General features: G+C 46.8%; 3 protein-coding genes and 2 long non-coding RNA genes across 10 annotated transcripts in view; 2 read left to right on the forward strand and 3 right to left on the reverse strand.

The window, feature by feature from the left end:
• Positions 1-17082: 17082 nt before the first annotated feature.
• LOC137446078 (uncharacterized) lies at positions 17083-74230 on the reverse strand. Of its 2 annotated transcripts, XR_010988570.1 has the most exons (16): positions 73011-74230; positions 72265-72295; positions 70430-70548; positions 66288-67725; positions 65832-65961; positions 62486-62602; positions 57254-57391; positions 51957-52060; positions 42527-42621; positions 30366-30479; positions 28855-29030; positions 26454-26568; positions 24504-24829; positions 23769-23855; positions 20648-20745; positions 17083-17997 (listed from the first exon to the last, which is right to left on the reverse strand). It is a non-coding gene; the product is annotated as an uncharacterized lncRNA (long non-coding RNA). The 2 variants fall into 2 exon arrangements; XR_010988569.1 differs by lacking the exons at positions 23769-23855; positions 72265-72295 and having other exon boundaries at positions 73011-74228.
• A 4313-nt stretch (positions 74231-78543) lies between these two features.
• On the forward strand, positions 78544-97420 carry CCND1 (cyclin D1). The gene is made up of 5 exons (XM_068148397.1): positions 78544-78963; positions 80726-80941; positions 81621-81780; positions 87298-87446; positions 92560-97420. The coding sequence occupies exons 1-5, from the start codon at positions 78766-78768 to the stop codon at positions 92713-92715; spliced, it is 879 nt and encodes a 292-aa protein (XP_068004498.1). The 5' UTR covers positions 78544-78765; the 3' UTR covers positions 92716-97420.
• On the reverse strand, positions 81745-110375 carry LTO1 (LTO1 maturation factor of ABCE1). Of its 3 annotated transcripts, none has more exons than XM_068148400.1 (5): positions 110273-110375; positions 108816-108921; positions 108250-108320; positions 107144-107261; positions 81745-84059 (listed from the first exon to the last, which is right to left on the reverse strand). In XM_068148400.1, the coding sequence occupies exons 1-5, from the start codon at positions 110329-110331 to the stop codon at positions 83991-83993; spliced, it is 423 nt and encodes a 140-aa protein (XP_068004501.1). In that variant the 5' UTR covers positions 110332-110375; the 3' UTR covers positions 81745-83990. The 3 variants fall into 3 exon arrangements, with proteins under 3 accessions (XP_068004501.1, XP_068004499.1, XP_068004500.1); XM_068148398.1 differs by lacking the exon at positions 81745-84059 and adding an exon at positions 96451-97683; XM_068148399.1 differs by lacking the exon at positions 81745-84059 and adding an exon at positions 96451-106766.
• A 4486-nt stretch (positions 110376-114861) lies between these two features.
• Positions 114862-120255, reverse strand: FGF19 (fibroblast growth factor 19). Its single transcript, XM_068148617.1, has 3 exons — positions 120027-120255; positions 119839-119942; positions 114862-116670 (listed from the first exon to the last, which is right to left on the reverse strand). The coding sequence occupies exons 1-3, from the start codon at positions 120253-120255 to the stop codon at positions 116338-116340; spliced, it is 666 nt and encodes a 221-aa protein (XP_068004718.1). The 3' UTR covers positions 114862-116337.
• A 19106-nt stretch (positions 120256-139361) lies between these two features.
• Positions 139362-141802, forward strand: part of LOC137446229 (uncharacterized) — a 9477-nt gene continuing 7036 nt past the window's right edge. For all 3 annotated transcript variants that reach the window (XR_010988586.1, XR_010988587.1, XR_010988588.1), the window contains exons 1-2: positions 139362-139434; positions 140794-140956. This is a non-coding gene — a long non-coding RNA (uncharacterized lncRNA). The remainder of the gene's footprint in view (positions 139435-140793; positions 140957-141802) is intronic.

Consider the following 141802-nt stretch of genomic DNA (forward strand, 5'->3'; position numbering starts at 1 on the left):
TGCTGGGATATCCAACATTTTCTCTGCAGATGGAGGCCTTTGGGGTCTGAAAGTTGTGCACAGACACACACAGAACCCTTCAGCCTTATATGTCGTTATAACAAGAAGATATTTTGATCTGAGATTGCCTCAAGGTGTTTCCTAATACATGTTGAAGATGAAGTTAGAAGAAAGGGAAGGTTACTGCCTGGCTTGGAAGGGCACAGCCTGGTAAGGCTGCTTGCTAATGCCTGTTTCTTCAAGACACAGACAAAGCCTTCTGACTGCTCTCAGAAATCCTCAGATGTCAACACCTCTTCTGTTGTAGTGACAGCTTTGACAGCCTGTGGGAAATAGCTAAAAACTGCAGTTCATAAAAAAAAAGGACACTGAATGACATGATTTCCTTGGGCTTGCTTATTTCCTACCTATTTCACAGGAGCAGCATGGCTGTTAGCCCCATGCCTATCTGGGGAGCCATGGCAAAACAGAATTAAAGCAAAGCAAAGCAAATCTCTTCCTTGCCTTTTGAAGGCTGGTTGTAAAGAGCCTGGTGCAGACACACGTGCTGCAGTTAGAAAAATCATTCCTCACACCCTCTAAAAAATCCTAATCATAATATCTCAAACATGTGGCCAATATAGATGGGATTATTTTGCAGCAGTGGGTTGAGCATATTGCTGGCAAAGAACTCCAGGTCAGGATGGTATAAATTCAGAGAACTGGTGCTTGCTAATGCAGTAAATGACGACAGCTGCTGTAACTGCTGAGCTAAAAGGGAGCTCTATCCAAGCATAATGAACATTTCCCACTGCATTTCAGAGGTGCATGCTTTGCACATGTGAGTCTGGGTCACAACTCAGCCCTATGCAGCTCATCCACTTAGTGCATGCTAACATTTAGATTAATTCATTAAAGGTCCAAAGTTAATTCTGCACAAACTCAGCGTGAGGATTCCAACGAGGCAGCTCCTGGTAACCATGGTGTGGTCATGGGCCAGGTACTGCCTGCTCAGCACAGAACCCCTTGCAGTGTCTGGCTCACCCCAACCCCTGCCTGCTGAAGGCAATGGCACTCCTGCCATACACTGCCAAGGTGACAAAGCCATTTGGCTGCTTATTGCAGCCCAGCAACAATCTGCCCATTTGTGCTGGTGACTACCTTTCTAGCAGGAGCTGGACTGAGATCAGTGGCTTACTCCAGTCTAGCCACTGAAAGGCTGCCTGTTTATTAAAACCATACTCTCTGTGAAATGCATCTTTGTCTCTGCAATGGCATGGCCATTACATAAGTCTCTGATTTATGGTTGTCAGATAGCTTGTTTGCAGTAGGCAAAGCAGTAGGCCTTGAGGGATCAGGATTTGTTAGCCTAAGGCTGTTCATCTCCAGGTGCTTTGATGGTTGCTTGCTTCATTGAAACACAATTGATGGGACTTGGCTTCTTGAAGAGTGACCAGCACCATTTCTACCCTTGAATGAGCCAAACCCAAGACAGCACTTAGAGTGTAAACCATTTCAGAAGGCTCTGGAGCACCTGGACACCTGTCAGAGTGAGGTGGAAACCTACCTGGGTTACCTCTAGAGCTCGGGTATTGGGAGCAGCCTAACCGTGGTAGCAGCAAGCACCATGAACATGAATTTACCCAGCTGAGGAGTGCTCGAGGCTGTGGTTCCACAAACATTTTTCTCTGTGGCAGTTTTGGCTCCAGCAGGTCATGCTGCTGTCGCCCAGGGCTGTTTGTGGCAGTCCTCACACTGCCCTCTTTGTTCTTCCCAGAGGGGTGGCAGGAGCCATGGGAGCAGGCAGCAGTAAGGCAGAGTGGCCATCGCCTGCTGACGCTGACTCGGTGTCCTGGGGAAATGTGTGTGTAACCACAACCCCAGGGGCAGGATGAATAAGCTTGTGTGGAAGGCTGTGACTAAGTCCTTCTGGAAAACAGGCTGCTGGCTCTTTTGAACATGTTGCCCATTGCTAGTGGGGACTGGATGGCTTAAAGAAAAGGCAAGAGGCCATTCAATCTACTCCTTGCAGTGCATAGCTCAGGTGTAAGAGAGATCAGCAGCACGGCTGCCCTTAGCTGGAAGATGTGAACTTTCTCAGCAAGTAATTGATGGCCATAAAGATTACACTGCCCTCTCTAAAGTGGTTCCTGGTGTTAATCTAATCACTGCCAAGTACAGAAGCTGTTGATGTGTGCCAAGAACCTCTCTCTGCTCTTACCAGGGTTAAGCCAATTCCCTGGACGCAAAAGTAATGTAAATATTGAAGCCAAAGCAAAATAGGACAAAGTGAGTGTTTGTTACAGGGAGTGAGGACTCCCTCAAGAGACTTGAGGTGTCTGTTCTATCAGTTTCTCTGAGAACTCTGGCGGTGAAATGTCTCTTGCCCCTTGGTGTGTTGTCAAAGAGGGGGTGTGGTGTACAACAGCAGCAGGGGAAATGAAATTCCTGTGTGTGAGTTATGCACCATGAATTACTCAACAGCTCCAGACCAGTCAAGTTACAGAAGTTAGTATCCACAGGCATGCATCTTAGCAGTGTGCTATCAGCTGATGATGTTAAGGTGTGATGCAGTAAACTGACTAAATGACTCTGGGTACCATTGTATGGTAAGGGTGCAGCACCCCCTCTGCCTCCTACGGTCCCCACACAGCCCTAAGGGCAACGAGGCAAAAATCCTCCCCTCTTGCACCAAGTCCTCAAAATTGGGTACAGAAGAAAGCAAAGAACTCCTGACTTCTGCACTCAGTTTGGCAGAGGCAGCTGACTAGAGGCTGCTGCTCATCAGCCTTTTTCCAGCACTCCATCTGCCATTCCTCACAGACCCTGAGACAAGGAGCTTATTTGTCCACCTGGCTGACCTAACTGCAGGACCACACCAACATGTCTTGGGCAGGTATGGCTGTGAGCTCTGGTGGTTATTCTGGCTGGCCTTGAACAGAGCCAGCCCCATCAAGCAGGGGTTCCTTCCCAAGCACTCTTTTAGCGTGAATAGCAAAGCTAAGTGTTGACAGAGAGATGCTGAAGCCTTTGTAATGCCTGCAGCCAAGCATGCCCCATGCTGTGATCTCATCAGATGTCATGTGCTAACTCAGTGCTCCATGGAGGGCTTTGATAGTGTCGCTGGGAGGCACTGTTGGTGATTAGGGGTCATACTTCTGACTCTGGCTTAAACTCAGTGTTAGTGGACCACGTAGGTGCCTGCTTCACTAAGTCTTGCTTCCAAGCTCTCCTGTTGCTGTGGCCATTTAACCAGCATGTTGGACTTGATGGTCTTGGAGGTCTCTTCCAACCTGGTTGATTCTATGATTCTGTTTGCAAAAGTGCATGTGATAAGGTAATTATGGCTCAGCTTCTCATGGCTTTGGAAGCAGGAAGGGTGGATTTCACATCTGACCATACAGCAGAGGTGTGCAGTCAGGAAACAGAGGGAAGTGGCATTCCCCAGCACCAGGCAATCCCCATTTGTGGCTGGGTGTATGGGAAGTATGATTTGAAATGGGCAAAGAGCACAACAAAAAGAAAGTAGGAGCAAGAGACATGTCCTGAAGCTGCAGTGAAGACGGGGGGAAGACAGAAAGGCTGTAGAAAGTGTGTGTGATAGAGGCAAAGTGAGTCAGCAAGCAGAAAATAAGCAAAACCAGGATCTGAGAAATGAACCTCTTCCAGGCTAGCCAGACAAGTCCAGGTTCTTTCAGGGACTGGTTCCATTTACATCAGTGAGAGGAGAAAAATACCTGCTCACAATGAAATAGCCAATTTCCATTGCTTAATTACAGCTTCATGCACTCAAACATGTGGCCCATGTCCCCCTGACCCCACCAGGAACAGAGCTGCACAGCTTCTGTCACAGCTGGCTTGCTGTGTTGGCTTGCAGGGGTATCCAGATTTGGAGTAGAAAGTTTCTGCTCCCTGACCCTACCTTTTTGCAGCCTTCTGGCACAGAGAGAAGGACATCCTTTCCCAGCCCTCATAGCATACCAGTGGAATTCTTCCTAAGGTAACAAAGAGGAGGTTGGCCTCTTTGGCTTGGGTTTGTCTGCATTGTGTTCCTGGATACAGCACACAGCTGTTGCTGTAAGGTGGGATGCACAGCCCTGCAGAGAGCGTGCAGTCCTTGCTCACATGGCCTCCTGTCCTGCTGCATGACCATGGCCAAACAGCAGCATTTTAGCTTTAGTTTACCTGTCAGCAGCATCCTTTACTCAGTCTTTCATGCTAAGAGTGGTGTACAGCTTTGCCATCAGCATCCTCCAGAGCTGCTGTAGGAATTCCTTGAAACAAAAGACAGAAGTGCCTACAGAGCTTAACCACAACAGGGATCAGATTGTGCCCAGCAGTCTTCAGGTGGTTCCTGCTTTGATGCAAATGTTTTAGAGAGGAGATGAAGAGGAAGATGTAAGATCTACAAAGTGGTTTAGCTGGAAATAAACTTTGGTGTCTTGACCAATACCTTTCTATTCTCACTGGCTTCATGCACTGCAGCGTGCTGACTCGTGTACCAGCAGCAGAATTTGTCTGGATGAACATTATCACAGATTGCTCTGATGCTCAGTCCTGCAGGGCTCCAAGCACTGCATGGCAGCCTTCAGAACCACCTCCTGCTCCACTGGATTTCAGAGTCCTGGCACTGAATTCACTCTGCTGGTGGTGTGATCAGATCTGGCCAGGACCATGCTTTGCTCTCAGCACTCAGTCCAAGGTCCCTCTGCAGCTCCAAAGATGTGAGTGGTGTTTTATCTCCATTATTCCTCATTTTCACATGCTTGTTCCCTTCCAGGTTCCGGAGCAAGCCTCAAGAGGAAGTGCCAGAAACTTATTAGGGAAGGATTGTTGTGCTTTTACTCCCAGAGGAGGCCTGGCAAGATTAGAAAGACAGCAGCAAGCTCCTGCAGAAGGCTGAGAGGTGCAGGAAGCAGACAAGATGGAAAAGTTAATAGGAAGAAGGAAAAGTATAAAGGAGGTACAGTGCATGGGAATGTCGAGAGAAAGGAAATGGCTGCTGGGGCATGATGTGAGCATTCTCTGGTTCACTGTCACTGCATTTGTCACATCATTTAGCAGTGACCTGCAAAGGATTATTGTTTTATTGCATTTATGCTTTTCATCACTTCTTGATGAATTGCAGGGAAAGCTTGGAGGAGTTTGCAGCTTTCACTCTTGATTATTATTATTATTATTTTAGTGTACTTGTTGTTGTTCTCTGTCTTGAGATTTTTGCATACACAAAGCTCTTGCCAGCACAACTAGATGAGTTTAGGCTGACTGTGATACGTGAGTGCCCAACCCTTCTGCAGGCACCCGAACCCTCAGCAGTGTCTCAGCAGTCATTTTCCACAGCTCTTGCTGCTGTCCATAAAAAATAAAGGCTCAAGCTGGCAAAGCTTTGGCTGGCAGACAGGCTTCCAAAATGTCAGGAAGATAGAGAAGAGGGAAAGGGGAAAGGGTGGAATTTTACAGGCAATGCTTGCACGTACTACATAAAAAAGTGAGGGGGAGGATTTATTTCCCTGCCTCAATTCCCTTTGCAGTTCACCTTTAAAGGAAAATATTGTTTTTAATGCACATGTATTAAATGTGCTCATGTTCAGGGCTGGCTGTTGTTTAATGAACAGGATATTCATTACATTTAAGCATGCTGAGCTCACAGAAACAGCTGGAAAAATATTATAAGCGCTCATTACAAGTGAAGAAACAAGCATGTGTGTGTGTGCTCGTGTGTGGGGGCACATGTATTTCCAAGAGCACACAGCACAGGGGCTGGGAGAGGGCCCTCACAAGGGCATGGCTGACATACATGAACAACTGATGGGGAATAACAGCACAGGAGGAGAAAATAAGCCAAATTTTAGCACATTCAGTGGTGTCCAGTAACAGGACAAGAAATAAAGGGCACAAGCTAGAACTCAGGAGGGTCCACCTCAACGTGGAGAGAAACTAATTTGCTGTGAGGATGCCAGAGCACTGAAACAGGCTGCCCAGAGAGGTTGTGGAGTCTCCTCCTCTGGAGATATTCAAAACCCACCTGGATGTGCTCCTGTGTGACCTGACCTGGGGGGTTGGGCTGGATGATCTCTGGAGGTCTCTTCCAACCCCTAACATTCTGTGGTTAGCCCAATAGCTTCCAATTTTAAAGTAACTGTTGTTGTTCTGGCATCAGCACAGCGAGAGAAGGCTTTGGTACAGTACTTTGACTCTGCTAGCAGGATCTTTACTGGAAATAAGTAGCAAAACCTCCTTGAGACCCTAAGGCTACTGTGTGCAGTGACTAATCCAAAGGTGGTTGTGTCCAGGGGATGCCATGATTGACCTTCTGTGGAAGCTTCTGTGAAAGCTGAGACTGATATTGGACTGCTCTTCATGCACCAGTGCAAGCAACTACCAAGAGACAACCATTTTGTGGGCTTTTTGTTAGCTGCACCATCATTTATTCACACTAACAACCATGATGTGAGGATCACTGATACTGCTTTACTCAAAAACTTTGGTGAAGCTGAAGGTATTAACAGACCTTCAGGAGCTAAAATATTTTGCCCCTGTGTGTCAAAAGGGAGATGAGTGAGCCAGGAGCTGAGGGCACCTTTATTCTTTGGGTCTTCCCAAAAATCTAACAATTTAAACTGGGAAAACATCAACTCCCTGCTCACTCCCTTGAGTGAAACAACCTTGATTTATAAGCTGGTGAAACATGAAAATATTATAGGCAGTTATCAGAAAGAGAAGGAGCAGACTGCACCAGGGGAAGTTTAGGCTGGAGGTGAGGAGAAAGTTCCTCACCGAGAGAGTTGTTAGCCATTGGGATGTGCTGCCCAGGGAGGTGGTGGAGTCACCGTCCCTGGTGGTGTTCAAGAGGGGATTGGATGTGGCACTTGGTGCCATGGTTTAGTCATGAGGTCTGTGGTGACAGGTTGGACTCGATGATCTTTGAGGTCTCTTCCAACCTTGGTGATTCTGTGACTGTGTAGGTAGAGAGCTGTACAACATGGATGCTATTGGTTTGATTGCATGAATTAAGGTTTCCAAGCAGGCTTCTGTTGTCCTCTGGAGAAAAGGGGAAGAAAAGCAGAGGGAACATTACAAAGAGGTAAATTATGAAATGGTAAAGTGAAGAAAATAAATATTGCCACTCATTTAATGTCATCTTCAGTGGTTATATGAATTTGAGCTCAAGAGAGAATGTGTGTGGGGGTTTGTTGGGTTGTTTGTTTCTTTTTTGGTTCTCTTGGTTGGTGGGTTGGGCTTTTTGTTTGTTTTGTTGTGTTGGTTGGGGGCTTTTGTTTGTTTGTTTTGTTGTGTGAGTTGGTTAGGGGGTTTTGTTTGTTTTGTTGTGCTAGTTGGTTAGGGGGTTTTGTTTGTTTTGTTGTGCTAGTTGGTTAGGGGGTTTTGTTTGCTTCTTTTGTTGTGTTGGTTGGTTGGTTTGGGGCTTTTTAGTTGTGTTTGTTTTGGTTTGTTTTGTTTTTAATTAGAGCTTTTCCCTTGTATCTGCCTTGTCAGACTGCCTCTGCACTGCCAGATAAATTAAATGGCTCTCCAAAAAGCTTCCTGTGGATGTAGACAGCTCAGAGCAAGTTAGCCTTTAATTTTTTTTTCAGAACCTACTGTGTGTCAGAAACTCCTAGGAGCTAAAAAAGCCCCACAAGCAAGCCAAGGATCCAGCGTAAGAATTACAGTTGGCTGTTTGAGCCCCTAATTGCCCAGTGTCCTTGGCAAGAACAAACACAGAGCAGTATCATTTGATATCTTGAACCATAACCTGCAATAATCCAGGCTCTTTAATCCCTCATGGAGCTGTGGCTGTGTCATCACAAGTTATTTTAAAGTGGTATTCTTGGGTACTAATCTCGTTCCCAATCGTTCATATTAATGTTAGCATTAGAGTGAATTAGGGCATCATTGGCTTCATATGTGCCATATGTGACACTTAAGCACCCCTAAGTAATTGCATGGCAGAGAGGACAGCCTGAAATGTGGATGGCCCATGCAGTATGAAAAATGGAAGAGACCAATATCCAACCTTTAATAGAAATAACTTCAGCACAACTTTCCCACAGGCAACAGAACTCTTGATATTTTTAGCCGGTTGAGGCCAACGTATGTCAAGAATAGCATTGGGTGCAGTGGGAAAATACACAACTTCTATTACGGGGCAGGCAGAATAACAACATGCTGATGAGCCACTGGTATAAAATATGTAATTATCTAGCATGCAAAAGAATAAATCACATAAACTGTTTACAGTAGGGATTGTGAAAGGACAATGACACATTGTTGTCTCCTTTGTGCAGGGAGGATAAAGCCTGGCTTGCTAAAACTGCAGAATCTGATGGGTGCTGTTTATGTGATGCTTCCTGCAAGAAGACTCTGATAAGAGGTTGGTTTGTTTATTTATTTATTGTGTTTCTAATAAATCAGGTTAGGTATTAGCTTGGTTAAAATGGCAGCTAGAAGCAGATAAAATCAGAAAGCTGTCAGCATGGATGACATCTTCACAGCATCGCAGAATTTCAGGGGCTGGAAGGGACCTCGAAAGATCACCTAGTCCAACCCCCCTGCCAGAGCAGGATCACCTACACGTTGTACCACCAGTCTAAAACGACACAGAACGGTCTCCTTTCCCATGCAGCTGCAAGTTTTTGCTTCTAGAACCATTTCAGCATCGTGATGCAGGGGGTGCAAAACTCATAGGCAAAGCAGGAGTGAAGCCAGGCCCTTGGGCAGCCGTGCCTGCAGTGGTTATTCTTAGTGCAGAACTACCAGCCCAGCGCATTAATAATTATTAATAATGCAAGAACAAAGGCATGGCATGGCCTCCTCTATCATCACATATAAAACTAGTTGGAATTGATAAGCCCCTTCTGTTCTGGGGGCTACTGTTGTATCACTGTAAGTTGTGAAAACAGGGAGAAATCAATAATTTTTATCTGTCCTCCTCGGTAGCAAAGAAAGCCCTAAGCTGCAGGATTAGCAGGCAGATATGAGGAGGATTTCTTTCTTTGTGATACAAATCTGTATTAATTGATTTTTCTTGATGTGGATTAATTGCAGCTCTTTATTAGGAATAATATCACCAATAAACTATAGGCAAGTATAGATTGCTAAGCCTAGATTTCAGCTGAATGAGGCTAATCAATAGCTAAGTCTGTAATTTAAAGCAATTCATTAGGGCCTCGGGAAAAGCTAAATAATATATGTGAGAAATGTCTCATCTGGAGCCTTAGAGGAGCTTCCCCCTAAACAGAATAAATACATTTGTAATATCTAATGATTGCAGATTAATCTTGCCCAAGTGCTTTTCCTTTGCCAGCTATTGGGTGGGGGGTGTGGAGGAACTCCTCTGCAGCAAGGTCTGATGGACCAGAGCCCCTCTCTGTGTTTGGCACTGGGCTTTCAGGCTCAGGAGAGGAGGGCAGACACCGTGCACTGCAGCAGCTCCAGTTTCCCTTTGCCCTTGTGGTAATGGCAGTGTCCACATTCTCATTCCAAGTGCAATGTGTTGTGTCCTCACTGTGCTTTCTGATCTTCACTCTCCCTGTGAAGATTCCACAGGCTGCTAACTCAGGTGCAGTAAAGGTAAGCTAACCAGGTTTTGAACTTGTTAACTGACGTGACTCTGACTTCTGGTTCCATATACACCAGCTTGTCCTTGTGTTAAGTGTTGTTATGACAGCTGGATTATCTAGTTCCAAGCAGCTGGTACCTGAACTACTTCCCCTCTGCCTGGCCCTAGTGAGATCTCACCTGGAATATTGTGTCCATTTTGGGGCTCAAGAGGGACAGGGATCTGCTGGAGAAGTCCAGCAGACAGCTATAAGGATGATGAAGGGAGCACTGCCCTATGAGGAGGGACTGAGAGCCCTGGGCTGGTTAGTCTGGAGAAGAGAAGACTGAGAGGGGATTTAATAAATGTTTCTAAGTATCTGAGGGCTGGGGGTCAGGGGGGAGGGGAGAGGGACAGGCTCTGCTCAGCTGCACCCGGGCATAGGACAAGGGGCAATGGATAGAAACTCCAGCACAGGAGGTTCCACCTCAGTGTGAGGAGGAACTTCTTCACTGTGAGGGTCACAGAGCCCTGGAGCAGGCTGCCCAGGGAGGTTGTGGAGTCTCTTTCTCTGGATGCTTTCAAGCCCCATCTGGATGTGTCCCTCTGTGACCTGCGCTGGATTCTATGGTCCTGTTCCGGCAGGGGAGTTGGGCTCAATGATCTCTGGAGGTCCCTTCCAACTCTTAACATCCTGTGATCTTCTGATCCTGTGACTTCTTTCAGGAAAGCCTTGGCATGATTCAGGACTGATCTTTTGCACTACTGTGTGGGATGTATTTGTGCAGCAAATATTTATTCACTATAGAAATAATGGCCTGCATAATTACACCCTGGGAGCTGTCAGAGGACAGAAATCTCTTGCTATTTCTCATTTGATTGAGTTTCCTAGACCCTTTCTCAAGTCCATGTTGCTTCCATGGCTGCACTGTACACCAAAGCCTAAATCCTAAGGGGTGTGGAAGTGGTAGGGCAGAGGTGGCTCCAGGATAGACTGCTCTTGCCTCTGACAGCTAGCAAAGCCAAGAGAACAAACATCATCGTAAGCTGATGTGCCCTCTATCTGGCTTAGATTATCTGGAGGCCATCTGAATAAACTCTCAGCTGAAACAGGAAGCCCTGGGACCAGATCTTTCACCTTCCTTTGATTGTCACTTTCCAATTGTTCTCGTTTTTCAGTGACGCCAGCACGCTTGGTCACTGATGTTCCATTCTGGCCTTGACTGTGCCAGATCCACCCAGAGAAGTCAGAAGCCAAGAACAAATTAGGCCTAAATTAAGAGTGGGCTTTCCTTGAGGCATCTTTATAGATAAGGTCCTGAAGTAAGATGCAGACAATGCTGAAGTACTGCCTAAGCTGTGCTAGCACAGGGTGCTTCAAGTTCATCAGGCTTCTTGAATAGCAAGAGCGTGTGTGCACAGGTACACAGCTCCAAATCAACAGAAGTATTCCTGGGAGAATACACCAAAATGGGTCTGTATTGCTCTCCCAGACTAGAAAACTACCAGAGGCGACTGGAGGGAGACTGTGCTCACTTTCCAGTCTCTGAGAGGACTGGCTGGAGAGGGATACACTCACTTTCCAGGCTCTGATGTTAGCCTGGCAGTGCAGCGAAACAGTACCACAAAAAGCTACTAGTGTCAGCAATATAGCACGTCCAGATCTCTCTTCTCTCTCTTCTCCATGATGTCCCCTCTCTTCTGCTCTGTGGTGAGGGGGCTAGAAGGAAAGTCTTATGAGGAAAGGCTGAGGGAGCTGTTGGGGAGGGGTTGTTCAGCCTGGAGGAGACTTAGAGGGGACCTTATTACTCTCTACAGCTACTTAATAGGAAGGTGTAGTCAGGTGGGGGTCAGGCTCTTCTTTCAGGCAACCAGTGACAGGACAAGAGGGCAGGGTATGAAGCTGCACCAGGGAAGGTTTAAGTTGGATATTAGGAAGCACCTCCTCACAGAAGGGCTGATTAGGCACTGGGGTGGACTGCCCAGGGAGGTGGTGGAGTCACCATCACTGGAGGCCTGCAAGAAAAGTTTGGATGGGGCACTTGGTGGCATGGTGCTGTGGTGATGTTAGGTCATGGTCTGGGCTTGATGGTCTCAGAGGTCTTTTCCAGTCTCACTAATTCTGTGATTCTGTTTTGATTCACCACCAGCCATGAGCCTAAGCACTACACTGCTTTGGTGAGAGTGGTTTGCCCGTGTGTGACAAAGGAGAGAGAGATCTTGGTCTTTTGTGAGCATTGCTCATACTCCTGAAGTTCTTGTCATCTGACCAAACTCATGATATGGCAACAAGAGAGGGAGTTGGGATGAGTGTGAAGAGGCTGGGCTTCCTTGTTCTTACATGTGGCCTGGCAGTTTGAAGCTTGGGACTGGCTAGCAAGGAAAACAAACTGATGTCCATGCATCTGTTTCTCCTGTGCCGAAGGTTTTGGTGGCAGAGGGGTGGTCAGTTTGACACTCAGCATCAACGTTCATGTTCAGAGGGGAAAGGCTGCTGTGGAGTGGTCAAAGAGAGAAAGTTCCCTGTGTGTTGGCACTGCAGTGACATTAGTGGTGCCGGGTTCAGAGCAGCTCTCTGCTCTGGGGACAGATTTGCAGGGAGCTGCATTTTTGCAGGTTCCCTTTGAAACGGAAACACAACAGAAACAGAAGCAGCCGGCCCCAGTGTTAGAACTAGGATGCTTTAGGATGCCTCCTGGAAGTCACAGCCTGTCCTTATACTGCTCAATTTTTGGAATTCTTCAGGAGTGAGAACAGGCTGGGCTGTCAACAGAGTGCTGTTCACAGAAACTAGGCAGGAAAATGAAAGAAGGCTGCCTATTGTTCAGGGATGTGGTGTAGGCTGCAAGAATGCGTGGGGAATGCAGCGCCTGCATGGCAGGCAGAGAGAGAGCTCTTTGTGTGCAAACACTGGAGCAGAATGGCAATCGTATAAATAACTCTTATCTCATTTCTTTATCTTGATCATTGCTATCTTGCTGCTTCAACTGGAGGCCATAAGGATAGCTAGCCATTTCCTGGGACAGCCTGGGGTCTCCTCAAAGCGGTCCAGAAGCCACATGCAGGGCAGCTGACCCACCATGGAGTGGGGAACAGTGCTGGAAGCAGCAGACCTCTCAGGTGCCCTCTGCTTCATGCCCCTTTGTGACAGAGTCTTGATCATCATTTATGAAGAGGTAACACACAGCCACCTTGCCCTGATGTCACTTTGAAGTTCTCCCTGTGTCATTCCCCACTAGGATGTGCATGGTGTGAAATGATGGGTTGGACTTGACCATCTCAAAGGTATTTTCCAGTCTGGTGTGGTGTGGTCTGGTCTGGTCTGGTCTATTCTATTCCATTCCATTCTATTGTATATGTTTGTAATTGCAGAAGGAAAATGCAAATGGAAAGACCTCACAATGGTGAACATTGTGTCTGGGTGCAGTGATGTAAGAGCAATGTCATGAAATGCCTCAAAATCCTCAGCCTGAGAGAGGCAGCGTGCCTGCAAAGGGGGCATCCATGGTTAAAATCATTTTACTCCTTAAGCAAATTAACACTTGCAACAGAAGCTTGAAGAGCTGGGAACAACACACCTGTGATGGCCTGAATTAAACTGATCTCCTCTGAAGCCCCACTTCTCACGAGTTTGTGTTGCTGAAGACAGATCCACCCTTGAGGTAAGCCATCACTGCCTGCTGGCCAGTCATGGGGAGCCACTGGGAGCAGCTGAGGCAGGCTCTTGTCAGCCTGCACCCTGTGCTGTGCAGCAATTGTATGGCATCTGGTTCAGGGGAGTCCTTGCAGGAGGACTGAATCCTGTGAGCTGCTCTGAGCATCCTTGCAGATTGATGTGGCACTGAGAGGTGAGAGCTGCCAAGTGAATAAGCAGGAGCTCAGTGGTCCTCAGCAGTACAGGGGACCCAGTCCAGCTAGGGAGCAAGGCACAGAGCAAGAAAGCTAGTAACTGTCTCTTCAGTCACTCTTCCTTACCTTCCTAGCTTGCTCTATTTTAGCCTTTTGTATTGACAAGTGAGTGAATTTGACCAGAGCACATGGGATTTCCTCTTCCTCAGGATAACTCTTGGAAACTAAGTCAGTATTCCTGGTGTTCCCACCAAGAGAAGCTGTCCCAGGTGCCACCAGGGTTGGCATCCCTAGAGCTGTTTAAGACAAGTCTGGATGAGGCACTCAGTGCCATGGTCTGGTTGATCAGTTAGGGTTGGGTGATTGGTTGGACTTGGTGATCCTGGAGGTCTCTTCCAACCTGGTTGATTCTGTGATTCTATGGCAGAGTTTATTCAGTGCAGTGAACAAACTGCAGCCCCTATCAAAATCTCCCTTCAGACAAATCCCTGCAGCTCTCTGCAGCTCAATGGGGCCATGCTGATTGGCACCAGCTGAAGATTGATGTCACTACCTCAGATTTTCTTGGTCGTTTTTATAGCCACTGTAGCTGTGCAGCACTTAATAACAGCACATCATTTCCATGATTCATTTCAGGGATTCAAAGTACACATCACCCCTCGGACTTCCTGCTCCAATGGTTTGCAGAAAACTCTTATTTGTGCACAAAATAATGAAATGCTGTTTATCTGGCCAGAACTGACAACTGCCAGCCTGGCCAGAAGGCAGAAACCCTGCAGGATGGATGAACCATTGTGGATGGCCAAGAACTGAGGAAATCCAGGTATTGTGTCACAGAATTTTCAAACTGAGCCATGAAAGAAAGAAATCTTATCATAGTATCAGTCAGGGTTGGAAGGGACCACAAGGATCATCCAGTTCCAACCCCCCTGCCATGGGCAGGGACACCCCACACTAGATCAGCCTGGCCACAGCCTCATCCAGCCTGGGCTTAAACACCTCCAGGGACAGGGCCCCAACCACCTCCCTGGACAACTCATTTCAGGGCTTCACCACTCTCATGGGGAAGAACTTTCTCCTCACCTCCAGCCTGAATCTCCCCACCTCCAGCTTCATTCCATTCCCCCTAGTTCTATCACTACCTGAGATCCTGAGAAGTCCTTCCCCAGCCTTCCTGTAGCCCCCTGCAGACCCTGGAAGGCCACAATTAGTCACCTGGGAGCCTTCTTTTCTCCAGACTGAACAGCTGAAGTTCTTTCAGTCTGTCCTCATAGGAGAGGTGCTCCAGCCCTCTGCTCATCTGCAATCTTCAGTTTCATTCTAGAGGCTCAAAGCCTTCTGAGAACCACGCTGCATTTTTTTTCACTTTTGGTTACAAAACTAGTAACTATTTCCTCCCCTCCCCCACTGAAAACCAATTCAGAGTATCTGTGAATAGGGAAGCCTGCAAAATCTCGCTGAGAAAAACCCCATGATGTTGTTCCAGCTCCTTGGGGAAGAGGGAAGGGTTGCTCCTTTTGCATTTGTCTTGTGTCTTGAGGATGTGGGGGGGAAAAAAAGGACAATTTCTTCTAACAGAGAGAGTTTGGTCAAAAGCTATCTTGAAGAGAAACAAGAGTTGACCAAGACAGCGTGGCCAGCTCGCCACTTAGAGCTTCTCTGCAGCTTTCTTATTAGCATTGTACAAAGCAAACACTCCAGTTGGGCTTCCAAACTGCAACTACCAAAACTCACTGATGACTAATCCTTCCTGGCTGTACTTCATGCTGGCTCAAACAAGACTACTTTTTGTCTAAGCAAGCCTGCACTGATGGTAGAGAAAAGGTTGTGTGGGTCCCATCCACAGACACCCATCTCTCGCACATGCCTGTGGTTGCTTTTTGCTAGTGGCTTTGGGGAGAGTTTTAAGCTACTGTTTAATTCAGTCATTTAGCTTTATCTGAGGCATATTTTGTTTTGTTGTTGATTTCTAGCTGGCCACTTTTTCCTGCAGAGGTTTGCTGAGGTCCCAAAAAGAAGAATTAATAACATTTCCTCTTCTGCCCACAGAGTGATCTGATCATGCTGTCAGTGGACACTGCTGCTGACTGGCTTCCAGGAATTGAAAACATCCATCATCCACTCTGCCCAGCCACAGGGTCATGTGGCAGTGGGGTGTCCTGCTGCTGGGCACAGCATGTGATGGCAAGCAGGCATCTCTGGATTCTTTCCGTGCCCTGCTACTGGGCCAGGCTGTGACTCTGGAGGAGTTAGGCAGCCATTGATTCAAAGGAAGATGGTAATACCCACACCTCCAAAACACCATGAAGGCAATTTCTGTGTATTTAGGAGGCTCTTTGATGCTCAAATGAAACTGTGAGATGCCCACCAATAGCAGCTCAAAGTAGAGGCAGGACTGAGCACATGACTGATGTTCTGTAGGAATCACCCACCCCCACCCCCCAGATTCAGAAGCATTGCATAAACTCTTCACCAAATAAAGGAGGAAACCCTCCAGGTAAGTCCTCTTTTTGCTCACTTGTCCTGTCTTCCCATTCCTGCTTCCTCTCATCCAGCAGAAAGGGACTTTTAATCTAGCTGCTCTCTCCCTGCTAGCACCACCCTCATGCTTGTTCCTCCCTCACTCTTCATTAACTCTCCATAATGTATTTCCAGTCAACACCGACTGGAAATGTGATACTCCCAGCCCTGCTGCCAGCAATACTCCCAGTCTTTTCCTCTGCTGGCCTCAGCTGTCGTTATGGTCCAGCTCCCCCTGTTACTTTTCCACACCAGGGAAAGGCTAGACTGGTGGGAGGCTCCAGCAAGACTGGGAAAGCCCAGGATTCAGGAGAAGGCTGGAAGCAGAGGCTGGAAAGAGTGGGCTGGGTCAGTTTCCCCCACCTCTAAACTGGTCTCAGTGTCCTGTGAGTAAGTTCTGTCCCTCCTCCCTGCTGCAGCACCCTCCCATGGATGCTCTCAGATACAGAATCATACCCACTGTCCTCTGAGGGCTTGCACTGTGTGAGAAATTGGCTACAAAAGCTCAGCTTCCAGCTGGGCATCCTTACAATGCCCAGGTTTTCAGAAGTGTTCAGCATTTTACATTTGTTTGCCAGAAAAGTTCTAGTAGCAGAAAGACAAAACTTTATGAAAGGAATAAACAGCCCTAGAAAGAGCTTGGTCAAAAACTCAACATCCTGCCCAAAGCATCAGTTCCTGTGTGTACTTTGTGATCCTGTCAGCCACTGGTGCTTGATGTAATGCTTTTAACACTCCTACAACCTGCCAGAGCTATTTGCCTTCATTGTAACCTGTCCCTTGCTGGCTCTTTGTGCATTAAACCATGATACCTGCACTTGAAGAGATCATCTTTGATCCTGCGCTGGTTCCAGCTGGCAGTTTTGTGGTTACCTTCATTCTTCAGGTGCTTGGAAGTTTCTGCAGGCTCCCTTCTTGGTTCTCCCTCAATTTGCACTCTGTTCTGGGGCTGGACTTTTGTTTAGCCAGATTATTCTCAAAGCAGAAACCCAGCAGAGTTGTGTAATGATTCTGTATGACCTTCATTTCTAGTTCCTCAGCACCCTGGCTGGCCAGAAGGAACACTCCTGCCAACAGTGGTAGCCACTGGGAACTGAGACAGCAATTCAGCCCCACGGGACCTGACAGCACTGCCTCTAACCTGCAGATCCCCAGGTCAGGGAAACCTTTGGAGAAGCATCCCAGGACTGTCTTAATCCTTTGGCACCCCGGAAGACGGTAAGGCTGCCGTCGCAGGGGGCTGTGCTGTGCCTTAGATAGAGCTGTGTCGTGTGTAGACATCTCTTGACACACAGAGGTTGCTGTGAAATGACTGCTCTGCTCTGAAACGTTGCTGGCAAGTTGTGGTGAACATGGGAAAGGAACAAGAGTGTTGAGAGCTCTGGGTACCATTGAGATATTTAAATGTGATGTAGAGTGACGCCTGTAATTCAGCATTTGCTGTGGTAAACACAGCAGAAGTGACTGCAGCACAATGTTATTCCATATTCTAAGCCAGATTCTTGAGGTTTGTTTTATTTATATCACATGTGGCTGGGAGAAGTAATTCTAGGAAGGCTCATACCATCTATTTTCTTTTCAAGTTGCCAAAATATCTTAAGAGCAATCAATGGCTGGGGACTCTGCCGTGTGGCTCAAGCTTTATTTTTAACCTCTCGGTGTGCCAAACTCAGGAACAATTATTAATCTGTCCTGAAACTGCCAATACAACCTGCTAGCAACAGATGGTGTTAATGAAAAGCCAGAAGTAGCCATTTTTAATATTCAATAGATTAAAAAAAAAAACCCCAACCCAACTCAGTTCTTTAATCTTATCTAACCTCTTCTGACCGAGGGTCTAAGGTATTGACTTAAGGACAATATCAACAGCCTTGATTTGAACCTGAATCCACCAGGCAGCTGGATCTCCTGAGGTACCTCCAAACCATGCTGCATGTTCTGAGCCTCTGTTGACCTCGGTGGGAGATGAGCACCAAGGGTTGACACTGGCAGTGCAGGAGATCAGGCCCAGCCAGAGCACTTAGTGCCGCAGGTACCACATGGTTGCACTCCGGGGGTTCTTGCCTAGGTCTGAACTTGTACAGGAGTTACAAACCAACCCCTGTCAATGCCTAGGGATGCAAAAGAATTACATTGTGAGATACTATCTCAGACTTGCTGTATTTATCCATCTCAGCTACAAAATCAGGAAGTATTGCCAGCCCTTGTTTGGCTGCAGCTGGCACAGACGCAGGGAACAGCACAGACAACTCCCACACTGCAAGCCTGCTTTATTGTGCAGTGAGCTAGGGATGTGTGGAAATCTGCATCCTGCATCCTGTGGTGATGCTGTGCTGCTGGGGAGACAGGGCTCTGCCCCACCTGCCACTGCTGGGGGTGCAGGAAGAGAGAATTTCACAGCCTCACATGAGAGGTGGATCCCAACCATGGACTCAAACTCAGCCTTGGGACTGCTCCTTAGTTTCTGTGGTATCTCTGCAGCCCAGATTTAGAGGTGAGAAAGGAGGTGGGGGGCACACTAAAGCCACACCAGCAGCTTGTATCTAAAGGCAGAGCTATGAGCATGCTACAGGTGAGGAAAGCTTTTGCACAGGTAGCATGCCAGGGCAGCTATCCTGTCACTAGATCTTGCCAAGCAACTGCAGCAGATGTGGCCAGATGACAAACTTTGCAGGCAGGATGTGTGGAGGCAGACAAAACCCTTTACAAACCAAGGGCTGCAACGTGAGAACCTGTTCCTTTCCCTCTTTTTAATGCCTTTATTGCTAGCTGTCTGCACAGACCCCCTGTCCTGGCAGGCCAGCAGCCAGCTCCTCACCCACAAATCCCAGTCCTGGTCCAGGCCTCCCCTCCTGCAGTTGTTCTGCTCCCCTCCAGCGTGGCCCCTCTGCCCCTTTCCGCCTACGTGTCCGCACACAGCAACCACTGACCACGGTCAGGCAGTCCCCTGACGATCCAGCATGTGGGAAAGCTCCTCCAGGGCACAGCAGCCTTTCAAGAGCTGGGCCAGAGAGTAAAGGCCGATGCACCACGGGAGAGCACCGAGAGGACAGCCATGAAGGGAAAATGAGCTCTCCCCTGGGGGCTTTTCTCTGGAGGCTACAAGAGTGAGATCTCTGTAATTGGAGGAGTGGAAGGAAGAAAAGACCTGGACAAAACAGGCAGCCAGAAAGACCTAACTTTCATTCAGCACATTATGAGGGTGATGCCAGGTACTGCTGTGACACAGATAATGCTGGGAGACAACAGGAAAGATTCACCTAAAGGTCAGTAAAATTGAATGTGCCCAGCACAGTGAAACAAACACTTAATGAATGAGGACACAGTTAAACACATTCACCCTCAGCTGTCACTGGCAGCAACATCTTCATAATATCAGAGCAAACAGCCCAGATCTCTGCTGTGGCTGCTAGACCTCACTGCCTCACTGAAAATCCCCCCTTTTCCCCCAGTTTGTTCTGAGAGAAGAGAGATTTCCATTCAACAGCATCAGTCTAGAGAAGTCCCCAACCCAACAAGCCCTTAGAGCTCAAGGGGAACACCTCCAGTGCCATCTGCAGAGGCATCAGGACTCTCCCATAGTTCCAAGTGCTGCCCCCTCCCCAGTTCTGCTGCAAACACAAGAGGCCAGTGCCAATACATGTTAGTCACTGGAAATGAGCTTGCACCATCCTTGGCAGAAGGAATTCTGATACAAGCTCAGCAGAGATGAAAGGGGCTTGAATGGGTGAGGACTTAGGAGCAACATGGGAGGAAGTCAGCCCACCACAAGCAAACTAAGCAAGCACAGCAAAACCAGAGAAAAAGCCAGAACATTTGCAATCAAGTCTTCTGGGTGCTTTGGGTTTGGTTTTTCAATCCTCTTTCAGTCAGCTATTTGACAGTCCTCTCTTTTTTGGGTTGGGTTTTTTTATTATTCACAAAAGAAACCCCAAAACATTTCCCTTTTTCTTTTAGTCTATAGATGGCATCATCCAAGGTATGGATTATACAGAACAGCCCAGCCCCAGCCTGCAGCACAGGGTCTGCATTTTAGGGCTGGATGCTAAGTCCCACCAGACTTCCTGCCAGCACCTAAGCTGAAGAGAAGTCTGCAGTACCTTACCTTCTCTTTTTGAATGAGTGCCTGCTGCTGGAAGGTGTCTAGACCCATTGGCAAGAAAGGCATCTGAGGACACCCAGCATTAGCCAGGCAATATTCAGCCTCTTCCAAGATTCAGTGCCTCTGCAGGCAGCAGCAGAGATGTAGACTTTTTTTATCATCCCAAAAAAGAAAGGTGAAGAAGGGTTCATCCCACTTCTAGGTGGTATTTTAAAGCTAGCATGGTTAAGGCATGCCCGGCGCTGCTGCCAGCAGCTTGCAAACCATTTACTTTTGACTGTTCCTGTCTGAAGGACCAGGTCAGAGTTGGAGCTGGCATTTAGCAGGCAGGGCAAGCCTCAAGCTTATGCCTCACCAGTTTCACCATCAGGCCATTCATATTCTCTACCATACTTCAGCTCATGTGAACTGTTCTGTGGTCCCCTCCTGCTGCAGGGGACTGATGGCTGACATCAGTGGATGACCTGTTCTTCCACTTGGAATGCTGAATTAACCTTTTCTTTGCCACAAAATCAGAGAATTAAGCCATGTGTGGAAATTACTATAGTAATAGGCATAAACTATGAAAATAAACTCTCCCTATAAACTAATTCTATTACTATAGTAATAGAAATAAATCCAGGACCAGATATAAGAGTACCCATGGGATAATCACTTACCCAGTAAATACATTCATCAGAACTTCACTGGTCTGCCTTCACCAGGGCTTAGTTGCCACTTCTGTGATGCACTTTCCACTCCATTCATTTGAAGTTTCCTAACAGAGTGACAGCCAGAAAAGGAGTGAGTGAAATTCAGGCATTGTTTGACTCTACCTGTATTGAAGCACAGGAATCTTTTCCATTCCAAGCACTGAGTTGGTAGAAACTATTTTAGCTGCAGGAGATCAAACTGAAGATAAAGTCTAACCTGAATTTACAAACCAGAGCACACACAAACCCACACCTGCATGTTTAATAGAAGTTGAGTCTTGCTCAGGGAATATTTTGCCAGTGGGAGCATGCAAGAATCCTGAGCTGGCTGTTAAAATGGTGCAGACACCTAACTGGCAAATTCTAGCATCTGACCTACTGTGTACAGATGTGTGGCTCTGAACACACAGCAGCAAACTCTTCAAACCAGGAGATCACAGGAGCAGAGAATGGGTTGGGTTGGAAGGTACCCCTACCCTCCCCTACCATGGGCACAGACACCTCCTCTTAAACCAGGTTGCTCATGGCCCCATCCAGCCTGGCTTTGAACACTTCCAGGGTTGGAACCTCCACAACTTCTCTGGGCAACCTCCTTCAGTGCCTCAGCACCCTCAGGGGGAGGAATTTCTTCCTAATCTAAATCCACCTTCTGCCAGTTTGAAGCCATTACCCCTGATCCTGTCACTCCATGCCTTTGCAGAGAGATGGAGACAGAGAAGCAAACTACAGTCCTAACCTCTCTTTCTCTAGCAGTCTTACATTCCCAAAGGGCAGAGGCAGTTTGGGAGCCACTACACCTTCCTACAGTAACCAAATGGTTTTCCCCTTATCAGCAAGATGTTGAGCCCTTGTTAATACACTGAATTTGAGTAGACTTAGAGAATCTTTATGGCAGGGGCCAGGCTAAGCATGCCCTGACAGCAGAATCCAAACTGGTTTCTCTCTGGTTTGCAGTTTGTGAGGAAAATATCCATGTGCAAGGCCCAGCCTGTGGCAGCTCTGCTGCTGTGAACTGCTGAGGGAGGGTCAGTGAATGCACTCTGCTGCCAAGAAAACACACAATTGTTTCTTGCTGCTGTGTAATAGTCAGGAAACACACTTGGCCACTGAGAGAATCCAGTTGGTTCTGCTGCAGTAAGGCTTGTATAGATCCAGACTCAGCCCACTAGATAGAAAAGCATTGTGCTGGAGTTGGAACACTTCATTTTTAATGGCTAATGAAATAATCCAGCAGCTGGGTAGTGAGCCCCAGCACACAGGCACTCAGCTGCCACAAATCCACACTATTCTTACTAGGAGATGCTCCACCACTGAGCAGCCCTTTGACCTAAGGCCACTTCCTCAGTTTTCCCTCTATGTAAAGTGAGAATAAAGTCCTTTGTGGGATGTTGTTTGTTTATTACAGCTCTATGCACTACTAGAAGTATGAATAAGCCTACTTCCAGCTGACACCAAACAAAAAATATCACCTCTTTAGTTTTTATCAGTGAAATATAGGCAGCCAACAATTTGCTGCTTTGGCATACCTTCCACTTGCTATGATGAGGGCTAAACCCAGAGTCTATCTCAAGCAGCCTATGGTTAGAAATAATGCTTTCATGTTTTCCCTATTTTGTTATTTTTGCATCAAATCACAGCTCGGTTCAGCGTGCTCTGACATGGCTGAAATACTGAAACCCCCACTCCTCCAAAGCAGTGTTTATTATAGAAACCACAAACTTAACCTAACCTAGAGCAGCTTTTCCAGCAGTGATATAATTACAGTAGTTATTGTTGCAATAAACCAGATGTTCCTGAGCTGGGCTGGGAGCGCTTCCCCCCCGCCCTGCATGCGTTGCCTCTTTTCAAGTTGCACATCAGCTGTGCCCAAAGCTCTCTCTTGGCTGAGTGTCACTTACAGATTCTTGCTGCATGGCTCTTGTAGCAGCAAGCAGGCCTGGAGTTTCCATTGCCTGCCTTAAAGCCTCCAACATGACAGCTAGCAATGGTACTAATTCTTGCCCTGCTTTAAAGACACTTCTCTCTTTCTCCTCTCTCTTTTTTTTTTTGTCCTTAATTTGGCTTAAAAGAAAAATCACTTTGAAATGCCTGCTCCCCTCTCAATTGAATGGCCCCATTGTTCTGCACAAAATGACATGCTCCACTCCTACAGAATCCGTGGAGTTTACCCCAGACTTCAGAGGAGCCATCCTTTTACCCCAGCACGCTCTGGAGAGCAGCATCTTCCCCTCTGCTCTATCAGCTGTGGTTGCAGCTGTGGGCCATGAGCAACCATTCAACCTGGCCCACGAATTGCTGGCGTTACTCAGACATTACACAGCTTTGATTTTTAACAATGTGGTAGTCAACACATTTCTAATATTTCCCAGCCCAATCAAGCCCTAAATGCAAAAACATGTTGCCAATAAAGAAGTGGACTGTGTTGAAACTGCTAAGGCCTTAGACACGAGAGCTGGTTTATGTATGCAAAAACACCCCCACAACAACCCTGTCTAGGAGCAAGGAACATGGAAGTCAAGAAGCCAGCAGACTGCTTCATTACATTTGTGGTGCCAACTACCTGAAAGGAGGTTGGAGTGAGGCTGGTGTTGGTCTCTTCTCCCAAGCAACCAGCAATAGGACAAGAGGAAACAGGCCTCAGCTGTGCTAAAGGAGGTTTAGATTTGACACTAGGAAAAACTTCTTCCCTGAGTGGGGAGGCATTGCAAGAGGCTGCCCAGGGAGGTGGTGGAGTCACCATCCCTGGAGGGGTTTAAGAAGCTGTAGAGGTGGTGCTTCAGGATACAGTTTAGGGGTCAGGGTAGGTGAGTTATGGTCAGACTCAATGGTCTTGGAGGTCTTTTCCAGCCCTAATGATCATAGAATGATAGAAGCAGCCAGGCTGGAAAAGACCTCAGAGACCATCAAGCCTAAGCTATTACCTAATACCTAACACCTCCCAACAACCAAACCATGGCTCCAAGCGCCACATCCAATCCTCGTTTGAACACCTCCAGGGATGGTAACTCCACCACCTCCCTGGGCAGCACCTTTCTGTGTAATACTATGATAAAGAAACCTGCACTAGGCTCTGGGGTTGTTCACTTACAGGTCAGGTCTCGTGAAAATCCAGAAGAGTAAGGATGGGTTTATCTGATCATCTCTCTGCCCAGCTCATGGCACTCCTGGAAGAAACCTTTGCAATGCTCAGTGATATGCACTGCTCGTTTTCCTGGTCCCTAATGGTAAGCCCTCAGTCACCCATCCCCATGGCAACTGCAGTGCAAGAGGGGAGCTGCAGCAGGGCCAAGGGCAGCCCGGGAAGCGCTCTGCTAAATTTACCCTGTGCAAAATGTAAATGTTTCTTGGAGAAGGAATTTACATGACTCTGAAACAGGGTCCAATTCTTCACTGATGTGGTAGGGGATGCAGACATTGTTGGCCTGGTTTTACAGAAATCTTTGAAAATGGGCCATAAAATAGCTGAGGAAACCCAAGAGGCACCCACAGGCTTGGAAGCAGATTCTAAGCCGGCTCTGTTGCTCGGCCGCAGCCAGCTCCCTGCTTCCAAGCGCAGCGGTATCCATTTCACATTTTTTGCTTTCCTAATGGGAATGTGTTGGAGCTGGAAATAAATAAATAACTGGGACCCATGTCCAGGGAGCCCTCCATGCCTCTCCCATCCCAGAGCCTGGGAGGCCCCTCTGCTTCCTCCCCTGGCCACGACATGCCCGCTGAATATTTCCACCACCCACACTTCATTCATTCTCCGCTCTCCTCACCCACTCATCATTACAGCTGTGCAAAGCATCCATTACAAACCCTGAAGCCATCCCAAACCTACCTTTATGACTTTGTTATGTGCTTCACACACAGCTGGGACTGGTTGGACGTTTTGGTCAATTAGCCTTTGAGAGCCAGGACCCCCAGGACGCTGCAAACCTGGGCCCAGGTCAAGGTGAGTGATTTACGGCTTGCATGTTCTGAAAATCACTGAGGGAGTTTTCTGTCACTCTGCAGAACTCTGTCACATTGGTGGAAATCAGAAGAGATGTGAGCACAGGGCACTGCAAAAGGGAATCCCAACAGCAGGCAGATCCCAAGTGTGCTCTGTGCATTGCAAACAGTTCCTGGCCTGAAGGACCTGGGGGGGGAAAAAAAAAAAACAACCTAAAAAAAAAGTAAAAAAATCTCTTTTTAACTCTTTAACACTTTATTGCTTCAAAGTGCAAGTAACTCATAAATCTTTTATTGCATTCCTTCATTTAGCACATATGCATGCCATGAGGATTTCAATTAGCAACTCATGCAAGGCCCCGCTGCAATGATGCTGTCGGGCAGGAAGTGGAGGGGAATCCAGACTACAACATCCAGATTCAAGGCTGGGATGTTCTGTAGTCATGAGAGAGGTGTTTCATCCACCATGGAAATTTCAATTTGCAAAACTTGGGTTTGGCTGCTCACTGAGCTTCTGGCCACTCTGGTTAGCTGAGCTAAGCACAGTGCTGCTAAGTGGAGACTAGATCATAGAATCATCAGAGTTGAAAGGGACCTCAAAGATCATTCAGTTCCAACCCCCCTGCCATGGGCAGGGACACCTCACTCCAGATCAGGCTGCTCAGAGCCACATCCAGCCTGGCCTTAAAAATCTCTAGGGATGAGGCTTCCACCACCTCCCTGGGCAACCTGTGCCAGTGTCTCACCACCCTCATGAGGAACAACTTCTTCCTAACATCCAATCTGAATCAACCCCTTTCTATCACTCCCTGACACCCCGAACAGTCCCTCCCCAGCTTTCTTGCAGCCCCCTTCAGATACTGGAAGGCCACAGCAAGGTCTCCTCAGCACCTTTTCTTCAGACTGAACAATCCCAGCTCTCTCAATCTGTCCTCAGAGGAGAGGAGCTCCAGCCCTCTGCTCATCCTTAGGGCCCTTCTCTGGACACATTCCAGCACATCCATATCCTTCTTGTAATAGGGAGTCCTGTGTCCGATTCTGGAGCCCCAGGTGGGATCTCACCAGATCATGCCAGCCTTGCTGACAGCCCCCTTGCTCCATCAGTTCTCAGAACCATGAGGCAATGGGCTCTAAAAGCACTGACCAAAAGGTACAGACAAACAAGTTCTTTAAGAAGAATGATTCAAAGGACAGTATTTGAGGTAAGAGGCTCTGTGGCTTCTTGGTCAGTATAGGAGAAACTGGCTTTGCATTTTCATCTTTAAAGGAAGGCCAGCTTGTCTAAGGCAGCAGTAGCAAATGTTAAACTAAAGCTGAGTCTAAACTTGGAACTAAAGAGCTTCCTTGCAGCATGGCAGCTTTTTATCTGCAAAACAATCTTTTTTTAATCATGCAGAAGACTGCAAACACCTCACCAGATCTGCCCTTGGAACCACTGCTTCCTGCTGATACCAAACTCTTCGTGCCAGTGGAAGCCAGGGGGATGGTTTTCAGTGCCCTCAGCTGACTTCAGTTACTGCTTTCAGTCCTGCAATGCACCCACTCAAAGTGCCTCCAACAGGAGCAGGGAAAAGGCCTGAAGTTCTGTATAAATATCCACAATGGTTTCAGGCAGACTTAAGGAGATATTAAGGAAATTGTCAAGGCATGGGATTCAGATAAGCAAAGGTATCTGAACTAGTCACTGTGGCATGAGGCACTGTGGGGTCTCAACTCACACTCTGCTAAATGTCTACAATAGGTGTGAGGACACACAGCCTACAGGTGTCTGGTTCTTCCCATCAGCCATGAGGGGAGTGTGAGTGAGCAGCTGTTGTGTAGCCAAATGCCTGCCTACCTTCATGTTAGATAAGGTGAGCTCCATTCCTGGTGTCCTCTGTGATGTGGAATTTGGTGAAGCAGGGAGTCAGGACAAACACTTCTTGCTGCAGATGTCAGTGCTTCCCCCTGTTCTGCTGAAACAGAATCCATCCCTTGGTGAAGAAACATTAAACCAAAACAGTAGGTAAAGATCAGCATGGGAACACTACCACTAAAGGGCAGGAGTGTCAGAGGTACTCTGTGAAGAAATGAGTCACAAAAAATAACAGAAGCAGCCTAAGACTGCAAGACCAGAACCCCAAGGTGTATTTGTAACAGTCTTTAATCACCACCTTCACCCTGCCCATTTGTTACTCACACTTGCTGAAACATTACATTTGCCTTTTGCTTAGGGCCTGGCTTTGTGAAGTGCTGAGCATCCTCCTCTCACATCAACACCAACACGTTGTAGGCTTGTACCCAGGGAGAGATAAACTATGGCAGGGAATGCTTGGTATCAGATGTGTGTGGATGGCTGGGAACCAAGGAACAATTGCCCTCAAAGAGATGATGTGAGACATCATCTGCCTCTGTGCAGTCACTTCAGCCAGAGTGAAGAGTGGTGCCCCAGCAGTGCTGCTCTGGGGAGTCAAGGTGCATTGCCACCCTACAGTCTTGGTTCTTGGGGTTGGCATCTCTCTCATGTCAAGGTGTGCTGACCTGTGAGAGGTTTGGAGCACAGCCCTGTGAGGAGAGGCTGAGGGAGCTGGGGTTGCTTAGCCTGGAGAAGAGGAGGCTCAGGGGACACCTTCTTGCTCTCTACAACTACCTGAAGGGAGCTTGTAGCCAGGAGGGAGTTGGTCTCTTCTCCCAGGCAAGCAGCAGCAGAACAAGAGGACACAGTCTCAAGCTGCACCAGGGGAGGTTTAGGTTAGATGTTAGGAAGAAATTCTTCACACACAGAGAGATTTGCCACAGGAATGTGCTGCCCAGGGAGGTGGTGGAGTCACCATCACTGGAAGAGTTTAAGAAGAGACAGGATGAGGCACTTGGTGCCATGGTTTAGTTGATTAGCTGGTGCTGGGTAATAGGTTGGACTTGATGATCTTGAAGGTCTTTCCCAACCTGGTTCATTCTATTTTGTTCTGTAACATGGTGTGAAAACCCAGCTGCTGAAATGAGATTTCTCTCTCCACCTCCCTCTGCATCACCAAAAGTCAAATCAAAAGTCCTGCATTAGAAAATATTTGCCAAAACTCCTATCATACACATTTTCCTTTTAAATGGGAGAGAGGGGAAGATGCAGGAGATGATAGATAATAAACAAGTAGATAGATGTAGTAGATGATAGATAATAAACAAGCTCAGTGTTTAAAAGCTTTGCTCAACATAGGGAGTCCTTGTTAAAAGAAACAAAGAGAAACAGAAGTCTCATTTAACAATAATAAACACACCCCCCCAAAATGCAGGCAGCTAGTAATGACTGCTCAAGCAAACACATCTGTTCCAGGAAAAGGTGTCACAGAGAATGTTACACCAGAGATTTACTGCAACTGAAGTCAGCAATAGCATTTCCATTGCCTCCAGCTGGAGGAGGACTTGGTTCCTAGGAAGTTCACTTCAAAGATGATTATCTTTATATCAGCCAGTCTAGGAGTGAGGACTCTGTGGCCTTCTGCATGAATGCTAAAGGGAATAAAGTGCTATAAATTCCCTGTGTTTGCAATGCTAAGGACTCTGGCCCCAGCTGAAATACACAGAAGTGAAGTACAGTTATATGAGTTTGAAAATCCTACCAAAGAAGTCTCTGAGTAAGCACATCTGCTGTCCTGCCACAGGTAAAGCTCCCAAGGCTCTTGTTACAACTGTGGCTTAAATAAGCAGCCCTGGGCCTGTTGCAATGTTTGTTATCAGATTGCTCAAATATTTCACTTCATTTATTAACTGAAGGAGGTCTCAGGCTCTTTGTTTGGGCTGTATGCAGAATTCACCAACATTATCTCCTAGCAGAGACCGAATTGTCTGGGAGCTTTCAAACAATTTTGTCTGACCTGTGAATTTCAATTCATGTTAAAATAGGCCTGTAAGGACTTCTGAAGCTGACAGTGTTTTGGTCTAACAGTCCTTCAAAAGCTCTCTGATGGTTAAAGGAGGTGAGAAGGTGCTTTTGCTCAAGCCTCTGAAGAATCTAGGTAAGCCAAGATCTTGATTCTTCTTCTCCCCTGTGTTTTACTCAGGTTTTTGTCCCTTGGGTGGACCGCACCTGTGTGAAGTGACTGAACATAGCACTGCCCCCTTTGGAAGCACTGCTGAATCACATACCCTGGCTCAGGTAATGGCAGAAGGATTCCTTCTTTGTGTTCCCGAGGTTCAGACTCCAATCCCTCTCTCCAGGCTCCTCTCAAAGCTGTGCACCACAGCTCCTGCAAACTGCTCACCTCTTCTCCCAGTCTGCCTCTGCGCTCCGTCTCCGCTGCTCAATCTGCTCTGTCTCCTTTCCACAGGCATCCCTGCCCAAAACAAACTCCACAAGGCTCCCCACCCAGATCTTTGAAATTCCTGGGCAACCTTACATTTGCCTTTGTTTTGGGAGAAACGTGTGCTGAGCTGTCTCCTGCAGGGAGAGAAGGGCGGTGGTTAAACCTACCGTTTGCAACAGGGCTTAACCCAGGCTGGAGCAGAAGTCTGAGTGAAGGTGCAGGCACTTCACAGCCCCATGTGTGTGCATCTGTGGGATGAGGAAAGGAATTTGTAGCAGAAATGGCCACCTCTGCCTGGACTTCCAGCTGGACAGGAACCACAGGCAGGTCCAGGGCTCAGGCAATTCAGTCATTTGAGAGCTGAGCGTAGGAAACATTTGGTTCTTAGCATCTTGCTTCTGCGTGGAGCAGAGCTTCTGGTGCCCTTCGTGGCTTCCAATTCAGACTTCAGGAAACTAGACAGACATACAGGCAGCCTCAGCTGATTTAAGCACCAGTGTGGGAGCCAGAGAGACCACACTTGGTGTGAAGTTTGGGCACTCAACAGGTCTCCTGGCTTGGATCCAGTCTTCACTGGATCAGCTGTCAGCTTGGCCTGCCCCTGGCCAAGCTCACAAGCCAGCCTGTGTTAGCAAGCCTCTGCCCTCTGAGACCACAGGGCTCAGAATGGCTGAATCACCTGTGGGAGGTCTCTCCAGTGATGCTTTTCCACATAAACCTCAGCAATGCATAAAGCAACTGTGTACTGACCTTGTGCATGTCAGAGAGGCAGAGTCAGGGTGGAAAAGACCTTTATGATCATCCACTCCAGCCATTAACTGCCAAGTCCACCACTAAGCTACAGCCCTAAGCATCACTGGCATCACATCTGGGAATCCCAAATAATGCCAAAGTTGATTGTCTTAATAGGAGAGCATCTTTTACCCCTGAGAAGGCTCATCTGTAGGACGTGCAGTTGTCACTTGGTGGCAGGAGGTGTTCTCCAAAGCAGCATAGTGGCCATCAGCAGGGAAAAGGAATGGGTGGGAAGCCTTCCACTAACTTGGCATCAGCCTGGAGAGGTTATGTTAAGGTGGGGTGGGTTATCACACATAACCAACCTTAATCCCTTTTAAATGAAGGTTCTCTTTACAGCATATCGAGGTCAGGATTGTAGATCCCAGAACAAATCACCAGGTATAATTAAAAGGAATAATGCCAATTACATTTTCCAGTCATTTTCAGGGCTTGAAACCTGGTCTCTGTGCTCCTTGGGCTTCTCATGGGTCAGTGCAGATGGTATCTCTGGGAGCTAACAGGAACCTGCCTATGATAGCACAGTTCCTTTGTTTTTACCACTAGCTTGAGGTACATACCAGTATTAAACCTTGTCTATGGCATAACAAACCAGGTAATTCTTTCAGCTTTTCAGTGCTGTGTTCAACAGAGCTTCAGAAGTGTGTCCAAAGAAATTCCCAACCTTGACTTACCTTTCATAGATAAATTCACCTTGCTTTTTGTGGTCCATTTCTCCTTGTCACCCCCAAGTCACCAATGAGGTGGTCACAGGAATGGAGGGTTTGCTCTGCATGTCACAGGGTCTTCTGAAAACCAGAAAAATCACACAGTCACAGCATGTCAGGGCCTGGAAGGGACCTCCAGAGATCATCCAGTCCAACCCCCTGCCAGAGCAGGATCACCCAGGAACACGTCCAGGTGGGTTTTGAATGTCTGCAGAGCAGGAGACTCCACAACCTCTCTGGGCAGCCTGCTCCAGGGCTCTGGCACCCTTACAGGGAAAAAGTTTTCCCTTCTGTTTCCACAACACTTCCTCTGCTCCAGCTTGCACCCAGTGCCCCTTTTCCTGTCATTGGACATCCCTGCATGGAGTCTGGCTTCATTCCTGCACATCTTTATCACCAGGAACAAGGGCACTCCTCAGGTTCCTCTGCTCCAAGCTGAAGAGCCCCAGCTCCCTCAGCCTGTCCTCACACAGAGATGCTCCACTGCCTTCAGCATCTCTGTGACTCTGCACAAAAATCCTTCAAGCAGTTCCCTAAGGTCCTTCTTGAACTGAGAGGCCCAGAACAGTATTCCTGATGTGGCCTCACCAGGGCAGAACAGAGGAGGAAGAGAACCTCTCTGGTTCTCCGGAGAGAGGTTCTCACAGCCCTTCTAATCTACCCCAGGATGCCCTTGGCCTTCTTGGCCCCAAGGGCACATTGCTGGCTCATGGGCATCCTCCTATCCACCAAGACTCTCATGTCCTCTTCCCCAGAGCTGCTCTCTGCAAGACAAACCTAATTCTAAGAGTTAAAGCAGTTCCACCAAATAAAGACAACAAAACAAAATGTAGCACATGACCTAATCTTCCTAATCTTAAAGAGGTAAGGTCTTCCTATTGAACCAAACACTTGAGTTTAGTTCACCATCATCATTTTAAAGTTAACTAAGTTCCATTCAAAAAAATCCCAAAGTTTACTGGCAAGGAAAAGAGAGAAAATGCAGTGGTTTTGGTAGGGCTCAGCAGAATGTATGCATGCCACCAGGCCAGCCAATTATTGAGGTTAGTGCAGCCAGGGCTGCTTAACTAGCAGAAATTCTGCATAGTTAAAGGGCTGGCTCTGTGACAGACCATGCAGAAAGCACAGTAAACAGCAATCCTGTGTATAGAAAGGTTTCATTCTTCCAATTACAGAGGTTTATCAAGCCCAGCAGAGAAAGTTTGCAGACAGAGAACATTTTCCTGACAGCATCTCAAGTCAGATTCATAAGTTGGGAGACTTTTCTTTCTTCCCCCACCCCCCTATTTTACACTGAAGGTGTAGAGGAAAAAGTAACAGAGAGTTGGGGTTTTCCTCATCATTTGGTGGTCCTTCCTTGAAACTTTCCAAACCAAAGCCACTTCTCACATCTGGTTGGAACACAGATCTTGAAGACATTCGAGTAATTCAAATCAGGTGTAAAATTCTAAGCTCCACTAAAGGAAATTCAAGAACAATATAGTTACAGGGTTAGGAAAGTCTGCAGTGTGGCACCTCTCTTAATCCAGAGCAGCCTCAGTTGCAGTTTGTCTGTACATGCAGGACTGTAATTAAGAATGATCTGCTCCATGAATTATTGCAGCACCCAGCGCAATGAGTTAGCAGGTCACTGACACTTTCCAGCTAGGACATTACTAACAATTTCTTCTCCCTCTACTCTAGGGGAAGTCCACAGCAGCATGGTCTGCATTAGATGATGGTTCCAATGGCAAATATTGAAGATCACTAATATCAATAAGTCCTTCCTCCCCTCAGCCAGTTCCAACTGCTTCTATTGACGGCCGTGACATTCCAGCAGTCCCTGTGGTACTCATTCATTTCCATTAACTAAGTCACAACTACTCAGCATTTAAATTATTTCCAATAAATGTCCAATTAATGCCTGTTATCTGCATCTAATTTCCATTGATTCCAAAAAGCCACCGTTGAGCTTAATTGCAGCCATGAGCAAACCAGCCCACCACAGGCGCCGCCGGCTCTGCAGCAACGCCAGTGGACAGCTACAGGAGGGATTTCCCTGGCTGTGGGGCAGCAGGGAGCAGTGCTACACAGAGTGTGGTGCAAATCAATGGCTGCAAATCCTAGCAGCTGCAGCTGGAGTTGAGCAGAGACCGGGATTTACCTCACCAGCAAAAATGTGTCCTCTCCTAGGTCACCCTTTCAGTCGGCCAGGAAACACTTTAGAGGTTTGCTTCGAATTAGCATGTGCAAGGGGGAGAGAGCTACAACAGGCTGGCAGAAAGGAACACGACCTGCTGGCTTGTTCCACAGGAGTTGGAATTGTCAGACCACAAAGATTAGTCCTAGACCAAGAGAAAAGTCAGTGACAATTGTTTGATCCTTTTCTATGCCGCCTTATAACTTTGTCCACACAAATCCTCCCTGGCTGACCAAGCAAAAAGCCCCACAGCCCTCACCTGTAGGAGTGCTTCAGCTCTTTCTGGATACTCCAGGTGCTCAGCCACACTCACTGAGGCTGCACCACCATCTGAACACAGGGTTAGGTATTTCACAGACAAGCCAGTTAGGTTTAGACTCTCAGAAAGTGCCAGCTCATGAAAACAAAACATCTGCATAAGAGTGATGATCTTGACTAATGGTCCTTTAGAAGACACAAACAAAAGAATCAGCTTGCTGAAAATTGAATGCCACAGTTGCAGAATGGCATTTTCAATTCTGCATTGCAAAAGGTTTTTTCCCCTATTTTCCATACTACTTCAAGACCTAAATGAAATATTTTGCTTTTATTCAAACAAATCACTCAACTGACCAACAATTATTTTATTCAGCTTCATGCTCTGTGAGAGCTTGCTGGATTGTTTTAGTTCTTTCATTAGGGGTGGAAATAAAACTCAACCATAAGACATTCCCTGAGAAGGGAAAAATCTGGATCTCACTGGGCTTTGGGTATTCTTTTCATTAGCTTCATTTTCTGAGGAGGTTCAAAGTCTTATCCAAACAGCCCCTCCAAGCTGGGCCTGCACAAAAGTTGCCACACATCCCACATTGTAGCAGGGTCAGACCTCATGCCCATTATGAAACAGGACACAGCTCTTCCTGGAGATTTATTGCAGCCTCTTGTTCTTTGACTGCATTCACACAGTGAATATAATACAAGTTCATTATCTACATTTGGGGCTGGAGAGGCAAAAAGTACCACTGGAGCCAAAATCAGAAGCCAGGCAGGTAGCTACTGCCCCATCTGCACTGCCCAATGCCGTCAACGGGAGGTCCAGCTCTGCCCTGGCTTAGAGCTGATCACCGCCACCAAATCTCAAGGTGACAAAGTCTTAGGTAATAGCTACAGACTTTGCATCTGAAAAAAAAGTGACACCTTTCAAGATGTTGATGCTGAGGGTTATGGGCTCCAGGTTAAGAGCCAGAGCCGAGCCCCTCAGGTAACCCTGACATGCAAAGCTGCATAACAAGGAGCCGATGCAGGCAGCCTGCGGAGGACTGATGCTGTCAGAGGTGATGGAAAGAGCCGAACAAAGGAAACCATTTGCAGCGCACAAAAAGAAGGAATTTTTTCTGGTCTTAGAGAACTTATCTCCTGAAACCTTATCTATTAACTATTTACACAGACACAGCCATCAGTGGTGCTAGATATTATCTGCACTTCCTTTTGATTGCTTCCCTTTCATGCCAGCATCACCTCTGCCCGGTCAGGCGAGCCTCTCCAGCAAGCCCTCGCTCACAATCGAGCCTCAGCAAGGCTCCTTGCTGCAAAGCACCCTCCAGCAGTTTAACACAGGAGGCAGAGGCAGGGTGGTACCTGGGACATCAGCCCTCACACCCTGTCTCTAATCTCCCTGAGCACGTTCAGTAGGAGGTCTGAGAGAGAGACAAAGCCAATAAAGGACAGTCCTCAGGGAAGGTGTTCAGCATTTCACCCCAGGAGATCTGGAAGGAAAGTGCTCAACAGTGGCATTTACCCCGGCACAGATCAAAACCAGACCATTACTGTTTCAGCTATGATGGCAACACAGAGAACTGCTGCAGTGAAGAGACAGAATTTGTATTCACATTCAGGTTGCTGGGTTTTGGGGTTTTTGCCTGCTTGAAACAAAACCAAAGCTCTGCAATGTCAGGAATGGACTGGTAGTCTCCAAAGACAGCTGCATGGTGGGTCACCCACCCTGAGCATAATGGGAGTGACCAGTGACAGGCAGACATCCACAGACAGCACAAGTGGCTGGCCCTGACTCCAGGGTTAGGATGGTGTAACACACACACAGCTTCTCCTGCCTCAAGCCCACTTTCCCCACCACTTTAACTTGGAAATCACAGCCTCTGACCACTGTTTTGTTACACATCCCCAGATAAGGTCCTGAATGCTTTTGTCTGGATTTCAGAGTTTCTCAGCTCCTCTGGCTATTAAGATAAAATATAATAAATAAATAAAAATCATAATTCTGCCCTGCAACCTCCAGAGATTTAAACCTCAGCAATTTGACTCTCAGGTAAAAAAACTCTGCAAGTTTTCCAGAGTCTGCAACCTGGAAGCAAAGGCTGAGGATCAGTTAAGTACTGACACTGGCTTATGAATGCTTGCTCGCTCTTGCAGTGCCACAGCTGACACCGTTCTCCTTTCACACTCAAATTACCCTGGAAGCCCTGCCCAGTGGGGCAGGTGCTCTCAGGAGATAAGCAGCAGTGTGAAAAGTTTGGGAACTTACTCCATGGCACAATAGAAGCTGACATCTGATCTACTACTTAGCTTTGTAATACACCCAGCAGAATTAAACTAGCCAAGCACTGTGGTCCCTGCATGCCTCCCAACACTTTCCAGTGGTATTCCAGCCAGCCCCAAGTTACTGTAACCAGAGATGCTCCAGCTACAAGCTTTTGGGTCTTGCACATGCAGACTGCACTCAGCCCCAGACAATAAACTCAGATGACAGTGGCCTGGAGGATTCCTTTCCCAGGTGGATTCCTCCAGCAAGGGAACTTGCAGGGGTATCTCACCACTGAGCTTTATCAAGCCTCAGGACATCAAAATTCAGCTACTTTAAAGCTGGAAAAAATGGTTGTGTGAGGTTTAAGCACCTTCAGAGCTAGGCATGAGGAAAAGCTCCCAAGATTTAGTTTTAGTTCAAAGCAATAGTACTTGACTTTGACTTCTGCACCACTTGAGGTCCCTAAATCTATTTTCTAACCTAGCCCTTAGTGACTAAGGCATTTGAATGAGCAGCAGAGATTAAAATAACCACCTTTGATAATTCTCTAAATTCCCAAATTAAAAGCACTCCTCTGAGGTACATAAATGGTTTGCCTGTTTCACACAGACCAGAAAATCAGGACCAAAGTCCAAGAGGAAAAAAAAGACCTATCAAAACATCAGCTGAAACAGAAGGTTCCAGCTGTTTCAAATGCCACTAAACCACAATGATTATTGCTAACATAAATAAAGCAAAGTCTTAATCCAACTTTATCAAGGAGTTGCTAACCATATTTCTCTGTCCTTCCAGTAGTTTTATGAGAGAGGACATTTCTTAAGCAAGGAGGAGGACTGCCCATCGGTGACCACTCTCCCTGCGCTGTAAAAACCCCCCAGCACCTCCAACAAACAACTGAACTTGGCCAATTCATAGAGAGTAGGGGGGGAAAAAAAACCCCACCAACCCCAAACCTGTCAAACCAACATCTAAATGATGTCCTTGCCCAGTGGCTTGACTTGTGGTGGGGTTGTTTTGTGGGACTATGTCACTTCTTTGTGAGCACTACCAACGATAACGGCTGCGAGAGCTTTACGGCTGCGAAACCAAAGGCATGGCTGGAATTTAACATCATCAACAACAACAACAAGCCTTTGCAGCTTCCATACTCATCCCTGCCTGACATTTTGTACTTGACAAGCTTCATAGTTTCATAGTTTGCTATCTTCAAGCAACTAAATATGTGACAAAGGAGCCCAGAAACTGGCAAGGCAAAGAAAAAGAAATCAAAGCCTGGCAATGCCACCCCCACTGCACTTCTGCTACACTCCAGGCCTGTGGTGAGGGCTTTGGGTTGTTTGATTTGCAGACTCGTGGCTCCCTTCATGCTAGTAACAAAAATGCCAATAGCATTTCCCTTCTATTTAAGGCAACTTTTCCTCTGCCCCACCACATCTCCAAGCACAATGCCAGTTCTCTCATACCATCTGTGCAAACTTCCCTCCACTGCTGAACTGATCACACCCAGTGTGATCTCCCCAGGTTAAACTGAGCACACAAAGTTCCCTTTCTCTTTTCTTTCTCATTTCCTCCCATTATGTTACCCTCCAAAAGGTTCTCTGCCAACCCTGATTCTAGCTCTGTGCAACACAACACAGGGAGGGCAGGAAGACCACTGAAGTCTGAGGCTGGTTTATGCTACTGCAATTCCTTAGCATTCCAAATGACTCATTACTAATGACTAAAGGAAAATATTTGTAAGAACATCAACAAAATGCCTGCAGCAGGCCATGGCACAGGGAAAACCGAGCTACCTGCTCATCAGAGCAGCAGAGCTATGGAGCAGGACTGTTCAGGTCCAGCAGTGTCCTGCCTGCACAAAGATGTGGCCCTGCATGAGCAGAGAGATGAGCCAAAATGACCTCCAGAAGTCCCTGCCAGCCTCAGCCTTTCTGTGAACCTGTGAGAAATGCACCCAAGTTGGACTATTTATTTTGTAAAGGCCAAAGAGATCGATGGGATGGGCTGAGAGCCATCAGTGGGGCTCTCTGGAATGAGAGGATGTGGCACTGGCAGTTCTAAAAAGCGAGTCCCTTTCTGCCCAGGTAGTGACAGACGAGGTACAGAGGTACCAGAGCGATGGGCACAACAGGGCTGAAGTGAAGTGAAGCGAAAAGGGAAAGCTCCAGGAGCTGTGTCACCACTTGGCCAATACAAAATCATCCCTCTGGGGGCTCCTGTGCCAATCCCTCTTTCTGCCTGGTAGATTGACTGGTAAAGTGCCTGAAAGGCTGGGTGAGCAGCTGGAGTGCAGTGCCTCTGGATTCTCTCTGCAGAATACAATCTCCTCACCTCATTTAAGAAGTGTACTGCACTCTTCTCCTACTCCTCTGTCTGAATTATGAGGTAGCTTACAGAGGAAAATAGCTCTAATGATTGTGCTGCAGACTGTATTGCTCCTGAACACAACCAGGACAATGAAGTTGTGTTCATAAAGTCACTGTTAGCCATATAAATAGTTACAGAACCATTAAAAAAAAAGAAAAGAAATGCCTGCAATAACCAAAAGTATAAACCCACCACTGCTAAACAGCACTTCATGACTGTGGCTCTGAATGATTGCTGCCTCACCAACACAGCCACAACATCCGACTCTGCAAACCCCTCTGCCCTACAGATGAAGTGAATTGGCTGATTAAGAAAGCCTCTGTTTAGTCCACAAAGTGAAACCACCAGCACTGGAGCATGAGCACAAGCCCAGGTTCTAACAAAGGGTAACACTTCCATGCCCTGGTGTGCAGGATCCATCCCTCTGTGCTCTCCATCCCTCGGAAGCGTTGAGAATGCAGAAGCTGGGCAGCTGCCCTGCTCTCTGTGACAGCCTCAGCTGCTCTGCCAACAGCTTCAGGTCTCCATTAGAAAATCTTCAGGGCTGGGACTTTGGTTCCCTACCCACCTGCAAGAGCTTCATTGCTGGCAATAAAGAGATCACAACAAAGAGCAGTAAGTCTTGGTGGAAAAAAAAGAATCCCAAGGCATGGCCCAGGTGTGCAGGTCTTGCCCTGGGACCTGTCTAGTGGGGCTTGTCACAGAGAGTGGCTGGGGCAGCAGTGGCTTTCCACAACAGCTCTTGCCCAGGGCATCTCCTGTGCTGCAGGCAGCTGTGGTTGTCCCTGCAGGTCTGGCAGAGGGGCAGACAACCAGAATCACAGCTCTGACCCCACAAAGACCCCATGCCCCTCTCCACTAGCCTGGAGAAAGGAGGCAAAGAGCAGGACTACAATTAAAATCCAGCGGTGCTGATAGAGTCCACAGCTGCTCCTCCTGCTCCCCATTTCTGCAGAGGGCAGTGTCCACACCTCAGGGAGGTTCCAGCAGCACTCACACATCCCTGCAGCAGGGCAGCTGGGCTTGAAATACTCTCAAGGGAGGGGGAGAGAGGACATTCCTTTCCCTTCTGCTCTTCCAAACCCTTCCACCCTTTTTCTCTTGTCAGTCTCCAGTCTTTTCTGCCCAGCTGTCCCAGATTTTAGCTCATGAACATACCTTGCCAGTCAGCAGTGGGCTGGGTGCCCGAGGATTGCCATCAGCTGCCCCTTCCTTCAGGCAGCATTGTCACTCCCACTGCTGCAGCTGAAGACAGATCCTTGCCAAGGATCCTTGTTTCCCTACCATGTGCCAAGAGATATCTGCTAGGACTCCTGAACTATGTTGGCTGCACAGCATTGCCTGATTGCCTCCACACTGCAGCAGCTCTATAAATAGGACCAAAACACACCTAGAGAAATTATGTAAGAGAATGACGTCTGCGTGCTGTACCCAGAAGAGCTGCTGCTGCTTTGCTGCTTGCATTTCACTTGTGACATTTCAGCCTTTGCCAGCAAGGTTTTCTGCACTGTATGCAGATGGCCAGGTGTCAGTAGCAGTCCTCCCACACGCCCTGAGCCCGGCAGCAGTCCTGCTCCTGGCAAAATTCAATCTCTTCTCTCGCCCCATGCTCATCCTTGGATTGCTTTTTAATTAATCCACGGTTAGCTGAGGCTCCTGCCAGGAATCAATGATTCCCTTTCAATCCTTGTTAAAGATTTTCCATTTTCCTAAACTTGCAGGCACGTTGCTCAGGCCCTGCTAACAGTACACTTTTCTCTCATTATCAAATCAGTGAGGAATGGATTCAATGAAGCAAGAAACATAAACCCAGCACTGAGGAGCTTCAGGCTCAAAGGCCTTTCCATCAGCTGCAGACACACTGCAGATGAAAACATGGTCTCTTGCCACCTTGAAAGCTCCTTTGGTGTAAAGCACCAGAGCTCTGCTTTGGGAGGCAGGCAAGTCATCCTGATTTACACCAGTCAAGTATTTGGCACTGCCCACTGCTTACTGCATAGGTGAGGGAAGAGCTGTCTGTGACACTGCCCCTCACAGAGGACTTGCAGGAGTTGTCTGTCATCATGTATTTCTACATGCACCCTTTCTGTACCTAGTTCTTTTTGGCAAGCAGTACACTGAGGCCTGTACTGAGCTCCTCAGGGCACACTCGCATGAAGGAGATCACTTCGGGCCCCTGCCTGCCGCCGTGCTCAGCATCTCTTAGCACCACTATTTAACAGAGATCCAATCATCCCAGGACTGCATTTTAAAGCCACTGCCAAACAAAAAAATATTCTCTAAAATCCCAAGACTTCCTCAGGGTCTTTGTTTTCCTAAGAGAAGATGAACAAATGACACAAAAGGCAGCCATGAACATACCTGCTGCTCATGTGGTGTTTAGTGAACGAAGGAAAACTCAAGCTCCACATTTTCAGGTAGTTTATCAAGGTGACCACCAAGACCTGTGGGCAGCACACACCAGCACAGCATCCTGTATGGCTTAGGCCCATACTCACCCTACACATGGATTACATTAAACTTTTTCCTTCTGCTTTTCTCCAGTTACCCTTCTGTGCATTTTGCTCTAAATGCTCAGAAAATTGCATGCACAGTCCCTACAATTCTGCATGTAATCAATTAGTGACTGATGCACACAACTACTGTGACCAGCTATGCAAATCTCCAAGCAGCTTTGGCCATTTCTCAATAATTTAGCCCTTTGTCATTTATACATCCACTGTTGTTCCAAACTCCCAAGTTCATGGAAATTTACCTCATTTGAAACATATGTGGAGATCCCTATGAAGTGCCCAAAAGCGTCACAAAGAGAAAGGATAACCTTGTTGTTAAGGCAGGAGAGCGCGAAATCTGGTTTCCATTGGGAGCTCTGCCACACATTTCCTGTGTAACCTTGGGCAAGTCATGAACTGTAACCTATCTCAGTGCTGCTGACCTACATGTAAAGCAGCCAGAGCCATCCTGACTCTGCGGGGCTGTTGAGATGTTTGGTTTGTTAGTGCACGTGAAAAACATGGAAGCAGTGAAGAGGAAGGTGCTAGGGAAGCATAAGCTACCAGCACTCACAGTTACAAGAGTGATGGATGATCTGCACTCAGCCATAAAACTGTGAGCAAAGGGGCAATGTGGCAGCTCAGAACTGAGCAAAGAACACAACAAATCCAAGCAGGGAGATGAATAAGAACCAAGCAGTAACAGAGAGCGTGAGCAGGCATGCCAGTCATTAACCTTTCTGCTGCAGTTGTTTCTGTCCTACTTGGTCTCCTCCTTTTACCAAGGACCACAATGTCAGGAGACATTTGAGAAGGAGCCAGCTGGTTAATATGGCACTGACCACTCCACAGTCTGGCTGCTCAGCATCAGCTACTCTTCATTAATTAGGATAATCCTGACAGCGACATTCATGCCAGGTACTGGCCAAGAGCTGGTGGAGAACATTGTGTTGTTGAAGCAGTGAAGACAGCCATGTCCAGCTAGAGGGAAACCTGCCCTCTTTGCTTCCTTGCACAGCACAACTGGGAAGTCAGATCTGCTGCTTTCTCCTTGTCAGATAAAACATTTAGATACTGCTTCACAAAATGTTTGGGGTATGGCCCTGTGGGAGCCCTGTAAATCATGGCACACTCTGAAAGAATTCATCTCCTTTCAAAAACTACCTAGCTGTGTAGCTGACCTGGCTATGGCACTCACACTGACCCTGCCAGGAGGCCACAGCAGGCTGATTGCACTATCTGGCCCAAATTTATGACTTAATACAGCAAAACTTAACACAGTGTCCTCAGATCCAACTGGGATAAACTGCTACATCTTGGGCCCCATCTAGCAAATTTCTGTTTTGCTTGACAAAAATCTTGCCTTGTGAGAAAGGAAACAAAGCTTTTGTAAACGTATTCAAGACTGCAGCTCTCTACCTCTGCAAAGCAATGTGAGGAGTCTGCATTACACAGGTGATAGTCCTTGGGAGGATCTGGGTATCAGAGCTAAACAGAATGAAAGAAGACATTTGTGCCACATTAATTTTAAGGTTTGCTGAGCTTCAGGCAACTGCTTCAAAGTGAACTTTGACACACGTCTCTGAAGGTGACTGTCAGCCTCTGAGCCTGGGGGCAGCTCCATTGGGATGTGCTGCCCAGGGAGCTGGGGGAGTCACCATCCCTGGAGGTGTTTAAAAAGAGCCTGGATGAGGCACTTGGGGCCATGGTTTAGCTGATCAGATGGTGCTGGGTGATAGGTTGGACTCCAGGATCTCGAAGGTCTTTTCCAACCTGGTTAATTCTGTATTCAGCAGAGCCTTCACTGCACCCACCCTCAGTGCTGCTGCTCTCTTTCCAGCCAGGACCTCGCAGGGAAAAGCCACACTGCTTGCTGTTAACAGGCTGTGAGGGATGGGTGTGCTGAGGTGCCGCCAGCTGCTGCAGCACATCAGCCTGCAGAGCCCTCAGGAATTCATCCCTCTTTGAACTGCAGCAGGGCTTTTGGAAAAAAGCTATCACCTTGATTTCAAGTGCTCCAGTGGGGGGGAAATGCACTATAAACACTGGGAAACTATTTCAATGGCTAATTAAACTCAATTAAAAATCTATGGCGACCAGAAGGGAGCTTCACAGGGGTCCTTATCAGCTGCAGAGAAGGAGCCCAGCTTTGCTGGTTTTGAATGGGAGCTGTACCTGTGTGACATCATGTTTTGTTTTAATCACCAAGTGCAGCACCAAAACACAGCCACTGCAAAAGCCTGGCCAGCAGAATGATTAGAAGAGTAACTATTTTGCCTTCCAGATCTTAGGAAGTGTTTACTAAACCTATTAGCCATAACCTGAACAATGCAGATAACAGCTTTGTGCTGTGGGAGTTGTTCCACCACACTTGAGCTGGTCTTGATTATCTGAGCTACAGTCAATGGAAAAACACAGGCATTTCTGCAACGTGATTCACTTGAGCCTAGGCATGCACCTACCTTACACTTAGATGAATCATATTTGTAGTATGTGTGTCAGTTAAGAAAATGTGGGCCATGGCCCTAATTCTGAGCAACTGAGAAAATGCCAGGTTAAACAGTTCTACCTGATGGAAAATGGTCTGCAGGACAACATGCTGGAGGAGGCCAATCTTCAGCTCAGGTCTGTGGTGCTCCCCTGCCATCGCTGGTCACAGCAGTGCTGCACAGAAATCAGAGAGTCACAGAATGTCAGGGGTTGGAAGGCACCTCCAGAGATCATCCAGTCCAACCCCCCTGCCAGGGCAGGTCACCCAGGAACACATCCAGGTGGGTTTTGAAAGTCTCCAGCATCACCACTGGTTGAGTGCTGACTCCTGAAAGGAGCAGTTTTGCCCAGCAAAGGCCCCAGTGTCTATGCTTCCAGCACTCTAGGGATTTTACTCTGGGACAGATGCAGCAGAGTCCCACTGGCTTCATCTAACTCAGGTTCATTCCTGGAGCTGCAACAGACCTCATGATCTGCTTGAACCTAAAAGTAATGAAGTCCACATGCTCTGTGATGTGAACCAGAGCACAGCACAGAGAAAAGGAGATTCACTTCAGGAACAAACTCCAGGTCTGTGCTACAGTGTTAATGCAGAGCACCCCAAGTGTTTTTCCTTTGTGACAGTCAGGTACATGGATTAGTGCTCACCACTTGAGACTAGGTCACTACAAGCAGTCATTATCCTCTCCATCCTAGTTCACAAGCTGCTAGAGACATTCAGTGCTATGCTTCTCAGAGCCAAAGCAAGCAGTCTGCTGCTTTTCCTATCTTGGGAGAGGTGGTCACTGGCTCCTGTCAAACCTAGCTAGGAAGTTCAGAGCTACAAAGCTCACTTGCTGTGGATGAAGTGCCTAGGGGGCCAAACACCCAGTGCCTGCTAGTGAGCTGTCTGCCTGGATTTCAAATTACTCTTCAGATACTGCATTTAATTGTCTTGTGTTTCACTCCAGCCTGAATCCCTGAAGAAGCCTATAGATCAGATTGGCTTGGTTGAAACCAGATGCTCAGCAAATCAAGGCACTGCAGTCCTTTCCCTTTTTTCTCCCACAAATTCAGCACAGCACAACCACCTCCATCCCTCTCTGCATGGGCTTCTCTGACTCTGCAGGCTACAAAAGCATTTGACACTTCTTTACAGTTTGATCTTGGGTAGCACCACTGGGCACAAGAGTTCCTCGAACTGCTGGTCCCTTACAGGAGAGGTCCATCTCTCATTGGCTTTCTAAGTGTTGTGCTCATCTGCAGGCTCCACAGAGTTAACAACAACAATGCAGAGCTACACAGGTGGAAACTTAAAACAAGAGGTCAGATGAGAAACGCAGCTTTCATCAGTGGCTGGGGTCATCGCTGGAATGCAGAGATCATTTCATCTGCAGAAGACTCAGTAATTGTAGGAGGAATATTGTCTGCCCCCCTCCCTGCTCTCCAAAGAAATTACCTAATAGTTTCCAATTGAGAGGGCTTTTAAAACAATTTGGGTTTGATTCAGTCAGCATCTCAGAATAAGGGAAAGTATTTTACTCTTAAATGGTGATTGTCACTGGCTGTCTGATGCCAGCTGCCATTCACACCCCTTCCTCAACTAACATGTGCTGCTTAACTTTTCCTTCCCTTTGATAGAGATCTAGTAACATAAATGGCTGAAAATAATGATCTGCTGCACTCCTAACCCAAGACCCAAAAGGTTCCTTAAGAAACTGGATTTAATTTCCAGACAGGGAAGCTGAGGCAAAGGGAGCTCGAGGGCTTTGCCTGGAATCACACAGCAAGCCAACAACTGACCTGGGAATAAAATCCAGGTGTGCTGCCTCATTTGCAGATGCCAGCCTCTAACCAGCACTACCGTGCCAGTTCCACCCCTCTACAGCTAGATCTAGTTTCCAGCAGTGTGGGGAAGGTGTCCTTTTGTGCAAGGCTCCAAGGCAAAGTGACTTTTTCTCCCCTGAACCTGTTGAATTTTGAATTGCTGCTTTAGTTTGCTTCTATGGGTGAGAAAAGCATTTATTCCACCTCTCAGATCCTACTGTAGAGAGGACACTGATAAATCTCAGTGCTGTCAAAAGATCTGGTCATGGAAAGGATGAAATTGTGGTTTAAAATGGACTGAAAAAAAAGCAAACCACCCAAAAAAAAAAACCCACCAAAAAACCAACCAACCTTGAGTTATTTATATGACACAGACAACGAAGGGAGATTTTCTTCCTGCATTCTCTGATGAGGCTTTAAAAATGTCCCTCGTTGACTGGAGCGTGGCCTGATGGTGCACAGAGCACAAGCAGCATTTAGGGTACTTGTCTGACCTAAGTAGGAAGGGGCTGTTCCGTTTAACGAGAGCAAGACCCAGCTACAAAGAAGTGATAATGGAGATGCCATTGACGACAGGGATGCGAGAAGAAGCCGCAGAGATTCCTCCTTTTGTCTCCAGACAGATCAGGAGGACCAGGATTCTTTCGCAGGCAGGAAGAAACAACTGCTGGGTGCTTGGGGGAAATTCAGTCGAGACTCAGATGGTGCAAACTAAGAATCCCTTTGTTCACACAGCAGGAAAATGCACCCGTGGAAGCCCTCACATACATCGACCTCAACTTGTTGGGTTTTTTATACAGAATTAGGCAAAAGCTTTCTCTGCTTCCTCCCACAAACTCCCCCTGGACCTTGCTGCAGGACCCAACTCTTAAGCCGTTGCCTTTTCCATTCCATCTAAAATACCTCTATATTTTTCTCCTCCCCGATCTTTGTTTTCCCTTTAAATTCCCCTCAGGTCTAGCTGCATCACTTTGACCTCTCTGTGAGGCCTGGGTAAATCCTGAAGATGCTGGGCCACAATTCTTAAGAAGGAAACTTCAAGTTCTTTCCGCTTCACTTCCCCTTCACATGTCTGAGGCAGTTAACGTTGCTGCCCCATAGTCTGCGTGGCAGGAGCTGTGTGCTAGCTGTGGCACCTATTGTCTGCATTTTTCCTCTCGTTAGTCTTCTTGACCTTTTATTGTCTTACTCCTGCAGTGTCAGGTCAGACTTAGTGTAGGTCTCCCTTCACTAAGGACCCCTTTCCTTTCGTGGATCACTAAGCAGGACAATTGCTCTATCCATCTTTTCAGGGTCTATTGTCGAGCCCCCCCTGAGCTGAGAAAGGTTTGATTCACTGGGAAACCATTTTGGTCAAAGGGAAACCTGACTATGTGTCCTTTTAGGAACTCTGTCTTAATCACTGACTTTTTTATCTGGGATATGAAGAGGATTCAGGAGATCAAAAGGTTTGGGAGTACATGGGTTTGACCACATTTTTCCTGGAAATAATGGGAAACCTCCACTGAAAAATGAGCTCTGTTACAATGGGCAAACAAGAAGGAAAGCCACATAGTGTTCCCAGAGCATTCTGAATCGTCAGACCTTCAATAGCTTCCATAGAGAAGGGAAAAAGTAAACAGAAAATGTAAATGGAATGTAATAATTGATGGAGCCAGAGAAACAGACTCATTTCTTTTGCGCATAATTGGTGCCTCAAAAGGAATGGACAGAGCAGATGGAAGGCTGGAAGTGGAGTTTGGCTGAGCAGGCAATGGCCATGTGTGTGGTTACTCACAATCAGTAGCTGCCCTCACCTTGACAGGTGATGATCCATTGGGTGGCTCCACGTATTTGCCAGCACTGGGAAATGTCACAGAGGTCTTGCTGGAGCAGCACAGTGGAACTGGGGTGGCTTGGAAGGCCCTGAGCTTGTCACTAGCTGTGATCATCTCTTCAGCCACATTCTGCTAATGCACTGAAGACTTCTTCCTGCACGGAAACTGAGCTCATCACTCACAGTGCTGAGGCCTTGAATAAGAGAATCATGGGACTTCAGCTGCCTGCATCTCCAAAGAAGTTAACTAGCAGCAACCACTCCAGTTCAGGAAATCTCTCGACACAGAGACGTAGGTGACTCCTTAGGTGCACAGCTTTCAAAGTGTTTGGTTCAGGAACTTAACAAAAGTCAGGAAGAATGAAAATGCTTTCTTTCCTGTGACCCAGCTAGAACCCTCTTACCTACTGGTATGCCAAAATGCTTTCTGAAACAAACATTCCACGCTTCCTTTAACTAGCCAGCACCTTTGCACAGAGTCAGCTCAAACCTTTCCAAAATGCAAAGCTGAGTATTGCTGGGTAAGGATAAAAGAGGAAAGGGAGGCAAGCAAAGGGAGCAACTTGGATAGGAAGTGTTGGAGAGTTGGACTTCTCTTCCTGCAATCAGTAAGATGAAAGAACAAATATGTAAGCAGAAGCCAGGGCCTGAACTATTCCCTCTGACCTAGGCAAAGTCAAGAGGGAGCCAGGCTGGTTTGCTTTCCTCCATCAGTCTACATTTCCTAGGTATTATCTGTGCTTTTCCTTGTTTTCATACTTGAAATAAGCATACTTAAGGATTCTGCTTTGAAAAGCACCCCAGCTTAGACAAAAGACTGTACTTAAAGTTCAGGACATGCTAAGATCTTTACCTGAATCAAACAGCCAACTAGTCAGACTGAGTCTGTATGCATTGGGTTTGGATGAGGAGCTGCAGCTGGCTTCAAACAAGGTCAGACTTCAGATTAAACATTTCTTCTCTAACAAGGAAGAAAGCAAGCCTTTTAAAACCTTGAGGAGGAAAAAGTGACACCATCCATCTCTGATGTTTCAGGCAGAGATAAGTGTGGAACTGAATGAGATGAGAACCATTCCTGTTGCCTGTGGTGACATTTCTGAACTTGCCATTTCTTGGTTGGGAACCAGAAGTAATCCTTGTGATATTCACATTAAGTATGGACCAGGAGAGTTCTGTTTTGTTTACTGAAGGCACAAAAAAAAATCTACTGTAAGTTCTGTGCCACCTCAGTTTGTCCCTCCCATCTGATTTCCCAGTGTCAACCCATCACTCCATGTCAGCTGTAGCACTTTCTGTCAACATTACCAGGCAGAAGTGTCCAGGATATCAAATCTGCTTGCATTTACATATATGAGGAAGGGAAAAAGTGATCCAAACATTTCCTGCACTGTAAAAATATCTGGATACTCTGTCAGTTGACTTGTGACTGACTCAGTGGCACAGCTCTGCTCCACAGACTTTACTCCTGATCCTTAATGACACTAAGTATTGATTTTCTATTAATGAGTCCCAAACAAATGAGGAAAATGGAGTGATCAGTGAATGAACCCCAAGGATACCTGCAGACCTGGTGGAAGCAGTGCAGCTGTGGTTTCAAGTTCCCAAAGGCAGAGAGCAAACACTGTGGGATTATGTTTCAGCCATGGCAGGGAAGCCCTCGGAGCAATGGAACTGCAGTCCAAGTGCTTAAGAAGCTTGCTTGCTTACTTCAGTTTTCTGTACACTTTAAGCTTGACAAAGAAAGCTGACTAAGGATCTGACCACCTCAGATGCTGAGTATGTGGCAATGAGAGCAGCCCTGCAGAAAAGGATGTGGGTGTGCTGGTGAGTGAGAAGCTGGACATGAGCAGCAATGGGCACTCACAGCCCACAAGGCAAATGGTAGCCCGGGCTGCATCAAAAGCAGCATGGCCAGAGATGGAGAGAGGGGATCCTGCCCCTCTGCTCTGCTGAGACCTCTCCTGGAGTACTGCATCCAGCTATAGAGCATTCAGCATAGCAAGAACAGGGACTTGTGGGATAGAGTCCAGGGGAGGTCACGGAGATGATCAGAGGGCTGGAGAACCTCTCCTGTGAAGACAGGCTGGAAGAACTGGGGTTGTTAGCCTGGAAAAGAGAAGGCTCTGAAGAGACCTTAGAGCTGCATTTCAGTATCTGACAGGGACCTGCAGGAAGGCTGGGGAGGGACTGTTCAGAAGGGTTGTAGTAATAGAACAAGGGGCAATGGTTTGAAACTGGAGCAGGGAAGATTTAGGTTGGACATCAGGAGGAAGCTCTGCACAGTAAGAGTGGTGAAATAACTTGAACAGGTTGCCCAGGGATGTGGTTGAGGCCCTGTCCCTGGAGACATTTAAGATCAGACATAATGTGGGCCTGGGCAGCCTGATCTAGCTGTAGGTGTCCCTGCTGACTGCAAGGGGGGTGGATAAGATGACCTTTGAGGGCCCCTTCCAACCCAATGCAATCTGTGAATATTATTACACTACAGATGTTACTTTCTCTCTAACCTCTGATGGCTGCAAGGAAGGAATTTGATCCAAAGCTTCTAACTGTGGTGGTTAAACAAATCTGGTCAAAAAAAAGCCATTAGAGAGGAAAGACCTTCAGGAAGAATGAGGAATGATTTTCTGTTTCTTTGGTGTCTGACATGAAGGCTATTGACAGAGGTTTCATTCTGAGTACCTCTAGATGTTTGCCACCCATTGAGCATTGCCCAGGGGAGCCAGCACATTCCTTGACCTCTGAGAGCAGCAGGTTGTCCTAGGTACCCTTACAGTTCAGTCTTCCTTGAAGAGCTAACTTCAGTAAAATTCACTATGGGCCTCAGGAGAAAATAATTCCCCTGATAAAGAATCAGATTGAGAATTCAGCTTAGCATGGCCAATTTGTCCCAGATAGTCTGGAACTTCTCCTACTGCCTTCTCTGTTAGCAGATTAGTCCAGGCAGGACCTCCAACAAAGTCACAGCAAAAGGAGGAGGGTCACCTCCTCCATTAGCACATCTGGATCAGGAAGGGGATGATTTACTATCCCCACCCCAAACTCCTATTGAAATGAACAATCCCATTCCTCACAAAGGCCCAGTGGCTCTGCTGCAGGTTTACCTGCAGTGGTACCATGGTCACTTGCACAGCTGAAGATGTAAGAATTCTAATGATTGAGCTAATTGCTTCCAGAGAGCAAGAAACAGGAAGAAGCTCCCAAAAGGTATGCAGTGTTTGAAAATCATTCTACCCCCCTAAAAAATAACATAACAATGCTGTCTGCAGAGCCTTAAATGCCAGGTGGCATAGAAATGATTCACTGGCCTTTGCTGTTAGCACGCACATTTGTTGTGCCTTGTGTTAAAGCCCTTCTCCATCTATGGGTTCATGCTAATGACTTCCACAGCAGAGAGCAGTGCATACAGGTGGGCTGTGCACTCTGGGCACCCAGGTGTGGCTGCTGACTACCTGTTGATCCACTCAGCCTTGCAATTTTCTCATCCTGAGCAAGCATGGAGCTGCATTAACTCTTCTTCTGTAACAGCTGAACCAGTAGCTAGTTAAAGTCAAAGGAAAGCTTCCCATTAGCTTTAGTGGCCTATGAATCAAGCTCTTGATATATATAGAAGGCCCCTGAAAACAAAGTTTTATTTTTTAATGTATTGTCTCATTTGTTGAATAGCATGGCTCACTGCCCAGGGTTATGGCACTTCACAATGACTATTCTTCCCACCCATTCTCCTTCTCCTCCTTCCATTAATCAGTGATGGGTTGAATTCAAATGTTTTGGAAGTTCTGTCTGGTTTTGATGTGAGGGTACATAAAAATATCTACAAAGTAGTTATTAGGGTGCTTGGTGTGGCTGCATTTGTCCTGGGGAAACCTCCCCCTCCTCCCTGAGAGCAGCAGCACATTTTGTGGGAAGGTTGGCAGCTCTACAAGGTCTTCTTTGAGGCGGGCTCCACTCCCTCTGCCCCAGTGGTACATCCATCATTTCTGGTTTTCCTTTCCAAAATGCTTTTCACAAAAGTCACTTCCTTGTTTCACATTACTCTATGCTTTGTGAATTCAGACTGAAACATGCTGTGCACCAGATCTGTATCTGGTGTAAATCAGGATCATCCTGCTGCTCTCAGTGGAGCTACAACATTTTGTATCCATGGAGGATCTTGCCCATGATCTTTCTACACACACAACAAAAGGCAGTTTTGGTAGAGTGGAAAGGAGTTCCTGTGCTTTGGGAAGATGTCAGCAGGAACAGCACATGGAAAACCCCACCTAAAGAATGAGGTGTTTAACTTCACAGGTATTAACATCTCTTCTCTGCCTTATCAGATGATTCTGGATTCTTTAAGTTGTTTTTTTTATGCTCTGCTAACCCTCCTGTTGTCCATTTCTGCACCAATTTCTAGCACCCAGAGGCAAAAAGGCCCAAAAAGGCTGGCTGCACACAAGAGCTCAGTTAGCACCCTTAACTAACCCTACAGAAATGCATCCCCTTGCCTTCCCATTTCCTTATACAAGTCACCACCCCAAGCACCTCAAAGTTTATTCAAGGCTGCATTTGGTTAGATTTACAGCATTTGTCACTTGCTGGCCAAGAGTGACAGCAGGGATTTCAATATGCTGCTTTTAAGGTGGTGACACTGCCTTTAATTCAGCCCAAGTGATTATATATGTTTGACTGTCAAATCACTGTATGGAGCTTTTGTGGTTGGGGACTTGTTTTATCAAAGAATTCTGCTGAACCTCTTCCAAACCAGAACTCCCATGTGTGCAATTATATTGTATTTTCATTACACAAACCTTATTTTTAAAGACTGAAAGCATATGAAATGATTATGGGAATGTGCATTCTCCCCAGCACCACCGAGTCCCGCCGGGAAGAGGAGTTTGTAAGGTAAACCAAACGCTGTCATTAATGCACAGGTAAAAGGTGCATCCCCATCACCCAGAGAACTGTGGTACACAGCACTTGGGTGGCCAAGAAGGTGCTTCCAAAGCATCTTTCAAAGTGAGAGCGCACAAAGATTTTAGTTCTTCGTTAATAGGTTTGATTGGTGCAGATATGGCTCTGTTAAGAGACCTGCTTTAGAGACCCCCTTTGTCCTGGGACAACTATTTTGCTTGGTCTGCCCTAAAAAAATTGTACACTGGGATTATGTCCTTAGTTTAATTTCATTGTCTTCTGCCACAGGACAGAAGGACCTAATTCCAGTTTGAATAGGTGCCACAGAGACCAACATTTTAAGAGATCCGCAGCGGAAGATTCAAAATTGTATCCCACAGCAAGGCCTGGCCGGGAGGGACAAACTCTGTCATCACCATCATGCCCACAGTCCAGAGTCATTCAGAGTTTCTCTCTTTCTTTTTAATGAGCAAGACTGCCAAGCACTGCCCCTATGCTATGAACAGGGAACTGAATCACCATGAAGCAGCTCACCAAGAACACCCCAAGCGTGTCCACATAAGTCAGCCCTAGAACTCAGCTCTCCTCCTGCCCTAGATAAGAGCCTTCAGGTATCTTTAGCAGTTCCCTGCACAATCCAAGGCTTTTTCCCTCTGCCTCAGTAACTTGTGCTTGACTAACAGTGATTCTTTAAACAACAGCTCTCCAAAGAAATGAAGGCTCTAAAGGTTATGTGATGACAGCAAAGCATTTTACATATTTGCACACACAAACATACCCACGGAGAGAGAGAGAGACATTCACACGGGCGGCAAACCAGAGGACACATCCATCATCAGAACAATCTGTGAGTCACCCAAGATAAATGCTAACTCTTCCAAGGCAATGCCATACAATAGATCAATAAACAATATCTTCAGTTTGTGGCTTGGGAATTTAGCCCCAGCCATTTGTAAGCTACAACATAGGTCAAGGAATAATGGTGACGACTTGCCTTATCAGCCGGCCGCGTGTGCGTGACCGATGACATCTGGGAGCTCACAGGGGCTCTGACTCTCCAGCTGGGGTGACAGCGCAGAAGTCACTGATGCTGCAGGGCTGTGAACATCAGTGGAAAATCAGGACCAGGGTCTAAAAATCCCTCTTACAATCGTGCATGACTTTAAAGTTAAGATACAAGGAACTTCTGAAAGGACAAAGGCAGAGAGATACCTGAGCCAAGTGAACGCGAGGCTTCCCGCTCCACAGAGAAGTCATCTGAAGCCAGCTTTGCAGGCTCAGCATAGCAAATTCCTGCACAGCATTCTTAAAGTCCCCACTCTGAGTCACTTTGAGCTCAACTGCTCTTGAGCACAGAGCTTGGAAGCTGATGAATCACTGCTGAGCTGGATGTATGTTTTCATAATCTCTGCTTTAAGGAATGTCCATTCAGCATCCCAGCTAATGACCACTGGATAACGGTGCAGATGGAATGTGGTGTCCACATTTGGAAACACACTGTGATGAATCTGCTCTTTAAGTGTGTTTATGTTTGAGGGACTTTGCATGCAGGCTATCTCCTCAATGGCATGTTAAACTCCCCTCTCTGAAGAGAAGAGTGCAAGAGGTGAGGTCTTGGAGGGGGAGGAGAAGAATCCAAAAAGAGGGAAACGCTGCAAGACACATCTCTTCAAGAAGGACTGAAAGCAACCTTGGAAGATTTGGAGAGCCTTTCTCATGTAAGGGAAAAATCCTAAACTCTGATAATTCACCCAAACTCACTACAAATTACTAAATGTTAAGGGGTCTGGAGTTGCAAAGCAAGATATTGCATTTGCTAGTACCTCCACAATTAGGACGTGTAGATGTTCCAAGCTCTACTGATTTTGCACTCTCTCCTTTCCTCTCTCCATATCTCCACGTGCATACTGATGTATGCTCTAACTGCTGTAAGTTAAACTCTGCCCTTCCTAGTCTCAGCACTGATTTTTGGTACAAGGGATGAATTTGTGGGTGTATTGCATGTAACAAGGCACTTTTCCCTTGAAGACAACGGGTTCACATTAGGTATTCTGCAGACCCAGTCATGAAGTCGCTCATAGTTTCTACAGAGCAGAGAAACCAGAGCTAGAAACTTCACTGGTTTGAAGACCACACAGAATTACCCTCATCTTTCCCCCCAAACTCATGTAAACAACTTTCCCACTCCCAAAATAACTCTCAAACCACTTTTCCCCCTCCTCATACTTACATATCCCTCTGCACTTCCTGACTGTGGCAGGGATGTTTCAGAAATAGCCATTACAATGTTGTTTCCACTCTGAAAGAGGAAACACTGGGAGGGAGGAGTTATGAAAGGAACAGAGGAAGCAAAGATGTTTTCATACCATCTCAAGCTGCATTTTTACAGCAAATAGGGGGAAATGCATCTGGCTGAAGCAGGGCATTGAGCCATCAGAGCCCCACGGCCGTGCAGCACCAGGGCAGAAGCGAACATGCATAAAGCAGAGCGTGTGTGGCTCCCTGCATCACTCAGCACAGCTGATGCTGACAGGCAGCTCTAAACTGTTGAACAAACTGAATGAATCAAGGTCAGGCTGGAGTCAGCAGCAAGCTTCCCTCCCTCCACGACTCACTGATACATGAAAGAAGGTCCTGACTGGATGGCTCCTTAGCATGGCTTTGTGCAGAGCAGCCGTGCAGTAGGGCTGCTCTGTCACATGTTTGTCAGCAATCCAAGACTTTAATTCTGAACTTTTCCATTAAACCAATAGCTATATTCTCTGGCTCTGGCCCGCTGGAGTGCTTGGCCAGGGCTATGGGAATGCAATGTCAAAGCAGCCTGTCTATGAACTGAGATTGCTTTCATGCGTCTCCACCTGCTGGCTGGCATTTCAGCGATTGCAAGAGCCCAGAGAGATGACAGAGGACGTGTGGAGGTAACCACCTTCGGTGGAAAATGTAACTCAGTTTCAACAAGATGAGCAAAGAACCACAACGGGAGAGATTATTTTCCAACTTGACAAGGAGCAACACCCTACGCCGCAGATGGCAGGGGGAGGACCACTGCGAGTTTTCAAGTCAAGCTTCTGAACTTCTGAAGCCTCAGTTGAGAAGATAAGCAAGGAGAGAGATTTTTGGAAGGAACTCAGCAAGTGTGCAAGCATTAGGGTTTTATTTCACCGCCCAGCCCAGATGCTAAGGATGTTAACGTGTCTCACTGACACAGTGAAAGAGGGAAATTGTTTATTAGTATCTGGAAGCATGAGCATTCTGGGGCCCACAGTTCAGTTTCTGTGTGGTTAGGAAAGCAGTTACTTAGCAAATGCAGGCAGGCAGCTGTTTCGAATGGAAAGGAATAGAAATGATTAATGACTTCTATGCTTTAAAGAAATGAACCCACAGGATTTCTTTCTTCTACTGTGCTGCCCCACTTGGCCATTTCTGTCATGTGCCCTGGGACTTTCTTTGGAAGTTTTCAATGGTCTGTCGTGAACTACTCTTTAGAAACTTGCTGGACCAGATCTGGAGCCAGACAGATGCCAGCTGTGGATCTGATCCATCAGTACATCCACTTACAGACCCCCAGCACAGATTATCAGCATTCGATATTCCATGAACTTTGCACTGCACAGCCACAGTAGAGCTTGCTCTCAGACACTGCAGCAATGAGCACAGCAATAAATCCTGCCTAGAGAAGGATCACTGCTGCCATTTGCCTTTTGTAACTGCATTTTCTTCAAGCTATATTAGAGGCAGAGTGTAAGAGGCAGAGGCACTCACAGGAACTGAAACACCGCAAGGAACAAACCCTTCTTCTGTTCATGATGTCAGATATCAATACAGGTTATTGGCATTTTACCATCTAATCACTTCCAAGCAATGGCTTGTTTTATTTCTGCCCAAACTGCTCACTCTGTCATCTGTTTCTCATGTATGCTCTCATTTAGGTTCTTGAATCTTCCCTTGCACAGCATTTGAAGGTGGAAAAGGTTAAAAAGAAGATGAGGAAGAGAAAGAGGAATACAGAGAGAAGAAAAAAAGGAAGGCTATAAAGAGCAGAGGTAATATTTTCACTGAATTGTTCACAGCAGGCCATCCAGCTCCTTCTGGCAAAGTAGCATTTACCCCTGACTGAATGGAATTAGTTTGAGTTTAGCCCTGTTCAAAAGTGTCCATAACTTGAGTCACTAAAGGTTCTTTTGCCCTGTTTTTGATTCTGTGGTCAGAGTTGCCTGATCATTAAAGGTGAACATTCCCCATCCCAAAGTACTGACCCATTTAAGAAATGATGCTCCATATTGCTAAGCATTGGGAACAGGATGGAAGCTACAGAAAGTGGTGAAGGTGCAGACTGCACAGCCCTGTAGTTAAGCACAGCTAAGCACATCTGTCACACACCTAGAGAAGTAGCACTCCTGGCAGACCAGCAGATGCAGTTATTGTTAGCATGAGAATCCTGGCTAAATTAGCTGGCCATGTGAACTCAAAACCAGCCAGTAACTTAGGAGATGTATGAGTTTAATACATCCTGCATGTGTCTAATAGCTTGGCTAAGCACAGACATTCAGCTAAAGAGAGCTCCCATAGATTACTTTAAGACACAGCAGGACTGGAAGATGATATTTCCTTGTCTACAAGTATATCACTCTCCAGTCATCGTTTCAACACAGGAAGTTATCTGCTACCTGGGGCAACAATGTGCACTTGGACACAATTAGCCTGCTGTCTGGTGATATTTAAGAATTAGCCTTTCTTTAGGCTTCCTTACAAAGCTGTCAAAAAGGCTCAACTGATTATTTGAACTAAGCCTGTCTAAAATGCCTGAATAAATTGATGCAAAATAAAAGCCACTTTTGCACTGTGTGCATCCTTCACATCACTTACTCCCAAGGCAAGAATAGAGCCCAGCTCAAATGAAGAGAGTTTCTCTTCCTACATCTCTCTGCAGATATCTATCAGGTATGCTCAGGTGAGTTAGCACTGATGCCACTGGAAGCTCACAGCGTAAGGAAGAGCTATATACACATCACAACACGGAGTCACACACAGAGGTACAGCTCCAGCTCTACGTTCAGTCCACTCTATTGAAAGCAGAAGTCAATCCAATAGCCAAGAGGCTATTTTTGACACTGATAGAACTCAGGCAGGAAGTGTGAGTGTGTATCTGTACTGCTGAACACCAGCTGAGGGCCAGACCTGTTTTCTGCAGTTGATTCTTACTCCTGCTTTTGTGGTTTTGTTTTTCATTGCAAAACACTTCCAGAAAACTTCTCCCTGGTAATCCTACAGGGTGCAGCAACAAGGACTGAGGTTTTACTCCTACCTGGGTCACCCAGCTGATGTGCACATGGATTAATTCTTCTCTGGTTTTCCTGACCCCTTTATCTTTCAGGCCAGTGCCTCACACTCGTACCTGCTCTCATGCAGCACTGTCTCAGTTAACATAGTAATTTTCTGTCAGAAGTTATTTTCAAGCAGTGCTCAAGTGCAGGTCTCTCTCTGTTGTGGTGCAGTCTTTCTGCTCTGCTGTCCACCCATATTAAGATAAAGCTGTGAGTTTCACCTACTTTTTTTCCCCCCAAAGCATGTTGACACAGAGCAGGATGTCAGGCAGGTGAATGGCCAGGTACATCATTTGCCAACACACCTCAGCTGGCATTCTCAGGCCACAGAGTTGCACCACCAGTGGAGAAATACTGATTTTGAACCTTTCACTATGAATAAGCTTATTGGTGTTTCTCTTTCCACAAGAGGATTATTGCCTACAAATCTTTTATCAGTCTCTGAGTATAATAACAAACTATTACTATGGAAAATAAAAGTCAGTGGGAAATTGAGTCTCTGAGAGGCAACTGTGAAGAGTCTGGTGAGCTGTGCATTAGCCTGTTAGCGACTACATGAAAGCCCATGAAGATGAAGGAAGAAAATCAGCATGATGTAACAATCTGTGTAGAAAAAAACCCACAGCATAAAGCTGTCCAACAGTTTGTGCACTGCTCTTGGTATTTACACAAGAGATGCCTGACAAGTTAGGCAGCCATATACAACTCTGCAAACCACTGGCAAGCCAGGATGAACCAGTGGCTATGAGGTGACTATTTAGTGTGAATCCCCACATGCGGCTACAGTGGTCCCTGTTCCACCTCAGCTGAGGTGTCAAAAGCATCAAAGGCACTTTCCCACAATAGTGACACCTTGCTTCTGGCACAGACCTTTGTCCCTCTTATTTCTACTCTGCAAGCTGAGGCTTGTAAGCGCTAGGGGAGAAGTAAGCTTTAGCCTAGCAGCACAAATACTGAAGTAACTTACTTCCCTGGCTGACACAAGGAGGAACCGTGGAAGGAATTGCAGCTCTCTGACTCATACTTCCTCCTTGGAGTTTCTCTTGGTGCAGCTCTGCACCATGCCTTAGGCTGAGATTAGAGTTAAGTTCGTCCATCCTCTTATCTGCAAAGTGATAGAGAAAGAAGGGAAGACAGTAAAGCATACCCTCAAATCATACCCTCAAATCTCCCCAGTGCAGCTCTAAATATAGCCAAACAAGTAAAAATCTGTTTCTGGAAACAGTACAACTATTCAGCTCCCAACCCTCCAAACAACATACAGGAAAAAGAAGGGAAAGGAAAAATGATAAAAAAAATTAAAAGCCCTACCAAAAAAAAACCCCAACCAGTCCTCCCCTGACCAAGATCCTGTGTGTGGAGCCCATGTTAAGCACATTCTGATCTCCAGCCAGAAAAATTCCCAACCGCCACACCTAGGCAGGGTGTGACTAGAGACTATCAACTAGTTTATATTTGCACTTTGATATACAGCACATGCTTAACATCATATGGTGTATCCTTGGAAAAAAAAAAAAACCAGCAACAAGTTTCAACACAGAAATCATGTCAGCTTAGGAGGCCAGAATAAATAAGAGCAGCCCATGAGCTGCAGAATGACTTGAGGTAGCGTACAAGATCTCATCTGAAGAAACAACATGAAGGCAAGTACACTGCAGATGAAACACATAATGAGAAGAAAAAACATTCCAAACTTATAATTTGAGGAAAAGATTACAAATAAAATAGGCTGGGGCATGCCAAGTGTAGAATCTTTGATATGGAAATGCAGTAATGGTTAAATGAAATGGGCTGAAAATCTATTTATCAACAGCCCGTAAAGCCTCCTTGGATCGTCCCATGAGAAAAGCAAATAAGGAGAAGTAGGAGAATATACAGACACTGTGAAAAAGTTTACATACCTCCTGCTCTCATACCTCAAGATACAGTGCTTCACCTTAACTAAAGATCTGGAGAAGACAAAAAGCTGGTGGGAAAACGTACCTCAAAGGATTGAGGAAACGTGCCCCAAGACTCAGAGTTTGAGGAGTCACCTGGCATGCTCAGGTGTGGCTGTGCTAAAGGGAGCTGGTCTCCAGACACTGAACAGGAGCCCTCTGGCATCAGGTCCTCCCACTGAGTCCCTTGGATTGAGATCCCCAAACAGCAGCGCCGCTGAAAAGCTACCAGCAACGGGGAGGGTGCTCCACAAGGTATGCATTCATGAGCATGCTGCTGTGAGAAGGACCTCCAGACCGTGCTCTGGGTGACACTGGCCAACTTCAAGGAGCTCCGCACACCCAAGTGAATGTAGGCTCCAGCCCATTCCTGCTACCTCCAATTCCTTTTTCTTTTTATTCACACTAGCCTCCTATTACATTATTGCCAATGGGCATGTAAGTCATTACTGTGCTCTCCATGTGAATCACAACTGCAAGTGCCATGGAAATTAAACTCCTTGACCTGCTCGCATTTTCCTCTTTGATGTCAGCCTGAATAGGCATTTCTGACTGGAACACAATTATAATTTTGAGAGCTGGCAAGACAACCACAACCTTTTCTGCAAGGAAGTTCCTTGAAGAATTCTTTGTTGTTCTTCCCAAATGATTTTTCTAAAGAAAGAGTGTCAGCAAAGAGCACTGCAGAGGGCCCAGATCATATTTTCACCGTGTTCAAATGCAGGAAACAGAAGAACAGCTACTGTGCTCCTGTTCACTCCAGCAAATGCACAGCCCTAGCTACAGCAGTCTGGGTGAGCTGCAAACTTCCCATTCATAAGATGTGGAACTGAAAATGGAAAATACTTTTCATTCATTGCTGACTTCTCCCAACAGTGACAATCTGGATTCAGGGATGCTGTGGCCACGTGCAGCCCACGGGGCAGCTGTGTGCTCCAGGTCTGAGACCCAGATACCCAGAAAGAAGCTGGGAGAGGCAGAGGTGCTGGAACCAGAGAGCTGTCTTTCAGTGGGAGCTTGGGAAAGGCAGAAGAGGAGCAGCAAAGCAAACCTCAGTACCACAGAATACCCCAACACAGGCCTGAGAGCTGGAAAGATCCTCTGGGAACCAGAGCTCTTGTCTCCCCTGTGCTTATCATTGTAAATGAGGAGGTGCTCTGCTTTCAAGACTTGGGGCTCCCACTGGCAAGAGGCTAGGCCATTTACAAGGGGTCCAGGACCAATAAGCAACTCACATTTGAAATCCCAGGCTGTCTTGCTGAAACTCTGTAGAGATGTCTGCTTTGAAATCTACAGTTCCCCATCTCACTGTTGCTGACCTGTGGTGAAGTAATAAAACCACAAAGCTTTCCAAGACGGATGACTCTGGGGCCCGGGATCAAAACCTCACTTGTGTTCCTAAAGGCTCCTTCCGTGCTTGGAAACCTGGTCCTTGCATTCATCAAACACAGAGGACTCTTTTTTTTTTGCCACTTTCTCAGACAGGAGCCTTCAAAAAGAGAGATGCCTAGGTCATCTATTGAGCTGCTGGTCTTTTCCTTCAGTTTACAACATGGTTCCTACAGTTGCAGGGTTTCAGGTAAATACATTTCCCAGCACTAGAAAATAAGGATGCATCCCAATTATACATTCATGCTATTCAGAAGGAGATTTTTCTTCAGACATGTGGCTAGCTGGGGAAAAAAAAATGAGACACTGCCCTGCAATTTGTCAGAGCTTTCCTAGAACTCCCAGTCTGGCAAAGAGGCAGAAAAACTTTATGGCTGGGAAGATGGCACAGCCAGTGACTTGCTGGAGTTCCAGATGAACTCAAGGACTCACATGAAGTCACAGTTTGTAGCTGAACTGCTGGAAAAGGAGATGTTTGTTTTTTTCATTACCAAATAAGATTACAAGCAGAACAGCCCAGTTATTTCAGGCCAATTGTTCAAACCTCCTCAAATCCACACGTGTAGGCAGCTGACTACAAAACGAATCTATCAAAGCCTGCAACACAAATCTGAGGTCGTTTGGCAAAGATGTGGGAACTGCACTTTCCAAACCTCATGGCTTCCAGCTTGCTTCTTTCCTGCAGGGAAAAGGAGGGAAGGAACTTTGAGAACTATGCACTAGTTACACCACTGCACTGCAGCTCTGGAGACAGATGCTGAAACTGTAGATCCAGTTAAAGCCAGCACCATTTTATCATGGATTTTGAAAGACCCAAGGTTATCAGGAAGCAGAGAGAGCAGGGCTGGAGCCATGCATCTTGGGCCTGAGCATGCCAGTGCAGGGTGCCTCTTCAAACATACCCACACACTGGCCAGCCTGCATTTCTATTTTTATACTTTTTCTTTCAGCAGACAGGAGTCAGTAAGCAGCACAATTTCTGCTTCAAAGAGGTTATATTCTGTAGGTGCAAATATATCCTGCAGAAGCAGCTTGCCAGGAGAGGTTATCGGTCACTTGCCCAAAGCCAAGTAAGTTTTTAAGACTTCTTTCCAAGAGATGAAGCTCTAACTGTTGCTTTGACCTAAAAAAAGAAAATGTGGGCTATTTCTGGATTTACAAGAAATATTTGCTCCCCTCACAAAAAGATTGTTAGAAGTTCTCCCTGCACAGCTGATTTCCAAATGCACACAAAGGAGGCAAGGCTTGGCACTGGATTATGAGCAATAATATGCATGAGCCCTTAAAGCAAGTGAAAGCAGTCACCAGAAACAGGGGTTTGAGGCCTTGAGTTTCTGCTAGTGAAGCATCATTTCTCAGTAGAGTTTGGAGGTGTTTCACACTGGTGAGCTGGACAGGACACAGGCTCATCCCAAGCCAGGAGAAAGCAGAAGCTCTAGTCTAGCTCTAGAAGCTGGGCTGCACTGTGCTGCATTTGAAAGAGAAGGAATGTTCTGGAAAGAAACAAGGCTTCAGAGCTGGGCAGGAGAGGTCTCCTGGTAAGGAAGGAGTCTCTATTCATTTCTCCCTCCTGACAAGCAGTTCTTACACAGTGTCAGACAAGACTGCTCCATTTCTGTGGGCCTGTTCCTGCAACACAGAGCTAACAAAGAATGATTTCTGTCTGCAGTCCTCAGTTTGTCTACAGGAGCAGCAAGCTGCTCAGGACCAGGGCTGTATCTTAACTAGATGTATTTGCAGTGCTTAGCATGGATGGCTCTCAGTCTCTGATGTGGCCTCCAGGCACAATGGTACCACAAAAATAATTAACCCAGAGTGTGTATTTATTTAGTTAATTGTAATAACTTAATCAGGATATTGGACCTAATTTTAGCTCAGTGTAAGTCAGTTCATATTCATTGACTGGTCTGCTCTTTCTAAGCCTACTGCTTGTGACAATATTGGTTCACAAGCAGGATGTCAACACTCACATGGTGATTTCTATTGTTCAGAGGGGTTCTTTTGCCTGTGAAACGAGCAGGTGAGGATGCCTTACTGCCTGTACCCTAACTGACTTAGAACCTATTTTTAATAGACCTGATGCCTATCAATTTGTGAAGATGTAGAAAGATCTGCTACAACTCAACAACTCCAGGAAGAATGCCTGCATTAATAAGAGCTATGTTGAACACAAGCTGAATCACCTTCCAGAGGCATCCTCCTTTGCCTTATCTCACAGTCACAAGGTCTTTATCTTACTGGCACAAACCCTGAAGAAGATCATGTCAGGGTGCACAGCAACAATGCAGTACCCAGTGAAGTCAAGCAGAATTCTTTCTTTCATGACAAGAAGCATGGGGATTTTGAAGACCTTTCCTGTGGCTGCTGAGCACAGGAAAAGGCACAGCTGCCTCTTCCTATCTTAGGATGCATTTAGCACCTCACAGCTTTCACTCCTGACACACGTGGATCTTTTCTGCTTGCTTCAAAAGCATCAGCAAAATGTTTCATTAGAGAGTGATAAATACTTCAGCAGCTATGCTGAAAGAATACAGAGGTTCACTTTTGAGAGCAAATTAGCATCATGTTTAAGAGAAGATTTATTAGGTGGCTCCTAGCAGCATCCCACTTTGGTGTTGCATCAAACTTACTTTTACTCTCTTTTTATTTTAAAGGAATTCAGAGGATTTTCCTCTCCAACAGTGTTCAGCAACCTGCAAGTTACACAGGGACAGCAGAAGTCTTTAACACAGGTTTTCAGAGCAAATGAAACCTTTTTTCAGTGTGGTTGCCTTTGTAATAACAGCCTTCTTATTTGTTGGACACTTATGTAACCTAAGATGAAAAGACATTTTATAGCCTTCTGGCAAGAGGACTTCAAATTAACAGCATACCTGTGGCTGCCCTAAGCCAGGGAGGGAGTCATTTTCAGGCCATGGGAAAAGTGCAGCTCTGCATCCTTCACTTCTCCTTGCTTACTGCTATTCAGTGCTCCCAGAGACTTGTTTTCCCTGAAAGCAGCAGCACCATGCACAGAAAGAAAAATTAGGTTAATTGATTCTGATGAGAGAACAAGAGACCAAGGTGGGAAGTGGTTAAGTGCCACCCACCGGTGTTTCCCCAAAGAATGTGGTGGTTCTTTCAATTCATCTGTCCATGCCGGCTAGCCTCTCCATCTCGCACCTTCAACTGGCTCTCTATGCAAAAGCTGTTGACTCTCAAATCACCTCTGGCAGCAAAGCCAAAGAGATGCAGTGCACATCCAGGGGGACGAATCTTCAGCTTCCCAGTAACCTTATGGGCCATATCCTGCCACCCACCTGCAGGCAGGCTGGCTCCCACTTGAATTTGAAGAGTGTTTTACACAACAATCGATGGCCCTTCACACCGACTCCCTCTCAATATGCAGAAAGGAAACCCACAAAAAGATAACGATCTGGGGGTTTGATCTCAGCCATACCAGGCTGACAGTGGGGTAATCCCATTGACTTCATCTGATTTATTCCAGTCAGTCAAATGACTTTCACAGGCTTTGGGCTGGGCCTTCAAACAAATGTAAACTTGATCAGAATCAAGCCCAATCGCATTCATGCCCATTCTTGCTTCGAATGTTTGCCTTCCATCGCACGTTTTCCACCTGGAACCTGATTGACCTCAGCCCAAAGTTTTATTATTTGAAATTAGTTTGACAATTGAAAAAAAAGGTAATTACTCTTCATTAGAAATGCAGAAGGCTTCTAATCCTTTACAGGAGCACGCTTGGGGAGAGAGTTCCTTACTCATCCCCATTGATCACCGACAGGTACGTCAGTGCTGCAGTCCTCCAAGCAGTGCAGCAGCTGGCGAAGGCATGCCTGAGCTCGGCGGCTCAGATGCTGCTGGCTGCAGCGTGGAGCACACTATGGCCAGCAAAACCACCCAGGCCCCTGGGTAAATACTTGGGCTAGTAGCCTGTCCTGAGCAGTGGGCTGCTCTGCTGACGCTGATACCCATACCTGTACTGGCTGGCTAGGGAGCTGGCTACATGAGCTGCCCTCACTGCAGGGCAGATAATGACAGGTTTCAGAAAGGCAGCTGACCATAACCTTCAGCTGCATCCCAGGGCTTCCAACGCCCCTGCAAGAGCCTGACAGGGACAGCAGAGCACGGTTTTCACTCTTTGCCACTGGAGGTGAGGGCTGTGGCAGGCAGCAGAGCATACATGAAGGACATGTCAGGCTCTCAGTTACCATCCTGCCTGCACAAGGAACTCTGCTTTCACAAAAGCCCTCTGAGACCTGTAATGACCCCAGGTGACCAAGAGCCAGGTTCCACAGCTCAAGGAAGTATGTGGCTAATTGCTATATTGCATCCCCTGGGATCAGACAGACTAATGCCAATACTCCTGCAGCAGACATGCAAATACTCCTTCGTCTCTCCAGCCTTTGGGCTGTTTGAAGTTTTCCTCTCAGCAGTAACAACCCCCTGCAATACTCGAGATGGCAGCGATATTAGATCAGAAAATGACTCACTGTGGAACTAGCCCTGTCAGGCAAGGCAAATACCATCCAGCTGTTAGCTAATCTATTTTTGTTTGTGTTCTCAGTTCATCCAAGACACTGATTAGGCTGCAGTCTATCGTGCCAGCATTAAGTCTGTGTTGTTACAATGCTCTCTGCCTTGTAAAGTGAGCATTGGGGAAGACAATGGCCGTGTTTGTCTGTCAATATTACCTCACTGATGACGTCGCCTGCACCGGCTCTCTGGGTCATAATGGGTAGAACATTTGGGGGCTTCAGCAGTTAAACGATGGTGCAGCATTTCATTTTACAGCATCTAAGTAACTAGAAGTCTCATCTAAGACACACTTGCTATCTATCTGTCAGCTGTTCCTTCCTCCACCTCTATGACTAAAGATTTGTGGCTTGATACAGTTGAACCAGCTCAGGACTTTGACCCAAAAAAGAAGGCTGACAAGGGCTGTTTTAAGAGGCCTTCGAGGATGCTTTTGCACCTCCACGTCGAACTTGGTCAATGCATCTCTCAGGGGTGCTCAGCACCTTGTAAGGTCTCCTCCTGAAACAATTCAGGCTTTGCATCTGAGTTACTTATTCGCATCCTACTTCCTCTCCCTGTGTTTTTAGTTTTGTTGAGCACTTACTCAGCACCTTTGGGAAGGCTGTTTATGGAAATGGAACATTTTGACGATAAAGAAGGTGTTTTGCAAGTAGAAGGAGAGGAAGCCATTGATCTTGATAATAGAGAGGAAAAGCTTTCTAACTTGCAGGGCTGGCAAATCGCTTAGCTCTGCCAAACAGTAGCCAGGCTAAGGTGCTCGGTACAAAGGTGAGAAGCATCACAGAAAAAGGCTCCCTTTCCCTCCCTGAATTGAATACCAAAGTAAACTGGCAGAGCAGATAAGGGCAGCTGTCTGGTGTTATGAAAGCCTTTACAGACTCAGGTGAGAGATCTCACTACAGTCACTTCCTGGGCAAGACTTTTTCTGAGAATCCTAAGAGATAAATAATTATTTTGTGCAGGCTGAGAAGCAAAACCAAAGCAAGAAAGTGGCTTTGCAGAGTTGCAATCATACACAGAGCAGGACTTCAACAACCAAGACTGCTGCTGCCTTTGCTAAACCTGGCTATGACACCATGCAGAAAGGGCTGAAACAACAATATTAGCAGAGAATTCACACCACTTTGGAACCCAGGCAGCTGTGGACAGGGGAGGCATGAACACACACTTACTGTCCATCATGATGTTTGTCCTCTGCCCTGGCTCTTTAGATCTTTTGTTGTATTTCTACTGACTGTGAAACACTCTTGCAGAGCCCTGACACATCAAACAAGCTGCTAAGTGGTGTGGCAAGCCACTGCAAAGATACTTACCTGCAACTGACACCACACACCATGGATATAACTCCTCTCCATCTGATGCTACTATGGTTTGGTGTGGGCTGTGTGGGAGCCTGTAGCTCCTAACACCCTGAGCTGATGCTTCCTCCCATGTTTCTCATGCAGATGATTGTCTCCCAGATCTAACCCCTAGGCTAGACAAGGCAAGTGGATGGATCCAGGGATGGGATGAAAATGAGTGAAGTAACTTCCGTTCTTCTCTTGAGAACACAAGACTGCATTGTACTGCTTGTCAGGTATGTTTTGAGACAATAGCACACTTTTCCCATCTATAGAAGAAGATATCATCATTAGCATCACTATTATTATGTGATATCATTTAAACTAGTCCAAAACTGCATACCTGTGTGCAATTGCATCTCTCTCTTGATTAGCTGAGCCAGAAGGATGAGATAACTCTGCCATGAGTGAAGCCAGGGCCTCGAGCCGGTTGGGCTCCATCAGCTTGGAAGCAAAGGCAGCAGAGAGGGTTTCTAAGGAAGAAGGATTGTGAGTAACACTTGTTAACTGTGTGAAATTCCCTTGTCAGAAGAGCAGAGAAAAAGATCCAACCTGAGCTGAGGATCTTGCTAAGAAGCAGCATCAGAGCACGAGAGACCTGTGTCTGACCAGTGTGCTTCAAGACAGCTCCACTGGACTGAGGATTAGAAGTGTGACAGCACTGTATGAAACAGCCTGGCAGCAGCCACTGCTGCCACAGAATGCTGAAATTGACAGCTCAAAGTGGTGTAACAGACCTGTGGCCTGATCCTTACCCTCTCCCAACTCCTGCCTGCCCTGAGTAGGAGGTAAATCTTACCAGTGGCTCTTCCTGAAGGCGACTTGTGAAATGATGGATGCCTCACGAGCTGCCTGCTAGGCATGCAGGAAAGCCAACATCTGGCTTGTCAAGTCTCCTCCTTATCTTCAGCCTGATACCATCAAAGGTCTCAGACTCTTCTGGTTTGGGACTGATTCTTGCTAGATAGTGCATGACTTGTGGCTGAAGCTGGATTTTCAGATGAGTTGAGGCACTCACTACTGTAGTTTCTGTTACTACAGACTGGAGTCATTGCAGGACTCAAACATTTGAAGAACAGGTGCCTCAGCACCTAATCCTCTGGTGTGTGGCCCCTGGACTGGGGCAACAAAGTGGAGCAAACTGGCTGAACTACCCAGGGAGACTGCAGCAGGGGTGATGGCACCCAGGGCAGGCAGCCACGCTCCTGATTTGGTCCCTCCTTGTCACCAAGTCCCGTGGCTGCTCCCAGCCGCTGAATCCTTCCCAGGAGGAAAGGAGCTGAGGTTTCCTGCACATCTGCAACAGGCTCTGTCCTTTCCCTCTGTTGTTGATCTTCCAAACCAAGCTTTGTTGCTGTTTCATTTCTGCTGCAAGGATAACAACCAGCAGTCAGAAAACATTTTCACAGCGCAGAGGGTGGGCTAGGAACACAGGGAGCTGCACTTGCAGATTCCACACATAGCACTTGAGTTCTCACTTCACAGTGCAGGAGCTGTGCGCTCAAGAGTCCTGCTGGGATTTCTATCAAGACTCATCCTCCTTGTGCTGACAGCACTATGAGAACAGGGCTGATCTTCAGGGGCTACAGCACTGCACTGCAAGTATCAAAAGGGATGCTTCGTACCAAAGCATCAGGCAAGATCCAGTGAAAAGCATCAGAAGTGCTAGAAAGAAGCAAAGGGGCTAAAATAGCTCAATATCAGGAGGAGGTCCAAGACCTCAGTGCCTCATCAGCGAAAGTCCTTCACTGCCAGGCATCACCAACACCTTTTATTTCTCCAGGGAAGCTCTGCTGAGAGTTGCAATGCTTCCTTCCCCCAGATCAGACACTTGGAATGAAAATCTTCCCTTCTTTTTTGTTTTGTTTGGGGTTTCTTTTGCATTTTGTTTTTATTCTGGCCCTTGATCATCCCAGGACATTTCCCACCAGAGATGGAACTGGCTCCTGTGGCTGTGGATTACACTCTCCTGATCCACATGCTCCGTGCTAAACAGCTGCCACGCTCTGCCCCAGCGCTCCCTGCACGCCTGTGGTGCTGCATTTGATGAGTGTGTGAAGTGCAGCAGGATCCTGTGTGAGGAAGGTTACTGCTCAGGCAGTACCAACTGCTGCTAGCAGCTGCCTGTGCTGTACAGCTGTGCTCTCTTCTGTGGACAAAAATCCCATGGATGCCTGTGGGAGTTCCCAAGAGCTCCAGGGGAAGCTGACAAATGAATCCCAGGTTGAGGATGGTAGCTGTGGTAGAAAGGAAACCAACACATATTTTCACCTACATTTTTGCTTTCTGCTGAAATGGTTCCAAGTGTGGAAACATCAGCAAGGAAGATGATGACCCTTAATTCCCCCTTATGGAATGGGAGCAGTTGGAATAAGGGGAAATTGTTGTGAGGCATTTCATAACTGTTGGACAATCTTAAAGGTGTTATCCAATGTACATCATCCTATGATTCCATAAAATCACACCAGCAGTGCCATGGTCAGGAGATAACACAGACAAACGACACCAAAGTCCCTGTTCTTTGGCACTTAGAAGCTTAATTAAAGGGTAATGTCATCAAGCTGGTGATTAATCATAAACTTTTTATCAATGGAGAATGACAGATTTCCCTGCTAAAGCCTCCAGCTCACATTTTGCTATCACTCCTAACTTCATCAAGTGCAGCCACTCAGCCTTTCCCCACCTGCCCGACACAGGTCTGAAACAGCTTCGTGGGAGCCCATGGAACCACCCCAGAGTAAAACCAGCCCGAGGAGGCCACTGCAAGGTAACAGGATCACTCCTTAAACTACACAGATGCAAAGAAATGGATCTGAATCCATATTCCTGCTGGGTGATAAGAGAAGTTTATGGCACAAGCAGTGCATTGCTTTGTAGATAAACTGCATGTTCCCTAAGGGCATTACATTTATAACCCCCGAGGCAAGGGCGTGTGCTCTCCTCACTCCTACCACCACAGAGCGGCATGAAAGGCACAGGCGAGGGAGTCAGACCTCGGCCTGCTGGATAGTGCTGGTAACTGGAACAGGTGGGAAATGGAGTGGTGAGAGTTTGCCACAGCCAGCAAGGATAAAAAGGCTAAAACTTTACATACTGTGATTCCCATGAAAGGAAAGCAACAGCCTTCTCAAACTCTTCCTATAGGATTCCTCCTGCCACTACAGCCCCTCCGCCACAGGCACACAAAGCCAGGACATCATACTCTGAAGCAAATAAAGCCTGGGAGGGAAAGTATCTCCAACTGAAAGTACAAGCTGATATAGGAGGGTCCCTTTGTAATAAACTCCCACACTGGGTAGCCTTAAACCTTAAGGGTCTGTGAAAGTTATTAGGAGACAGTTTCAGCATTCCGTTTCCTTCTGACAGGACTCTGATGTGCATTGCAGAAGAATACTGTTAAGCTAATCATATTAATACCAAATCTTTGTAATGTAATAGCTTCTAACAATCTGAGCAAGGCACAACTTGACTTCTCATAAATACAGAAAGACAAAACTTTCAGTGGTGTTGTCTTCCTACTGCTTCCCCAAGCCCAGCTGTTAGAGCTGCTGAAGATCAAGGGCTGTCATTCATTCTTCTTCAGACTGAAGAGTGGGAAAGATACTTGGCTTCCCAGGGCCTAATACTGCACTTTTTTACTCCCAAGGACAGTCTCTTCAGGCACTACCAATTTGTCTTTCTCCTTTTCTTTTCAAGACATGCCTGCTGTAAGTCATGTCTGAAATGCAATTCCTTATTTCTCCTCCTGATGACAGCTTAAATTATGAAAAGGAATTTTCAAGTTCCTTTTCAGTTTCTCATTCTCATGTTGTTATTATTTCCCCTTCTGCATTTCATTCAGATTTGATAGCAGATGGTGCCTTACAGGAGTAATTGTTTTGCCTTCTCTTCATTAAAACTAATTCTGCTCTGTTGCCTTTGATGAGCAGTTAAAAGGAAATAAAACCACAGAGAGCAAATACTCTGAGACACTTATCAATGTAGAACTGGACATGCTTAAAGAAGAACTGAATTTGCATCCTGAAATCATCAAGAGGGGCCCTTTAAGCCCCAAACAGGAGCAGATTCTTTTACACTTTCCCAGAGAATAGCTGTGACCTTGCAGATCAGATAACCCATGGTCCACAGGAGTTCAAATATGTCATCAAGACTTTATTTTACTGCTCCATGTTCCTTGGCCTAGTTGCTCCAACCAGGCTAATTGCATCAGCCCCCCCCCCAACCCACCACTACAGGACTGTACAAGTAGGCCCAATGTCAGCAGAGCAGAGCTGGGTGCATGGTAGGCAGCAGGGTAAATGAGACACTGGTTTTGGCTGAGTGACTGGAATCTGATGGGTACAATATATTAAAATGAATGGAAACATTTGATTAAGAATATGCTAGACCTCTGCAGAAAGTCTGATCACAAAGCTGCCACAGGCAGGCAGCCAAGTGCTCTAGCTGCAGCACAAACGACCATGACAGAAATCCACAGGCCACAGCCCTCCTCCTTTCACATAAAGCTTGCCAGAAGGTTACCTGGGGTGCTCAGATCTCTGCTGCCTTTAAATGTTTGCACTGACAGACCAAGACCTGCTATCAGCACCCTTAAAAATACAGTCAACTCCAAAAGCATCACTTCCTCAAGTCCTTGAAGCCTTAATCTCCCCAATGGGTCACCTGCCTTCAACCTCTATGGTTTCATTCTGGAAAAAACACCACTTCACCAAGAGGCAGTGTGGGCCTCCTGCTCAGAGCCAAACCTTTCAAGAAGGTCAAGATGAAGGGCAGAAGCCCTAAACTCTCTGAGGCTGCTCTCAGAGAGGCCACCAGTGATGCTGGTGTGCCTACAATACTTTTGCATCCCACAGCAAAGGGCAAGCACCTCAGAACACCCTGTCCCTTCTCACTTGCTTTGTAACAAACTAGATATCAGAGACATATTTGCTGCTTCCTTACCTTCAGTTACTGCTTCAGTTACTGGCAGGAGGGTGTAGGAGGCCATAAGCACAAGGAGGAAGCACATCCTAGTCAGCGTGAGAACTGCTCCACTCAACTCTTTCTCCAACAGGCTGTAGCTTGTGAAATCAAACAGGGATTGCATGTTAGCACAAAAACTGACTGTGGTGTATCTCCATTGATCTTTAGTATTAACTAAGACTTTCACTTGCATTTGGGAGAGAAATTAACACCTTCCCAGGCTGTTGAGGAAGCAGCAGTCACCGGCAGCAAAGCGTGTTTGTTTTACAACAGCCTGAGCCGTTTCAGGGAAGTAAACCAGGAGAAGCCTAATCACCTTCAGCAAGAGCTACTGTCTAGATTAGTTTAACTTTAAACTGTAGCCTTAGGCTCCAGGCATGTATTTAAACACAGATTTAATTTTTAAGCATATGAGTAATTCCACTGTACCTGCTTATTTAAACTGAGGCACATGTTGAAGTCTTTCCATGAATTAGCTTTTAAATTGTTCACAATCTGGCCTCATTTCCATCCATGCAAATCACTGTGCTACTTCATTTTGTTACTCCAGAAGTAGGCCAAAATATTCCCTGTATTTCTTCAGGAAGATCTCCTACCATTTTACTGAGGCTCAGCCTCTTTAACCAGTTTCAGTCCAAATCTGAATTCAAAGCAAACGCTGGGATGTGATTAAATACTTTGGCTGTGGACAAAATATGCCCCAACTATAAAGAGATTTTAAAGAGGAGAGATAAGATGGGGGCATTGTGTTATCATGTGTTTCAAGCAAAAATGCAGCCATTCCCCTTTCCCAGATCCTCCCTTTCCCAGCACAGTATTCTGGGGAATCACCTGTGCGTTTCGAGACACGCCACAATGAGCACCCACACCCTGATACCTCCGCATGTGACACGAGCTTGTGCCTGGCAGAGCCCTCTGCCTCTGTTTGGGGTGGGAAATCAGTATTAAGGTTTATCTTGGGTTTATTTCTCCAAGTGTTTGAAGTGCTGGATCTGCATGCCATACCATTTTCCAGCTGGGAATCTCATATGATCTCATCTAGCTTCACTGTGTTCATCCAGGCATCTTCTTAGCCCAGCACAATCAAGGCTCAGGAATGCCAGGAGAGCTTGCTCCAAGGTTTTTAGCTGTGTGAAAAAGATCTTCCTGACATAGAGAAGAGAGCTTTTACACACACACTGAGCCTTCACTAATCACTGGGGATCCTATCACCAGCCAACAGCAGCCTAAGCACTTCCATAGAACCACTGAGGTCCCATGATGAGAATTAAGAACATCATAGAATCAATAAGGTTGGAAAAGACCTCAGAGATCATCAGGTCCAACCTATCACCTAATACCTAACACCTCCTGACAACTAAACCATGGCTTCAAGTGCCACATCCAAGCCTTTCTTGAACACCTCCAGGGAGGGTGAATGTAAAGAATGAAGGGAATTTGGAATGGAATTGCATCACATTTTTAACATTGGTTGTTCTTTACCTTAGAAGTGGACACTGCTGCTGACACAACCCCTAGGCTCTTCCTAAGCCAAGGTAACCTTTAGATCATAAAAAAACCCACACAGCTTGGAGACAAAACCTCTCTGATGTAGCCGTTAATCAAAACTGACATTCACCTTGTATTTTGGCTTTCTTACTTGAATCCTTCTGAAATGGAATACAGGGAGATGATTCCTCTCTTCTTCCCCCCACCCCACCCCAAGAAGCATCCAGTTTAAGGCTGTAAATCTAAGCAATTTAGAATGTAAACACACATGAAAATTAGCCAACAAAGGAAATTCAACCGAGTTAAACCAGAGGCTATCACCATACCTTACATTCTCTTCTGTCACGAGCTGAAGCTCTGTGAAGAGAGAGCCAGGTAAGAACAAACCAACTGGGACAAAACAGCTGCTGCTGACACTGTGCACTGCCCCAGACACAGCAAAAAGGCTATCAAATAAAGAGTACACAATGAGGTAACTTTGTAGCTGTTTCCCCACAGATATGAAGTTCCACACTCATTTTTAATCAGACTGAGCTGCACCACAAGTAGGTAAAAAAAAAACACCAGTTCCCCCAAGCAGATCAAATTAGGTATAAATATTTCTGAAGACTTCACTCAGACTGTAACCTCACTTCTTCTTAAGTTCTCTCCTTCCTTGAGTGACTTATGGAGACAAGCAGATCGGACTCTCCAAGGCTTGTCACCCTGCACTGTTATTTGTATTTTATCAACCTAGCATTACTGCCCCAGACTGGCAATGCTACCACTCTGGATCCACTCATCTGGCACACACATGAAAGTGCACACACACACAAGGCAAAAGGTGGTAGAAAACCCAGGCAATGGGAGTTTATTTGATTGTAGTCATTAGTGCTACACATTACAGGTTCAATCCTGCTCCCTTTGATGTTGATGGTAATACTCCCAATGAATTCATGTGCTCTGAAAAAAATGCCTGGGTTTTGCAAATTTATCATTTTGTCATCTATGCTTCAGGTCAGAATTATAATCCAGTGTTTCAGACTTGGTTTGGAGCCAGCTGATTTTTCCTAAAGGTTGAAAGAACACATACCTGTCCTTCAGGGAAGTGCCAATCCACTTTACAACCAGAGAATTAAATGGCCAAGGTTTTCAGCATGGTCTGAGGGGTGCAATCATCTTGCAGGTGACCACAGCAATCTCAGCTTCCAGGGTCTAGCAGCAGCTATCAGCAAAGTCTTCCTCTTGCTGGGGGAATGGCAGTGCTACAAGAGTGTGTCACAAAGACACAGTGAGCAGATTTAGCATTTTTAGGCAGGTGGAGAAAGAGTGGGCAGGGCAGCAGACTGAAATGAGAAGTGCAGAGCGCTGCTGGACAAGTTTGCTTTGGGAGAACTGGAGAACAAGCGGCAGAGACTGTGACAAAAAATGTGTCAGACCTCATTTGTATTTAGGTCAGAGTCCCAAAATAAGCTCATCACACCTTTCTACTGCAAAGTGCACAGGGATGTGTGTTGATCTCTGCAGCTACCTCTGGAGCCAGTGCCTTCAGCCAGGAAATCTGCCTCCACGGGGCCAGCCCTGCAGCCCAGCCTATCTGATAGGCAGGATCACAATCACAAACGCATCCTTTGTGGCAGAGGGAGAAAGGTAAGAAGATGACACCAAAGACATTCCATTCCTGAAATAGCTTTTCTGCAGCATATGTGATACTGATTTACTGGCACTTAACAGGAATTATGCAAGGCACACTGCAAAATTTGGTTAGAGCTCTGCTGCTAATGACTAACACAGTGTGGGGCTCGTTCCAGTAAACTCTCTGTCCCCTCACCCCAAGCAGATCATCACGTCTGCCCCATTGCACCCACCCAACAGCTGGGGACTGCAGTGGGAGCAGAACTGAACCTATAATCACTAGAAAACATCTCCAGGGTTTGTTTTGCAATACTAGCAGGAAGAGATGTAAAGCAGCAACATCAAAAATGATTGTCAATATCCAATGCAACAAACTTCCAACAGCATTTATGACATGCCTTTAAATTGCCTTGCAACTCTACACAGAAGAGTTGTCAGTTAGAGGAATAGAGAAAACCTTCATTTTCTACCTTGGAAATCAAGTTTAAATGCTCTGTGCAGCTTGGATGTGCTCCTTCACAGCTCACAAAGCCATCCTCTATACCCACAAACACCACCCTCCATATTGGCCATTTTCACACTGCAATGTTACCAAAACATGTGTTGGTTGAGCACTCTGGGCTAACAGTGCACAGCCAAACAGAGGCTAGCTACTGGGTTGAAAATCAAAACATTTCCCAGTGAAACATTTCTGCTGCATAAAGACACTGTCTCTTCCCCTTGTTGTTGCCTCCCGGGCTTCCTTTGGGTGCCTCTCCTTCCACCTGCTCATTTCTGGCATGGCCAAACATGAGGTTTCCCTTGATGAAGAAACACAATCAGCCCTTGTTTCCTTCCTTCTTCTTCCCCTGACTTTAGCCCTTTTCCTTCCACTTTCTTACCTCCACTGTTGAGATTGAATCTGGGCTAATTTCTGTCAGCTCTGGAAGGTGGCTGTGGCCTGTCCCTACTGGTTCACTCCCACCACCACCAATTCCTTGCCACAAGACACCCAGCCAGCCACCCTCAGCTCAACCATGAGCTTGCCCTCATTCCCACCCAGCCTCATGCCCCTGTTCAGCACAGAGCCATAGAATGGTTTGGGTTTAAACAGACCTTTAGAGCTCATGGAGTCCATCTCTCCACCGAAAGCAGGGCCACCTTTCCCTAGACCAGGCTGCTCAAAGCCCCTTCCAACCTGACCCTTCTAATAGCAGCACATTGACTACAGCTGTGGGCAACCTCTTCCAGGGTCTCATCAGTCTCATGGCTTGCAGGTGATTCTCCTACGGAACTCCTCTGTGAGCTTTGCTCCCTCTCTCCACAGCCCCCACATAGAAGCCCTGATGGCCATTCTGGCCACACCCATAGCCATGGCTGGATGGAAACGAGGGACAGCTGCCTCACAGCCCTGCCACTGCGCCAGGGGCAGGAGTTCAGGATCTGCTTCTCCATCAATGCCTTGGAGAAGCGATCATCCATAACCACTTGTCCACCCAAGAGAGATGGTCTAGGGACCTCTCAAACTCACTGGGAAGATCTGTGGCTTTGCACCAGCCGTGCGGGTGCAGGTCCCCAGGGAGGCTGCACCCAGGCTGCTCTCCTCACCAGAGCCCAGCCTGAGCCCCCCGGCGACCTCACTACCTCTCCCCCATCCTGCTGAGGCACCTCCTGCCTCCCTAGCAAGACATACTCAGAAGCGTCAAAGCAAGTGACAAGCAGGAGAGGCAGAGCCGAGGCACCCAGGGTTTGAAGCCGAGACGGAACGGTACCGCTGCTCCGAGAGCTGCTGCCCGCTGACCCCCGCCCCTTTATGCCGCTTTAATCCGCTCTGCGGAGCCCTGCCTGCGCCTGATCATGTGGAGGGGGTCGTTCCCCCGACGGTGCGCCCACAGCAACTTCTGCTCGCGTGGCTCTCCGACGAATTACGGCGAACAGCGGGGGCGGCACGCTAGGAATGCGCGCACCCGCGGCAGGGCCGCGCACAGGAGCGCGCAGCAGTCGGGGCGGGCCGACTGCCTGCCCTTTGTCAGCGGGGCCGGCGCGGCGGCGCGGGATGACATCATGAGAAAGTGCCGGCCGGGAGCGGCGTCCCCGGCAGCGGGCGCCGCGGGGAGGGGAGAGGCGGGGAAGGCAGGCAGGAAGGAAGCGCCGTCGGAAGCCCCCTGGGGGCGATGAGCGGCTGCTGAGGCGGCGGCGGCTGCGGGAGCAACAGCAGCAGCAGCATCGCGCAACCCGCCCCCGGGAGGGCCGCGGCGGGGAGGGCCGCGGGCTGAGCGCGTTAGGCGGCGGGGCAGGAGGCAGCACGCCCTCTAAACACGCACCCCGGGGCAGGCGGGCGGGGAGCAGCGCAGGCATCCCCAGGCTACGGCCGGCGCCGAGGCTGCTGCCGGGGCAGCGGGAGCCGGCAACGTGGAGTACGGCCTGAGGGCGGCTCAGGTGCTCCCGGGAGCTCCCGGAGCCTCGCTCCCGGAGCCTCACTGCCGCCGCAGCACTGCCGCCGAGCGGTCAGGTAGCGGCGGGGGCGGGACCACCCCCGGCCCGGGCAGGTGCGGGGCCGCCCGGTGCGGTAGAGGCGGAGCCCAGAACTGTCAACGGGACGTGCGTGGAGAAGGGGGGCGGCCTGGTGCCGACGGCTGTGTCACTTTTGACCAGTCCCCTTTGTGTCGGCGGGACCGGGCGAGCCGAGATCTGCCCGATCCGCCTGGTAACAGCCCGGCGCCCCCATTGGCTCCCGCTAATGGCCGCTTCCTGCGGCCGCGCCGCCCCGCCCGCCGGGGGCTCCCCGGGCCCGGGGCCAGCGCCGCTCCCCGCCGCCGGCACCGCCCGCCGGGCAGCCCCGCGCCCCGCCGGGCAGCTTTTATGAATGAAACACCGGCCTCATGCTGAAAGGGGGGAAAAGAATCCCCCCACCGAGTCCAGCCCAGCTGGGAGGGCGAAGATGCCGGAGGCGTGGGTGCTGCGTGGGGATGGGAGAGGGTGTCCCGGCTTCTAGGCAGAACTGGGCAACGTGGCCAGGAACAAATATTTGAAGGCAAAGAGCTGGCACGATCCAGGGGACTGGCACCAGCTCCCCCGTGGGCTTTCCCTGTGCCCACAAAGCAGCTGCTTCCTAGGAAGGTGCTGGGGTGCAGGGATGTCAGTTAGATAGGGTCCCCTTGCTGTGCATAGCAAGCAGGCTGAATTCCAGTCCTGGAGTGCAGGGTCATGGCATGTTTCTTCATTAAAAATTAAAACCTCCCTGGCAAAGTCAGGTTGTGAAAACAGAAGTACGTATCTGCGTCTGAAGCACAACAGACAGGCGGAGGGACGCAGGCAGGGCACAGCTTCCTCACTGAGAAACCATCCAGCTTGGACCCACAGGCTGTGGTGCACAAGGGGAACTGAGGTTCCCCAGGGCCCCTGACATCCTCCTAACAGGCAAAGACAAAATGGAGACAAATGGCCAAGCAAACGGGTGAGCTGGGGGAGACGGGCAGGTATTTCACGCAGGGGTTACGTAAACACAACTGTGTAACAGTGTGCCCTGTGATCTTTGGCACCGCGTCCCTTCCAGCCCAACGCAATCTGCGAGTCCGAGAGATGCTGTGTGACTCCGTGCCGTGTCCACCACGCCGTGTCCTCTGTGGCATGTTCATCACACGGCATAGCCTGCACGGCCGGGGGACCCTTCCGCTGCCCTGAGGCCTGCTGACTGCTGCCATGAGTACCACCAATTCCCGCCATGGCTGCTGCACCCAGGTGATGCTAAGGCACCAGGGCTGATGGTTATCTGAGCACTGTGGTCGGGAAAGGTGGGCAGACAGAAGGCAGCGCCAGCCCCGGTTTGTGGCCTTCCTGACTTCTCCACACTCCATTTTGGTGCAGCACAAATCAATTCCTCCCATGCAGCGGTGCCCTGGCTTCAGCGCTGGTGTTCTCCAGCGGGCCCCCAGCTCCCCTGTCAGCCCCTCAAAAAGGATTTCAAAAGATCCTTTTAAAATTATTATTTATTAAAAACAAGGCAAAATGAAGTGTTTTCAGGTACAGGCTGTCCAGCCGGGCAGCAGAAGTTATTTACGGTGGGGCCCTGCTCTTGCGCGTCACGCGTGGACAGGCTGTCCTGGCAGCACAGCGTGTCGGATGAGGCCCCGGCAGGCTCCGGCGGCTGTCGGCACCTCCCTCCCCCCCCTCAATTCATCTCCCTGTAGGTACTGGAGGAAGCTCCGGCCACCATTTTGCTGCTCTGCTGGGATATTTTTCTTCTGGGTGGCTGCGAGCCGGTGGTGGGGGTGGAGTGCCGAGTGCGGGCTGCCCAGCGTGCACTGCCGCTTGGATTAGCCTCGTCCTGTCCCCTGCCACCTCTGTGCCCCTTCTGGAGGGCAGAACCTCCAAAGTGAAATGAAAGATGTAAAAAATAAAAAAGATAAAAAGGAGAAAAGGAAAGGAAAAGCAGAGGTTTGGCAGATGGGGCAGCAGGGAGACCCCCATTCCTTTAAAATGCTGGTGTGCAGTGAAACCATGTAGGCCAGGGGGGAAAAAAGGGGACTGAGGAAACAGGAGAAAGCTTTTCCCTTGGGATCAACTACAAAGGCAGTGAGTTCGGGTTGGGTGCGTGATTTTAGGCGACAGGCACGGCAGGTATGTGTCGGTGACAGCAATAATAATAATTGATACCGAGCAGGGCCGCACTGGTAGTGCCCTGCTCCCCCTCCCCGGCGCCCCCGGTATGATAATGCCAACCCAGTCTCTTGTACTTCCATCCCTGCGTGTCTGTGTGTGGCCTGGCCCCATTCATCAGTTGGCTTCCACTGCAGAACTCGCTCCATTTTCAAAATTATGCATGATACACTGAGGAGACAATTTGGGTTTCCCCCACCTCTCCCTTGCCCTTGAAGAAAGCAAGCCCTTGTCTCATTTGCATTTGCATTAAAACCCTGCTCTCTATAAGCTAAGCAAAGGGGAAGGACTTGAAGCCTATGGGATGGCTTTAGGGCTCTGCCCCTTGCTTTTGGCTCTCTCTCTCTCTCTTTCTCATTCTCTCTCGTGCTTTGATCTCTGCTTAACAACAGTAACGTCACGGGGACTATACAGGAGAGTTTTGTTGGAAGTTAGAAAGTTTTGCAGCCTCCAGAGGGCTGTAGCGGCAGTAGCAGAAGCAGCGTCCAAGGAACTCCTGGAAGGGGAAGAGAGAGCGAGAGAGCGACTGACTCAGTCCTGCTGCAGAAAACTGACTCGAGACGACGGAGGCAGACATGGAACATCAGCTGCTGTGCTGCGAGGTGGAGACCATCCGACGAGCCTACCTAGATGCCAACCTCCTCAATGACAGGGTGCTGCAGACAATGCTGAAGGCGGAGGAGACCTGCTCGCCCTCCGTCTCCTACTTCAAGTGCGTGCAGAAAGAAATCTTGCCATATATGAGGAAAATAGTTGCCACTTGGATGTTGGAGGTTTGTATCTTTGGGGCATTTTCTTTTGCAAGTTTCGGCACCGAAATGAATTAAGCCGCAGAGCCGCTTCCCCAGTTCCTCTCGCTCCCGGCTCCCCCACCCCCCCATCCGAAGTAAGCTCCCCGGCGGGGCACGCGTTGCTCTGCCTTCGAGACGCCCGCTTGCGACGAGGGGACCGCGGGCCGGGGCTACGATCGCCGCCGCCGTTATTGCCACTTCGTTATCCCCGCTGCAGCAGTCGGGTCCGGCCGCGGAGGGTCGGCGGACGACCCCTCCTCCTCATCCCCTCTTCCTCCAACGCCGGCACACCGGGTCGGGGGTCGAGGGGGTGCCCTGCACCTTTTCCGGCCGTCGGGGCAAGACGGTAGCGGCAGAGGGGAGCGCGGAGGAGAGCGGTCCCCCCCGTCCGCCGCCGCGCTGGGGAGCGGCCCCGGCTGCGAGCCCCCGGCCAGCCCTGCCAGTTCATTTTTTATTTTTTTTTTTTTCTGGGGGATTTTATTTTAAATTAATATCCTTGTACACGTATGCAAGTGGCTGCCCGTGCCAGTATTACGCGCCATCTTTGTTCTTTTTATTTGCAAACCAAAAAGTGTTTATTAATCGAGAGAAAAAATTAAGAAAGTCCCGGGGAGCAAGCCAAGGGTGTGTGTGTTGCGGGGGGGGGGGGGGGAGCGGGGGCAAGGGGGCCGGGGGAAGAAGGTCGGGGGCCGGGGGAGCCCGCTGGGGGTGCGGGCAGGGGGACCGGCCGGAGGGGCTCCTGCGTTTCTGGGGGGAGCTGCAGGGTGAAAGTTTCTTTGTTCAGCGCAAAGAGAGGCTCGGGCTGTGGTCACCCCTCAAAGGCATGCTTGTGCTGCGGCCGCGATCTGCAAGGTTGCCTGGGAAAAGCGAGTTGGAAAAGGCCCCGTCCCGTGGTGTTACACGTCTGTGGGGGTGCCCAGCGGGAACCCCAGGAACTGAGCTACATTTTCATGCCTTTTCGGAAGCCCTGCGTGCCCGCGATGTATTTTTAATTAATTTTTGAAAGCGCAGCGCCCTGCCTTCCTCGGGGTAATGTCGCGCCTGGCTGTGCTGGAGGGCTGGAGAGGGAGGCGGTGAATTTCACTTCGGGGGGTCTCCCCAGAACCCCCCAGCAGGACCATCGGCACGGGGGTCGGTAAAGGACCCCCGCCGCTTCATTTTCAACCTTTTTGCAAAGCCCGAATAATTTTTTAAATATTTTTAAATATTTTTTGAAAAGATGACGTCTGGGGAAATGAGACTGGCCGCCACCTTTGTGTCTCGACCAGAGCGAGCAATCGGCAGCACAACGGCGAATTAGATGAAAAAATAAAAGCGAAATAAATAAATCCGGGGGCAAGCCTGGCTCTGCACCCCATTCCCACGCACGGGGGTTCGCATTTTCCTCAGCTTGCCTTTTTCTTGGCTTTTTACAAAATCTGTTCTAGGAGCTGGGGAGCAGGGGACAGAGAAGCTCCTCTTCGATTTCCCCCCCACGCTCCCCACACTGCCCCCCCCCCCCATCCCCCGCATTTAACCATGAATCGCCTGCGGATTTCTTAACGCCGCATTTCTCTCCACTTTGTCACTTGTGACTTTCTCTTTCATTTTCTTTGATGCCTGTTTGCCCATTATTGATCCGTTTCCCCCCTCTTCTTCCTCCTTGCCCTGCAAAGCCTGGGGGGCGAGGAAGTGAGGGCGGCCGTACAAACCCAGCTTTCGCTTGTATTAAATTATTCTTCAACGATCTCTTTCCTTCTTCCAGGTTTGCGAGGAGCAGAAGTGCGAAGAGGAAGTTTTCCCCTTGGCTATGAATTATTTGGACAGATTTTTGTCGTTTGAACCCCTCAAGAAGAGCCGATTGCAATTGCTCGGAGCTACCTGCATGTTTGTGGCTTCAAAAATGAAGGAAACTATTCCTCTGACCGCAGAAAAACTGTGCATTTATACAGATAACTCCATTAGACCCGACGAATTACTGGTAATTTCACGTTTAATCACCTCAGGATAAGAAAACCAAACCAAACCAAACCAGAAAAAAACGAAACCCCCAAACCAAACCCGCCGATTGGGAAGCCCCCCGACAGCGAGGCAGGCGGGGATGGGGGCTGCCTCGCCTCCAGCAGGGCTGCCGGCCACGGGTGGGAGCCGCTCCCCGCGGCCGCAGGAGCTGCAGCCCCGGTGGCGGCGGCGGCCCGGGACGGGGAGCGGGGCCGGGGCAATGCCAGGGGCGTACGGCCGTGCCGGAAGGCCGTGACCAGGCCCTTGCCCATGCCTGCGCCGGTAGCAGCCGCCCCCCGCCTCCCCCGGGCTGCTCCGCGAGGACCCGCCGGCACCGCGCGGCTGGGCGGCGCGTGGGCGCCCCCTGGCGGCCCCGCAGGGGGCTGCGGCGAGCGCTTCCCGGACGGGACTTGTTTGGCGACACCACCCCCGGCCCCAATCCCCCGCCTGCACCCCCTGGTCGAACCGGGTCTTCACCGTGGCAGGCCACCCCACACACACTTCACACCCACACGCCCCGGGCCGGGGAAGCGGGCAGGGCCAAGGGCTGACTCGCCCAGCAGCGGATACCGGTCGCCCGGCCGTGTGCGACTGGAGCTAACCACATTGTCCCTCTTCCTCTTCTCTTCTTCCCCCTTCCCTCCCTCTTCTCGTTGCAGCAAATGGAGCTGCTTCTGGTGAATAAGCTGAAATGGAATCTGGCTGCAATGACCCCCCACGATTTCATTGAACATTTCCTTACTAAAATGCCTCTGGCAGAGGACACCAAGCAGATCATCCGTAAACATGCTCAGACTTTTGTGGCTCTGTGCGCTACAGGTATGAGCCCTGCACGTTAAGCAAAGCGTGTCACTCCCCTACACGCGCCTACCCCCGGGCTGCTAAAGCCTCCCGTAGCTGTGGTCTAAAGCGAGCTCACAGAGCTGTGTGCAGGTAGTTTAAGCTCTGGTTATTGCCCCTTGTTTGCAGAAGGTGGATTACTCCGCAGAGGTAAGTTTTTTCCAGAGGATACTTTGCTTCTGAATCGAGTATGTGTGTTGTCAGGGAGGGAGAAGCACCCGCACACACACACTCTCTTTGTAGCCGAGCCGTGGAGCGGCAGCTCGGCGTGGCACAATTTCTTCACTGCTGCACACCGGCTTTGGTGTGGGGGCTGCAAAAGGCTTACTGCCCGCACGGGGAAGCCCTGCCCGTGTGGATTCATTCTTAAGACTGTTTTTAAAGGCGGAGGGAGAGTTTGCTTGTGAATAGCTCTGCGTGGGGGGTTTAAAACTTCCCTCTTCAAGTCGCCTTTTCTCCCCCCTCCTCGGTGGCTGGTGGATTGGAGGAGGGCCACGCGGCACAGAGGCTTTCCTGGCACAGGACCCAGCTGCTGCCATCTGCACCCTTCTGACCACGTGCTGTGCTGAAGCCATGTGCAGGGCCAGCCTCCAAAGACGCCGACTGTTCCCTAGGCCAGGTTTGCAGAGGCCTGATCTTTGGTTTCAAGGGCACTGTGCGGGCACGCGCGCGCTCGTCCTTTGATGTTCCATGTTTGCATGTGGACTCTGTGTGTGTGTGCATTCGTACATGTGCTGGCTTAACCAATGAAGAGGGAAGGAGGAAAAAAAAAGGGGTTTAGAAGAGTCTTTCTGTTCTCCAGATCCCGCTGTTCCCACAGGACAGAGTGGAGGAGCAGGGACAAAGGAAGTTCTAGAGGCAAGATTCTCCGTTTAAACAAAACGCGTTCGGTGCGTTTGCTTTTAGCGTGGCGAGACCAATCCAGGAATGGCAAAAGGAAGAAAAAGCAGCCAAAGCAAATGGCCTTTTGCAGTAGCATGCAAAGAGGAATGCCAGACACTCCGTTGACACTGATAAAAACTTAGTGCAAAGGAGACACAGTGCTTTAGTAAATGTTAATATTCGGTAGCAGTTGCGCTAAAAAAAAGAGGGGATCGAGCCTGCGTTTGGACGTGAGAAGAGGTATCCACACCTGAAAACCCCGGTGGAATCCCTGTGTGGTCAGTGGCACCAATTAAGGTTGTGTAGTTTATTTTTCCAGAGTTGGATTTGGTATGAAAAGATGGAAGAAAGATTGCAGGCACTGAGAAGAAAAAGTTGTATGTCACAGAACTGGCCCTTCTGCGAGGCCTAAAGATAGAACGACCAAGCCATAAAAGAAAGATTTATAAACGCTGGCTTTGCTCTTCCTCTTGGGCCTACCATCAGCATAAAGGGCAGTTGCTAAGTCAGAGTGCCTGGGAGAATGCTTGGTGTTCGGAGTGCTACAACCTTCAAACAGCCTTCAGACTACCTGCAGCAACATTTTGGGAAAATCAGCCCTAACTCCATGCCAGATTCTGCCAGATAAGGCTGCTGAGACTCCCAGGGTGTGATTCAATAAGGTTGACGCTTCCTCGGCTGTTAGCTAAGGGAACAGCTATCCGGCCTCCCCTTTGGATGTGGGGCTGTTTAACCTAGGTTGTTGTGCTGGCAATGACAGGGATGAAAACAAGAGTAGTTCAAAGGTTGGAGACTTGCTAAGAGTCCAGTACTTTGATCATCCTGTCGGTGTTGTTATGTTTCTTTTAGGAAGCACATCCAGAGCCTTTATTTAACACTGCTACCCACCACAGCTGGAGAATGGATTGCTAAATGAGAACCATGTTCTGGGAGTTTCACTTAGCTTTTAAAAAACACAGTGCTGAGCTCACCAGCATTGGGGCCCTCTTCAGCTCCCTACTGAAGCTGGGAATCTTGCCTGAGGAAGGAGAGCTCAGGAAGGCTGCCACCAGGCACTGTGTTTTTATTGTTATTTTTGGATGTCAGGATTTTCTCTGCCTCTTGCTTTCCTCATGACTTCTTTGTTGGCTAGTGAAGATCACATGTGGCTTAAGTAGCATCTGGACTTTGCTTTGCTGTTGCTGGGTTGTGTTGTATTTCCCCTTGCCAAAATGAACCTAGATGGACTGCAAATGCGTTGTGCTGCCTGGATGCTGTGGGGCCCAATCCAAAGTCCACTGGAAACACTGACACTGGCTTAAGTGGCCTCAGGGGCAAGTGCAGCATGTTCTTTGCTTGAAGTGCAGTCTGTGTCCTCTGCTGTGAAGGAGGGTCTCCTAAGAAGAGACAGCAAAGTAATGGTTGCTTAGAAAATAAAGCCTCCACCCGCTGGCTTAAGGAGGAGAAGGCTGTGGGAGTGTTTGCAGATGAGTATGTGTGTGCTTGCTCCAGAAAGAGAAGGTTATGCTGCAAGGTGAAGTTGAGGGGAATTCCTTCTAAGCTGCTGCTTCAGTTGTCTGGCTAGCAGAAGTGGATTTGTTTGATTTGGTTTAGTTTTGAAATACCCATTTTCACCAAAGGATGTCTTTGTGATCTTTGTGCTGTGGTAGGTTCAGGAGAAAAAGAAAGAAAAAAATTACCAGGGGTTGTTTGAAGTTAACATGTAATTGTGCTTAATGAATGGGGCTTTGGCATGGCCTAGCAAGGCAGGGAGAGCTCAAAACGAAGCAGGCCTCTTTTGGCCCAAGTTAAGACCGGTGTTGAGGGAGAACTGCAGCTCTATGCAAGCACAGCAATGAATAACAACAAATATTGGAGCTTCAGCGTTTCATTATGTTCCTCTGGTTATCAAAACATAGCAGGCTCCTTTTATATTACCATTATTACTGCTATTATTATTATTGTTGTTGTTGCTTCCCTCCTCTGGGATGGAGAAAGCAAGCTCCCCCCTTTGAAAGGAGCGTGTTACAATTCTCCTATTCTCCGGCCTTTATAAAATTGGAAGTCTCAAGGTATGTGACCAGTTGGAACCTGTTGCATCTTGCAGCAAGTGATTTATGTTCACAGTTTTGATTTGCCTCAATGAAAAGATTTTCATTCATAGCCCCCAGCTCTCCAGACGGATGGAATTGCTGCTCCATTTAAAAAGGAAAAGGGGTGACTCGCCTTGTTAGGAATTTTTTTAAAGCGCTGCAGCGCCTATATGCCTGCTTTGTCCTCCCTTCAGGGTGGCTGGCATTCTTCTCTCTCCTCCCCCTCCTCTCTCTCTCTCCCTCTCTCTCTTTTTAACAACGCTGAAGTTGTTTATTCTTTTTGGATGAAGTCTCAGATAGGCTACTGGGGATGTGTGCTTCAATTGATGGGGCCCCCTACCCCATTGTGGTTGTGTCAGGTCTAATTCATCTCACCGAAGCCCCCTTGTTCCTGAGCGCTCAATAGCGCAAGATGAGGCGATGGAGGCTGACAATGATGCCACACTCTTCACTTGGGGGCATCCAATTACAGGCGAGAGGGGCCCCCTGATTAATATGCTGAAATTAGTGGCCTCTGCCACAAATAATTCCTTGTTGAGTTGCAACAAAAAGGCAGTCCATGCTGCTTGTCTGGAGTGGTTATAGGGACAGACACAAACTGGTCATTTAAACTTCATTATCACTTTTCCACCTTGGAAAGAATGAGGGTGTGACTATGAATTCATGTTCTTGTTTACTGCTCCATTTAAAAGAAGAACGCAAATATTAATGCCAACCGTGATCCTGTCAGGACAGACTCATTAAAGTGACACATTTTGGTCATGTTCTGTTTGTGGAGCTCAGTCAATAGTGTCGCGAACGCACCGCCACCTTGCCCCTCTGAGCAACCCAAGCGTGGTGGAATTCATGCCTGCCACTGAAAGCCCTCACTTCTGAAGGCTACCTGCATCAGCGTTTCAGCCAGGGGCCTGGCACTGCAATGTGCTTTAGTGGCAGTAAGCAGTTTGGGCTACTTAGTGGGGAAGGCTGAGCTTGATTATAAGGCTGTGTGCGTTCCGTCTGCCTGGGAATGGGCCGTGAGGAAAAGGGGGATAAACTTACATTTATTTCAAACGTGGTAACAGAAATGAGGTGACTTTAGATCAAGCTTGCCTTTTCGCAGGCAGTGCATCACAAAAGTTTGGCCACAGTTCACCCTATCAGTTGAACTTGAAGGTTCACAGAATTTGATTGTGAAGGTTCATAGAAGGCCAGGCCAAATGTCCCTTTGAAGGTGGGTATTGGTCAGGGCTACAATGGCGTGTCAGAGGTATATGAATAGACTCAGAGAGGGGACTTGCACAGAGTCCTGAAGTCTTTGGTTTCACTGGTAAAACATTGACACAAAAGTTATTTTATCATAATAAAGGAGATGCATGATTTAATACTTAAACTGTTCCACTGAGCCCTCTAAGCTGTCCAGTCCTTTGATTTCATTCAAGGGTTTGACAGATGGTTTATATTTTTTCAGCCCAGAGGAAGTTGTATTCTGATAAAAGCTGAAGGAATGTATCTCAGGTTCTTGTGTATAATGTGGCATTTCCCTTTCTTCCTGACAAAATTAGACCTTTACTTGTGCCACTTACTGCCTTTATTTCTGACTCTCCTCCAAGGTGTACGCTGCCGCAGATCAAACGCATTCCTGGTCGGCAGCAGGAGTCTTAGCATTAAAATGTGGATTATTCTTATTAGAAAAACCCTCAGCAAAACAAAACAAAACCCAAACCAAGCCCACGCTAAATGGCAGAGATAGCCCCTTAAGGAATCATGGGAGTGGCTTTGTGGAGAGACCTACAGCAATGCAGTCTGGAAGGGGGCCCAGCCTCTTGTCAGCATGGTGTCACATCAGAATGTAACTGATTGTCCGCCAATTCTTGGGACCCCCGTCACTTAGTTATGCCACATTTACATTAAATCCCTGTTGCCAGGATGGATGGCAGCCACTGACAAGAGACTAAGTTGAGACAAAGCATTTTTAAGATGAAACCTTAGTTTAAATACGGATTATCTGCCTCCTGACAGGGTTAAGCAGTCTTTCTCTTCCTTTCTTTTTGGTGATGTTGTTGTTCATTAAAACTATATCCCTTTGAATGTCAGTGCAAAGGTTTCTGCTCTCAAGGGCCTGAGGACTCCTTACTGGAGTGCACCTAGGATCTGATCATGCAGAACGCTTCAGAATGCCAACAGGTTTTCTCCGCTGTATGGTGTCGTTGAGCCCAGTGGCATTATAGATGTGAGCGAAGTGTTTTAACATCTGAAGAATGGGGGCCCTGCTCCTGACAAAAATACCTTGGTGTGGTGAGTGGCGGCTCAGGCTCAGGAGGAGGAAGGGCTACTACTCACTGAAGCACAGCTGCCCATGTGGAGAAATGTTGACAGGTTTGGACCTGTAACCGTTGAGAGTGGGAGGCACCTTTCTGCTCACCATTTTCCCGACCTTTTTTGGGATGCAGTAGCTGGCAGCTGAGGCCATGCTGGTAGCAGAGTGTATGTATGGGCAGGCTTCTCCTGAAGCAATCATTTCAGTCTTCTTTTTTTTTCTCTCTCTTCTTTCTTCATACAGATATTAAATTTATTTCAAACCCACCTTCCATGATCGCAGCTGGCAGTGTGGTAGCAGCTGTGCAAGGCCTGCATCTGGGGAACACTAACACTTTCCTCTCCTATCAATGCCTCACACATTTCCTATCACAAGTTATCAAATGTGATCCGGTAAGTGACTCTTTCTCTCGGTTGATCTCCTACTTTAGAGTTTAAGAATGAATGCCTGCTTACTGCACAGTGCCTAATCTGACAGCAAATCTGGATACAACTCCAGCCTCAGAAGGGGCTTTTTGAATGTGTTCTCTTGTGTCCATCCGAGTTGTCTGGATGTAGTTACACCCATTAATAATCTGTGATGACTCTGCTGCAGCTCACTGATAGCAATGCCACATGCAGCTCTAATGTGTGTGAGCAAAGAGCCTCTGACCAAACAAAGCAAACTCTGCATCGACTTAAACCAGGAGTCTGTGTAAAACTAAACTTTGAAAATAGACAAGGAAATGGTTACAGAGACCTCATGGTATCTCTGACCTTATCTTTGACCATTCTTGAGGCCTTTTATTGTGCCAAGTGGTGTGAAAAAGCCCTTCTTAAAAGAGTTCTAATGAGCTAATTTGGTTTATTACGTGCTAGACCCGCACAGTAGCTGGTATTGAATTCCTTTTTGGAACAAATGCATGTCCCACGACTCTCTGACAAGGTAGATGGTCCTCACAGGACTCTCATTTTGCCCTGCAGCTTCCAGGAGATGCACATCAGTTACTAGTGAGCAATAAACCTTTCATGACTGAATGGGCCAGGAAGGGAGCCTACAAGGAAGACCTAAAGTCAATGATCCATGTCATAATGGTGTGTGAAGTTGGGGCAGAGTTGAGCTTTGTTTTGTAACAATGTGGAAGACCAATAAATAGATGCTTTAAAAAGGTTCTTGTGAGGTCTCCAAGCGCTGGACAATGAGTTGGATAAAGACAACTCTGTGGTTAGAAGCAGAATCTTGGAGATGCTGTTAAATTATTTTACATGTTAGCAATTTAAATACAGAGAGAACTGTACTTGTCCAGATGCTGCAAGGCAGGCTTTGCATAACTGGACTCTGTTGATAGGATGGAGTGATTTCTGGAGAGATGAATGCATCACCATGAGTCATTATTCACTGAAGAATATTTCACTTTAGACAGACTGTGTGAAACAATTGCTGACAAATCTGAGCTCAGTGTATTACTTCGATCACCTGAATGATGCCTCAGCATTGAGCATGTTATTTTTGCCACTCGTAGTACTGCAGCTAAGGTACTATGGATCCGGTGCCGAAAGGTTAAGAACTTCAGATGCTGAAATCAAATACTGCTCAGTTGGGTATGCACATGTCATGCTTTTAGTCACTTTGTGCAATGTAGATGTTTCAGTGTATTGCTGGCCACTGTCCAGTGGGAGATGTTTGAAGCAGGTATGGAGATAAAATACTAGGCTTGCTATCTGTGCTGACAGTATCTGATGCAAACAGCATTACTTAATCATCCTTGATACAGAGCATTGACACAGATCCTCTCACATTGTGGAGAACAGCAGCATGTCCTGATGTGACTTGACTTAGTTGATGACAGAGCTCTTTGAAAAGAAAGTGGTTTTAGCAAGAAGGAGAATTCTGGCTTATTTCTTATTGTCCAGAGTCATTGTGAGGCCACCCTCTGTATGACCTGAACTTAAAAGCTTTGAAAAGAAGTAACTCCCCTCCATCTTTCATTGCTAAATCTATTTGTGTTGATCAGCTAGAGTTAGAAGCAAGGTTTTTGTAAAGGTTGCTACAGAAAATAATCTTCATAGATTGATAGATGATACATGTGTATGTACACACTGCTGTGTTTGGATTGGAGTAAGGGAACAGCATCTTTTTGCTGCTGGTGCTTTGGGCAGAGCACACTGCTTGGTTTCACACCTGGGATGATGCCCCTGCATAGAGAACTGCCCACGAGCTGTGCCTGTGTAATCCCTGCTATGCAGTGCTGTTCCTGTTGCCTTGGTTCACTAGCAGGTATATGAAGTTTGTTACTCCACAGTGATGGTTCCCTGGGTCAGAGCACACAAATCAACACATTTTATATTGGCTTCTCTTAACTATTAAGAGCATGCATTGTAACATGGCTAACACTCTCCCTGGGTATTAGCCAGAGCAGCTGGTCTGATGGATTTCAGGTTATATAATTACACTTCTTTACCTTCAAGTCTGAAAGCAAGCTGAATCTGAAGTAAAATGAATATCACCTGATTGGAATTCCTTTATGGTTCATGTTTACATTGGTAGGAGTCCAATTTCCCATTTTGCCTTTGATCAGGGGTAATTAGAAGTCAGATAATCACAATTAGAAGTCTTGGGCTGTCTTCCATCATTCTATTCTTGACCCCATCATCCAAACAGATTGAATTCTACCTGACATTCATTTCCAGGCCAGAAATTTGCTAAACTAGATTAGATTGGGTTTCTGTGCTGTCTGTTAGAGTGCATTGGAATTCGTCTCCTGCCTGCCCCTACTCAGAGGCACCTTCAAACATGTGCTTGTTATCCACACCAGGTCAGGCAGTCACAAAGGATTTCCAGGCAGTTTCATTTTTGTTGTTGTTTGTTTCCTTTGGTATCTGACCCTGTAGTCTGATCATGTCTGCTGTGTGTGTTGAAGGTATTTGACCACATCAGTTAAGCTAGCAAGGCTTTTTTTTTTTAACTTCACTGAAGAGCTTAATTAATCCAGGAAGGGTTTATGACCTTGAACAAACTGTGGGCATTGAAAATTTGAGTAGTGAAGCAGAAGAGTGGTTGGGAGAAGTTACCAGAGTAATGCACAAGTTTTGTATTTGCTTTTCAGTGTTGAGAAGTACTGAGAATGAAAAAAGCTACGGTGAGGTTGCTCCCAGTGAATTGTGTATTTTGCAGTTACTTTTGCTAGCTCCAAGACATTCCTGCAGACAAACTAGTAGTGACTGCATAGAAAAAGGAACAAAAAATGCCTAGAACATTTCACAAATACTGTTCATTCAACTCCAGCTTAAACTGTAGTCTGTTCATGAGAAATGGTAAAGATTGTGTTTTAAAGAATGCAGCTACAACATACTCTGAGAATCTTACAGGAGAGAGAAGTAACTCCTTGGTCCAGAATTACCTTTTAATTCCATAGTCCTGAGTCATTATTCATGACTGGACCCCAGAGGGAGAAGAATAGGTATTGATAGAAATTCTTTCACATGGTTTTAGTTTTCAGAGCTCACATATGCTATATGCAAATGCTGAGGATTAAAACAGAAAACACACACACAAAATAAAATATCCACCTCCCTTCCCCCCCAAAAAAACAATAGAGTTCATTTTGCTCTGAAAAGGAATGGGCTGTTTGAAACACTGAACATGCTGCCTTGTTAAAACAGAATTATCTTCAAAAGGGCCTGGGTTTGTAAACCCCCAAACACCCAACCCTGTGTTCATTCATGAACTGCTCTTGAATACATCCAGTTCCAAGTGGGACTGAGGTACGTGGGCCAGGAAGTACAGGTAGAAGCCTTACAGTCAGGATTGATCCATCATATCTTGGGGGGGAAGGGGTGAAAGGACCTCACAGAGGTCTTATTGTGAAGGCCAGAGGTATGCAGGAGCCAAAGGCATGATGACTTTAGGATATGAGGCGTTTCTTTTTGTCATTTAAAACGCTGTGTGTCTCTGTCAAGAGGAAATATTACACTAGGGTTTAAACCAGGAAAGGTCATAGGTTATGTGTTTTCAGTGAGCTGTAACTGATGGTCTGATCTGCTTAGAGGTAGGATTAACCTCCCTCTCTCTCAGAAAGGACTCGCAGAGAATTGTTTGCTTGGGTTTCTAATCTTATTTTACCCCAAATGCCATGTGCCCTTATTGGTGGCAGAGGAGATTCTTGTGGTAGTGGAATCAGTGAAAAGCTGGTAGATCACACAAGAAGCTTCTGAATGAAGGCAGAATTGAAACTGGGAAATAAAGAAAACAGCAGGCAGGTCACCCTTCTCAGGAAAACAACATTCATTCTCAGTCATGCACATCCTAACACTTTTGACGGCAATTTATCATGGAAGACTGGGTTCACCGCAAGGGCTAACACATGTCATAGGTTAAAGCAGAAAAGGCAGGACTGAAAGGAAACTTCAAAGTCCTTAATACACAGAGTTAAATACGTGGGGGAAAAGCTTAGGATGTTTGTTACAAAGATGTGAGTAAACAGCACGCTGGAGGAGTTCTGGCAAAATGTGGCGCGATTGTTTTTGCCTGCTGAAGGCACCGCTTGTGTCACTGCATGGCTCTGAGGAACACAGCCACAGCCTGCAGCAAGCGGGGCAGCTTGAGCTCACAGGGCCTTCTCCAGTTCTGCTGGCTGAGGGGCAGCAGGTAGAACTGGATAGAGCTACTCACAGTGTGGTTTAATGCCTGGGGAAAGTTATCTTTCCCCACAGAAGATGTGCTCCTGCTTGGTGCTTTATGCTTTGAATTCACACCAAAGCCTGTGCATGCAGCGAGGTCCTTGGACCCCCCCGAGCACTCAGGAGGATGGTTTGTGCATTCAGCTCTGAGAAAGTGCTCTTGAAGCAAGGGAGAGAGGTCTCACCATGACTGAGATTTCCTGATGAGTGTGGTACCAAACTGAAAGCTTGGCAGCACTTTTTAATAATGCAAGGTTATGAAGATGCTTAGTGGTGCTTCTGAAAGAGCACATAGTCCGTTCTGAGTTAGAGCTCAGTTGGCCAACTTACGCTGGCCCCTGCTAGACTTAGCAGGAGTGGGTTTGTATATCTAAATAGATCCATGGCCTTTCTATCCAAGAGCTATGTATTACCAGAATTCAGCCTGGGAAAACTCTCTTTGTGACCATCACCTCTACTAGATTGTACTGCCCAAATGTTTCTGTAGTAGAAGTGACCAACTCCTACTCTTGCCCAGTTTCCCAGTAGCTGTGTGGGCTGAGACTTAATGGCAGAAAAGCAGCCATGGTTTGTCTAGAGGACCATGTAAGGGCATGCTGTCCTAGATCATTATGCAGAAGGTGGCAGGAGTTAGTTGCTGAAGTCCAGATCTAGGCTTGTCCAATCTGTTCACTAACTATTCAGTGTTCCCTTGCTCCCCCCACGCTCCTTTCACTCTGCTGCCCTCCCAAATAACTTTAATTCTATTTCTCTTGCTTTTTCAAGAAGCAGTATTTGGCCTGTGATCTCAGTGTTTAGTTTCTAAAGGACTCTGGGTCTTTTTCTCCTTCCATTTAATCTTCTCTAGGATTGTTTACGAGCCTGCCAAGAACAGATTGAATCCCTCCTTGAATCCAGTCTACGTCAGGCACAGCAGCACAACGTATCTTCAGAAACAAAGACTGTAGAGGATGAAGCAGACCTTTCCTGCACACCTACTGATGTGCGAGATGTGAACATTTAAGAGGACTTCTAATGGGTTTGCTTGGCGACAAAAGCAGACAAAGAAAGGGCATCTGAGAAGGAATCAGCGTCAGGATCTCCCCTGCAGAAACCCTTTTCTCCAGGACATTTTTATACCAGAAGGGAAAACCAGTCTCGCTATATTTTTCCTTGCTCTGTCTCCCTTCCATCTGTGACTTCAAACAAAAGAATAAACAAAAAAACCACCACACCCCAAAAACTGTCTTAAAAAAAGAAAAAAAAAAAGGAAAAAAATAGTATTTGCATTACCCCCAGGGGTCTGTGCTACACAAATAGAGGATTTTATACAATAATAATCAACTAGTTTTTATATTAAAGTGTTCTTGTCTGTATGTTGTAAAAATAGGCATTAACACACAAAATGTCTCCAGGGGAGGTATTAGATTTGATTTCTTACCTATAAAACCAACCAACCAACCATTTTTAAAGTAGAAGAGGTTCTCTTTGTTTCGTTTTGTTTTGTTCTAGATAGTAAATGAAAATATTCTTTGGGTTTGTTTTGTTTGTTTGGGTTCCCCTCCCCCCCCCCCCCCCCTTTCTTTACAAAGCATAGCTTTAAGGCAGTTCCTAGGCTTTTCTGTATCTTGCTTGCTTATGCATTTAGTCACTTTATAATTCATCTGTAAATGTTTATTTTATTTCCTTGGGTTTGTTTTTGGTTTTTGGTTTGGCTTTTTTTTTTTGGTTTTATCCTCTTCACCTTCTAAATGGTTAACGTAACCCATAAGTTAGTGTATGTTAGTATGCAGCATTATTATATGTTAATCCTTTGTTGTTTTGGTTTTTTTTGGTGCCTGTGGATTGCCTGTGCATAAGGCATTTGTAGGGTTCCAGCTGAGCATTGTTGGGCAAGGCCAATGTACTACTCCTACGATACTCTATTATAAAGAGAAACCCAAATAGTGACATAATATATTCTATTTTTGTAATCTCCGTATTTTTGTAGTTACCTGTGTTTAAAAAAAAAGGAAAAAAAAAAAAGGAAAAAACAAACAAAAAAAGGAAAAAAAAAAAAAGAATAATCTGCTGGTCTGACCCCACAGATATTCAGCCTCATTATGGTCAGGTTCAATCCACAGTTCAGTCTTTTGTCGTCGTCGTCGTCGTTTTGTTTGTTTGTGATATTCTAAAACCATTCCATTCAAAGCACTTTCAGTCCATTAGCTCTAGGAAATGCATTCTTTTATTGTGTGGGAATTTTGGTTTGGTTTTTGGTTTTGGTTTGGTGTTTTTTTGGTTTTTGGTTTGGTTTGTTTGGTTTTTAAGTTTGTTTATTTTTTTTTTTTCAATGGAATGGTTTGGAAATATATAAAAGTGCTTGTTGGCAAACTTGGAATTGCAAAGCAAGTGCGTTTAACTATGGTGTTAGAGGAGAGGTGATGTGTTTTGTTGTTAACGAAGGTTGTGTTCCAGTGAGAGAAATTCCAGTCACAAATTGCCAGGATATCTTCCTATCCTTTTCTATAGAAAAGCTGAAGTTTAGAATCCTTTGGTGCCAACTCATCTTTATAAACTAGGGGCCTTAAAGGTTCACAGGTAGGACAGATAGTTTAAGGCTTGTCGCGCTAGATGTTTTACAACTGAAGGTTTTTAAACACTAAAATATATAATTTATAGTTAAGGCTAAGAAAAAAAAAAGAATATTTATTGCAGAGGATGTTGGTAAGGCCAGTATGAATTGTAAAATAATGCAATCGCCCCTCTTGAAAGCAAAAACAGAAACCACCCCCCCGCCCCCCCCCCCAAAGTCTTCTTTACTGCCCTGGAGGTTGCAGTTCCAACCCAGCCAGAAGGGAACGCTTCGAAGAACAGCCCCAAACTCCAAGCAGTCAATTTGGCCCCTCCCTAGCCAGTTTCCAAAGCGGTCTCAGCAGGAAATCAAACTCACCATAGTTAATAGAGATGAAAATTGGACTACTTGAAAGCTTGCTCCAGTACACCCACCCCCACCCCACCCCCTTTTGAATTGGGATTTATTTTTTGGTCTTTTTTTGGGTTTTTATTTAGCTACAAATAGAAAATTTGCACATCTTGGCTATGTATCTCTGTTATTATTATGTTAGAAAGTAGCTGAAGGGACGTGGACATAGCTGTTGAAGTTGATGCTCGAGGAGAATGTGATGGTGAAACGGATGTGAGGGGGAAAAAAACAAAAACCAACAAAGTCAAACTGCCGCTGAGGTGTTGATTGTAAAAAAAAAAAAACAAGAATAGAAAAGAGCAAAAAAGCGACAAAAAAACCAACGGAAAAAGAGCACCCAACAAGAAAACCCCAATGACATTTAAAAAAAAAAAAAAAAGGAGAAAAAAAGAGGAAAAAAAAAAAGAAAAAAAGAAGAAAAAAGAAAAAAAAAGGAAAAAAGAAAGAAAAAAAGAAAGAAAAAAGAAAGAAAGAAAAAAGAGAAAAAAAAAAGAAAAAAAAAAAAAGAAATAAAAAGGCAACAAAAAAGAAAGGCAAAAGAGAAAAGAAAAGGAGTGGATGCTCCATTTTTTTTTTATTGAGCTGCTATGGAGAAATTCCCAGCATGGATTGAGGAAAAAAACAAGACAAAAAAAAAAAAAAAAAGGAAGAAAAGGAAGAAAAAAGAGAAAGGAAAAAAAAAACAAAAGAATTAACATTGCTTTTCTGTATCTTTGTCATTGTGTTTTGCTGCTATTTTGTGGATCAGTTTGGTTTTTTTTGTTATACAATGTCATATACTGCCATGTTTAGAGGGTTTAATTTTCTCATAGAAAATTATATTATTGACAGCATTTGTTTGGGTTTTTTTTTTTTCTTTTCTTTTTTTTTTTTGGGGTAGATTTTGTTTGTTTTCTTTCAATGTGATCAGTTTTTACTTAATGTGATTTTACTGCTCTATTCCAAAAAAAAAAAAAAAAAGGAAAAAAAAGAGGAAAAAAAAAAAAAGACAGAAAGAAAGAAAAAAAAAAGGTTCCTGTTTCACAATACCTCATACTTCAGTTAACCCTGTCTAGGCCAGGTTTGAAATGTTCTACACAGTGCCTCATAGTCCTACTGCAAACGGAAATGCATCGAACCTTGCTCTGAATGGGTCTCGCGATTTGCAACCGGGTTGTGTCCCTGTCGAAGCCGGCAGACGTTGCAGAAGATCCAAGCAATGTCACTTTTCCTTTGGTGTTCTGCGTCCTAGAGAAGCTGGACTCTTTGTCTGATCCGGGGTTTGTTATCGTAGTAGGTGTTAAGTGTTATTAGCCACGTGGGTATACGAAAGGTGCGTTACAACAGAGCTCTCCCATCCCACCTGCTGCGGCTGCCCAGCGGTTGGGAGGTGTTGTCTGGCAAGGAGAGCTCCTCTTCTGCAGCTCCCAGTATTCTGTGTTTAGTCTCTTACCATGTACTGCTCCTTCGGCCTTGGGTGGTTTGCTTCTGGGAGGGGGAGCTCTTTTTCTCTTACTTTTTGTTCTTGGGTTTGTTGTTTGGTTTATTTGCAGTTTGGTGTCTGCCTTTGGGGTTGGATTTCTTTGGGGTTTATTTGTGGGTTTGGGTTTTTTGGGGTTAGTTTCGTTTGGGGGTTTTTGAGTGTACTTTGGGTTTTTCTTTTGGGTGGTTTTGAGTTTTGTTTGGGGTTTTTTGTTGGGAGCTTTTTGGGGTTTTTTAGTTCAATATTTTTTGGTTGAATTTTTGTTCTGTGTGTGGTATTTTGGATTTTCTTTGATTTGGGGTTTTGGTTTGGGTTTTTTTAATTGGTTTGGCTTCTTTTGTTTTTTATTTGGGGGTTTGTTTTGGGGTTTTGTTTTGGCTTTTATTTTTTCCTTTTATCTGGAGGTTTGTTTTGGAGTTTTGTTGTTTTGGCTTTTAATTTTATTGAGGGTTTTTTTTTGGTCTGGGTTTTTGTTTTGGGGATTTTTTGGCTTTTGTTTTGGTTTTGTGTGTTTGGATTTTTTTGTTTGGGTTTGGTTTTTCATTTTGGCTTTTTTTTGTTGTTGTTTTGTTTGGGTTTTTTAGTTTAGTCTGGCCTCTTTTTTTCTTGAGTGGTATCTTTGTTGTTTGTTTGGCTGTTCCTCTCCTTCTGTACTTTTGTTTGTTTTTGAATTATAGCATAATGCTAATTTAAAAAGCCTGTAAATCTCATAAATAAGCCAGCTAACAGAGTTGTATGCTGAAGAATAATCTAGCTGTTGCCTGTATGCTGCTAAACCAAAACAGAATTAGAACTCATGTTGAGGCAAATGCAGTTAAGATCCCACATAGTGCATCCATAAAGCGTTGCAATGCTACTAGCAGTCGCAGGACCCAGGAGGACTGGATACATTCTGTCCAAATTTCAGGAACATTTCTTACTGCTTACCTCATAAAACACTTCTGTTTGTGGCATCTCTGTCTCTCTGAACCAAACATGATTGTTACTGAGTTAGTGCTCGTGGGTTGTATTTTGTGTTACACTGAGTGGCAGTTGCGTACTGCAAGCTTCTTGTCCTAAAAGGCCAAATCCAGAGGATTGGGTTCACGTGCCAGCAGAGATGCTTTGTTTGTCACATTATTATAACAATCTATAGTAAGCAAGCAATTCAGATTTGTACATTTTTATATTGTACTTATTGGCATCACTGGTCTGAAATGCACATTTTCACCAACAGACCTGGAAGAGACAAGTTTCCAGCAAAAGAAAACAACCAACAACCCAAGAAACTAAAGTCTAGAAATAAAATTGGTAAAACTCAAATGTCTGCTTCTTGTTGCCTTCTTTTTTTTTTTTTTCACTGCCTTGATGAGTGTGGAGTGGTAACTACCTAGTGCAGTGAGTAAACCACATGACAGTTTCTCGTTCTGACTCCGCGTTAAGAGCTGCGAGGCTGGGGTCTGTGGTTCCATTAGGAAGCTGTAGGCGTTCGCAGCGAGGGGTAGGTGGCTGCCTGTCACTCTAAGCTCTAGGCTGAAGGCCGCAAAGTGTATTTTTTTTTCCCCTGAAGGCTTTCTTCTAAGCACCTAAAGTAAGTAGAGTAAACCATTTGGTGATTCTTGTCAATAAAAGGTAAAATAAACCAGGAGTTGGATGGTACAGATGGTTGGTTGTATTCATTTGTCAGCGTGAGGCTGTGCCTCCCAGAATACCTTTACAGAGGATAACTTTGGTTTGAAAGCAGTAAGGTTAAGTTGCTTTCTCCATCCCATGGCACAGGGATTGGAACCAGGTAATTTTTAGGCTCCCTTCCAACCTAAACCATTCTACGAATCCCTTCCCCTCATCCACAGCTTTCACATCTTGCTACTGTATCACTAAAATAACTGGGAATAAACCCCAAAAGGCAGAAGCCTCCTAAAAAGACATTAAAAATGATGGACACAGAGGGATAGAAGTCAGGTATGATTGTAAAGTAAGAAAAAAAAGACATAAACTTCTCAAGTCACATTCCAAAAGATGTCTGAAAACTGGGGATGCACATTGCCAACTGCTGCCAGAGCTGAACACAACAGAAACCTCTTGTTCTAAGAGATGGTCAAGCTTCTAACCTATGCATTTGACCTTTCACCCTATCAAAATATCTCAGCCTTAAAAAATTCTATCAGGTAAAACATCAGGTGCTTGTCTCCCCTGTTACAAACCAGAAATCCAGGGTTTCCCCCGACTCAAGTTCCCATCAGTAAGTACAGCAAAGGAAATGGAAACTGCAACCCCAGAGTTACGATGAACTCAACATGCTAATCACAGCCCAGGGGCAAAATGAGTTTGTCTTAGGGCAGTTACCAATAGGTGGGAAAACATCTGCAGCAGCAGAACCCCAGTCGAGTCTGTGTGAGCTGGTGGATTTCCCAGTCATTTCAGACAGAAACCTGACCCCTGTGGTCTACTGTAAAATCAGAGATCTCATAGCTGAAGTACTACTAGCACACAGTGTGAGCTGGCATCTTTCCATTCAAATGGGGAGCTCCTCAATATGGTCATGTTACCCTGGTAGGCCCCCTGAGGAAGGCTGTAGAGCAGTGGAAGGTCTCAACTAGATTCACAGTGACTTTAAATGCAGATCAAGCCCAAGCTTAAACTGGACTTGGTTCAACTCATTTTTTTCCACCCAGATCTGTTACCAGTTTCCTACAAAACTTCAGCATATTTTAAAGGAAAAAAGAATTGCAGTGTTTGCAAACTGGGTGAAGACAGAATTGATTTGGAACAACAGCTTTTTTTTGCTCCTAAAACACAGAAATGATTCATTAAGAAATTGAAACCTGCATTTTGCTGAACATTTTCAGTGGGTTTTGCCTTTCCCATCTGTTTGATAAACTCCATTAAACTGACTGAAGTGTTCTGAGGCTTAAGTAGCTTTAAACCCACACAGTCAGCTCTGCTATTTACATTTTCCTTCTCTCAAACATCATCTCTAAATGCAGACTGCTAAATTTGAGCATTGGGTGAACTAACTATGCCAATAGCACTCCCATTGCAGAGGGCAGAGAGACAAGAATGTAGCAAGAAAAACAATTTACTATAGGCTGTAAAAAAATATGCATGTTCAGTTAGGCTATGCTGTAGCTGGTTTAAAAGGGGAAAAGACTGCACTTTCTTACATCAGATCAAGATGTGTACACAGGAACAGCATCCTAAAGACCTCCAAAACCTTGGTTCCACTGCTGAATTCAGACTGATTGCCAAGCTTGGACATTTTATGAAGGCTTAAGTTCCCATACTCTTTATTAAAGAACTAAGAAGATGTGTTAGAGGGAAACTCTCCACTTACATTCCAGCATATCTGGCATTTTAAGTGATAGAAAGTGCCAGAAGACAGAGGAGAAAGTGAAGCTTGCAGCTATTATTTCAAAGGAGTCATAGGAATGACCCAGGCATGGGGGCTAGATACCCTAATAAAGATTCCTGGCAACATCATTGAAAAGCTACAATGGGGCCAGGGCAGTAAAGCTCTAAAAGGTGACATCTGAATGAATTCCTGCCAGGGTGCTGTAATGGGAAATGGCTCTCTTCAGACAAACATGGGATTTTTATGATCCCACAAATATAACTGATAATAGCAATTGCATTGGCATGGCAAACAGAAGAGTCCCAGCAGGCTTTTGACCGAGTTGCACTGTTTGTGGTTGCTAGAGATCTTCCCTTTTGTACAGCAGGGGAAAAAATGATCCAGCTGTGTGGGTTTAATCTCTCACTTGAATTATGATGTATGTTATTTTTCCTATTTAAGGTAATAACCTTGCAAAAATACAATTAGGGTCTGTTTCAGACTACAAGAACCACCTTGGAGTGATCCATCTCAAAAGCAGAGTACCAGTTTGCCTGCTCACTTGAGGACTGCAGTGGAAAATGCTGTTCCCATCCTATTCCACATTCTGCCAACGGACAGCCACGGAACCTCCCTGCTGACGTGTCTGCCAAGGGGTGAAGCCTACCTGGAAGCCAAAGACTGCCCAGTCAAATGACACCCTGACTACATCTGCTCAGCTCTGACTAACCTGCCATGAACTGGAAAACAAAGAAGCAAAGCAAGAACTTCATTAGCAACTGTTGCTAAATTCAGGCCTGGTAACACACTTGGGGGGGTGACCAGACAGCAGTGGGAGTTTCTTCCCTACCAGTAAGCGGCTGTAGGTATGGAGAAAGTCAGAGAGAATGGCCTGGGATCTCTGCATTTCTCCCATGCTTCTGCTGAAGGAGAATTTTGGGCAAATCACAAGTCAAAACTCCTTGCAAAAGTTAGGCCATGCCCAGCTAGAGCAGGCTGCCCACTCCAGCCTGACCCTGAACATCTCCAGCGATGGGGCCTCAACTACCCTCCTGGGCAAACTGTTGGCAGGGTTCCACCACCCTGATGCTGCAGAACTTGTTCCTAACATCCAATCTGAATCTCCTGTGCTCTAATCTCAAACCACTGCCCCTCGTCCCATCACTGGAGGTGTTTTGGCTACAACAATGTCTTAAGCCCACGTGGGTTTGGGTTTACAGTGCCCTTAACTGCAACAAGGTCTGCTCAAGAAGGAAATCCACTGCAAACATAGCCTCTAGCTCTGCTTAACAAGTGGCCTACTATTATATTGACTCTTAGTTTCAAATAGTCATTTGTTTTTCACTTGCATTTCAGAAACTGGGAACTGCTGATTAACTTCTGGCTGGTTTTTAAAGGAGGCAAATGTGGTCTCAAAAAATTCAATGTCTGCACATACATCGCAAAGGAGGGAAAAAAAATAGGCAAGCCAGTTTAGAGAACAATGCAGGCATGTGTTTTTAAACTACTGTTGGTGCAGTCTGGTCAGGACTGTGTGACACAGTATACAGTGCTTTGTCATTCAAGGAATGTCTTTGATCAAGAGTTTATGCAAGAAGGAGAGAAAAAAAGCCATGAAACCCTAATCCGTTCCCACAGTCCAGTAAACGTGAGCTGGACAAACAGTGGACAATAGCAGCAAAGCTTGCTGCTGGAACAATAGCTCCAACTGAAAAAATGCAAGGCTTGCTGACTCACAGTTCCTACTACCAAGAAAGATCCCATGTGCTGCTGCTTGGTCCCCCAGAAGCCTGAAGATGCTGAAGGTTGAAAACTGTGCTTACTGTTCCACTGAGCCCAAGCAGCAAAACACACTGCTGAGCAATCAGGAAGGACAGTGACAGTGCTGATGCTGATTCTGCCGAGTGCAGCTGAGGTGCAGAGACTGAGTAACCAACCCTGCTGCCTAGAGATCTGGCTAAACCAAACTCTTGGCACTTTATTTCAAAGCAGCATCAGTTCAATTCCTGATGCCATCCACACAAGTGCTGCATCACTACAACCAAGCTACTGAATTCAAGACCAAAGCTTTGTGCTATTTCTTGCACCTGTTAAGAAAGATTCTGTAGAAGGCTCTGCCATGCCCAAACCAGATATGGTCAAACACACAGGACCATGAAATGTGAAGGAGTGGTACAGCTTCAAACAGGACAGAAAAACTAACACATTGTGCAGTGTGCAATTTCATGGCCAGGTGGCACTTACTATGTCTGATCTCTTAACCTTCCAGGTGCTGCTTTATGTTAATAAAGCTCTCCAGACTCTTACGTCAGATCAGTTTAGGGATCATGGTTCCTTCTGCTTACATCATTTGGTAGAGCTCTATGTGTGGTCAGGAGCTGCAAAGTACTTCAAGAATCTGAGGATGAAAAATGCCTGAAGAAGGTAATTATTACACTTAGGGATTAAACACCCCTGTGATTAAGCCAGGAATATTCACAGTGTGGTGCCAAGGAGACATTCAGGTTAGCTACAAGTGAACTGAGTGTACAGGCAGTGTTAAAACAGCTCTCATCTGGCTGCTTAACAGCACTGTACATCAGCTGGATCAGTGCTTTGTTCTCACATTGCACTGTTCTCACTCTTTGTGCTGGATTGAGCCTTGAGTTTAGCCCAGATATCAGCCCACTGCACAGTGTGGTCTAGACCCTTCCAAAGAATACAGGAGCTTCAAGATCTCTTATTATCTGCCAAAGAAACCATTCATTTCAAGTCTGAGTGCATGGAACTACATACTTAGAAGACTGCTTTCAAAACAGCACATAAAGCCTTCTTATTATTTCTTGCTATCAGCAGAGGCTGAGCTGGTTCTACAGTTCCCAATACCAAGACACACCAAAACACACCTGAGTGCCAGACTGCTCCAGTTGGTCTTAACACATCAATCCCAGACACCAAAACTCACAGCTGGAAACTTGGTGCAGAGCTCATTTCACACCTCCCAGCTCTCCATTTGCTCTGGTGATCCATACATTTCTGTGGTAATGTGCACTGTCTCAGAACTTTAGCCACTAAAACAACAGCTCTGGCAGACTGTAAAATGAGCACCTTCATGGTTACTGGCTAAACTATGAACACTGACATTTCAGGCTGTAATTAGACCAGAACCCATTGCCATAAGAAGTTGCAAAGGGCAGTGTTCAAAAGGCACTAACATGCACACTGAGTAGCATCAAGAATATAAAGAAGAATAGTAGAAATATTAACCCTTTTGTTTCAAACCAAAGCCTTTGTCTTTCAGAGGATCAGGATGAGATCACACATGCATTGCCCTAGCTGTCTGATCCAGCTTTGTACAACCTTCTCTGAAACTCCCAACAGAAATGAAGATGCTAAGCCAGAAGGACTCTAGGCAACACAGCACAAAGCCACAGCCACTGTGTCCTCTTTTGTTAATAATCAATATTATCATCCACAAAACTGAGGGATTTTTCCCCCCTGTATTTCTTCCACCCAGTCTTTAAAGCAACGCTTCAGCTGCACAGCCAAGCCACAGCAAACCAGGAAACCTCTGGATGGCTGTGCTCCAGAGGCCTAATTCAGCCTCTCTGCAGAGATCTGCTGAGAAGATCTGTAACTACAGTGTAACGCTTGCTGCCACCACAGCCCTGACCATTTAAGACACAGGATGAGTAAAGCAGGGTGGGAAACTCATGAAGCCATTGATAAGAATTCGTTTACACTGGTACAGATTTTAGTTAAGCTGTTAACAGAACAGGAAAGGTGTTGACAGAAAAGAAACCATACACTTGTACCTCACAAAACTGGATTCTGGTTCTTGAAATGCTGCTGATTTTTCCCCCCCCAGTAGCAGTCTAGGTGGCCTAAGCACACTTCTTACACAGCTGTTTGCTAACTGAAATGTTCCTCATTTTCTAGGCAACTGATCTGAGAAACAGAGGCAAAAATGCAAGCATGCAAAAGAAACCTGGTGCTCAGCCACTCCTGATGCTGGCAAGAAGCACATTCTGAAGTATTTCAGTCCTCAAAATGCAACATTACTTGGAGCAAGCCAAGTTAGAAATCTCACATTGGTTAAGGCAAATCAATACCTTTGATGAAAGCTGGACTTTTAACTCCTTAGCTGTAAATGAGGTATAAAAATACACCTACATCAAGCTGTGAGGAGCTGAAAGCCCCCAAAACTCTGTTGCAGGAAAGTTACACACCACACACCCCAAAAAAAAAAGGCACTGAAGAAAGTATAAAACTACATATCCAGAAGAATGTTTAACTGTGTCTCATTTAATAAAGATCACCAGACCCATGCAAGACATGAAGCAGAAGAAATACAGACACATGGATTAACAGACCAAACTAGTCCACTTATGGAGCTAAAATAAAGAGCCAAGAGACAAGCCTAAACCTGGCACATCCCAGGCTGAAATGCCAGTTGCTACAATCTTTAAATACAGACACATGGATTTTGGTAAGAATTTATTCCACCACTATTGCTATAGCTCAAGTGAAAGCAATGCAAGAGAATCAGCCACCAAACCAGCCTCCAGAACACTCACAGGCCACCCCATCTGCAGAGATCCTTTCCTCCTTGAACAAAAATGTTGGGTTTGAGACAATCACTTTGCACATGAAGCAGGAGTCATACACTTGTCTTAAATGCTCCACTTGGAGCTCCTGGATCCCTTCTCTTGCTTCTGCTGACATTTTTTCTAAGGCATGTACAAAGAGCTGGAACCAGGCTCCACTGTAAGACATGAACACTCAGACCTCTTTGTGCTATCACTCAGAAGAACAATAAAACTGCCTTTTTGAGACCAAGGTTCAAGGAGGGTTTATTTAAAGCATAATTTATGGATTACAACAACAAAAAAGTCAATCACAGCTGAAGCCCTAATTCCTTTCACCCAGCTGAAGGGGGGAAATACTTCAACTTGCAAAACCCAACTGGTTTGGGGAGACAGAAACCACTTTCCCCAAACATGGATTTCTCTGAAGTGATTATAAAGTCAAATGAGGCTTTCTTCTCTCTAGCATGTGATCTTTTTGCCTTGTGCCTATCTATTTGCTGAGATTACAGGGCATGCCACTTTATTTTGCTTCTATTTTCAGGCACTTGCAGCCTGGTGCTTGTTCTGGTTTCCTGTGGTTTAGCTGCACAACAATTAAAAGCCAGCTGTACTCTAGCTGCCCTAAATGAAGAAGCCCTCAATGCTCTCATGTCCTTTCCAAGGTCTCAGATGAGGGAACAAGTCAGGAATGAATCCCACCTCAGCATTACTTTCCTTAACAGAAATTCACCACATAATTGACAGAGCTGTGTCTGGTGTAGGTATGTGCTGGACAATTTCTAGCCATATGACTATTTGTGAACTCCAGGCTGGGGATGAGGTGATAGAAAGCAGCCCTGCAGAAAAGGACTTAGGGGAACTGGTGAATGAGAAGCTGGACATGAGCCAGCAGTGTGCTCTTGCAGCCCAGAAGGCCACTAGCAGGCTGGGCTGCATCAAAAGCAGTGTGGGCAGCAGACGGAGAGAGGGGATCCTGCCCCCCTGCTCTGCTGAGACCTCACCTGGAGTAGCATCCAGCTCTGGAGCTCTCAATACAGCAAGGACATAGACCTGATGGAGGAGGGCCAGAGGAGGGCCACAAAGATGATCAGGGGACTGGAGCACCTCTGCTACAAGGACAGGCTGAGGGAGCTGGGACTGTTCAGCCTAGCAAAACAAGGCTCCAGGGAAACCTAAGAGCAGCCTTCCAGTATCTAAAGGGGGCTACAGGAGGGCTGCAGAAGGATTGTTTGCAAAGGCCTGCAGTGATAGGATGAGGGCAATGGTGAGAGCAGAGAAATAGATTGGATGTTAGGAACAAGTTCTGCACTATGAGGGTGCTGGAACACTGCAACAGGTAGACCAGGGAGGTAGCTGAGGTCCCATCCTTGGAGATCTTCAAGGTGAGGCTGGACAAGGCTCTGAGCAACCTGATCTAGTGGAGGATGTCCCTGCTGACTGCAGTGGGGTAGGACTGGATGACCTTTGCAGGTCCCTTCCAACCCAAACCATTCTATGATTCTTACACAATGGCCTCCTCTAGAAGGGCCTGGCACACACTGTGTGTTTGATCTCTTACACTTGTAAGCCAATTAAACAAAACAGCCCACCAGCAGCCAGGCAGTAGGAGAAGCCTTTGGCACTGGCACACCTACATACACCAGACATAGCCAAAAAGGAACAGATTACCTAGAACTCAACTGATACACAGTCTAGGTGGCATGAAGGAGTGCTGTCCAAAGATAGGCCATGTTGAAAACTGTCCTTCACCTGAGATAGTTTACCCTGGGTACAGCTTCCTACACCCACAGTGGTCAAACCTGTCTTTGTGAAGCCAGCCTAAGCCACGCAGCCTTAGCTAGACAGAGAGGTTACAGCTGATGGAGGATATGCTCAGTACAGAACTGTATTGCCAATGGAAAGCAAACACAGCTTGCAGCCCAACCATTTGCCAGGCAAAGTGACTGCCCTTCCCTTCATGTAACACAGCTGAGCACACTTGGCTGACTGGGACTGGAGTGTATTTTCAAGACTGGGAAATAAAAAGCTATTCCTTGATGAAAACTACCTGTAAATACCAGTGTCAGGATCAAGTCTTCTGGTAGCTGTGTTTCTCTCACTGGTCACTTAAATTGCTACCTTTTGGGGAGTCTGGGAAGTGGGCTTTTTTCCCCCCACACTGAACCAGTCTGCACAGCTTGAGGGAAGTGCAAATTCAATGTTCTAAGCTGCAGCTACCTTGAGCAGATACCTTAATCTTTCTCCTCTGCATTCTGACTCCCTGTGCCATTCCACCCTTTCTGCACAAAATTGCTTCCTGCTGCAAAGCCTGCAGGCAACTGATCCTGTTTCCACTTCACTACAGTACCTACACATTGTGTAAACTGACTCATCTGCATACACAGATCTTTAAGGAACATATACCCTTTAAATAAGGAAACTTTGCTTATCTTTTCCTTTTGAGGAATTAATCTTTCAGTGCAGGACTAGTGAAGAATTAAAGCATTTCTATTTCATAGGTTTCAGCACACCTAAATAAAACCTGGAGGTAAGAGCTGTTAAATGCCATGTGAAGCACTATGGCAGGCTCAGTTGTTTCCCCTTTAATATTTAGCACCTCTTCACTATTTTGACACAAGAGCAGAGAAACACTTTCCCAGTTAGCTGTTCTCTTAATGTTTCTTCTTTGGCCATCCATGTTTATCTTCATCTGTTACCAGGTTCAAAACGTTAGTGAAGATCTTTCAGTACCCATTCTAAAGCCAGACTGAACATTTAGCACTGAACAAACCTACAAAAGGAATACACAAAGGGGTTTCAAAGCATCCTGTTTGCCAAGCAGAACGTTCAACACAACTCCCAGTTCCTCAATTGCCTCTTCTTCTGGTCCCACTTGTAACTCCTTGTGAAATACCAGCTTCCATTTGCATTTAAACAAGCTTTTCCTTCTATGTTGCATTTGCTGTCAGCTGGAGAAATTTCAGCCACCAAGTATTGTCCCTCACAGAATCAACAAGGTTGGAAAACTCAATTCACTTCAAATATTTTTACCATGATTGCAAAAGAAGAACAATAACTGCTCTGCACAAAGACCTTCTGAGGAGGCTGAGATTAAACATTTCCACAAGCTAAGACCATGTTGTGCTAAAATAACTTAATCCTACAAACCTGTTTAAACTTTCCTCTGATTTTTTCCATATCTTCCTGTAGCTTCTCGTAGGTGGGGTCTCCATATGGGAATTTCTGAATCATCCCTATTAATGAATCCACAGCCTTTACCTTTTTGCTACAAAAAAAACCAAAACAACACAGAAAAAAAACAATGAACCTTGACTGAAGTTTCTTCTCAACCCATCAACATTGCAGTTCTCTGCCTAAGTGTTAACAGAAAGCACAGAACCCAGCCCTCCCTTCCTCTTCAATTCAGCTTCTCCCATCTAGATCTGATGCACATTTAAGCCATCATCAGAAATTAAGCTGCTGCATGAAGTGACAAAAGTTAAGGTTTCCCTTTCAGCTTACCTGCCCAAAGTCAAGAATCTTCAGAAACATTGATTAGGTGGCTCAGCAAAATACAAGAAATGCAATTAAAAGCTCCCCAGAACACAGGACCAAAAGGCTGACAGTATGTAGGGTGGCAATTCTGTCAGAGAAACTGATCAAAACTGGGCAGGAAAAAAATATGGCTAAAGAATGAGTCACAGGAACAGGCTGGAATGCACACATGGAGGTCATCTGCTCCACCCTCTGGGGAAGCTGGACTAACTTCCAAGCTAGACAGGGCCGCACGGGGCCAAGCCGGACAGGGCTGCACGGGGCCAAGCCAGACAAGGCTGCACAGGCCAAGGAGATTTTGAAAATATAAGAGATGGAGCTTCTAGAACCTCTCTGGACAACCTGTCCCAGCACTGAGCTCCTTGCATGGAAAGGACCTCCTCATTATGTCCCATTAGAACTCAGCCTGCTTCTGATTGTGGCTGCTGCAACTTGTCCTTTCGCTGTGCAATTCTGCAAGGAACGCTTCTCCACCTCACCTAGAGCATGTCCTTATGGGGCACAGCTCTGTATCTCCCTCATCTTCTGCAGGCTGACAAAATCAAGTTCCTTTACCCTCTTTTCAGCATCTCATGGCCCAGCACATGATACCACCCCAGCAGCCCTCTGCCCACCTTTCTTTTGTGTTTCAGTCTTTCTTTTGTACTGGGGAAGAGGCAAAACTGGACATCATAACATGAAACAGCATTAAAGGAACAATAATTCTGCTTTAATCTCACCTGTTCTTTTCATCTGTGCCTTTCTGGAGCAGACACTGCCATGTCAGTGCAAACCCAAGGTAGCAGCCAATCTGTGAATTTATAACAATGTCCTATTGTGGTTTCTGCCTTGGAACAACAGGGCCTCAACCAACAGACTCTCCCAGAACTGGTACTAACAGAGTGCAACAGAGACCCCCAGCACGGCCCTTTCACGGCTCTCCACTCAAAGTGTCCTAATGTTCCAAGTCCTTCTCTAAGGCTGTCCCCCCAGAGATGGCAAAGGAGAGCTTTAAGCACAATTTTGGGTCACAAAATAAATGTACAGTCCTTCTTCTTTTTTTATTCTTTTCCTCTGAGGAAGTTTGTTTGGATTTGTTGATTATTTTTTTTTCTGAGAAGCTGAATAAGAAGCAAGTCACACACAGCAAACAGGCTCAGAAAACACAAACCCACCCATTCAACCTTGCAAGTCAAAATACCAGGTCCCAGGTTACCAATGTATGAAACTCTTCCCAAAGGTTTCTGTGTTACAGTAATCTTCTAATGACAAAGCCACTGAGATCCTGAAGTCTTTTCCCTCTTACCTCAGATCCCACCTTGGCACCATGGAGCGATCCATATCTCCTCCCCTCAACAACCCCAGCATGACTGCCTTCAGCATACCCCTCCTGATAGCCCTCACCGTGAAACCTGCAAAGACAAAAGTACAGGAGTACAATTTCTAGCACCTCTTTTCACTTCATATAAGTTCATGCTGCACACAAGCTACCCACAAAACCAAACCCACACTCCATCACCTCCAAAATGCAGCTGTCCATGCTTAGAAGTATCACATGACATCTAAATTAGGATAGGATAGGATAGAGTAGAATAGAATAGGATAGGATAGAGTAGAATAGAATAGAATAGAATAGAATAGAATTCACCAGGTTGAAAAAGACCTTTGAAATCATCAAGCTCAGCCTATCACCCAACACCATCTAATCAACTAAACCATGGCACCAAGCACCCCATCCAGGCTCTTCCTAAACACCTCCAGAGATGGTGACTCCACCACCTCCCTGGGCAGCACATTCCAGTGGCCAATCTCTTTCTATGAAGAACTTCTTCCTAATATCCACTCTAAACCTCCCCTGGCACAGCTTGAGACTGTGTCCTCTTGTTCTGGTGCTGGGTGCCTGGGAGAAGAGACCAAGCCCCACCTGGCTACAGCCTCCCTTCAGGTAGTTGTAGAGAGCAATAAAGTCACCCCTGAGCCTCCTCTTCTCCAGGCTAAGCAACCCCAGCTCCCTCAGCCTCTCCTCCCAGGGCTGTGCTCCAGACCCCTCCCCAGCTTTCTTGCCCTTCTCTGGACACCTTCCAGCAGCTCAACATCTTTCCTAAACTGAGGAGCCCAGAACTGGACACAGGACTCAAGGTGTGGCCTGAGCAGTGCTGAGTACAGGGCAGAATGACCTCCCTGCTCCTGCTGGCCACACTGCTCCTGATACAGGCCCACATGCCCTTGGCCTTCTTGGCCCCCTGGGCACACTGCTGGCTCCTGTTCAGCTGCTGTCAAGCAGTACCCCCAGGTCCCTATGCACACTGTAATCTTTTGAGCCACGTTTATAACGACTTGCTTAGAGCAACACACTCCGCAACCCATGCGGTATTTTCACCGCCACATCCTAACTACAAGCTCGCATCTCCGGGACAGGTTACCACACGGGGGACAAGCAGAGACGGCGCGGGTCGGCCTCTCTCTTACGGCACAGAGTTTTTCCCCAGCCCTTTTGCTTCCTCACCCTTTCCCCGCGTTTATTACCCGTCGTTCACTCCTCACTGTTTCCTTCCCAGCCCCTACTGCCGGCTGTGGACGCCCAAGCCCGGACCCAAGCTCAGCTCCAATCCCGAGCGCAGGTGCAGGCCAGGGCCTGGGCCCGGCTCTCCCCTCCTTCCCCCTAGGCCGCCGCATACCCGCGCTCAGCGAAGAGCCCCGCTGCGGCTGCGCCTGCCCCCCGAGCCTCCCCGGACCCAGCCACGGCTCCGCCACCAACCGCACCTCTCCTCGGCCATCACGATATCATCAAACATATCGGAGCTACGCGCCGCGGCCGCCATGGCGCCGCCACAGCCCAGCCGCGCCCCTCCCGCCCGCGCGGCATGCCGGGAAACGACGGCGAGCCGGAGGGGCCGCGTCGGAGGCCCCCGCATCGGCCGCGCCGGGCGCAGAAAGGGGGCGGGGCCGGCAGGGTCAATGGCCACGGGCGCAGGCGTTGTGTGTGCAGCAGGGGGCGCCCTCACGCCGCTGCAGCGCTGGGAGTTGCGGTGGGTCCGGCAGCGGAGTCCGGGGCTCGGCGGCAGCTGCCGATCCCCACCGGTCACCTCCGGTCCCTTGCGCCAGATGGAATCACAGTGGGTGGCGTGGCTGTGGGGAGACCTCAGCGCCCTACCGGGAATCGCGGCGTGAGCCGGGAAAAAGCGGCAATAACAGTGAAAACATCCATTGTGGTGGTGTTCTCTTCCAACTACCTCCGGCACCGCTGGAAAACCAAACCCAAAACGAAAACAAAACAAAAAACAACAAACCGAACCACAAACAAACGAACAAACAAACAAACAATTCTGTAGTCTGATTCCTTTAAGCTGATTTCTTCTTTCTGTCCGGTCTAACGTGTGCCGTCGTGCTCGCACAGCCAGGGTGAGAGGAGCAGGCTGGGGTGTTCCGTTTCCGTCCCACGGGTCCCGAGCTCTGACACAAACCAGGTTTGAGCTGATCTGGAAGCTTTCTGATTTTTCACGTAGTGTGTTTTTGATGGACATAGCCAAAATGTGAATAGTTGTGATGTAAATACCCTAACCAAACTTTAGTGTGCCCTCCCAGGCTGCTGTATTTAAATGTTCCTTTGGTATTGCAGCTCAACGTTGGGGGAAAAAAAAGCAAGCAAGCAAGCAGCTGTTTATCCTTATTTCTGAGCATATGTTTTGGTGTTAACTTACATTGTTGATGTCCAGAAAGTTAATGTGGCTCAGGGCACACCAAAGTCCAGTCTGCCGGTCCAGACATGGGTACAGGTATCAAACACAGGAGAGCAGAGGACTCGAAAAGGCAGCTTTAAAATCCACAGATGGGTCTGAAGAAAAAAAAAAAAGAAAACTATGTTAGAGTGAAAACAAAGTCATGCTGCTAAAGATGTAGGCAAACAGATCACAGAATGGTTTGGTTTGGAAGGGACCTTTAAAGGTCATCTAGTCCAACCGCCCTGCAGACAGGAGGGACAAATCAGCTGCCCCAAGTACTGTTTGTTAAACATATTCCACTGTAGCAGGCTTCAGTGGTGTGCAGCAAGTGATGGTAGTCAGCTGGCCCAACTCCTTGTCCTCATCTCCCCTGAAACACTGGGGGCTTGCCGGGTGTGAACTGCTGCCTGCTCTACGACCCCACAGTCAGGAGCAAACACATACTGCTCACTGATGGTAGTGAACATAGAAAGTGTCTGAAGGTTTCCTCAAAGCTAATAGCTGTGATTTAAATCCTGCTTTGGAAGTTAATGCAGGAGGAGTTCTTTGATCTCAGTAGATCATGGGATTGATGAAAATAGACTAATGTCCTGGCAAGAGGAGAACAAAGCACTAGTCTCATTGAGGGATATTCTTACACGCCTTCAACAATCAGTCTCATCTAACAGCACACTTGAAAAAGCTTCTGTGCACTAAACTGCCACAAATTCACCCCAAACTCCAAGTCCTAACAATGTCTTCCTTCAACTCCTGCTCCCTTCCAAGGGAAACACACATGGCTGCTTTCATTGTGCCTGACACTGCCCCAAAAGAGGGTTGGCTTCTGTACGTTTCTGAGGAAAGAAAGTGCCTTTATTTCGCTGACCATGTCACTCTCCATTGAGAACATTCTGCACTGGCAGAGTAGGAAGAATGGTCCCAGAGTTTCCACAAAAATAGTTCCAGTGCTCTGAGCAAAAGTGAAGTTGATATTGTGGCTCTGGAGTAAAAGATTTACAGCTTTTTACACTTCCCAAAGTGGCAATGGAGATGCCCAGGAACTCCTCTCCTACAGCCTTCCCCACTGCTCTAACAACTTGTATTTGCACATCATAGCTTCTAACCCAGACTTCACAAGGAGACATTTGACACCTGACCTTTACAAACCTTTTAGGGCTATAAAATGTCCTACTGCAAATGAAAGCACTGCAATTGTCCTACTGTCTTTGAGAAACTATGATCAGCCAGGGCATGTGCCCTGAATGCTGCTGCTGGTGTTTACATTCCCACAGAACCAAAGGCAGTGGCGCTTCGAGGTTTTGCACACCAAGTTCCTGACCAAGTCAGGTGTTTGGTGACAGGAAAGCACTTCCCAGTAATCCTCCCACCTCAAGCTGTGATCTTGTCAGATTTTGTAAGCAAAACAGCCAGATCTGGTCAGAACTCGGATGGGAAACCTCCAAGGAAAACTGAAGTGCTGCAGGAAGCGGTGCGAGTAACTCAGCTCCTGGCATTCCTCCCTCGGCCTGAACAAACATTGAACCAACCTCTGACCACGCTGTTGCAGTAAGAAACATTGTGCTGCTGGTGGAAGATGCAAATCCAAAGGTGTCAGCAAACAGAGAGCTCAAGATGCTGCTTGCAGACGGTAGGTTGTGTTCTTGAGCAATATCCTTGAACAACCATGCCACATCTGCCTAACAAGAACAAAACTCTCTCACTGGTTAAATTCAACACTGGGGCCTCAGAACTCTGCTACTTGCTGGGTTTCCATCAAAACTGTGTGCTGGGGTGTTGTAGCAGAAGAGTAAAACTGCATTTTTTTTGGACCAAACTTAAAAAATAGAATAGAATAGAATAAACCAGGTTGGAAGAGACCTTCAAGATCATCGTGTCCAACCTATCACCCAACACCACCTAATCAACTAACCCATGCAACCAAGCACCCTGTCAAGTCTCCTCCTGAACACCTCCAGTGACGGCGACTCCACCACCTCCCCAGGCAGCCCATTCCAATGGGCAATCACTCTCTCTGTGTAAAACTTCCTCCTGACCTCCAGCCTGAACTTCCCCTGGCGCAGCCTGAGACTGTGTCCTCTTGTTCTGTTACTATTGAAATGTTAGTTGCTGCTATTATTATTATTACTGCTATTGTTATTAATTAATATTCTTCTTTCCTACCAAAATATCTGGAAGGGTAGCTAATGTTCAAGCCCCATGGAGTGCATGATCCAAAGTGGATGAAAAACAGAAAGCCAGAATGGTCCAAGCCTGAAAACCTCTGGAATAAAACAGCTTGAAAATCGAGGCTCCATCTGTCCATGAGGAGTGGGCACCCTCATGAGAAATGCCATGGGGGGTGTTTGCCAGCCAAGAAACCTGCAGTTCCTCTGACACACCTTTCTGATCAGAGATGTTCGCTCTCTTATCCTGCCCAAATCAATGTCATTGTCAGGCAAAACTTAGCAGTTTTCTCCCTGGCTGCCCTCTTGAGTGTGGTTCCCATTTTTATGAGAGCACAGCCTTCCACCCACAGGAAGGCTTCTTCCACACCCCTTTCTACCACCTTTTGTAGGTAGCTATTGTGCAGCCAAAGCAGAGTCAAAGAGATGACTCCTGGTAGGGAGTTCTTCCATCTCCTTGAGGAATCAACTCCTCCAAGCACCTTCCTTTCGGTGTCCAGCACCCTGAAGGCTGTGAGCAGTGTGAGCAGCAGGGTTTAGTGACATACATGGAGTATGAAAGGGGTGGCTTATAGAACAGAAGCACATCAATGACTGCTTTGCTTAGATGAAGTATAAGTGAGGATGTCTACAGGCAGCACTTGCTGTCCTAGATCTAAAGGAAAGGAGGTTGGAGCCATGTTGGTGTCAGTCCCTTCTTCAGAGGAGCAAGCAACAGGACAAGCAGAAACAGCCTCAAGTGGTGTCAGGGGAAGTTTAGACTGGACAGTAGGAAAAACATCTTCCCCAAAGGGGTTGTCAAAGCCCTGGAACAGGCTGCCCAGGGCAGTAGTGGAGTCACCATCCCTGGAGGTATTTCAAAGACCTATAGGCATGGTGCTGAGGGACGTGGTTCAGTGGTGGACTTGGCAGTGGTGTGTTTGTAGAATCAGAGCATCATTATGGTGGGAAAAGACTAAGATCATGAAGAGCAACTGTTAGCCCAGTGGGACTCTGTGCATCTCCCAACCAAAATGATTCTGTGAATCTCTTCTATTGTTGAATGATGAAGAATGCGAGGAGAACATCAGGACACAGCCACACCACTTAAACCCCACCTTCATTCACTTGTTGTATGAAGAGAGTAATAACTTAGGACTACATGGAATGGCCTTTGCATAGTCTAAGGTCAAAACATAGTGAGCTGCTTCCAAACCCCTCTGTGGCACAGATACTTTACTTGGACTTGCTGCTTCACATGGAGCTCATGCAGGCAGTCTTGAACTCCAGCCTTGGCATTCACTGCCCAGTTTTGGGAGAATCCCTTGCTCTCTCCATGGCCTTGGCTGTTGAACCTCAGGTCTGCCACCTTCACCAGGAGCTCCATTTTCACATGGCTGCTGCCAAGCCAGGCACCAGAGTGTACTAAAGCTCCTCTGAAATCTCTAGGCTGAAGGAGTGACAGAAGAAGCAGACAGATTGCTGTGTTGAAGATGATTTCCATTTATTGCAAACGTACACATTCCACTACTGATAATGTACAGGAATTTAGAAAGCTAAAGTTTGCTAAAATTTCATGATTAAAAAAAATGCCACAAAAAATTTTGTTCTGACTGAAAACAAAAACAAAACAACCACCCTCAGGAGTATATAAATAGAAATTTGAGCATAAATAAGAGTAACAAAATAAACAGCTGTATGTATTCAATAAATTAATTATAAATATTGCATTGGCAATGAAGTGCTAGGTCAGGAGAACACCAGTATGTCCAGTAGAATCTTTTTGTGTGTAGAAAACTCTACTCTAAATGAACCTTTGGAGACAAGTGGAATCCTTTTTTATATCCCTTTGGTCTTGCCCTGGTTATTCCTCTGTCAAATTGTTACACCAGGAGAACAGAACTGAAGACATTACTCACAATCCCTTCCTGCAAGAAGCACATCATGGCTGGCCCAGGCCTGTGGCATTTAATTCACCAAGCTATCTCTCCACTGGTTCCCACAGATGCAGCATCAAGCCTGGAAAGGACTTGGATGAATTGCTGGTAGGTAAAACTTAAACACACAACTTTGCTTTGCAATTGAGTTGACCTATACATCATCCCTTTTCCAGTCCTTCTCCCCATTTGCTAATGACAGACGTGCTTATCTACAGCAGAACCTTAATTCAAACACTAATTTGGGCTGCTCCTTCCCTCCCTGATGGAAATAAATGCTAGCTCTGTGCACTCTTCCAACCACACACTGGATTCTCACTAATGGCAACAGAACTCCCTGCTGGATGATGCTGATGCCACAGTGGATGTAAATTAGCCTTCAAAAGAAATCTAAAGATCCAGTTTTCCAAAGTACCCTTCAGCAATAGGGAAAGGAAGAAACCTTTCCTTTCCATCCCTTATTTCCTAAGGGAAGCCAAAGCACAGTGTGCAAGCAGAGTTGTTTGCTTGGGGATTTTTCAGTGTTGTGCTTTCAATGGAATGTGTTCCCAGAACATTGTCAGCAGCTTTTCAAGCCCAGTGTTGCCCCTGGTTCAGGTAACCACATCTGCTGGGTTTTCTTTCACCATGTTTTGTTCCAAACGTTTGTCTTTAAGGCTTCTGAGGAGGAAAAGCTTTTCTGTGCTTGCTCCCATGAGCAGCACTAACAGGTGGACATAGGTGGTAATGAAAGTTAATGCAGAAAGATTACAGTTGTTTTATCATTACCACCACAGTGGGGGTGCTGTGATGAAGCTGCTAAGCCTGTCTCATTTAATCCTCCTTTTCCAAACAGAGCTACAGATGGGAAATTCTTTAGAATATAAAGCAGCCTCTGGGTATTCATCTCCTACAGGCACCACACATGGCAAGGAAAAGGCTGGCTCCACACTGAAATATACAACAAAGTTGGGCATATCACTACCTGAAAAGCTAAACCGCTGCAGGACCTGCAGTATTTCGTTCAAAAGCCTCGTGTGGGCTCAGAGTCACTTCTGAAAGCTGGGGCTCTTCACCGGCGACAGTTTGGAGGTGATGCCAAAGGGGTCCATGCTGTCTGTTTCGAGAGGAGAGGAGTACGCCTCCGGGTCAAAGGCCTGGCTGTAATCACCGTACTCCCCAAAGTCTGCTGACTCCACGGGCACAGTGTTGATCATAGGGAGGAAGTGAGAGAGCGGAAGGAAATCTTTCCCCTTGAACTGCTGGCGCTGCTTGGCGCTGCTGAGGGACACGGAGATGCCGTGCTTTTTGGACCTGTAGACGTTGTAGCCATCTGGACGAATCTCCTCTTCAAAGGAGCAGTCCTCGGTGGAGTACCTGAGCTGAGGAGCAAGGAGCAACGAGAGTTACAAATGCAGCCACCACACTCATTGTACTCAAACACAACATAAACCTTTGTTGCCCTTCTACCCTCTGCTGCCAGTGGGGATGCCCCTCCAGCTTGTCACAGTTGGCCTAGGTTGGTTAATCTTACAGACCCCACTGCCAGATGCACGCTGGTGAGCTGCCCACTGGTGAGCTGCCCACTGCCTCCCTGCCTGCTGCAGGTATGCAGGAGAAGATCATTTCTCTAGCAACTGCTCTGTCAGGGATGGATCACAGCCACCAAGATGAAGTGCCCTGAAGTGTCCTCAGGTGGTCAAGCACTTGGACAAGATAATAGACGTCTTCCAACAGGAATCTATTCTACTCTGCTCTAGCAGAGCTCCTCCCATTGCACATGGCATGCACTTGGGATTATGAGGCCATTTAAAGACCTAATTCGGAACTCCTGAGGTTCAGACACCTCCATCACATTAAATAATTTTGAATCCTGGATGTGTACTTCTCCACAGCTACCACTCTTATCCTGCCCTGCAGGCAGGGAAAAAGAAACCTGAGATGAGGATGCTCATGTAGATAAACTGCCCTGAACTGCTGACCACATTTAACTGCAATCACTACTCCTAGTCCAACAATCCTCAGGTATAAAACTTCGGCCCTGTTAGAGATTTGCCTCTGTAAAGGCTTCAGGATGAGGTCTGTAGGAAGACAGTGCTGTCAAAGAGGATGTTTCAGGAAACATGGCCAATCAGTAATTTAAGGTAATTGCCCTTTTTTAAACCCAGCATTTACTGCAATTACAGAAGAACAGTCAGCAAAGTGTCCTTTCCTCGTGACACACCAGTTAGAGCTCACCAGCACCAGTTAAGGTTTGGGATAGAGAGATGCCTTTTGCTGGGTATGAATCTGTAGAACCACATTTGTGATGTACTGTGTGTGGATAGTACATCAGGAGCTTGAATCACCAGGTCAGAGCTTCCCAGATCCTTACTCAAACAGCATATTTCTTACAACTCCAGAGCTATTTCAGGCTCAGCCACTGCAGGTGATTGAACTCGTGGTCAATAAAAGGCAATTGCTGATTGTGTCTCAGTCTCTGGTGATAAAAACATCCTTACACGAGTGCTCTGCCTGGCTGAATCAAGAGCATAGTTGATGCTCTCCAGTTCTTTTACAAGCACCCTGAATAATGTGGGGTACAACTGAGTGTCTTTTTAAAGCAGTTTTTAAACTAATCAGGTAATTAAAATAATAAATGGATAATTCAAGAGGCATTTTCTCCAAACACAATGCTCCTTCCACATGTCTTGTACCTCACACAACATGTGCATGTGATGCAACTTAATGGCTGAGTTGTTAGCTGCCCTGATTTTTATGACTGCTCAGCCTCGCTAATGAGGATGATGAAATAAAGCTCCCTGAGCAAGCATGCACTGCAAGGACCAAGTTATTGATTGCATCCCCATATCTCAATCATTCCCTCTTCAGTTCAGTGGGATTGTCTCTAGTGTCATTTTTTTTTCTTCCAAACAACTGCTAAATAAGCTTTGAAGTATTTCCAGGTTGGGTCTGCCACAGGAGGGACTCTTTGTGATGTGAGCACATTCAGCAGTTCACCGTTTCCCCTGCTCTACAGATTATGGCGTGCTGCACGTGCAGAAATCAGCCAAAGTCATCAATTTCCCGGTGTTTCAGGATTGCAAGTGGTTGCTGAGTTCATTCTCCAGACACTCTAAGTGCCCTTTTGTTCTTCTGCTCCTGAGCTTAGCACTGATAAGGCAGAGAGTTACCTGCAGAGCTGGCTGCCTGCCTGAGCTGCTAGCAGAGAGGTGGCAGCAGGTGCCCAGAACGTATAGATGCAAGAGCATGGCTACATGCCATTGTACTTCCAGAACAAAAAATACCCTGTAATCAATACCATGCACCAGCAAACCCAGCCTCAGTCCAGCCACAGCTATATGCCTTCAAAACAGAGCTACAGGAAAGCTGTTTTAAAACTCTGTGACTCCTGAAGTCCAGTCGGCAGCTCTGATGGGAGCAGGGTCCAACCTCTGCTTTGTTTTCATTGATTATTTTGCTTTGGATATACATTAAAACATTAAGCTAATAATTGACTCACCACAGCGTCTCAACCTATGCAACCTTATCATGGCATCGATTGAGTCTAGCCCAGAAGAGCAAGGAAATTCAGACAGAAAGGCTCAGCCCCACGTTACATACACATTAGGAAACACCACTACACCAGTGCTGGGAGTTTTGGGAAGGAGCCAAGTCCTTGCTGAGTTGAAATCAGCAGAAATTCTGCTGGAGTAATCAAAGGAGAATCCAGCTGTATCTTTACTACAGTGTAATAAAAGCCATCACTCTGTGGAACTCCTGCAAAGCAGCTACACACAGACACAGTTACACAGGCTGAATCTGTCTTACCCTTCGAATTCTAGAGCTGGCAACTTACTCATACAGCTTCAAACCCACGTTTGTATCACTAATGGTCACTAGCTCATACGCTGCCATGGGTAGAGAAAAGCACAACCTTGCAAAGCAGAGTCACTAAGCTCCTCAACCGTGTAGAGTCCCACACGTGTCCTACCAGCATGGGTCACGAGTAGGACAGTGAAGAGAGTCCTTCTTTCCCTCAAAATTCCATTTCTGCTTGATACTACCCCAAAGGAGCCCCCTCCCCCCCGTTTCTTGGGCTTGTCTGCCTGGCAGCCACCTGGTTGCACTTCCTTTCCAAAGGATTGATCTTGGCTTTGTTTTTGTTTGTCAGAACACCTGACCTGAGCAGTGAGCAACTCTTCAGGTTCTATAGTGTGACTTCATCTATTTCTGCAGCAAAGTGCAGCCACACACTTGAGGAGGAGTTGTAAGCATAGACACTGTTTTCCCTTGGACTGGATTTTCAGTAGATTTTGGTAGGAGACATGTGACACGTCATTCACATTCCAAATTGTATTCCCTGGTGAATTCTAACACCCTAAGAGCCTTCCAGGCAGCAAGATTCACCGGTCTCGTAGGGAAAAGTGGGAGTGGGGGCACCCGAAGGCTTTGCTAACCCATTATCAACTGCCACTCCAGCGCGGCGGCCGGGCTGGAAACCTCCCTCCAGACAAGCGAGCCCGGGGCACAGCCGCCGGGGACCGGGGTGCGGGATGCGCGCAGCTCACCTGCCCGTGCAGCCGGCCCGCCTCGTCCATGCAGAGGTAACGGGAACTCCGTACGCCTTTGATGGCCACGGTGCGGACAGCCACGGCGCGAATCTCCAGCAGACCTGCGGGGGAAAAAAGCGGCGTTACCTCCGCGACCCGTCCCGTCCTGTCCCCTGCGGTGCCGTCCCTGTATCCCCTGTACTCACTCTGCGGGCTCTGGCTACTGGCAGCATCCACCCGTCCGTCGCTGCCGATCCTCAGGAAGCAGCTGAAGAGCCCGTGCTTGCTGGCGGTGTAGAGGTGCCGCAGCCGGATAGGTTCCCCCCAGCCGTAGTTAACGTGAGGACCGGCGTCGGGCAGCGGCAGCGATACGGCGGCGGCGGCGAGACCCAGCAGCGCCAGGGCGGCAGGGTAGGCAGCGGGGCTCGGCCCCATGCCACGGGAGGGGCGCAGAGAGACGCGGAGGCACGGGGGAGGACTCGGGGGGACGCGGAGCGGCAGCCGAGCGCTGTCTGCGCTGGCCTCGCCTCGGGGATGTAGCGCGGACGAAGCCAGCCCCCGGCCTTTTATAGCTCTGCGTTATCAGCTCTATCGATTCGGCTTCATGCAGCTCCAATATAGAGACATTTCATAGCGGGAATTGGTCGGGTCGGTCACTCCCCCCGAAAATATTGATCGGGTGACATCATTTCGCAGGGGGACATCCTGAAACCGCTCCCTCCCGCACCTCCGAGATTTCAGTGTCCGACCATGCCGTTATCCCTCCCGGCTGGATCACAGCGGCGCCAGGGAGCCCCGAGGGAAGGGGACGGGATGGGACGAGAGGGTCCCGCAGCCCCCGATACGAGCACCAGGAAGGCGACCGGGAGAGGGCGTGTGTAAATCCAGACCTATTCATCTGTTCTGCGAAGGTGAAGAGCCAGCCCGGGGTGAGCTGCCCCCGCTCAGGACCTGCCTTAGCCCTGGCCCAGCCTTTATTGCCCATTTCAGAAATCAGCGAGCTGTGCTTTCAGGGGACGGTGCTTAAACCTCAAGTTACTCAGGACGGCGGCTGCCACGCCCGGTCTCGGTTACGGGCAGCCGGCGGGACACAGCCGCGCGTCTCCCGCGGTGCGACGGGACGGAACGGTACGGCCGTTGCACGGCACAGTATTGCCTGGCACGGCACGGCGCCTCAGGGCGGGCTGGCGCCTCTCTCGGGCTTTATTTGCCCCCGGCCATCCCGGGCTGCGTCACTAGATGGAGCCTGGGCCCTGGGATGCGGTCTGGGCTCGCCTCTGAGGAGCTGCTGCCTGGGGGGGCTCTCCAGCTCCACTTCGACCCCCTTTGTACTAAGAGTGAAAAACAATGCATGAAGTAAACTCGCATTGCCCGCAGACAGCGACTGGGTCCAAGCATCACACAAGTTTTGCTCCTGCTCCCTGGGAACTCTGTGAGTGCACCAGCAAGGATGGGAAGCAGCAAACACACACACACCGGGTTGTTAAACACCTTTTGCATCTCGGGGCAGTTTAGGGACTTGCTGCTGACGTCCATCTAAACTGAGCACGAAAGTAACTGCCTTGAGATCAAGAAATGTGTACTTTCATAAACAAAACCAAGACAAACCACCAACCCAAATCCTTCCCTCACAAGACACATTCAGTAACAATTCAGCAAAACACAACCCCATGCTCCCAGCAGCTTCTATGAAGCAGAGTTCCCATCAGCTTCAAATGCTGTTTGTATATTTTGCTACTTGTTTACTTTCATCCCTCTCTCTTCACACTCACATCTCCCTGCAAACACACACAAATAATTCCTCTTTAGGAGCAAGGTCACACAAGAATGCAGTCTTGTAGGAGAGTGGCCAGCACTTGTGTAAGTGCTTGAACTGAACTATCTGGTGTAGCTCACTGTACTGAGGTGGATCAGGCAGCATTTGAGTGCTCAGGGTCTTGCATCACAAGCCCTCTGAAAGAAGCAATTGGGTATCAGTAGCCATTTCAAGAGCAGTGACTAATTCTGGCTAACCCCCCTTTCTTCCCCCCCCCCCCCCCCCACCTTTGGGTGCTGTGTGTGTTGATGGTCAGCTTGAGCCACCCAAAAAAGCAGCCCAGTTGTCTCTGCATGGTTGGAGTGAAAATCAGAACTGCTTCACTCTCAGGTGTCTCCTGCTGCACCCTCCAAACCATGAGCTGATTTGAGAAACTCTGGTTTTTCAAACATCACAGAAGCTCACAATATTATAAACTCAATAAATAGTACCAAGGCATCCAAGACCCTTCCCTCCCTCCCCCCTTTTTTTCCTCTGCAGTGTTCTGCACTGTTAGTACATGACTGCTGCAAAGGCAGTTCACTGCCCTGCAACCCTGGGCCCCACAGCAGTTGTGCATGTAACTCATTCTGGCTCCACATGCATTCTTCAAGGTACTGAGCACCCACCACACACACAGAGGTTATGGGTCTGGAATGAATCTGAAAGGCTTTTTTAGTTCATTTTGTTGTGCATCTTGGTGAACAGAAGCTATTCCATGATTACTATTTCTGCTGTACTGTGGTGTAACATCAATTCATTTCTTCATCAAGAAGGCAAACTTCTTTCAAGCAGGAAGGAATTGATGCTTGCAACTTGTTCATTTATTCTGACAGTGTTATTATTCCCTTGTGGTGGTCAAAAGCTGAGTCAGAAAGGGCAGATCAAATGATATTCCAAGGCAGTGGAAAACCTGGCTGTAAATGAGGATTCCCTAACAGTTGATAGCTTTGAACAACTATTTTCATTGTTCCTGTTGATGATCTTCAGCAGAATGATATTTGAAGGCTCATATCTAATCAAATTAAAACGAAGCATTTAGTCCTTCCTTTCTTTTTGTGAATGGCCTTTCTTTCCATGGGAAGCTTTAAATCTAAATCATTTAACTGAGTTCCTCTGTAGTCAGTGACAGAGGTTAAGTGCCTCCAAGTGCTTATCTGGACCGGGTAGTACCAGTCCTATGTGAAAAGAGCTGTTTAAGAGACCTGTCTTAATCAGTCTCTGGAAGTGTCTATTTCTTTATTGGCTCTGGAAGAATAACAAACCTAGGTGATTAACTCAGATGAAAGACCTTATTTTTAACTAGGGCTAGATGAGCTCATGGAACTCACTGTTTTGAAAAAGTGAGTTGCAACATGAGCTTTTCATTTCAGCTCCTATCTGTGTCACTGAACTTTTATCATTTATTGGCATCTTCTAACCAAAGTTCAGTGGAAAGACATCTCTGCATGTCCCTACAAATGTATTATAGGGTAGATCACCATAGGGTAAGCCATCAGTTCCAGTGTTGGACGTGCTTCCTAGGTAAACAGAGCCTGCAACAAGGAAATCTGGTAGTGTAGGACTTTCTGTGTTTATGAGGATGGCAAAACACCTCCAAAACACAGGAAGAAAGTCTTGCAGAACAAAAATATCTCCTGACCAAATAGTACACCACTCTACAAGCACTTTCACCTGTTGTAATGAATCATTCATTTCCACTGCACTTTTCAATGTTCCAATCTAATTCCTGCAGAACAAGGACTTCTGCTTTCTGTAACACTGAGGCTGAAACAGACCATCTTTTGGAATAACAGAACTACCTATATTCAAAAGTCAAACATCCAGAGATTGTGGAACATGCCAAAAAGATAACAGAGGGTTTGTGCCTCCCTGGGCAATAACAACAGTGGAACCAACTAGAATGAAGGAAGGTGGCTTCAAATCATAATCAGAAATGGAGCATGAAGCCACCCATGAGTATAAAGTGATCATTGCAGCCTGCCTTGTGGTGGAGATCAAAGGAAAAATTACATAGATGAGCCACTGAAGGCTGAGTGAGGGTCAAAATGTGATGAATTAGATGTGTGTAGGATGAAGAGACATCTGCTCAGCAGCAGAATAGCTTCAGGATATCATGGTGAAAGTTTTGGATACAGAAGTCATTGCAGAAAGAGGAAAGCCATACAGAAACCTCAGAGACTTGATGCTTCCTTTGGGATATCTTTGGGATCCTCCACAGATTTAGAAGGCAGCATTACAGGAGTGTGGCCCAATATAAGTTTCGGGAAGACATTTTAAAGTCTTTTCCCCTTCTCCCTGAAGTCAGAAGTGGAAGAGTTGGAGGCTGTAAATACTCTGAGGGAAGCAAGGTCCCACGCAGAGCTCGAGATGTCAGTGCTAACTTGTTCGGTTTCTGATTTCTGCTGTAGTTCCTGCATGCCATCCCAGAAGGCAACAGCAAAAAGAAAGCTTTTATTTTCTCGTGGCAGAGGGCCAGCAGAACAGTCCAGGCCTTTCTCTTGCTTCTGATGGAGGTATGTCAGGCAAGTGAGGGAAGGCAGAAGTGAAGACACAGCAGAGTGCGATATGCAGTTATTCGAGCACGAGGTTGTTCTATAAAGAGCCTTATCAGCACAACACAAGTTAAAAAACCTGCCTAAGAAGGAGAGGTTACTCCACCATATGTCAAGGACTGCTCTGCTTCCCAGCTGCTTCTGCAATCCAAGAGGCATAAAGGTGACAATATTTCTCCCTGGGCTGTGAATGAGTGCAGAATTGAGATTCCACAGCTCCCGCTGCGTGCGCCCACTGACAGGATGTCACCCGACAGGACAAGCATTCATGGAGGCTCTCCTCAGATAATAATATGGCATCCTACTCCCTAGTGAATTAGTAGGATCCAAATGCATCAGATACTTCAAGATCTTTCAAATGCTCAGCTTCCGAGGGGGTCCCTCTTCTAAACCTGCTGTGCTGAAGAAGGTCAAGGAGCTGGGAAGATCATTACCACTGTAATTTGTAGCTGCAAGTGCATTGCTGGTCCTGCCCAAGGAGCACAGCCTGACAGCTAATTTCAAACCTCTCTCACCATTCTGTTATCTAATGCTCTCTTAACTATTGCTATCAGCCAACGGGTTCCTGAGGGCAATACTTAGCCTGGAACCGACTTGGAGCTTTCACTGCCAACTGATACCTTCTGATTAAGCTCTTCAGCTTCAAATGGCCTAAATGCATTTTTTTTCATCATTGTTATTTTATACTTTGGAAATACTTAATCCACTCCATCTTTTCGGTGTGCTAGAAAAGCCTTTGTAATTCTGGTATAGAAGAAGTCTTACTTGTTTTCTAAGAGCATGTTTACTACACTAGCTGTCCAGGATCTTATTTGCACTAACTCAGTTGTTACTGCTAGACTACCCTGCAGTAGTCCCTGATGGCCCTTAAAGGTAAGATACCTTTAAGATGTTAATCTGAGGCTGTACTTCATGCCAGATTCACACACTGCAGGGTGTGAACCCACAACTGAGTTAGAGTTGATGGAACAAACATATATGTAAAGAATTGTGCTAACAAAGAGCCCACAGCTGCTGTCAGCTCAAACTCCTTGCTAGGCTTTCCTTTGTGCCTTTTTAGAGAGGGTTTAAGATGTCTGAACTGCCACAGAGCAAGACCCCTCTGTTCTTTATTTACTGTTAAGTCACCACTGTGTTCTGCTCAAAGCAGTGCAAGGTTTCTAGCCCAGCCATGGTGTGACAAAGCTGGCAATGCTCTTTTGCTGTGGGGGTTTGGAATCTGGGATTCAAAGACTTGACCAAGGCCAGATACAAAGGAGCCTGAGGTCTATGCTGAACATATCACAGCAATTTACTATGTTGTGGAGAAAAAGAGGTAGAAAGAGAGTTAAGCAAGAAGCCAAGACTCAGTTTTCTTGCTGCCCATTGCTTCATGCCAATTCTGCTGCTTATCACTCCTAGGAATTACAAGGCACCAGCAGAGCAGGATAAGCTGTTGGAGATATAAATGATTAGCGAAGGAAGGGGAACATCATGTCAGTGTCTCTTCAGCCCACAAGTGCTTATTTCACCTATTGTCATCACTTTTGAGTGATACTGCAGGAATGTCACTGAAATGAAGCCCTTTATGAAACAGTTCTGAACAAACGTGAGCTTAAAGTTCAGAGTTTCCTAAGGGCATCATTGAAGGCTGCTAAAGGCCATTTTGCAGGCAGCCATACCCTCAGTTTCTGAAAAGCCATGTGAAGCAGTAAAGTCTGCCTTTCACCCTGGCCTGTATCCTGGGTGGAAACTCATGGAGAAATGTTTCAGAAGAAAGAAAAATCCTTGTTCAGGTCCTCCAAAATCTGTTCATTTACTTGGATTTTAAAACCTGTGATGAGACCTTCCCTCTCTCTTCACAAGCCACCCAGATTCTGTCCTTCATACAGGTGGCAGTCACATAGGAAGTTTTTAGAGTGGTTTTGTTCAAGAGGCAAGAGATAAAGATTATTAGCAACCATTCCTCCACTTGAAGGGCAGAGGAAATAATTTTTGGCTGAAAGGAAGCCTTTGCCACAGCCATGGAGTAGCTGCACGAGTTGCCATGAATCAAGAAACAGAGCAACTTTCTCTGATGTTCCTTATTGCAGCTTCTTAACTCATCACATTTGCTACTATGAAACATGGCTGTGGGACACTTGGGGTCAAGAACTGAAAGGCAAAGGTTACTGAAGCATCCTGCCAATGCAGCCAAAATTGACCTTTAGTTGACAAAGCAGAAGTAACATGGGGTCTAGAAGAATGGTATTCAAATAGCCAGTCCATCCAAAACATTGCAGTTGGATTGATCCTAATCAGCCATAATTTCCTAGTTTAATGGCCAATTAAAAGGCCATTTGAAAGTAAGAGAAGCAGAACAAATCAGCATGGAAAGAGCCTGGATGGTCTTTAGAAAGTAATTCAAGTTTACTTAGGTTTTACACATCTGACTAGAGAGAGAACAAATAGCTAATAGGTGTCTTACTCCAAAAGCAATTTAGATTTATTAAATAACTGGTTTCAGTAGGAGGTAAAAGTCTGAAACACCACTGAAAAGTGAAATGAAATGCCTGCATTAAACCACAAAGATCCTATAATTAATTACAATTAAATTAATTAGTTTAACCCATTTCAGAAGATTTCCAGAGTGGGACAAGAGTCCCTCTCATAGCTCTCTGGAGCACCAAGGTTTCATTCAGTAGTGAAGGTTCCCTAAGCCCTATTACTCTTTATCAGAGGTCTCTAGCAGATAAAGCCTCAACAAAACAGCTGCAGGCCCCTGCTCCTGTAGCTGCACTCTGCAGAAGGGCATCAGTGTGCTTTGGATTCAGCTGGGCAGATGTACTCTTGATTGCACAATATTGCAGAAGGACCTAACCAATACTGATGAAGTAAAGAGCAGCAGAACTGTAGATGGACCCTACACAGGCCCTTCCTGCTTATGACTCCAGTGTCTCATTCCCAAAAGAACCGTAATCCCCAGCTGCCTCTTCCTCACACACAGAGGGCAGTGCCAACCCCCTGCACCAGTGTGGCAAATAGCAGTGATGTAAAAAAAAATCAGAAAAGAATCAACCACTGAGCAATCCTCCACCCCTCACACCCCTGCCTGCCTGCTGAGCTGTGGTTTACCCCTCAGTTTCCTGAGCAAGGCAGTGACAGACATACCAACTGCAGCTTTTGCTGGTAATTTATAGCCCTTGCTACCTAAGTTCTTTCTGTGCTGTCATTAGGAGATGCTAGGTCTGCCAGCTGTGATGTGCAGTCACCACTTGGCACTCAGATTTTACTCTTGGTTAATGTCGTGGGGAGTGTGTATTTCAGGCTGACTTCGCCATAGGGTACTGATTATTAATAGCAATACCAAGACAAATACAATTGCCAGTGTCAATAGCTATATTAATAAAGACATTGATGTTCCAAACAATATTGTTAACACCCTGGTAAGAAAGGGAGCTAAGCTACCTTCCATGGAAAACACTCATTCACTTCAGTGGGAGCAGCCACACATCTGGCAACAGTTACCAGGAGTAAATTATTGGAGCATCAGTTAAGATTTGTAGTTTAGGCCTGGTAAGCTCTCATAGGAATGAAGGCTCTGCTTTACCTCCTGTTTTCTGTGCATGTACAGATAAGCAATGATGCCAGCTTTCCCCTTTTGCTTCCCAGCACAATGGTGCCCAGACAGCAGCTGGATTTTGCAGCCTCCCAGCCTGCACCTTTATGCCTGGAGAGTTTTGCTCACATTACAGATGTGAACATGCATGGCTACAGCTTTTCCAATTTTAGATCAATGAGCCACACAGCAAAGAGCATCGAGTTGGCAGGTCCTCTGCATTCATCTGAATGAAATGAAAGGGAGCTCAGTTCTTGGCTCCAGTTTTCTGTCACTCCATTGTCATTCAACGAAACGGACCAAAGAGAAAAGCGATCAATCCATAAACTCGTGAAGCCTCAGTCTCCAGCTGTCATCAGCTTTGAGCTCCCTCCACTGATCTTATCTGCTGCAGAGTGATTGAAAGTAATTTGTTTTGGTTGAAAGTAATTTGTTTTGGAGAGTAATTAGATTATCTCTTGGGGGGCTTCCTACCTGGTGACCCAGTGTTTCTCCTTGGCTTGCTGCTCATTAACATCAATTACCATAGAGACACTCTTCAAAGGAAGGCTTGTGCTGCCCAGGGTGGGGAACCTATTAAGAAATATGCTTCTCATTCCTGCTAGGAGATAATAAACCTTCTGATGTCAAACAATTATTCGTGGGTCAGACACATATGATCCCACTGGGGCTCAAGCCTTTCATTTGCCATCCAGTGTGAAATGCTCAGTAATTAGGAAATGAGATCTTTCTGTAGGGGTGCCCCCTGACGTGGGGGTAACAGGCTCAGGCAAACTGCTACGTAATATTTGTGAGCATTTACTGACACTGCACACACCTTCCACACTTGCAGAGGCACTGGCATAGCAAACAAAACACATCTCTCTAGGGGAAAGTGCAGAGAGGCTCAGAAGTTCGTGCTGTGACTTGTCCCCAGGATCAACTCTTTTTATCTGAGACATCCTATGGTTATGCCTCTTGCACAGCACTGATAACCATCCCAATAACAGCAGCTCCTATTTTTGTTCTGTAATCATGTGAGCTCTAAATGAGTCATTGCCCGACTGTGACATTTACTGGTGGTGATTACATCATTACTACTATGCCATCCCACAGAACATCCCAAAATAAACAGCAACCATAACGCTCCCCCCTTTCGAACCAGGTCCCCTTTTCAGCCACAACAAATCCAAATAACAACACACACACACACACACACCGCCACGCAGTAATTAAAAGCTGTTTTGTAAACATCCTCTAATGTTTTCTCTCGTTACCTCTGGTCTGTGTGCTGCTCAGGCAGAAGAAAAACGCTCTAGAGGCAGCAGAAATGCTGCTGGTTGCTGGGGCTTACCCAGTTTTGCAGAGGTTCTAGCGTCACCGAAGGCCCTGGAAATGCAGGCTGAGCTGGGGTTGACCATGGAAAAGCTGGGGCAGGAACACGGTGAAAGTGTCCTCCTTCTGCAGCTGCCCCTGGCTACCTGGTTCAAAGGGAGAGGGACGCACGCTGGAGCATCCCGAAGGAGCCATGGTGGAAGGGACTCATCATCACTGCCTGTAGCCATCAAACCCCACCCTGGTAAGGCTCTCATGTTTTAAACAGGTGCTACAGGTCCTTTAATTCTCTTTTCTGAAGAGCTGCTAAATGCTACCATCTGAAGTAAATAACTGCCGGTTTGGTTTCGTTTGTCTCCTTGGAGTAATTAGGTCATTATATCTGAAAGTGATTGTTTCATGCGTGCCAAGAGCGAATAATGAAGACCTTTGATGGATCCAGCCAGCAGCATGTAAATGTGGGGAAGGAATGCAGGAGGCAAGTGAATGACCTTACTGAAACAGAGTTTCTCCCCGTGCCACCATTTTCAGCCGCGTTAAAGGCAGTTAATGGGTTTACTTCTCCCCGCTGTGTATATTCGAGTCGATCCTTCAGTGCTTCCCTTGCCTAATAAAATGCACATTGTCCAAAGTGGTTGCAATATTCATTCAGCAGGCTGCTGCGGGCCCGTTCAGGAGCCAGGCCGGTGGCTCCTCATATGAAGCCAAACATTTGCTCTTCCCACAGTTCTCAAGGAGTGCTCAGAACTGAAATATTTTGTCAGCCTCTCTTTCTACAGTTTGGATATTGCATTGGGGCTATGGATGGTCTTTAGCCACCTCCCCAGCCCCTAAAAAACTAGCGAAAGAATAAACTGGTTTTATTACTCATGACTGTGTGTGTTAAAACATCAAAGACAAGGCCTGAACCAGCAATGGAAAACAAATAGCCTTTTGTTTCTCAGGTCTGATCCTCACAGAAAAGGGCAGATTGACTGCTTCCACTTAGCTGCTCTTGTGAGTAATGGGATGCTGCTCTACAGCCAGGTGAAACCAGATTGACTCCCTGACACTCAGGGAGTGTCAAATTGGGTAAAGCAAAGAAACTGGAAATATCATGAGGAGACTGGCAATGGTTTGGTTTTGCAGGCTTTTTGTTTGATCCCAGGGTGGGAGGAGAGCCACTGGTGCCTGTGGACATCTTCACCAGCATGCAGTGGTGCTGGTGCAAGAGGGAGGACGCCCTGACCCTTGTGCTGTGGCCAGTGACCTTATAATCATGTCTTATGTCTTCTGTCTGCCAGTGGGAAATAAAATTCAGTCTTTCAGCAGCAGGACTGGTTGTGAGAGTGAGGATGTCACCAGGAAATGAAGGTATCTTGAAAAGGGAAGCAAATGTGGCTGCCTGGGTTTGGAAGGCTTTGTGGCAGGGAAGAGGAGCGGGTGGTTGAGTGCATTTTATCTGCCCTGTGTGCTTTGCAGGGGTAGTTTCTGCTTGCAGCTGGACAGATTTGTGCACCCTTCCTTCCCTTAACTGCCTGTGGGAGTTCAGAAGAATGTGGATTCAAATCACAAGATATTTTGTTTTTCAGCATCATTTTAGCTCGAGTCAGGATGTCTGAATCAATGACAACCTGCTTTTCCTCCTCACTGAGCTTCAGTTTGCTTTCTGGAGTCACACAGCGACATCAGAGCACGTGGACTGAATTCACTTTGGGTTAAACTAAACCTGAATATGTGCTCAGTGAAGTCCCCTGACATGCTGTTACCTGCTAATGACTCCTCTGTCCCTGGAACCTGATTGCACCTTGCAACCTCCTTGCACTGTGTCCAGTGTGAGTGCTAGGTCCTCAACACCTAGGGAGAATTGTGGGGCAATTCCTGGTGTTCATACAACCTTTTGTTCTCTTAAATATTTTTTCTGTGCATGACAGACAGCAGGTCCAGTAACTGAACCTGGCAAGGCATCTGCTAAGCTCTACTGTAGATCTCTCAGATTTGCTCAGGTTGTGTTTCATTTTGAAAGGACTTTGGGTCCTTTGACTCTATCCTTCATATCCCAGCTCACAGCTCTGCCAGCTCAGGCAAATGGAGTGAAGAGTGTGAACCAAAGTGTGGTGAATTCTTGCACCTGAGCTTTTGTATCACTCTGCCTGATCTTGCTGTGGGCTGAGCTCTGTTTACAAGGTGATCTCCAGCTTTGTTCTGAGGTTTCTGAAGTGTAGGCCTAAGGAATTTTGGAGGGGATTATCACTGACTTCTTATTTACTTGTGGGAAAGCTACCAAGGTAGCTGCACAAAGCAGCCTGCTAGTTGAAAAAAAAATTAGATCAAAAGGGTTGAAGTCTGTGGCAAAAGCTCTGAACTTCCTCTCAGGGAAACAATGCATTTCCCAGCCAGAAAACCACAAATTGCACAAAGTCATACTAGGGAAATGAGACAGGTCACTTAGCTCATGGGCAGATCAGATGCCCCTGTCTGCAGCTGGCTTACAGTGTTGAGGTTTTTCTGGGACTATAGAAGATAGAAGCAGAGTTCAAGAAATGAACCTCCTCTCTGGAATGGAACATGGCAAGTAGGGGCTGATCCTGACATGAATTTCTCATCTGTGGTGTGACAGGGTAAGATACTTCCTTAATGGTTTTGTTAAACCTCAGGTAGGTTTTGTAAAGGCTCGTGTGGGTCTTAAATCTCCTGTCCACAGAAAGCCTCTGCCCTTTCTTGATCACTGCTACAGTAATGTGTGAGAGGAAAAGACAGACAAAGTGACAAAGAGGTGTCTGCTCCTATTTTGTTCTATCCACTGAGTTCTTGAGTGCTACAAATGTAATCACCAAATCATTTTTTGGTGAACACTGTGGAGGAAAAGTATTGTTGATTTGGATGGCAGATCAGGAACGCTTCAGCACACCTCTGATTCATTTTTAAACACACAGATTGCTCACACAAGGTGCAGAAATGCCAGGGTGTGAATTAGGGAGTCACCCACCCAGAAGGGTAGGAAATGCTCTTTCTGTGCACATCCTAACCACAGAAAAGCCAGCAGTTTCTCTCTTTGCAACAGGTACCAGCCAGAGGACCTGATTCCTGTTGGAGAGGCTCTGCTGGCCTGAGGAATCCCAGGTTACTTAACTAATAAAGTAGTGCCTGCTCTCTGTGGGAAATTCACCAAGCCCCGTTTGTCCTGGAGCGTTCGGCCACCCTGAGCTAGGAGGGGACTCCTTAAGCTCCAGAAAGCGAAGTAACCCAATTACAAAACACCAAGTGCAGTTGTGAGGGGTTTATCAGCTCAGGTTTCCCCTTATCCCTAGATTTCAGCGCTGGCCTTCTTCCAACATTTCCAGTTTACGACCACAGACTTTGCCCAACGTAGCCCTCGGCAGCTTTGCTGAGTCTGCCTTTTCCCACCTGATCCTGCTGTATAATCCTATCCGATCCCTGCTGATAGGAAGAGCAGGGCTGTGAGGGATCCCAGGGACACGAACAGCTCCTGCTAGAAGAAAAGGCCAGCACCCTCTTTATTTGGCTGCCACAATGACCCTGTGCTAGCTGGATCATTAAAGGGCTGTTGCAGGGCAGTGATTACAGGGAGAGTTCAGCTGGTTTCCCTTTGAAATATATAAAGGTGGTGTTCAGGTAATGGTTTTGAATGTTAGTCCTTTTGATGTCTGCAGGCTTTGCACTTACACATCTGGAAGCCTGCACACCTAGCCATAAAGAGAGGCTGCAGCTAGGCTTGGCAGCTGGCTCTACAAAAGACCAGCAGGACGCACATCACTTACACATGTCACTCTTTTCTTCTTCTTTAGCTGCCTTGAAATTGTGTGTTGTTAACTTGTTACTTGCTTTGGTGATTGTTTTATTCATTTTGGTTTTACTCACCTTCAAAGAATTAAGCAATCTGGCCCCACAGGCTGCTCTGGGTTGCCATAGGAATGGTCGGGGCTCAGCATTTTGTTCCTGGCTTCAAGCCCTGCTGGGGAGCGTGTGAAGGCTCTGCTACCGTGCCGAGTGCCCCCAGCCCACCGGGAGAAAGCTGAGGATGTCCTGCCAATCAAAGGAGACATGCTGGGGTCAGTTCAGACACAGATCTTACTAAATTCAGTCTCCCTGCCCTCATATTTAGGTACTTTTAAATGCAAGTTTCAGCTTCAGTCCCTGTAAGGAGTGACAAAATGTCATTACCGTTCAAAAACTGCTTTATGAAAGCAACATCCATGGAAAACTTCTTTGTGTCACAGCTCCAGAGCAGTGTGCAAGTTCTTACCCACAAATGGGAGAAGCCAGCAGCACTGTCTGAAAGACTTGGCAAAAAAAAAAGCCATTGCATTTGAGCTACTGTTTGATTTAAAGAGCTGGCCACATCTTCCCAGGTAAGTGCTGCCCAGTGCCAGCTACCTACCTCACGAACAAGCAGGACTGGGGCTTTGAAGACTATTATGTTAAACCAATGAGTTTCCTACTTAGGGCAAGGACTTTCTGAATTCAGTTTTACTGCTTTCCAGTTGGATCTCTTGCTGAGTTATTTCAGTTAGAGATTGGATACATCCAGAGAATTGGTGTTTAACCTCATCCAGATATTAGAAAATCATTGAATGGGTTGGGTTGGAAGAGGCCTTTAAAGGTCATCCAGTCCAACCCCTCTGCAGTAAGCAGGGACATCCCCAAGTTGATCAGGTTGCTCAGAGTCCCTTCAAGCCTAACTTTCAGTGTCTCCAGGGATGGAGCCTCCACCACCTCTCTGGGCAGCCTGTTGCAGTGTTTCACCACCCTCACAGTAAAGGACTTCTCCCTAATGTCCAACATATTATAGATTATATTACTGTCCAATATATTGTAACTGGAAGAGTATTTCTAGGCAGGTTTGCAGGGCCATAAGCAGAGCTGGAATGAGGCAGATCAAAGATGAGTCCAGCCCAGGATCCTGCCAGTCTTGCCTTGAGCCACCTTTGCTGTCTTCCTTTCCTCTGACTGATGCAAGCAGTAAGTTTCCTATCCCAGTCATCAGTTCAATGAATGCATCTCAGTCTGAGATTCATTCAGCCTGAGGTCATTTAAATTCTGGTACTCTCTGGTGAATAACACAGGTAAATATCCTGGGGTGAATCACTCTGTCCTATTTGGCTCAGGAACAGGAAGAAAATCCAATGGATTGACACACAATTATACTATCATTTGTACAAAGCTTTTAAAGCAAACTGGCGAGATGTGCAGCAGCAATTCATCTCTCTGTGGTGTTCAGTTTGGTCTAAAACTTCCATCCAAAAATGCTTTACTACACCAGTGCCCACCTGCTGCATGTTGTTTTGCAAAATAAACACAGATCTCCCATTTTATCCTCCAGTTTCTAAGAAGTAGTGTAGCTCAGAAAGGTTTTTCAAGCAGCCAGTTCCCATCCAAGTCCATCAGTCCTCCCTCCTTCTCCTCCTCCCCAGGAACACATTCCTGCACAACTGTAGCTGGAATTGCTTTGTTGTTTGCAGCAGGCTCTGCCAGTTCACAGCCCATGCCATGACACAGCATTCCTCCTGCTCTCTTTTGGCTGCTACTATTAGATCTGACATTTAGCAAAACTGCATTAATGCCTGCCAAAGACAAGACTCCTTGTTGAATGCAGTTAGCTGAAGTGGCAACTTTTAGGCAGAGGCATGAGAGGGGCATGCAGCCAAGTAACCCAAAAGGGAGCTCCCCCCTTTCCTTGGTGGGGGTGTATGGCTTGGTTTGGCATGGAGCTTGCCTTGGGCATGGGTTGCACGTCTGAGACAGCTGGATAGAGCAAATCCATTTGGCTCAGGGGAGACCTTCTCACTCTCTACAACTCCTAGAAAGGAGGATGGAGCCAGGTTGGGGTCCATCTGTTCTCCCAAAGAACAAGCAACAGGACAAGAGGAAACAGCCTCAAGTGGTGTCAGGGGAGGTTTGGGTTGGACATGGGGAACAGTTTCTCATAAAAAGGGCTGCTAAGGCCTGGCCCAGGCTGCCCAGGGCAGTGCTGTAGTCCCTATCCCTGGAGGGCTTTCAAGGCCATGGAGATGTGGTGCTGAGGTATATGGTTATGGTTTAATGGTGACTTGGTGGTGCTGTGTTAATGGTTGGACTCAAACTTAAAGGTCTCTTGCAACCCAAGCAATTCTATAATTCTATGGTTCCTCCTTGGAGAAGAGGAACACCATTTCCTTGGCATTTGAGGGGGCAGGCACTGTGGGGGAGACTTTCCCAGATGGTAAAATGACACTCATCATGCACCCAGGTGAGGCTGACTGCAAACTGTTTGCACTGGTTTGCTATACATCCCTGGGGGACACGTTGAGTACAATTCCTTCCCAGCATTTGACGCAGGGCTTGACTTCACTGAAGTCAATGGGAGCCTCCCTACTCCCTTTAGTAGACCTGAGTCAGGGCTGCAGTGGGCAAGTGTAGGTTTCTTACTTACTCAGTGCTGGTTCATCTTTAAACCAGCAGCCAATGCTCTTTGTAAGCCATCACAGCAAATTTTTTCCTCAACAAACCATCCCCTCTGCCAAAGGAGGTAACTTTGGCTAATGGAGGTTTATAGGTGTTAGCTGGAGGGGGGAGCTAAACAGTGAATGTTTGCTCTCTTCTTAGCAAATGTCTGTCATAGCCCTGCTAAGTAGCCAGAAACAAATTATGTGTGAAACTCAGCATCCCTCTCTCTCTCTTTCTCTCCTCTGATTGATATTTGCTTATGCAGCCCAAGTCCTTAATTTAATTAACAGGAATATGCTTATTTTACAAATTATAACCTTGTAATCTCCTTAGCAGGAAAAGAGAGACTCTTTTAACCACTAAGTGGTCTTTGTGGCACAGCTTTTTATTGCCAACACTGTTGTAGCACTCCATTTGTTAAAAGCTGAATTAGCCTTTCTGCTTATTGTACCTTAATGGAGGTACAGGTGGATTTTATTTACAGAGAAGAGATGGGGAAGCCACAGAAATATCTTGAAGCTGTGTGTCATTGGAGAGACTTAGAGAGTGGCTCTCTTTTTTAAGTGGTGGAGTCACCATCCCTGGAGGGGATTGGACGTGGCACTTGGTGCCATGGTTTAGTCATGAGGTCTGTGGTGACAGGTTGGACTTGATAATCTTTGAGGTCTCTTCCAACCGTGGTGATTCTGTGTGCTTGTGTCGGTGATCAAACGGATTAGCACTGGCTGTTAATATTTGCCTCTACAGAATAACTGAGTGGATTCCTTCCCAGTGTCACCATCTTGAACAAAGCTGTGGGCTGTGCACTGTGGTGAAACTTCATAGGTCCTCATGATAGGGAAAGAATGAATAGCTATTGACAGCTAGCAGAGGTATTTTAAGCATGTATAGATATGTTTATCTCTATAGACACCTTTGTGGGGCTGTGGCTGTTGTGTTTTTGTTGACCCTAAAGCCCAGCCTATAAAAAAGCCCCTGCTGGTTGTGCCCTAAATGTGGATTTATGATGGTCAATTCAGGCACCCATCCCTTTTATCAGAAAGATATCCTTTGGAGCACTCCCCTCACCAAGAGCTGCCTTTATTGCTGGTCACGTGCAGAGGCAGTTCTGTTAACGCAGCAGCCTGTGCAGGTGACAGCTGCTGGCGGCCCTGGGAAGCAGGAGGCAGCGGCGGAGTGGGGCAGGCTTGCTGCACCAGCGAGAGGACAGCACGTTTGCTGCTCCTCTGAATAGAATCAGAGCAAACTGCCAAGCACAGGCATGTTTGCTTCCATGTGTTTCTTAATTAACTTTTTGGAGAGTGCAAACAATGAACAAATGCAAATTTATACTGCCTCATCTTCCAGAAACCTGCTGGAGAGAAGCCTGGGGTTTATGTCAGCAGGAGACGTGGGGGTGATCATTTTCCACCTGCAGCTATGGCACCCACCTGAACCATACAACTTTTTGACTTCATCTAGACATAGTCCTTGCTTCTACATCTGCTCACCTTCCTGCCAGGGTCACAACCAGGTGCTTGCAGCAGGGTACTTCCATCACTCTTTGGTTTCTAAGTCAGTGTGGGTCTTTCATGGCTGCACTGGGAACCTTCTTTATTTACAGTGATGGTTCTGCAGAAGAGAGAACATTAATCTAAACAGTGAGCTTGAAAGTGATGAAGTAGAACATGCTCCCAAGAACCTGCTCTCCCTCTTCCTGTGAGGTCACTGATTCACACTGCCCTGATTTACAAGCAGAAAGCATCAGGACAGCACTTTCCCACCTGAAGAGGTAAAAGCCTGAAGAGGTATTTGTTGGGTTTTTTTCAGTCTTTATTCACAAAATATTTTAACTAATCTGTTTTGCTGTTCCTCAGCTTGCTGGGCTCTTGTGCCTACCAGTCAGCTGAGGCTTAAAGGGCCCAAAAAAGTTAGGAAGAAGTTCTTTACTATGAAGGTGGTGGAACACAGGAACAGGTTGCCCAGGCAGGTGCTGAAGGCCCCCATCCCTGGGGACATGCAAGGTCAGGATTCATTCCATGAAGACACACAGAATCATAGAGTTGTTAGGGTTGGATGGGACCTCAAGGATCATCTAGCTCCAACCCCCCTGCCATGGGCAGGGACCACTCACACTTGATCAGGTTGCTCAGAGCCACATCCAGCCTGGCCTTAAAAACCTCCAGGGATGAGGCTTCTACCACCTGTGGCCGCCTGTGTTGATAGCCTTTTGCCTAAAATACACTCTGCTTTGATTATTCCATCCAGACACTCACTCTTTGCACAGCACAGGACTTTCAGAGTAATAGAGCTCAGATAGTTCTATAGCTCTCAGACAGTTCTATAAATCCATTAGTGCTCTTCCTTGACCACGCTAAGCATGCTGAAACCCCTGGGCTGAATTGCCCATGCTGACTGCAAAACCAGATACAATCCAGTGAATCACATCTGATAACATATCAGAGGGCACATAGGACCTGGGGTTTATGCTTTTCTATCTGGTAAAAGGACACCTAATGTTCTGATTATGCTTCCGTGACAGGTTGTGGCTAACCCACCTTGTTCTTCAGCCAGATGCACGTGTTGAACTCTTCACCTCTTGCAGCTAGACCATTGCTTGCTGACAGCTGGTTTGACTAGCTCTGCAAGCCTCAGACATAGGGGAGAGAAACTGGAAAAGACTGAGGGAAAGGAAGTGTTTTGGTCAAAATAAAATATAGGTGAGTGAGAAGTTCTACACCTACCTGAAAATGACCTTGAGCTTCCTGAAGAAGGTGAAAACCAAGGGCAGATACCAACCAGAGCAGTAAGAGAGTTTGAAACTAAGAGAGGGGAGGCTTACAGTAGATATGAGAAGCTTTGTACCATGATGGTGATAGAACACTGAACTAGGTTGTCCCATCCCTGGAAACATTCAAGGTCAGGTTGGACAGGGCTCTGAGCAACTTGATCTAGTTGAAAATGTTCCTACTCTTTGGTGAGTCATCATTAGATGACCTCTAAAGGTCCTTTCCAACCCAAACCATTCTACAATTCTATGATTCCATGAGAATTAACTCACTCTGGCAAGAGCATGGTGAACAGTCCAAACAGATCAACATCTGCAGGGAGGAATCTGAGTCACAGGGCTGGCTATAGGCATGAGTTGCTCCCATGTTGGCAGAGTTTGCATCACTACTGCTCTGACCCACGCCAGCCACAGCAGATCGAGGTCCAGGTACATGCCTGGCTAAAGCCTGAGTGTCTTTGGCCTTAAGGTGATTCATGAGGTCTCCACATTAAAATCTAACAGAGGATCTCAAGGGATAGAGAAAGAGGAGAAAAAGTGGGAGAGAAAGGGAGGGTGTTTGGAGGTACCACAACTAAGGAACATAAGAAAAGTTGAGTAGAAAATCAAAGCAGACATGTGAGGGATAAAGGAAAACAGCAAAATGAGGACAAAATGTCAAAGCAGGATGGCATGGGAGAAGGAAGGGCACTGGGATGAATGTGAGATGTTTCTTGGCAGGAGCAGCCCACTGTGTGCAAGGAGGAAGCTGGGCATGGGCAGGGCTGCTGGGGAAAGGCAGTGCCAGTCACCCAGCCCCAGTGAAGGAAGGTCAAAAAGAAGGAAAAGGGCAACCGAGGTAATTTTGCTTTGTGGCTGTGGAAAAGCTGCAATAAAATGCAGCCCAAGTTATGGCTGTTGGCAGGTCAGACCTGCCTAGCCGTGCGGGCACGGCCGTGCCAGGAGCAAGCTCCGCAGGACACCTCAGCGCTGCCCCACAGTAACCTCATGCCCAGGGGAATCACCTCTCTTATCTCAGCCCTCGAAGGAAAGGCACTGACAAAAAGACACTCTGGCTCCAGTGCGAGCCCAGACAGCTGAGACAGCAACTCAACTGCCCAGGTTAATGTGTAATTCCTCAGGGAAGAGCTCCTGCTTGCAGCAGCGTCAGGGTTTCTTGGAGCGGGACTCAGCAGGGAAGGTGAGTGCCGGGGAGCTGTAACCTGCCCTTTTCCCACCAGGTAATATGGAGCCACTCTGCTGCTCAGTGCTAGCTGGGGGGGAGAGGACAGGGGCACCAAAGCCTGGCAGAGTGGTGGTCCTTACCCCAGGCTGTGCTGGTGGAGGAGTTGAGGCTCCCCCTGGTCTTTCTTCTCCCTACCTTGGGAGCTGTCATGTAGATGGGAAATGGCTGTGATGGTGCTGGGTTCCAGTGTTAATGGTGGCCATGGGGAGGTACTGGAGTAGCCTGCTGCACTGGTCAGCCATGAGATGTTGTGAGCCAGCCTAGGGCAATCCTGACTCTGGACAGGGATCTGAGCAGGAACTCAGTTACCATCTGGCTAAGTCAAAGAGCTTACAAAAGGTTTGTCCAAAAAAAGCTTCAGAAACGTTCCTCATGGATGGTCTCTTACTTGCTGAGCAGCTATCAGTCGGGGGTGCATGGCTGGACACGTCTTCTAAACCTCTCTAACAAGATCCCCCAAGGCTGGGTCTCTCCCACCTTTAATGGATACTCATCCCACAGGTGGTACTCCCTTTCTTCTCACAGGCAGCCTTAACCTCAGTGCCATTAACCAGCTGCACTGGCCCCAGCTAGCATTACAAACACTTTTCTTGAAGGCACTGGAAGCAAACAGATGTAGCTGGGGAGATAATGAAACAATATGTAAATACAGCTCCCCAGAAACCACCCAGTTTTACCAAGTGGCTTTGACACTTGCCAAATACCTTTAAGCTGATAAAGATCTGATTTGTACTTCAGAGGTAACCTGATTAGCAGCCAATTTGAACCTGGAATATGTTAATTGGTACAAACATCACTAAATCACTTTCTTTAACCTATATGAAGTAGTGTGAATGAACCATAGTGAAGGTCAACAGAGCCTGGGGAGCCATAGAGAATGAGTACTGCTGTATCTACCCACAATAAAGTAATCTGATTGGTAATCAAATGTAATTGCATGTGCACAGGCAGAGTGTCACTGGAAGGTACTTAAGGTGAATCCAGCACTCAGAACTTAGGAAAAACTTAATTAAACCTGCCCATGCAACTCAAATCTGCCCAAGTACAAACCTTTCTTCTTTTTTTCCCCCCAGGAGTCCTGCCCCATTCAGTGCCCAGCACAGCTGATGCTGAGTAAAGGAACCCCCATTCCTAGTCTGACTTTGCTCAGCCACAAGCTGTGCTGTTTGTGGGTCCCACACTCTCACAAACTCGGTGTCTGCCTGTCTCTCACATTTTTTTACAGTGGATATGTTTCATAATGGATATATTTTATAGTCAATATGTTTTATAATGGATTGAATGTTTTATAATGGATGTATTTTATAATGGCAGCTTGGAAACAGGGAGCTAAAAGCCCAGAGATGAATGTCAAAAAGGTGCCATGATGTGACCTGCCCAGGCTGAAACCTTTCTGGCACATTTCCGAGTGTTGGTCATTACCCATCGTTTAGATACCCACCCATCATTCTCCACCCACCACACAGCTGCAGCTGAGGTAAGTTTCAGTTGCTCACCATCTTCACCACACTCCATGGACACTGAGGAGGGAAGGGCTGGATCCCTTGTGTCACCATGCTGCTGGCATCACAGATTACCTGGTGGCAGAGACCTCCCCAGCCTCTGCTTCTCCAGTGTTGTACTGAACTATTCACTCCTCAAACCCCTTCCATTCGCTGCATGATTTCTGCCTCTGTAACAAAGCATATAGGGAACCTATTAGCAACTCTCAGCTTCATTTTGCTTCCTTGCTTCACTCCCAGCACAGAACCATTCAGGCTGCAGACCCTTGGCAGCAGGAGACTCCACTGAGAAACACTTTACAGACTCAGTGTATCTTTAGCATGGACAAGACATAGCTTCTAACATCAGCTCAGAAAGGATTGCCTCACTGTTACTTTTCTTTTATAAATATGCTTGCCAAAAGGTAAACCAAACCATACTCAGGGGTTAGGAACATTTGCTTGGTATTCCTAAGTTTTTAAGCATTTATAAATAGTCTTCAAAACAATTTAAAACCCCCCAGCTGATCTGTTCTGTAGGCAGCACTAAGAAATGTGTAATAGAGCCACCAGAGAAGACCTTGTCATTGCTTTATATGAAGTAATTATCTGCCCTCAGTGACTGGTCAGAGACATTTCATGGCATGACACAAAGCTAGTTTGTTGGGGGGGGGGGGGGTGTTTATTGGTTTTGTTTGTAATCAATTTTTAAAGCAAATGGTTCAGGGTAGATTTTTTCCTTAAGTCAGTAAATTGTGGCTGGTGAACAGGCAACTGAAATCAAGCTGTGCCTCCCTGTTGCATGTTGTAAGCCTGAAAGCAGCTCGGTACTACAGTTCTGC

This window comes from Melanerpes formicivorus, unplaced genomic scaffold, assembly GCF_026170545.1.
Source record: "Melanerpes formicivorus ecotype bairdi unplaced genomic scaffold, bMelFor1.0.p_v2 SCAF_16, whole genome shotgun sequence".
Classification (NCBI taxonomy): domain Eukaryota; kingdom Metazoa; phylum Chordata; class Aves; order Piciformes; family Picidae; genus Melanerpes; species Melanerpes formicivorus.

Coding starts and splice junctions, on each gene's coding strand:
- CCND1 (XM_068148397.1), top strand. CDS start 78,766: ATGGAACATCAGCTGCTGTGCTGCGAGGTGGAGACCATCCGACGAGCC. Junction 81,781..87,297: donor TGTGGCTCTGTGCGCTACAG/GTATGAGCCCTG, acceptor TTCTTCATACAG/ATATTAAATTTATTTCAAAC. Junction 87,447..92,559: donor AAGTTATCAAATGTGATCCG/GTAAGTGACTCT, acceptor AATCTTCTCTAG/GATTGTTTACGAGCCTGCCA.
- LTO1 (XM_068148398.1), bottom strand. CDS start 110,331: ATGGCGGCCGCGGCGCGTAGCTCCGATATGTTTGATGATATCGTGATG. Junction 108,922..110,272: donor ATCGTGATGGCCGAGGAGAG/GTGCGGTTGGTG, acceptor TTGTCTTTGCAG/GTTTCACGGTGAGGGCTATC. Junction 108,321..108,815: donor GTGCCAAGGTGGGATCTGAG/GTAAGAGGGAAA, acceptor ATAAATTCACAG/ATTGGCTGCTACCTTGGGTT.
- FGF19 (XM_068148617.1), bottom strand. CDS start 120,255: ATGGGGCCGAGCCCCGCTGCCTACCCTGCCGCCCTGGCGCTGCTGGGT. Junction 119,943..120,026: donor CAGTAGCCAGAGCCCGCAGA/GTGAGTACAGGG, acceptor TTTCCCCCGCAG/GTCTGCTGGAGATTCGCGCC. Junction 116,671..119,838: donor CGGGCCGGCTGCACGGGCAG/GTGAGCTGCGCG, acceptor CTTGCTCCTCAG/CTCAGGTACTCCACCGAGGA.